At 47.6% G+C, this 144,179-nt stretch overlaps 1 protein-coding gene across 1 annotated transcript; it reads right to left on the reverse strand.

Annotated features, from left to right (window-relative positions):
* Positions 1-522: 522 nt before the first annotated feature.
* LOC144139927 (protein 5NUC-like) lies at positions 523-101,333 on the reverse strand. The gene is made up of 11 exons (XM_077672152.1): positions 101,320-101,333; positions 96,926-96,980; positions 85,170-85,298; positions 56,821-56,958; positions 55,093-55,318; positions 28,641-28,826; positions 24,260-24,460; positions 19,110-19,370; positions 6,038-6,196; positions 4,851-5,048; positions 523-731 (listed from the first exon to the last, which is right to left on the reverse strand). Exons 1-11 carry the CDS (start codon positions 101,331-101,333, stop codon positions 523-525), a joined length of 1,776 nt encoding a protein of 591 aa, XP_077528278.1.
* Between the last annotated feature and the right edge of the window lie 42,846 nt (positions 101,334-144,179).

Here is a 144,179-nt window from a genome sequence, read left to right on the forward strand (position 1 = left end):
CTATTCCATTCGGATACTGTGGGCATGTTGCTCTTATGGAGAAGTGCAGTTATCGATGCGCGCTCGTAGGAATGGTATATGAACCTCACCGCTTTCTTTCGAATGTTTTCTAGTTTTTTAACAGTTTTTAGTTTTTGAGTGTCTGGATACCAAATAATTAACACATACTCTAACATGGGAAAAATAATACCTTTGTCAACTATCTCTACAATAAATGGCGGAGGAAACCATCAGTGGCGTAGTGCGAAGGAGACTGATAGGGGCCATTTCAAAGCGTCAAGGAGGAAATTGATTGTGAAGCAAGACCTCCCAAGCTGTAAGAGGACGGAGCCCTTGGAAAACGCGTGGGGAAGCAAAGGGCATTGCGTTCAAGTGGACATGAGTGCTTTCGCATTCAGAAGGCAGAGTACTAAAGAATACTATTTGTGCGCAGGTGCTCTCGTACTTTAAAGGGGCAGAAAACCTTTTTTTTTTAATTTTTTCTAAACTTTTTCTTTATTTCTTTGAGAACCATTCTTTGATTCACCAAATAAAGCTTCTTCGCATAGACCGCCAATCTGCACGAGACATGACGACGGGGCTTGACGGCGTCGTTGTTGGTATTGGAGCACACGTGGTGGTGACGTTAGGTCTTTCGGGAAGCTCCAGTACAATGACCCGACCCTCCTGTGGGGTCTTCACTGGCGACATCTTGCGAAAATAGTCCACGAAAACGTCAACACCGCTAATACCTGAAAAAAAAAAACATTTTAAATTTCGAAGCAACAGGCGACTATTCGTGATGTTTTACTTATGCAATGCAGATTCTTTCCTTTTTCTAAGCAGAAAAATGAACAAACACAATCCTCAAGGAAAAATAACAACCACGGATTTCATTGAGGGTAAATTCCACTAAAGATATCCGCATTTGTAAATAAATCCCACTGCCTGCACACAGTTTTAGTTTCTATGTTCAGTCTACGTTCTAAAGAGAGTATGACCGGAACGTTTAAAATGTTAACTAGTTGTGTCACAGTGAAAAGAACACTGAAGTGAATTTGCCAAACAACTGCTTGTGTGCACATTGTACATGCGGGCTCAAATAAATATACATTTCATTGTTTATCCCCCCGCTGAGCAAGTATATCTAATTTATAAAGCCTGAGAGAAGAAAGCTAACATGTGCTGACTGCACTGGCCGCAAAAACTGTAGCGGTGACACGCAATACCCCAAACTCGTCGTTACAACGTCAAACCTTGTGAGGTTCACGTTTAAGTACTTGCGTTAATGTAAATTTTATATTTGTATTGGAAATCCAGTCGTGCTATCGACAACAAGCATAGGGAACATTGTAGCTCTTGCAGTTTATTATATAAGCTCGAACCTGTTTCGGTTCTTGTTCCGTGCAATAGCATACTTGACATCGCACGTTACCGTTTTAATTGCAATACCAATCTTATGGCAGAAAATCCTACATATTTACATCTGGGTTGTAGTACAGCAGAAGGTCCCACGGCCGAAGCCATGCGCGGGACCTCCATTGAAGATACACAAAATAAACGATTCGAGCACCGTTGTAAAAAGCTTCATTGAAAAAAAAAACGCAAAAAAGAATTCTCAATATCGAGGCATCGCCTCTTGTACTTTTCCTGTGCCAAATGCATGCGTACCGAGCGGTCAACCAAGCCCTTTTCTGTTACTGCTGCCACTCTCCCCCAATATCTAGTCTTCCCAGAGCTTTAGTCACATTAGCGGTTACTCTTGTGGTGACGCCTAGTGAAAAGCTAACGCACTCCACTGCAGCGCCTAGTTTCCTATTGCTAGCGAGAGCGCCCACACTGCGGCGAATCCGAGCATCTGTTGTCTTGACAAGCAGCCAGGCACAAGTCGCTCTATAATGCCGGACGGTCGAAGTATGCCTCTCCATTTACGGTCTCCGTGAAGAGCTGCCTCCAAGCCGGCGGCTGATTGCGGAATCCATGCTCCATCACTCCCATTGTGAAGCGAGCGATGTGTTAGGCAATGAAAAGACACATAAGGCGAAGTTTCAAGAACTGGGTTACCGCGCATCTGTCATTCTTTTGGCTGTGCAATGGATCAGATTAACCTGCCAACACATTTGAGTATCCTGCCATTCAGTAGGTGCAGCTTAGGCGTTGGCTAAACGACCTCCTTGTCATCGAAGACCTTAGATTGTGAGGTGTATTGCCCCTTACTTTAGGACGTGCCTGGTGCGTCCCTGTGTAGAAAGAGGTTCATTTATGCAGGACGACAGTCAATTGGTTCTACACTGCGTCTGGAAGCTGCTGTTTCTTACGTCCACACCACACCAACGAGAATTCGCCGTTGCATCAGTGTTCGTCGACGCGCAGTGTGCTAACTCACTAGTGTAGCAATGACGGTTGCACCGGAAAATGGTGAATGTGATATAGACAACATTACCTAAATAACAATAAAAATAATAACAAGTACATGATCCCGCCCAGGATTCAAACGCACTCAATTCGTCGCACTTGTGCTATGGGACTTTCTTATGGGACTTACATTTCTATGGCACTTGCGTCAACACCACACCAACAAGAACTCGCCGGTTCTTCAGTGTCGGTAGACGCGCACTCTGGTAACTCAGTATTGTAGCAATGGCGGTTGTACCACAAAATGGTGAATGTGCTATAGACAACAATACCTAAATACCAATAAAAATAGTAAAAATACAAGATCCCACCCGGCATTCAAACCTGCTCCATGCGTCGCACTGCGGCTAGTGTGTTAGGCCATTTTTTTAAAACTCCATTCTAGCTGCGGAGAAAAAAGCCCGCATATATATCTAATGAATAATCGCTCATGCACAGGCTGTTTGTTTGTTGAGTTACAGAATTCTGAGCAGCTCACATGAGTGTTTATTACATAACGCTTAAACTTCCCAGAAGCCCCCACTTGTACTTTATCACTAGCAAACGAGTTCCTTAGGCAGGAAAAGCGATCGCAAATGTGTGCTCGTGCCGCTGACTACTGTGCTAGTTCACCGTGAGAAAAGGTGCTTCCCGTAACTCGGTTTTGAGCTTTACAATATAGGTTCCGTTGATTTTATTCTTTGTTACCTCGACTAACTTCACTGTTTCTCCTCCTGCCTTTTGTTGTTTGTTGGTCATCGATGTTCTACAAGCGCACCTTGCAACTCCAGTGAAGCGAAGTCAGGAAGCGTCTCAACGTTCATACGCGCTTTGTATTGCCTCTAATGTCGAGTTATTTTGACTTCATCGAATTTAGAAAGGTCAATAGTTCTGCAAACTTAGAAAGTGAAACCACATTCTTCAGGGGGCAAATCTTCTGGCGGGTCCGATTTCATTCGCGATCGACTTCTCAAGACCATTGGCCGGTTCGGGGAAGCGTGCTGTACGCACAGTCAAGCCAATCTTAGTGAGTAAGCCTCAAGGAAAATGCGACAGGAAATTGACAATGAGGAGGCAGAAAGGAGAACCTCATTTCCGAATTAATTTTTCTAAAGAATAAATTCACGTCAACGCATCTACAGTGGTCGAAGGAAGGCCTGGGGACTCCAGACTTTATTTTTAAACTACTTCAGTGTTTCTTTTAAAATTCCAGCATAAGCTACTTCCTGCTTGTCTGAAATTTTTCTGTTTTTTCTACAATCAAGATCCTAAAGGTAAATGAATTTTATTTATAGTGCCACAAATACACCGAACTCATATTCCCTACCAATATGATTAGATATTTAATTCTGAAAATACCCTTTGGAACGAAGAAAAAAGTGAGGCAGAGGTCCAAGCGAGCTTCGCCAAGTTTCCGTGCATTACCTGCCAATTTTTGCTAAAATGAAGAGCTACTAAGCGTACAATAAATGTGCCTCTAAACTCCTCATAGGTTGTTAACCGGAAAAGCTGCAATTACGGCCGGTGTTTTCCTGTGTGTTATGTTATTCTCTACGCTTCATTAAAGTCTTTCCCGTTAAAGGTTGCATGTTTCGGGGTATTTTCTTTCGCTCACGTTTGTACTCGCGGTGTCGCTCATATTAGGCTGCCCTCATCATTGAAGCATGTATACGCATGTCCAACCCATGTCGAAGTGCAGTGCGGTCGCTTTGCTTGTAATCACCATGTTGACAATGTTCCACACGCACTTGATCCAGCCCCTGCCCGCTGTTCTTGCTCGAACTGTGCTGCACACAGTAGCTCGCCACGCCCGCCTCTCGCGCGACAGAGATATACAAGCCACACACTGACTGCTTGCTTCTAACTACTCTCGAACCTCGTTTTTTCACGCAAGCTTATCTGGTTGTGCCGGAAGAGCTTTCTGCGTTCACAGGACCACTAGCTTTTCCTGTCGCGTAGCCATATAATGCGTCGCTATAGTAGAGATTCTATTATGAAGTAACCTCTTTGCGAAGTAATATTGTGGATGTCCGGGCGAGAAAAGTGAGTAGTTTACATATATCGGCCAATAAAAGGCAAATAAAGCTGCCATAAGATACACTCAGGTAAATCGCTGCTATAAATTTCCTAAATTTCATAATCTTTACTTGTATTGGTTTATTAATTTGGGCGTCATGCCACTTATCAAGACTACTTACCCTAATTTTACTTTATTATGTAGTGTAAACAATCCCGGTTTGTACGAGACGATTGTTTCCTAGCATTCCTAATAAGCGTCGACAGCAAACAATGTGGCCGCTTCCGACTTCGATTGGGCTAGATTTGTTATTTGTAGTTCTAAATTATTCGTCGTACTTTATAGGCTACATATTCCATATTCTGCCGGCACTGGGAGATATTTCAGCTGGATCACATAGATTTATGCGCAGGCAGGTGAAGGAATGTATTGATAGAGCACAACATGTGTGCATACTCACCATCTGTTCGCTTCGTGACATTTGCGTCAAATTTGTACCCGTCGCCTCCGTTTGCTATGAAAGCGCTGGTGACTATACTGTACTGCATGCAGTCATCAACATCTTCGTACACTGGTACACTGCAGTTTGCACACAGGATTTTCATCGAGATTACTCGAGAGTTGTTCGGGCGACTATAGTTGTACACAACCCGGATACCTGCGCAGCAATGCCAGGGAGGCAAATGATAAGTGTGAGAAAACATTCGTATTTAACTTGGTATGTTTCGCTTAGTATTGACGGAGTAGCGTCAGAAGATTTTATACGAAAACGAGTGTTATGATGTTGCGGTATTGGTAACACTATTCCCTGATAAGCATTACATTTCTTACTTTCGGATGCATTTAAAGGTACATGCTAGATTGCGAAAAAAAATTGGATGGAGCGAAATCGTATGTTGTCACAAATTTGGCGATAGTCATGTAACTTGTCGGTCACGCTTTTTTAATAAAATATTTATGACCTTCAACAATGAACATCCCGGTTTGCTACTACAGCCCTGTGAGGAATAGGTATCAGTGGTCTTGCTGCAATTGCCACTGTAGGAGAACTCCACGCTTTCAGCACGATCTACTAGCGAAAGAAACTTAAAGCAAAGCCCTCGAACGAGCCATTCTTCGAAGATTTTTATATTGTTTTTGTGGGTGTAATAACGTATGCATGATATTTATGGTTTCTTAATGGTTAACTACAGCTTGCGTTATCTTCAGCATGTGTCGTAGCTTCAAGATTATCAACATAGTCTGAAACTGATAATATTGAAAGTGTCCCAACAAATCCTTTTTTCCCAAATTTGTTTGGGAGCAATATGGCCTGAACTTTACTTTATAGAATTGGTTAAACGGTTCAAAATTGTTATATGAAACGATATCTTTGTTGCGGTACGGATCATGTACTCTGCTGCTCTATTACATTTTCTATAAAGTGAGGACTATTGTACTGTGAATATATGCACGCATAATATCGCTAATTCTGTATTTTGTGTAGCTGCGCAATTTCCTGCCATCAAGAGTACTGCATACTTGCACGCTGTTTTTATCAAACGACCCCCGGAGCTCTCCAAACACTCGGCAAAGTTAGTATCACAGAGTTTAGGTATTTACCCTGGCGCTGTTTTCCTGCTAATAAAGTCAAAAGAAAATACATACCCGCTACTTGGAGAAACTTCCCGTTTAAGTCAGGATACCACGTAAAGTTGTCAATGCCGTATTCAAACATTTTTCTCAGTTGGTAACCGGTCATATTCATGATGACAAGGTCGCTGTCGTATGGCATAGCACCTAGCAAGTCGCCAAGTGTAACATTTTCTGCAACACAAGAAAAAGGGTTTCAGGGATTAAAGCGATCAGTTAGAAATTTTTGCGCTGCCGCTGGTGCGTTCCTCCGTATGTAGCGTTACATAAACCAAATAATTATTTTGGTCAGAAAGCTATGAACACTATCCTTGTTAACTACACGCTCCTTAGCTAAGAAAATGGTTCGAGGTGACAAAATATATTCAAGCATGACAAGTACACATCTGCCGCGGCAAGGCGCGCTTTTGTGTTATTAGCGGACAACTGGTCAGCCTTACACAGCCTACAAAGAGAAACAAGATTGAAGAACGAGACAATCGAAGGGTTAAAAACCAAGCCAGACATTGCAGGCAAAAGTGCATACAACAACGTAATGTTGGGGAACGGAGACTGGGGTTTATGAAAAAGGAGGGTAGAGGCCGTACTATGCATAAATGACGTTAGAGAATTTATAAGGAATAAAAAAAAACACACATAATGTGTGAAAGCCAATTCCCGCTTTTTGTGCGAAGCATTCGCCCACTCGTGCCAACCGAAAACACCAAAGACGCCCAAGCACTTATTACAAAAGCACTTGCATAGAACTGAACGCGCCTGCGTGCTGGTTTCGTTAGCCGCTGAAAGTAATGCTGTGTGCTGCGCCGCTTTGTAAAATAAGCGAGGTGCGTACTTACAGGATGTTCCGCTGCCAAGCAATGCCGAACATTGAATAATTGTAAGGTTTAACACGCCGACGCTACGCAGGCGGGAGACGCGCAGATGTAGAAAGCTCCGGATTAATTTGACCACCTTGTGCTGTTTAACGTGCGCCGAATTCTGGAACACTCGGTTGGCTTCGCTTCTCGCCTCCATCAGAGAATTAGCAGTGGCTTAGCTCGGCTACGTCAGGGTATACGTAGCGTGAGCTAAGGTTAGCTGGTTATTATTACACTCTAAGAAATCGGGGGGACAGTTGAAGAGTCCAACAGTCATTGTACTCTTGCAAGCGTTGGTGGACTCCCCTCGAAAGCTGCGGGGAGTTTGATGCAATGCTCGCTCCCCATGAGGAGGAGAGCAAAACTGACCGCGCACTCTTCTCGTGCGCGGCGGAGTGCAGCCCCAGTTCTGCTCCCGCACCAGTGAAGAGTAAACCTGCGCATCGTCTCCCATCTCCAGTACGAAGAGTAGAATTGCAATTTCATTCTTGTCCAGTGCGGGAGTAAGCATGGAGATGCACTCCTGCCATCTGCGCACACCAACTCATCAGCGATGTTTTATTTGCATACGAATATATTATATAAAGCGGTTGTGTAAAAAGCGCCCGATTACTTCTGTCGCGCATTCTAAACGTGCAAGAATATAAATTCGTGTAACGATTGCTCGCAGCGTTCAGTGGCGGCAGGCGGCAAACCGAAGGAACTAATCTACGGACCGCTGCAGACGGTCGCTTTGAAAGAGTTTGATCTATAGACGTACGATTGTCCCGCGCCTAGTCAAGCTAAAAAAAACGGATTGTAAATCTGAGATCGATTGAGAAAAATGGTGTTGCAAGAAGTGAAATCCGCGTTCTTCTGATAGCTCAAGCTGCAAGCGCAACACGAACCCGACCCAACAACCGTGGCTAGTGTCGCCGAGATAGGCATGTACATACGATAGCTTTTACTAGGTTAAATAAAGGAAATCCGTATACATAACTGGTATTAACAGCAATATCGGGCCTATCTGCAAGATCGGAGTGTGAGGAACAGGCGATATCACAGCGAGGGCATCTCAAATACACCCTCTACGGTGAAAACTATCTCGTCGGCTGACGATCGACGATAAAAGCGTACACACCGATCGGTTGCTGGAACTCAAGCGCCTTTCTTAAGCAAAGAGAAATGATGACCCCCCCCCCCCCCCCCCCCCCCGCGGCGGCGCAGGCGTGGATCACGATACGTAACGCGTCATAGATCCGGGGGATCAGGTAACGCGAACCGCCCGAGCAAGCGTTCTTGAGAAAGGCACGTTCAGCGAGCCACAAAGTGCGCGTGTTCTGCAAAAACCTACACAGGCGGTGAACCCGCCAAGGCCGGACGGGCGACTTACAGGCCGGGCCAGACCGTGATGTCAATGCGCTACGAACGAAGTGGGCTTTCAAGCAGACGCTTCGTGCAACATGGGAAGTTGGACCTGCCCTTATCGTCATACTTGCTTCGACACAGTATACGACGTGTGTTGGCTAACAGCTGGCCGCTTGTGCGTCAGCGCGACATCATGCACACGCGAGCAAGTTGTATATTCGTTCATTCATTCGTGCGCGCGTGCGTGCGTGCGTGGTACTAGTTTTTCTTTCGGACGAACATCACAGCGGGGACCGCGCTGAGGCCGATTTCGGAACTATGCGCATTGTGTAGCGATGCGCGCTCTATGGCCGGACTGTATCCGCGGCCGTCGCAGGCTTCGCGCCGTGAGCTTGGGATCTTTCGCAGCTATTACGACCTTGGATTTATCTACCGGACGAAGAAACGCTGGCGGGAAGTAGAGGTAAGCCATTAGTTAACCTCGTATTCTTGTCTTGTGTATTTAACGAAGCAGAGTTACTCTCGGGTACTTCGGTCCGCGGAAGCGGTTAGTCCTAACGTTTTCGTGACTGATTTTGACCGTTGGTTAGGTTTGAAGGGCGGCTTTTGTACCCGTGTGCAAACAGCGTCTATTCTTGCACCGTTTCAATCTCGTTGATTCGTGAAGTGTTGGTATCCTTGCGGAATGTTTTCGCAGGTAGGAAGCATGGTCGCGCGAGTAGTCGCGGCGCTACGCTGCACTCTTAGCTCGGCGGCTAGGGTTAGAGTGGCGGCTGTACAGTAGCTGTGGCTACCTGCGCGGCTCCAAAGAATTGCGTACAATAGGCTGAGTGATAGGAGCGCGTCTAGCGCGTGGTAGTCACTAAATTACAATAATTTTAGTGACCGCCGCGCTTACAGCAGCAGACTGAAATGCTGTTCAGACAAGTTTTTTTACGTTTTGCTTGAGGGCAGGATGGACGGAAATGTGACTTTTCGGGGCGTACTCACCGCACTGTTAAGGGGTAATTACATGCGTCTAAGGCGATGAGCGACGCGAGAAACCTCACTCAGTGTGTACGGCAAACAGGAATTGTGTGCGACACAGACAAGCGAAATTTTTTTACACAGGCCGGTGACGGCGGGGACAGCGGCAGGCGACGGGCCGTCGCCGTCGCTGGTTTATTCCCGGACAGAAGCAGCCCACAAGCGAGCGGCAGCAACGACGTCGAAGGGCATTGGCAGCAATGCATTACTTTTTTTCGTTTGTCGCTGTCGCCCACACTGTTTGTTTTACCCATTACATTACTTTTTTCGCGTCGGTTGGTCCCTATTGGTTCTCATCAAATGTTGCGATCTGCAGCGTGCATGCAACGAAGCGTACTCGAGAATGAAGAAAACAGTAGCTATATGACCCATTAGCAACTTTTCCACGCTAGTCTTGTGAACGTATAATTGGCCCTACGTTGCAGTCGGCTGAGGACAAAATCCAATGCAAATTATTCAGGGATTGTAACCTTACAAAAAGAGTTATGTTTCCTTAAATTTTGTGCAATGTTTTTATACCGGGAACGATAGCGGGGTAAACAGTTGAAGCTACGGACACGTAAGCGCTAATGGGTTTGGGGCGCAGTGCGTAGGCAGACAGCTGTAGGGCGCGCTGTCTAACATGACATTCGCCAAGTCGTACAATGAGCGTGGTGGCATCCAAGGTCACCACATCCGCATCTAGACTGGTTACTGCGCCAAGCAGTATGGCATTCCAATACGGGTTCAGTGCGTGCTCTCGGCGCAAAAACTAATCACCCAATAAACTTCATTTAACGTTGTCAAACTCGTTAATATTTTTTTCATTGTAGAACTTACCTTTGCTGTCCCCCTCTTTCTGTCTATGTAGGAACCGCGGGAAGACGCTACTTGCCCGCAGATTTTTTTTTTTTTGAGAGAGGGAGAGATCCCCGAGGCGTCAGCAGCAACGGCCGTCGCATTCAAGACACTTCTCCTCACACCCTTGGACATCGTGGATGGGTTCCCATTGCTGCTGTCTGTGTTTTGGCCATTCATTGTGTAATACCCTTCAAAGGCGAAGCGCACCTTCTTGCTTCTGTAGACGTTACTTTGGCTCAAGCGCGGTGCCCTGGTCGGTACTGTTCTGGAGGCCGCCACCAACATTATGAAGCAATCAGCTCGAACGTGTTTGTTTTTAATACCAAGTTATGCCTTTTTAAATCTTACTATCGCATCCTCATTTGAGAACCACCTGTCTAAAAAACCCAGTGGGAATGTTTCCTGCGGTTTCCTATTGTACCACCAAAATATATCTGTTGCAAAGTTGCCGTGTCAATGGCTTTGTATCTTTGTGTTGATTGCACCTTGTAATGCGTTAATAGTAATCCACGCTGAATTGTTTGTCCCAGATTTTTCTTTCGCAAAATTTATTTGTAAATACTTTTTATGTGTGTTAAATAAGAGCTGGCTTTTTCAGTCCATGTGAAGCACTCACTGATGTACTAAGGCCATTTTGTTTTATGTTAATACTGTTAACTATTCTCCCAGTGCTGTATTTTTACTGACGCTTTTCGTGCTAATGCCAGTACCTTTTTATTTGTGGATGTTAATGTCATTTTTATCGTCATAATTTAATTTTGTATTTCAGTGTTTTCAATTGCTTTGCTGCATTTTTATTTGTGATTTTTTTTCTTGGATGTATCCTAAATAGGCGCTACGTCACCTGTGTGCATGTGGAGTAGGAACCGTTTTTATGCCGTAATATTTTAATTCCCAATAAATTGCATTTTGTGTTAAATTGCAGAATGAACCGATTGTTGTGGTATTTTGAAAAATAAAGTCTGAGCTTGTTTTTTCTTCTTTTCCATGTTTCAAAATAGCTTGTCCTGTTTTGTTTGCTTGTAACTTCCTATAGTACCATCGTGGGAAAGGGGGGGGGGGGTCTAGTAGCAGGCGGAGCGAAAGCACGCTGCCTCGCGGGGAATAGCAGAACGCTCTTGAGGCGTAACGAGATGCTTTCCAAGAGAGAGTAGTGGTACCCGTCTGCAGTATCCGGGAACGCCGCCAATAGAGCTTATTCACGCCTAAAGGGAGTGACGGAACGCTGCCTTGGAGATGGTATTGCAATTCCCACACAGGGTTCAAGTACTCCGCTTCGAAAGCAGCAAGTAAATCCCACGGGGAGTGCTTCGCCTCCCGTTCGGTCGCCACGCGCTACTCCTCGGAAGAGTCGCCCAATGCTTCCAAAGGGAGTTAAATATGGGACAAAAGTTTTTACTCCTAGACAGAGTGCCCAGCACTCCTCGAGTTCTTAGAGTGTAGGTTTCCTGGTTGTCTAGGATTAGCTGATTATGATTACTGCTGCTAAAACGATTTCCAATCCAATTCAATCATATCCAGTCCAGTCCAGTCCAGTCCACTCCACTCCACTCCAGTCCAGCCCAGCCCAGCCGAGCCCAGCCCAGTTCCGTCCAATCCAATCCAATCCAATCCAATCCAATTCAACCCAGTCCAGTCCAGTCCAGTCCGGTCCGGTCCAGTCCAGTCCAGTCACTGCTCCTCGCGCATGCGCAGGATGGCTCTCCAGGACCCACGCTGGTCGGATGGATCCTGTCCTCCTGAACAGCTGGTCGGATGGATCCTGTCCTCCTGTCGCTAGTGAAGGGCGCCTGACACGCCAGATTTCACTCCGCGCTTTAACTCTGTGGGTCGAGGGTGGTCGCATTGGCAAGAAGACATGGGAAAGGTGGCACGGAAGCATGTGCAGGAGGGTACATGTTGCTGCGTTCGTTCTCTGTGCTGCAAAGTAACTGAAAGAGACGGTGTGCTGCAAACTAAGTCAAAGAGCCGGCAGTCACAAGCAAATGCAATGACCTACAGTGATAGCTTCGCAAAAAGCAGTTTCATTCCTTATACTTGTGTCACCTAAGTCATACCGAGAAAAACCGGAACGCGCAAGGCAAGCGAAACTCTCGTTAGCACACTGCCACGTGATGTTTGGTTACTGTCTCAACCAGCTTCAAGAAATGGACGCGGGAGCGCCTTTGGCGGGTGTAACGCAAAACACATTTATCATACGCAATTAAAAAACTACTAACGTTAACCGCACTAGCAACAAACAGCACAAACCGATCATCAATGAAACCCATAACTAAACATAATGACGCACATAATCAATGAAACCTAAAAATCGCGAAAATAAATTTCCTACAACTCAAACCCAAGGCCCCCTATTCCACACGTTGCTAATTAATCATCTCAAGTACTGTCTCTACAATGTCTAGTCGCTACTTGTATCCTACGAACCGTGTATCTGTCTGACTGGCATGCCGCGGTCGGCGGAGCTGGCGTCCCCTCGGCGTTGTGTAGCCGCCGCGCCGTGGTAGCCGTAGTCGTCTTTTGGTGGTGCCGGCGTCGCTGCGCGCTGTGGTTGTGTGGAGAGCCTTGGCACCGCGCGTTCCGAGCGGTTCCTCAATGGCTACCCCTATGGTAGCCGGTGCCACCGCAGATATCAAGAAATGCCCTGAATGTATTCTTGCGGGGCCATCGGGGCGAAAGTCGACGGGGCGTGGACGCTGGCAAAAGGGGCCCGACTGTCGCTCGGGCCACCGATACGAGTGTTTGTGGTGCAATGTCGATGGGAGGTCGGCCTGCCCCTGCCCAGGCTTGTCAGACGTATTCGGGGGCCTGGCCGCGTCTCCCTGGCTAGTTCCTCGAAGCTTACGTGCTCCTTCCGCCCCCTAGATCTTGCCTCTCTTCCCTTCTTGTGCTGTTCGCTTATATACACTCTGGGCATCATCGCGACGCACTCTGATTGGCTCTCTTGCTTTTTACTTCCATATTTGGTCACAATTTTGTTGTCCTCATCGCGGCGTTCTCTGATTGGCTCCCATTTCACTACTATATTGAGTTATTATGCCGTGGTTCTTCCTCGCGGTACTCGTGGACTGTTCCGTTCTTGGCGCGCAGTTCAAATTTCCCGGCACTGTTCTCTTTTCGGGGGGTTTTGGTGCTTTCCCTCTCAAGGAATTGCCCTTGAAACATGACATACACTTCTGTTGGGCAATTTTGTAGATCTGCTATACAGTTTTGTTCCTTCCAAGTGCTTTAAATCACCACCGAGAACGATAGGAAAGGCTCCTGACACAAGCCACAAATTTGGATATTCCATGCTTTACTTTCCTTCATTAGCAGCGCAGTCGTCTAGTAGAAAACCGTTGTATGTCGTGGAGTGATTCAACACATTGCTTCTCGCTCAAGATGTGGGGAATCCACCTGTGCACGAAAATATTTCTTCCAAGAAAGACCAGTAAGTAGGCTCAGGTAGAGGCGCAGAAACACGACCATTTCTTTGCTGCATCGCACCTAGACTGCAGGAAGAGCAGCGCAACACGAGAAACTATTTGCATATAGACGTCCAATGTTGGTTACCTCTTACTTCCACGCAAAAGCTGCCAGTTCGTTCAAAGCTCAAGATAAGCGTCCTGTATGAAGCCAGTGCCCACTGTTACGTACTTAATGTTTTTCTTTATATACTTAGACAATGTGGGGAGTGTTAAAGAGTGTATAGCTAGTCAGTGCATGGGCGGCTTCACAATACGTGGGCGAGGTGGGGCAGGCCAATGTTTTTTCCTGTACGCTGGGTCAAGTTGGTCACGTCAGTACTGCCGCATTTCAGTAATGCCTCGTGACAACGTCTATTCTTAGCACTAATAACACTTTGTGTCCACGTTAAGTTTACGCTGGGTGCAGCAATTTCATTATTTTTTTGTAACGTATGCCTCATCATCTACCGCAGTGAGGGTTCGTTGTATACGTCCGCAATACTATGAGATGCATAAATATGCTTTCGGTTGAACGGCATTGAAGGTCTATGGCATGAAAGGAAGCCTTGGCACTGCATTGTTTACTCTTTGGCTATTCAAACGTTTTTAACAGCAGAGCTGTTTAGGCCGACCTTTTTCAGTCCGTAGCAGCAAAAAGAACTCAAAGCATTAAAAACAATATGGCCGCAAGGATGCCGGAAATCAAACCTGGGCCCATTGCGTTGTGAAACCAGGAACCTAATCACTGGGCCAACCCACTGTTTCTAGGAGTACGGGGTAAGCGTCGGCGGAGAACAGTAACACGTGCAGCCAATAGGGAAGGAAGAAAACGCTTCCCGAGGTCGGAATTTAACCTGGGTTCCTCATGTTATGAAACTGGCGTTTACCCGATTGAACTACCGTCGTATTCCGGGCGCACATCATTTCCTTTCGGATCATAGCACGGTTGTTGCCTGTGGACTTAGCGGCGGGTACAAGCACGCGCTAACGCTGTCCACTTTGGGAGAGATGTAAGAGCATTCGAACGAAACGAGCCCGGGCTGCCAGTCATGGAGAACTTCCATCGGCAATTTGGGAAATAAATGTGAGGTGCAACAGCTAGGTCCCCGAAGAAGGGAGAGCTGTCGCCAGCTCCGCTGTTTCTCCAGCCTTGCACCACTAGGGCAAGCTGTGGTAGTTTTTAACAGCGGAGCTGTTGTACAAGCCGTAAGTTCGGTGTTGCTGGAAAACAAAATACTAAGAAAATGCCGAGAGCTTGTGAACGCGTGCCTCGCGTTGACCACCGACTCCCCGGCTAGCACAGTGGCATTAGAAAAAAAATACTCCAGCGCTCTTGTCAAGCGCTATCGCGCATGTAAAAAAACTCCAGGGTCAATGCTAAAGATAGAAAGACATGTTGCTTTGCGGAGGTCACCGCAGGTGCCGCATTCTCCTGAAGCCATTATGGATAATTGGAGACATGGCTACGAGTGCGCCGATGCTTCCCGAGACGACTTCCATATACCGCACCCACTGCCTCGAGTAGATGACGAAGAGCTGGTGGAGTCTTCACTGTTGAGGCGGAATTTGCATCCACCACTTGCCATGAAGTAGGCGATGACCTCTTCGATGCATATGCGACGATTACTAGCACCATACCTATGCAAATAAACAATGACATTGAAACGTAACTACGTGTCCGGAAATGCTCACTTACAACATCTTCGCCATTCAACATTGGTGCGTGAGTGCATGCTTCCCTGAATTTTTTTGACGCGTTATGTTTGTCAATAAACAGAGACAAAATAAGTAGTAAACTGACTGATCCCTTCCACACTGGGAGGTGCCGCAATTGGTGTGTTAGCGCTTCCAATACGTCAACAGAGAAAACGCGCTCCTGATTGAGCCTCACGCGGCGCCTCATGTTTTTGCGTTTTGTTTCCTTCCATTTTTAGTACACATCTCATTTCTTTGTTACATCCGCTCGTGACGGTGGTTTTCCCAGTTGTAAGTGGTTGAATGGCTTACTATTGGCCGAGGCTACAGAGATCACTGCATTCTGGAACTGTATATTTGTATATTTCTCCAATAAAAGTACAGTTGCCAGTTAGCGCCGTATAGTCGACTTGTTTCTTCGTCCCTACTGTTTGAGCGCTTTTAGACGAAGCTTCTATGGCTGTGTTTAAGGATTTGTTGGCGAACGCGGGCACAGAGGAATGCAATGTGGGAAAGCGTGTTTAGGAAATCGATTTTATTACCAAAGAAAACGCATATTGCAGATGGCGTCGGAACTCGAACTCTCGTCTAAAAAGTGAAAGTGAGAGAGCCACCCACAAAAAGAAACGTATATCGCTAAACGAAACACACATCCCTACTCCCATTGGACCTATTTTAACTGTCGATATATGAAGTAGTGCGTGACGTCGTGTGGCATTCTTAGGGCACCAAGCGCGAGCATGTAATGTGCCTTGCTTTGGGATGACCGCCGTCAACACTCAAGAGGAATAAGAATTTCCTGTTACTTTTCAAATAGATTTTGTGTCACATCCATATCGGGTGCAACCAGGGTATCTTCACTAGTCAACTACTTTCGCAGGGCCTGAATGGCGAGTTACTTTTTACACTCAGAAGAACTCGCACAATGCACCTCGTCAACAAAAACAGCATACAACTGCTGTATAAACACTTTCCTTGTGGGTTAAATATTTTCAATTGTTTTCAGGTAGTAAATATGCCTAAGAATTTTAGCCATTCAGCAAGTGCAAGTAGTTTCTATGATCCCCTGAATGTCTTGTCCAGGAAACGTCCAGGAAACGTTCCCATATATGTACGTTTTGTCGTTAAAGGACGGTTATGAAAATATGTGCGGTATAAATATCAAAATTGGTGTAGGCCACCCACGTTGGTTACGAGAATGGAATGTAAAAGCATGAAGGCAACGGCCATTGGTGAATTGGCAGTGGCCTTCTGATGGGCGCTGTCATCTGACGAGCCGTTCCCCACGAAGTGGGTATGTGGACTTCGCAGGGGGTTAAGGTGGCGCCGCGCCAATCCGGCAGTATCTTACAACGGTCGCTGTCACCGTCGCTCTCCAGATGACTTGCGCGGGTATATTACCAGTACAAAAACTACTAGCATCCAGAGATCCTAAGAGTGTCTCTGCGTTCGTGAACCAAAACTGGGTGCTGTGGTAATTTTTTGGAATAACCTTGGCGCTTGGCACACACAAAATGTAGAAGCCAATTACTGCCAAAAGACGCCTTAAATACTAGCATTCAAAGCATGTAAACCGATGTAAGAGTACGTCGAAAGCTGCATTATTGGGGCGTAGACCGACAGTAATGGTTAACGCCCTTGACTCTGAACACTTGTGACCGGACTTGATTCCGGTCCTCACGACGATTTCTTGCTAGTAATTGTGGGTAGCGGGATTTAAGGTCCATCCTGCGCTCACAAGGAAAAGGTTTTTACCTAATGAAGCACATAATGCTTTCGCACTTATAAATAAGGAACAACCGATTGTTGTGGGGATGGCGGGCTCAGATGTAAATAGCCATGCCTCGGTGTTATTTGCTATGTTATGGGGGATGTTGCCCCTTATACACCAAAGAAGATAGCACTGTCCTTGAAACTGTTAAGTTGGGGTAACCAAGAGATTCTAACGCATGGGTTTGAGCGTGTGCGCCCTTTTCAGAAAATCAGAATATCTACGCACGCAGATATTGAGGCGATTTTTAGAAATGATGCAGTAGGGTTTCACTAGCGTTATTATTACATCTATTTGAGCGGTTTGCCTTTACGATAGGAATATCTTCACCCACCTTTCTAGTTCACCCCCTCCGCTTCCTACCCTATAGCATCCAATAACTCCACCGAACATCCTTTCACTGGTGCGTCAATTTATTGTCACCGCAACTTTGTCCTCCGGTCTTGTTTTCACTCCACTTCACGCATACACGTTTCTAGGTGTACAAGGACCGACAGGGACACACACAGCGCGGGGTGCGTAATTAGGACAATTAAGTGAATCCAATTAAAATATCAATATTTATAAATACATTACATAGCCGGGTAAGAACGCAATCCGCGGATTTATGGGTGCGTGAAACTAAATCTACCCCCATCTAGCGCGCTGCGAGAGTGCGTGGTGCCTCAATGTGCAGCGGAAGCGGAAACGCAGAAGTGTGTACTCGGAGGGCCCTTTTCATTGCATAGAGCTTACGTCGGCAGATGAGAGCACACACTACCGCATGCTCACGCCACCTGTTATGTGATCAGCGTGGAGGGTTAGCTGGCGCTATTTTGATTCGGAAGCTATACATGTCCCATTGAGAGAACAACCATCCGTCAGTAGCGAGTGGAAATACCCGCGTCACTGCCTGGACACCGAAGCACCCCTAAGCTCCGTCACTGCAAAGAATGTTGCAGAAGCTGATGCTTCGCATTGATAAAATCGAAAGAGTAGACAGCGCTGGTAGACAACGCATGGGGAAGTGCAGAGCTCATGAAAGGCGGACAATGCAGCTGTGAATTGCCGTGTCATTCGTCAAAGATATATATATTATTAGGGAAGCTCTGGGCTGTTCTTACCAAGAGGCGCAACAACCAAAAGCTAGGGAGGCCGCTCTTTCCCTCAGTTATATTCTCAACAATATTGACGGAATGATAGGGGTGCAGAGTCAACGTGCCAGCTTCAAAAACAAACAAACAAAAACGACCCGTGGGATTTATTCACAAAATTTGAACGAGCCCTACTTCACAAAACATGAACGAGCCCTAAGCGGCCTTCAATCACACATTACCTTCTGTAGCTAAGTTCATTTGGCATTGCAATTTTACATTCCACCCAATAAGACCTACAGGGGTGTCGGACCTTTTGGTCCAGCGTTTGAAAAACATTCTTCATGTACCGCATAAACCTAATGATATGGCGTAGAACCAAATCGGTAAGCGTCGGTAGAGTGTGCTGGCGCCTCTGAACACTTTCTTCCGTTAATTTAGGCGGGAAGCCTAAAGCTGCTTTTACTACAGTAAGTACTTTGTGCCTATAAATGAGCGGGCATAGTATACTTTCCTCGTTGTGTACATGAAGCGAATGCATTTTAACATACGAAATGTACTCCCAGCAAGTTGAACCACGCAACCTGAGGAATCCGGTGTTCAAACTTGAAGAAAAACTCACACCTAAAGAAACCAAACGATCCTCCGAAGGCAAAGTATTCAATAACTAGTACCGTATTCGTTCGATTTTAAAGGGCCACCTATGCAGGAAAGTGTACTTCAGAAATTTTGAAAAAGGTTACTTCGTATTCAATTGAACTACATTTTTGGAAGCATTCGTGTACACGACAATGCTACCGGCCGCTTTGAAACCAATTTAGACTTTGAGCCCGAATGTAACGGGCACACAAATTTTAAGGCTGCTCTTAGGAGAATAAGGTGCTCGTAAGAATTGTTAAAGCACTTTACCATTTCCTAGCCATCAATGATTACATATTGTCTGTCATAAATTCTCTCTACTCTCTTCCAACCGTGACAACCCTAAGATTACATATGACCGCTAAGATTGCGCACTAGTAAGATATACATCACCTTTCGGCTTAATCGAGTCCCGCGCAATTCCCCCGTTGAGCACGGCACCATTTACCGTGGACCAACTTCCTTTGATAGGGCTTTCCTTGTCGGAATAATAACTGAAAAACGCGTCTGCCATGAGGTTGACCATGTTACATTCTTTGTGCCGGCACACCTTCTCATCAGCCTCCAGCAGTACTTTTGAGGAACCCACTACTGCTTTAACTTCATCATCCACTATCTTTTCGTATGGTTTCAAGGCTTCCAGCATGTCTTGGTCTGTAAAGAAACAAAAACGTTCTCAGGTAGGTGTAACTAAGTAAAATACAAGAGCTAAATTAATTCGTATTTCATCGCGAAAAATTGAGGGTGATTGATAATTACTGCATTTGCAGCGGGGTCGGTCATTAAGCCAATCTCTCTGGAAAAGCCTAGATCAGTCAAGGTTAAACCAATCATCGCGACCGTCTTATTTGTCTGGAAGTTGGAGCATCAGTGTTGGCGAAAGGTTTGCCCCCATATTCCATTGCGGTTGCTTCAAGCTAGGTGCTACCTCTGACATATCTATATACAGGGACTATTTTACCCGGCCACTTGGGGGAGCTATATAAAAGCTTGGATGATCTATTGTAACCAATAAAAACACGGTTTGCTAGACAACCAATGTCCTTGGTTATCAAAAATTTATGTAGGCACATTGCATACAATTAGAACCATTTAAATTGTCCTGTCGCCACCTCTTTTGTTAGTATTTATTTATAAATACGCGCTACGGCATACTCCGAAAATGTATTTATTTGTTTGGGGTATTTGTTTGTTCTCACAGGTAATAAAAAATGACGTTATAAAGAAATGTTCAGTACGAAGTACGAATTTTCAGCACGTCCAGCCAACTTAAGAATCAGGGAAGACAAAATATTTCTGTCTAAAGATAAATATACATAGAAATATTTAGTGGACACGGCTTTCGGGTCACCTTCATGGGGCAGACATGTGTTTTAAGATGAGGTTTCGCTCATGTTTCCTTCAACACACCCACTGTAATGAGGAACAAAAGCGGGCTGTTGTGTGGTCCTATTTACTCGTTCCACTTGTCGCGAACGCGACAGAGAGAGGAGCCGAGACACGTCTGAACGCTATGCCGTGCACCCAAAAACTGGGGCCCCGTTTTATTCCATGCTCGTGGCGTTCGTGGCTGCTTGCGCACTGGCGACACGTGGCCCGCTCTCATTGGTTGTCACTCAGCCCCAGCGCCATCGCAGCTGGAGCGCCGCCACATAGCCCCTCCCCTTGAGACGGAGTCTGGAGGAGGAGTCCGTGTAGAGAGCGGTACAGCAAAACGCACAGCCTTTGCGTTGCGAGGTTCACGGCTGGTGGTGCGAAGGGAAGGGAGACTGGTGGTGTTCAGGGTGGAATGGTGGGTGGTGTAGTGGAACGCAGGCAGGGCAGCTTCGGTGAATGCGGGCTTGAGGCGATCGATGGAAACGACGGTGTCGCGGCCGTTGACGCGAAATGTAAATGTCTTGTCAGAGCGTGAAATGACGAGATGAGGGCCGGTGTATGGCGGTTGAAGTGGCCGGCGGGTACTGCCGACACGTAGTAAAACGTACTGGGTGTCAGAAAGGTTTGGTTGGATAAAAGTGTGCTTGGTGGAACACGACCGTGGTGGTTGGGGACGGATAGAGCTGAAAAACCGTGTTAAATCGTTTACGTAGGACAGTCCAGGAGCGGAAAGGTTGTCTTGCGGCTGGGAAGGAACCAGGAAGTCTTCCGGTAAGCACAAAGACGTGCCATAGACCATTTGAGAGGCGGCACAACCAAGATCTACTTTGATGACAGTGCGTAATCCTAGCAGCACAAGAGGAAGGTGAGCTGTCCGCTGTTCAGGTGATTCGTGAGCCATCAATGAGGCCTTTAGCTGCCAATGAACCCTCTCGACCATGCCGTTGGCTTGAGGATGGTAGGCCGTTGTTTTTAGGCGCGTTATACCGAGTAGGCAAGTCAAACGGTGAAAGAGCGTAGACTCAAACTTGCGGCCACGGTCTGTTATAATCTCCGACGGCACGCCAAAACGGGCGATCCACGTGACATAAGTGTGGAAGCAACAGTCTCAGCCGTTATATCGTCGATTGGAACCGCCTCCGGCCAGCGAGTAAAACAGTCGATCACTGTAAAGATGTAACGGTAGCCCTTAGATGGTGGTAGCGGGCCAACGAGGTCGACGTGAATTGTGGAGAACGTAGAGTCCGGCAAGGGAAAATGGGCCCGAGGTGATGTGGTATGCCGAGAGACCTTGCATTGCTGGCAGGCGAGGCAGGAACGAGCCCATGCGCGTACGTCAGAATTCATACCAGGCCCGACGTATTTCTCGGCAACCAAACGCCGTAAGGCACGAACTCCAGGATAAGAGAGACAGTGAATAGAGTTGAAAGCAATGCGCCTGAGAGAAGCAGGAAGGTACGGTCGTCTGCGGCCTGAAATCGGATCAATGTCGCAAACGATGCTAAGTGCCAAATCAGCGCAGATAATGTCCTGGAGTTGCAGAGAGGAACTGTTTGAAGAACGCAGAGTTCGGAGCTCCTCGTCGTCTCGTTGGGCTTGAGCCAACTCCTGAGTACTGAAACCGGAGCGTGGAATGGCCCAAATACGACTAAGGGCGTCGGCTGGGATGTTGTTTACTCCCTTGACATGCTGAATGTCCGTCGTGAACTCTGCAAGATACGCCAAGTGTCGTGTCTCTCGGGGAGAATATGTAGCCTTCGATGACTTGAAGGCGTTCGTAAGAGGCTTGTGATCGGTGAAGATTTCGAAGCTGCGGCCCTTAAGGAAAAAACGAAAATGCTTAACAGTGAGATACGCAACCAGGAGCTCCCGCCCGAAAGTCCTGTAGCGTTGCTCAGTTGCAGAAAGCTTCTTCGAAAAGAAACCGAGAGAGTTCCAGGTGCCACGGATGTGTTGCTGAAGTACACCTCCAACCGCCCAGTGAAATGCGTCTACCATCAGGCTCGTGGGAGCGTTGTGGCGCGGGTGCACAAGAAGAGTAGCAGATGCCAGGCGCTCCTTGATGGTAGTCAATGCCCGATCGGCAGTTTCAGGCCATTCAAGCTTGCACTCGGTAGACTTAGAAGCTTGAAGGGAAATTTTGAGGGGGTGTACAATGGCCGCCCAGTTTGGGATGAACCGTCGGTAATAATTCACCAGTCCTAGGAAACGGCGCAGTTGGCGTAAGGACTCAGGACGAGGGATGTCGATTATTGCCTTCACTTTGTCTGGCAGCGGGCGAATTCCATTGCGGTCGACGAGGATGTCGCGAACTTGGACGGCGATCTCAATAGGTAGTGACTGTTGGAGATGTTTGAAGCGGTTCTCTTGCGACGTGATGTGGCTCAGTCGGAAACTTGCCTCGGCTTGAAGGAACCACACGTCGGGGTGCTCGGCGCTGAAGGTGGGCAAACGGCAGGCGATGGCGGAGATGCCATGTGAAGAGGCAGCGGAGGACGCAGAATTGCCGCCGGTGTCCCGAGGAGGGTCCATTCTGGCTCCTTGACTCCGCTGCAGCGTCCGGGTCACCAATGTCGCGAACGCGACAGAGAGACGAGCCGAGACACGTCTGAACGCTATGCAGTGCACCCAAAAACTGGGACCCCGTTTCATTCCACGCTCGTGGCATTCGTGGCTGCTTGCGCACCGGAGACGCGTGGCCCACTCTCATTGGTTGTCGCTCAGCCCCAGCGCCATCGCCGCTGGAGCACCGCCACACACTCAACGTTTAACCTGAGGTGTATGCAACTCCTTTGTGCTGCAGAAAATTTTGTCTGACCTACTTTTGAATTATATGTTTTCCGGTATGAATTCAGTGTTACTCTAAACACCACCTGTTGCTGCTCAGCCGCTAGAAGTATACTGCGTTCCGCCGATGTATGTTAGGGAATTCACAAAAAATAGACCAACAAAAGTGCTTTGAGTAATTTTGGAATTTCTAGCCATTTTGTAACATAAAACAATGCGTTCGTTATCTCTTAAGGCTAATTAGTGTCAACTCGTGTTTCAATAAAAATTTCCGGGACCTAAAGCCATAGAAATGGTAGACTTTGGTGGCGCTACCCCTGTTAACCTGTAGGAATTTAGTTGCTTGCACTTCCCGCCAATATAGGTTCGGGGCCTATACTGCGCATATATTTTCTGCTTTTCCTCAGCGTTTCTGCCTATCTACATCACCCCGTGACTCCCTCCGCCCTCCTCACCAATGTGTCCTACTTTTTACATTTGACGAAGCATAAAACGAAACAATACCTTGTTTCTGTAAATTGACAGTTCAAAATATAGCGCCATCAATGATAAAACATGGCAACATTCCAAGGCACTTCCCCTTTTTATGAACTGATTAGACGCGCTCATCATGTGTGCACTTTGTCTGGGCATCATTGAGGTTTTGACATTGCAATTTGCATCTGTTAGATTCGATAAGGCTCTACAGCCAAGAGTTTTATATACATAACAATAAGTGGCGTCATCATACCAACTAATAAAGTGGAACCTGCATTTGCAGCTCCATGCAGGTTGATCAACTCAACTGATGTCACCTGTGCTCTTACACCTATCCCCAGCTACTCCACGTCTCTTACTGCTGTGTCTTCTGTGTACTCTCTTTGACGCTTGAAACAACAAACTCCGCCTACTTTTTGTTTATTCACTCTTGGTGGTTTTGAAGCACTGTAGTTTTAACTATTAATATTATATCACATCCAATTTTGCAAAGAAGAGACGGCATAAATGAATAAATAATGTATCAGGCTACCCATTTTGCTACTTTTTGTGATCTGACTTCTGAACATATGCTTTTATGTCTGCCCCTGTTGATAAGTTTTGCGAAGGAATATTGTTGGAGACGCACTTTCGAAGCTATCAAAACTTTGAGTGTGGAGCTGTCACGCTTAAAAGCTGCTATTGTCAGACACCAACTTAGGGCGTCAAAACTGTGCGGCGTCATACGTCTTTTGTTAAGTGGACTGGTGTGCTTCCGCCAATATTTTCCCCTCTTGAAAGTAGGAAGGGTTTTTGTTTCCCAAATAAACTGTTTAACATGATTATTAGTACGCTCTAGGAGGTGGCGCCAGCTCTTTATGACCACCTCGAACATATTAGTGCGGAATTGTATTTTGGCTCACCTTGAGTAACGTTTTGATCAAGCAGAATTGGGTTCCCTGATGCTGCGACGATTCTCCCGGTCTTGCGGTTGATTTGGACCTGCAGGAAGCCTAAGTATTTCCCAAAGCGATAGTCTTGTACAATATAGCAATTTTTGCCACCTGGCCGCTTTATAACTGTTGGATATTGACCCTCGGGTGTATCTTTAGCTGGAGGCTGACCTGGAAATAAAAGTAAGGTGACGAAAATGTTACAAAACTAAGGCACTTGAGCAGATGGCTTTGTTTCGGAGATTTTATCAACATGCCTCACGCAAGAGCACAGCAATAACCCGCATCTTTCCAAACGGCTGGCATTCCACAGTAGAGCTAAAAAGAAAGGCAAATTATCGAGTTACATGGATGTCCTATATAAACGTTATGCCGTGATAATCTCGTTGCCCTTTCTACTTTCGTGGTGGAACACACGCCCTAAAACTACGGCACAGGCAAATGAAATGTCACCACAAGTTTAACAATTACCCCCACACGAAAGCTAAAGAGTTCCTATTATTGCGCGAGAAGAGAAGGGCAGTAGTGCGCACTACAGCTCCGATTTTGGCTACCCTAGCTAAACAATACCAGTCCCGACAAAACAACTGGCAACTATTTGTCTATCCGTTTACGTAAATTTTAGAAATATGGCATCATTAACAAATATAGCACATAGCACCCACCATGGTGGCTCAGTTGCGAAGGCTTTGTGCTGCTGAGCCGAAGCATGGGGATTTCATCGAAAGCCACACGGCCGCTTTTCTGATGGAGGCGGAAAGCAAAAACACCTGTGTGTTCGAGATATCGCCGCACATTTAATAACCCCAGGTGGAGAAAATTAATCTTGAGCCCACCACTACGACGCGCCTTATCGCCTTTGTAGCGTCATTGCCTAAGCTTCATAAATAATCAACATTGCACATGGCTTTCCGCAAAATGGAATCAAGTTAGTTGCCTAAATATGCACACTTCCTCGGTTCTAGCCCTCGGACCCCGGGACAAGACAAAAGTTTCTTCAAATGTGTAGCTGTATAATAAGGTGTATTTAAAGGTGGATGCCAAAACTTCTCTCCCTACATCTGGGGGGTTTCCGTTAACTCGGTGTTAACTGGCATGGTACCACCAGTTTTTTGTATGTATGGAAAGCCTTGGATCAGGCACCGCACTAAAAAATGGGTCACAGTGCACGGCCCACGCGGTTATAATAATCTCACTTTATATGCAAACGCGCATGCGCCAAGGCTACCACACTTTGTCTCATATAGATGGAATCTTGAGACTCCGTTTGAAGATTTCTCTGCTGTGCCCCATTGGTCTTTCCCATCAAATTCAGCTCCCCAATTTCAACAGTGACACATACGGCAGTACGGGTAAAAGGGCAAGCACAACTATTAAAGGCTTTCCGGCGCAAAATAACAATAGAATAATAAAACGCGCTTTGGCAAAGCAACACCTATCCAAAAGTTGTGCAAGGCTATCCAGAACCTCAGATAAGAGTTAGTTTGGAAAGAAATGACCTCCAGTAGCATTACAGCAAAAGATCACCCCCAAAGGTGTAACCAAATTCAGCTAACAACACCTATAATGTGTGATAATGAGTAGCTCTTACGAATCATTATTGGCACGGATAGCAAGTAAAATACCACACCTATTACGTATCAAAACTTTACTCTCACCTATTTATCATTTACACAGTCACCGAGATAAACCTGGCACTAAATACACCTAATTCCGACACGTCCCTTGTTCGTTGTTAAAAAGATTTTAACGGTATAGGCTGTATCCAAAGCATTAAGCATCACGTACTTAAGTCATAGAGAGCACAAGATGCGTCACATCGATCTTCTACACTACCATCTCCGCTTCTCAGCACAAATTTTTATTTACGGGAGTGCACGGCCAGCATCGCAATCGCACAAAGTATCTCAAAAAAAATCTTGTGCTTTTTTCAAGCACCTGGTGTTCACATAGCCAAAGACCCATTTTTACTTTGCTTCGAGAAAATAAATTGAAGAGGAAACAGAAGAATCCAATGCATTTGTCAGGTATGTTCCTTTCATAGATCTTCTTGGGGTGTTTATATCCTCCCAACCTTTATTAAAACGCACTTTTGAACACGCGATGCTGTCAACTGCGCACCCTGGACTCACTCTACCTAGTTTCTGGACTCATACTAATGCTACTATTTTATGAATTATGATCTCCTTAGTGTTTTATGCGGTCGTCAATAAAGGTTCATTGATTATATTGCTGTTAATATAGTATGAACAATTGGGATTTATTATTACGACTGTTGCCCATGCAGCCACTGACTGTAAGCGCTGTTTGATTAATCAGGCATCTTTCTGAATACATTTGAAAGCCTGACTCACATTATAAAAGGTGATTGAAAATCCTTTCTGAAATCTGAAAAGCATGTCAGCTATATCTCGCAAAAAATGGTAAGAAACCTACATGAAGTTTTAAAGTCAATTCTATTTTCAAACAGAGCAGATACAAAAAAACAAGGTCCGCAACACTGAATTGCCATATACAAAATTGAAGAGTCAACGTGAATCGCAATAAAAAGTCACCTTTGATCACAAAAAAGGAATAAACAGCAAGAGGGAAATAGTATATTCGCACGATTCTAACGCCCACCATTTTTTTGTGCCAGAAAAAGCCTTTGAACTAGTGTACTCTTTATAATTGGGCTAACACAAAGATCGGCTTCAAAGCGCCAAACAGTTTTGCCATTTGCACAGACTCCTGCCAAAGTACAACTCAATTCGTTCGAATACAAGTAATCAGCATCCCATCAGTGCATTTTGGTGCACCCATTCCTCAATGGCCGTAACTTAGGCAGGTCTTGCATTTTTGCTGCAGCCATCAGAACCTGGTGTAGGTCGTTGCGACTCCGAAGAGGTACCACTATAAAGCGCAAGCTAGTTTTACTCGCCGACCGCGAGGGGTACCGAACGGCGTCACGCACACTTGGCGTCCCGAGACTCGAGTGCGCGATGGACGTAAACAAAGCAGAGTCATATTTTTATGCAAGGCCTAAGCGGTCCTGAGCACGGACGCATTTGATAACTTGAACACCCCCAGGCCGAATTTATAAATTAGCAGCGAGCTAAGCAACCGCTGGCCTCATCTAAAATTATGACTTTCAAAGCATTGAAGGTCAAAGTCACGGTTATTCGTATACAGCGTTGCTCTAAAATGAAAATTTCACCAAATGTCGGTGATCGCACCAGCTCTTTGAACACCAGGATAGCACCCTTTTCCAAGAACACGGCAACTCAGATAATTGAGAAAATAACTGGAGACGTGACAGGTGCTGCGTTTTGGTTTCTTCCGGCGTTTCACAACACTTTGTGAAAATGCCTTGTCAGCATCTTCCTTTTTCACAGATCTTTTATTTTGTAATACCCACTTTCAACCGCATTTGAATAATTAAAAAGTGAACTATTTCAAATGAGACTAGCAGAGAAGCTTGTTAGGACAAGGCAGCGAGGGGGAGCCGAATTTATGTGGAGGCTGAGAAAAGATTTAATTTTTCACCGTTCACGGCGGTCATTTCCAATTTACACACGTAAGTAGAGGCATGCACATTTAAGTGGACTCTACAGATCTTGCAATTAGGGCTGATTCATAAATATTGTGCAAAAAATGTACATGACAATTTACAGGCGTAAAAGCACAAGGACAACTGTTTTTTTTTTATTTTGACATCGGTACTGATCTCTGGACAATCTGCTCAAGAAGCATATCCACACAATGCAACGTGTACGTTTCATTTCCAAATGATGTTTGGTTGCCGTGCGGCTTCGTTTGTGCATGGCACAAGGTTTGTATGAAGTGTAATATCAACAGACACCACTGAGAGGGCGAAAACACGGGGTTGTTTTCGTAAACAATTACAAAGCAACGCCCTCCAACCGTCTTTCAATTGTAGCTGAGTGTAATGTTTCAATCAAATGATTTGGGACAGTGGAGAGAGAATGGAATTGTTTTCTGAAAGGGGCACTGATTCTTGACAGGGAATAAGGGAGACGAAGAAGGAGGGAGAGTCGTCACAGCCAAATGTTACAAGGTCCTGGCAAGATTTGTGAGGGGTGAAACTCTCTTTAAGTGGGCCTGCCTACTTAGTTGTTTATGAGCTCTGTAAGGAATAGGTACGCGTGTACGTCTATAAAGTAACCCCAATAGTAGGAATCTCCGAATGATAGAAAGAGTATTTGAAATTGATTAGCGATTATGTGTAAGCTAAACAAATTTTGAAAGAAAGGGCCAACAGTTACAAATATAAAAATACGGCAATATATAAGCGAGAGTTACATAATGGCAGCGGTGTTAGGTTAAGCAAAATAAATTGATCAAATCTTACCTGTGTAAAGAAAGGTGTTCGTGTGCCCACCTACAATAAGGTCCAAGTCTTTACATTCAACCGCTAGCCTTTGGTCAACATCAAAGCCAACATGGCTCACTAGAATAAATATTTTTGCTCCCTTCTTTTTCAGTTCTTCAATCTCTTCATTGATGCTTGTGGCTTCAGCCAGTATCTTTACCCCACCTATAGTAATGATAAGCATAGTTGCCGAGTTTTAGTAAAATGCGTTCAATATTTTCACTGCGAAAACACACGAATGCAATAGTACTATTTCTAACGTAAAGTAAACAACTCCGAAATTCGAGTCGGCCAAATAAGGTAGGAAACACAGGACAGGCGCCTCCTGTGTTTCCTCCTTTTTTGTTGCCGTCTCATATTGCGCAGTTTCTTAGTCTACGTTGAAAGTGCACCAAATCCCACACCAACAAGTTCTTCTAAGCTGCTATTTTTTTACAAGTGAAGAATTCTGACTGATAGCTTTTGCATGTAATATACACAAGAATGCATACGTGAAGTACGCTGCCCTGAAATAAATAGCGATAACAAAAAACGCGCATAGTAAGAAAACCGAAATTTTTTGTTTGATTATTGGACATGATATGGCTTGAGCAGGACAAGAAAGGCAGAAAGCATGAGAAAGTGGCATTAAATTTGAGAGTTCAAAACTTTCAATCAACAGAGATGTATCCTTGAGTGCATATCTTTTTTTTGAACTTCGTCATAATGCTTTGCTCCTATATTACAACATGTCACATCCTCGTTTTGGCTGCAAAAGTCTCGAAAATATAAGCAATAATTGTTGTTCTACGTGGTCATTTTTAGCAAAAAAGTACCCCCTCTGGAAAAAGAGGGAGGAATGCTGCAAAATTATTTTATACGTCATAAGAAATAAATAAGGGGCACATAACATTTAAAAAGAGCACTGAAAAATTTTATTGCCACGCAAGGTAGGGAACTGTTGCGGGACAGAACATTTCAGTTTGCGTGGCCATGACCATGTAGATTGTAGATGCCAATCGAGGCATATATACGAATAATATTGAATCGACCGTGTACAGTCGGACACGCAAACAACTAACAGAAAATATATCCGTACCTAGTGCCATCACGACCACCGGAACTTCTGCGCAGCGCTAACAGGGCATAATAATTAATCCACGGGAGGGAGGGGGATAAAGTAAAATTCCGTAGCAACAGTGTGGCTGCAAAAAACGCAGTACAAAGTTTGAAAAGATTTATGCATCCTTTATTTCGTTGTGACTTTCTAAAGTTTTCCCTTTACTGCGAAAACTGTCTTCAAACGTGATTGTGTAAATGTGTCATAGTGTGTGAATACTTGTATGCGAGTGTGATAGCGCGATTGCGCATGTGAATGTGTGTGGGAGGCCATCGGCTATGTGGGCATTTCGAAGTTCACGTGAGGTCGGCAGCGGCCTTTTTTAACCTTGAACGCCTCTCCTAACACTCGATCAACAGAATCGGCTCTGCAATATGCCAGAGAACTTCAACAACAGCAGCGGCGCTCATTCTGTGATCAACTATCTGGGGCTCTAATGACCAAACGTACTTAGCACTATCTCCGTAAACTCATGGGCGCATCCCCCTCTAAAACGGCTACCAACGAAGACATCGCACGTCCGATGCACAATCAGTGCAAACCCACGCTCCGACAACGACTCTTCCCAACACCCGTCATGCTACTCCAGCACACTGATTACAAAGGAGCCCCCACCTGGATTTCGACGCACCTTTTACCAGCACGGAAATCATTCGAGCCATCACTAAACTCACCCGCAATACCGCACCCGGGCATGACCAGGTCACTTATAAACTCTTAAGATACCTCGACGACGAGCATCTCAAAACCCTGCTCAAATACAACCATGACCCTTGGAACCGCGGTACGTTACCACCACAATGGCGCTATGCGGATATCAGCCTTCGGCCAAAACCCAACAAGCCTATACCCTTAGAAAATCTCAGGCCCATCGCCCTTACTTCATGTATTGGCAAGCTACTGGAATACCTGGACAACCATAGGCTCACAGCCCTCCTCACAGCCCACCTCGCTCAATTAACATCCAAGCTTCCCGACACAATGTTCGGGTTCCGGGCCAACCTATTCGCCCGGGGCATACACCTCCAAATAAAAGAAGTCATCGAGGAACTGAGCAGACCCACCCGAGCTCCATTCTAGCACATAATGGGGGTCTTTGATAACGCTGAGCGATTTCAACTCATCTTCAACACACCGGATGCGGCAACGCAACGTACAACTACGTTCGAGCACTCCTTTCAAACCGCACCTGCTACCCGGAGCATCGTACCTCACAAGACGGACCGCTTTCACACATCAGCGCAGGGCACTCCACAAGGCTCGGTTTATCGCCTCTACTTATTTATATTGCCCTGGCAGGTCTCCCACAACTGCTATTCTCCATACCACACGTCGCTCATGCCTTTTATGCCGATGACATTATCGTCTGCATTCGCAAAGGCTCTCCTGGCTACCAACAAGACCGGCTGCAAATGGCACAAGACACTATCATCCACTACTTACGGAACTGCGGGCTCACCTACAAAATCCCCTGTTCTAATACTACACGACAGAACTAGCGGGGGCTGCCCACAGCGCAGCCCCGACCCGACGGTTACCATCGACGCCCTGCTTATACCAACGGTCAAACCTCTTCGGATCCTTGGTGTTCAATATCATCACACCGGCTCGGGGACAGCCTTTCTCCCCAAAATCCGGGGGGGGGGGGGGGCGCTGAGATCGCTGCGGTGAGCAGACGTGTCTCACATCGGCTCCGCCTGTTATGATTATTTGTGCCGAACCAATTGGAAATATTGACGAAATTCTGCCATAGGGCAACGCAGCCCGACCTACGGACTCGATCAGCACCTACCTCGGTGAGCTGCATCAATTTTTCACCGACTTACTGGGGAACGTAGATCTCCCAACGCGGCCGGCTTGCTAGCCTAACCTAGGCCTAGCGCGACATCGGGCCGGGCGTGCCGACGGCGGCCGCCATGATGGACATGGCAACCACACCAGAAGAGACAACGGCGGCAATGGACACCGGCAACACCTTATCAACCGAAGAAAGCTCTCAAGCACCGACAATGCACGTGAACCACGACGACGGACGTATGGCGGGGGCAGTAACCGGCATGGACCCAACATCGGCAGACGCCGAGGGATGGCAGGTGTCAAGGCGACGGCTGCGACAACGAGCGACCGGGGCGGTTAGCGGTGAGTCGGTTCTTGCTACTCATGCAGCCTCTAAAAGTCAGGCGCGTTTCGCGAGGCAAGTCGCAGCTAGAATCACCAGGGCAGCACGCATGCCACATACGTTGCCGAGAGAGGAAATCAAAATTATACTTAGAACCCGTGGAGGGCTAAATATAGGCCGCACCAAGGCAACCAAACTCATGGCAGCCATTTTCGCGGCTGCGGGAACCACATTACAAGAGTCCAGAGAGGACACTATATGCACCAATGTTGCCCAGAACATCATTGTGATAAGTACCCCGCACGAGTGTAGAGCACAAACATACGCAGGTATCCGCCTGCTCAGAATTGAGAGTAAGGAGTATGAAATCAGCGCCTACTCGTCAGCGCCCGATGGCACCACGAAGGGTGTCATTCGAGGTATCTCTCTTTCAGACACAAAGCAGGACTTACAAGCGAATATAGTCAATGAATCAAACCCACTCGCGCTTGAAGCCCACAGGATCGGCAACACCACCACAGTAATAGTAGCATTCGCGGGCACAAAGGTACCTAACGTCGTAAAGTATGGGGCTATGTTAGTGAGATGCGGCTTATATAGACAACATTATGAAGTCTGCCACTGCTGTGGCAAGTTAGGTCACCGCACAGATGTGTGCCCCCTCTCCAGACACCAAAATATGCTTTGCGTGTGGAGCGCCCAACCCGGGCCCCAGACATGAACAAGAGTGCAAACCCCGCTGCAAGCTGTGCAATGGGGCGCATCCCACCGGTGTAGCGGGATGTAAAAATCGCTACAAAATCCCACACGTGGTCACACAGCGCCGGTGGGAGCGCAGGCGGGCGGAAGCACAGCAGCCGCCATTGGGCCTAGCTGACTTTCCGCCGCTGCAGCCGGGCGCAAACGGCGTGAAACGGATGACGCACAAGAACGCTGACGTCAACAGGGCGGCAGCTGGCGGCACCTCGGTGGGTGGCGGCGCGGCGCATCGCAGCGGAGATCAAAACAAGCCTTCCCCGGGAGGGGGCGCGGCGTGGGCCGACGTGGCTGGATCGCATCCGACGCGAGGAGCCAACCCGCAGCAACCCAAGGGCAACCCAATGCAGCCAATCCCAGAGATGATCACACTCCGCAATGAAAACGCGCGCCTAAAAGTGCAACTCGCAGAGCAAGACCGGCGCCTGCAGGAGGTCACCAGGAAGCTAGACATGCTTCTTGCTGACCAACACCAGGACCCAGCGCGGCCGCCACTGTCAGTGCGAGGGCAAGCGTAGAAACATGCGCAAGCCCAAGAGCAAGACCTAGAACAAATGCAGACACAAGAACCGACACATACACACGCCACAGGACCACAAGCTGTAGAACTACCCGAGGAGGCAACACAGGATGCAAACACAGCCGAAGAACCCGAACCCAAGGCAAAGAGGCGAGCTACAGTAACAAGTTCGATCGAAAGACGCCACTCAAAATTTGAAGAAGCCCAAAAAGGCCAAGAATCAACCAATAGAAGACTGGCAGCACTGGAGGCGGCGACAGCGGACATCACCGTCCGCATGAGCCACATAGAACGGATATTAGCACAGATACAACATGTCATGCAACGACTCAGCGAGGGACCCCAATATCACCCCAGTGAATGCCGCCCCTAATGGCCCGAACAACGCTAACGCGGGAGCTCGTTGTGTGGCAATGGAATGCGAATGGCCTGCGCGGAAAGAAGGCACTATTGCAGCAGTACATCAGGCAAGCCAGCCGGCGGCCAGACGTAATTCTCCTGCAAGAAACGCACAGCGAGGCTCCCCTGGGCCTACCGGGGTACCGCTCCTACGCCAGCCCACCCAGCGCAAGAACAATTGGGAAAGGCGCAGGGCAGGGGGTTAGCACCCTGGTGAAGAAAGGACTTACATACACCCAACATGACTTGCTCCACAACAGCGCCATCGAACATCTGGCTATCGAAGTCGTCACGGGCCGCAAGCAAAAGGAGAGCGTCTTCATTGTCAACACATATAGCAACCCGAAACAATTCCAGCAACGTTTCCGAACCCTAATGCACAAGGTTAAGCAATTGGCAAAGGACAACACTGCGCTCGTGTGCGGAGACTTCAACGCACCGCACACAGCGTGGGGATACCCGAAATCCACAGCCAAGGGTCACAGCCTTTAAGAAGAGGCCCTAGACACAGAATATCAACTGCTGAACGACCCATCGACACATATAAGACACGGCACATCCACGCAACGCGACACCAATCCAGATTTGGCATATTGCAACGCTGCCGGGGCTCGCTGTCGGAACACGGGCGTGACACTGGGCAGTGACCACTGCGTCCTCGAGATTACGGTGCCACTGCGCAGCACAGCGCCGACTCCCCGCAAGCAAACGATGACAGATTGGACCAAGTACAGGCAGAAGTTTGATGATCTGCCCAAACGCATTGACATCGACGAATGGATGCGCACACTCAATGCAACGGCACAAGTGGCCACGACAGAAGTGGAAGCGGACGGAGGGACCCCACAAATCGATAGCCGGCTGGCGCACCTGCTGGAGGCACGAAACTCGCTAAAGAGCAGATGGAGGCGACAACGCCACAACCGTAAGCTTCGAAAGCGCATCGCCATGATGAACCGCGAAATTGAGAAACATAGCGCGGTGCTTTGCCGTCAACAATGGCAGGCGGTCTGTCAGGAAGCGGATGGCCAAATCCACAAAAGCCAGACCTGGCATCTGCTACGTCACCTGCTGGATGAAAACAAGACAAAGGGGACGCAACATCACATCCTAGCACGCACCCTACACAAGGCAAAGCAAGAGCTCGGGGAAGCCGAAGTTCGCCGGCGGATCGACGGTAAATATCTCCCACCAACCCCACCAACCCCCCTCCCGAGTTACGCGGGCGCAGCCAATGCCCTGCTCGACGCTGACATCGAGGAGTAGGAGGTCCGAGCAGTCCTTCAAACCATCAACTGCAAGTCGGCACCGGGGCCAGATGGGGTGTCAAATAAGGCGCTGCGCAACCTCAGCGACGCAGCGGTAACGACGTTAACAGAATACTTCAACAGGTGCTGGCTGGTAGGCAAACTCCCCACCAGCTGGAAGGAGGCAAGTACGGTGCTCATCCCTAAACCGGGCAAGACACCAAGCATTGAGAACCTACGGCCTATCTCTTTGACATCCTGCGTAAGAAAAGTTCTCGAACACGTCCTCCTCAACCGCTGGCAAGCATACCTAGAAGAAGAAGGCCTCTACCCAGACACAATGCTGGGTTTCCGGGCCAGGCTCAGCACACAGGATGTCATGCTGCTCATCAAACACGAAGTCCTGGACCAACCAATCAGCTCTATGGACAACCGAGCAGTGTTGGGCCTGGACCTGCAAAGCGCGTTCGATAAGATCCGTCAGTCAGCCATCCTCCGACAAGTTTGGCGCCTCAACATGGGAGAACGCTCTTTCTCATACATCCGCGACTTCCTGACAGACCGCACCGCAACAATCGTAGCCGGAGACATTGAACTGCCCAAGAAAAGACTGGGAAGCACTGGTACACCACAGGGCGCCGTGATCTCGCCGACACTGTTTAACATAGTGATGATCGGGGTAGCCAAACGACTACAGAACATCCCGAATGTCGGACACACCATCTACGCAGATGACATCACGCTGCGGGTGTCCGGCGGCAGTGACGGCGAGATCGAGGCGTCGCTGCAGCGCGCCATCGATGACGTCGAAGACCAACTGCAAGTCATAAGCCTCACGCGTTCACCGACAAAGTCAGAGCTCCTGATCATACCACCAAAACGAAAAAGCCGAGGAAACAAGACTGAACCCAATATCAACCTCCGGACGCGCGACTGGATGACCATCCCGCGAACGAAGACGCTGCGTATCCTTGGTCTACACGTCGATGCGCTTGGGCACAATGGCCTTACCATCACAAAGCTGGAAACGAAAATATTAACAGCCGTGAGGCTTATCAAGAAGGTGGCAACGAGGCATGCAGGGATGAAGGAAGGCAACCTCCTGAAGCTGGTGCAGTCGTTTGCGATCAGCCACGTGGCCTACGTCGCGGCTTTCTACGACTGGACAACAGCGGAGAGCCGAAAGGTTGATGCGCTGATACGCAAAGCATATAAGACGGCACTAGGCCTTTATACACACACTAATACAGAGCGCCTCTTAGAGCTAGGAATACACAACACATTAAGCGAATAGCAGAGGCACAACATACAGCACAACTCACAAGATTAGCACAGACAAAGACAGGCAGATCGATATTACAAAGAATAGGTTCTCAAACGAGGCTGCAGGGGGACGGGGACCAATCGCCGCTGCCGCGCGCGCTGCTTCGCTTTCTGCAGGGTCCACCAATTCCCAAACATATGGGCCCAGAGATGAACCAATAACGTCGACTGGCCAGAGCAAAGGCCCTCACCGCTACGTATGCCGCGGACACTGGTGCATACTATGTCGACGCGGCGGCATACCCAGACCGCCCGGGCACGTACGCTGTGGCCGTGGTCGCGGCGACCTCAAGGGAGCTGTACACGGCAAGCAGCGTACGGGCTCGGGACTCCAACCAAGCAGAAGAGCTGACCATCACACTAGCCCTAACTAACCCAAAGTGCACAACAGTGTTAAGCGACTCCCGTAGTGCGATTATGAACTTCGCTACAAACAAAGTGTCCTCGTGCGCGTCTAGGGTGTGCGGAGCCCTACCACAACGACTAGTGCCAGTGGTCACTAGGGCCCGGTGAGCACGGGTGCGAACCGTAACGAGAAAGCAGACAGAGCAGCGCATGTGCTCACCGGCCACGGCACTGCCCTAAGCCCTCGACCTACGGAAGGCGACAATGACGGGATGTTACCGGTTGGCACATATAAAGGGGTGCTGACCTGGTATCGAGAAAACAGAAGGACTTATCCGCCACCACACCGGAATCTCACCCGACGGGAGGCAGTACTGCTACGACAGCTGCAGGCACGCGCAATATGGACGCCAGTACTCGCAAAGCATGTATTCCCGGAGGTATACCAAAGTGATGTGTGTGCGGTGTGCGGCAGGAATCGAGCCACCATGGTGCACGTGTTATGGGAGTGCCAAGAGACAGACCCACTCACGGACACGCTGCCACCACGCCTTGCTAGTGCGGTGGCCAGCACAGACTGTAACCTACAGCGGGAGGCCGTTCAGCTTGCGCTGGCAGCCCTTGAACGCCATCGGCCGAACACGCTGCCTCCCCCCCAGGAGGCCGGCGACAGTAGGTAACCTCTCGCAGGCAATAAAGATGTTGTTTCTCTCTCTCTCCCCAAAATCCGGACAACGGTATCAGAACTAATTATTCTTATCCAAAGAGTATACTCCTGTCTATACATATTCCTGGAGGCAGACACCTGCAGGATTGTGCAATCCATGATCACAAGTCGCATTGTGTTAGCGACCTATACCTCGCTCTGAAATCCCGAGACATCGCCAAACTCAACACACTAACACAAAAATCCTATAAGGCAGCCCTTCGGCTTCATAACTTCCCTTCAACGGAATGCCTATTTCGGGTGAGCATCTACAGCGCTGAACCAGAGCGTATTGAGGTACACCAGACAAGTCAAAGCCAGCGGCTACAAGTTACCTCCACTGACCGCCTCCTCCCAACCCGCCTTGGCTGCCTCTCCAACCGCACTCCCGAAACGTTTTGCGCCCCCCCCCCCCCCCCCAAAAAAAAAAAAGAAACCGCGCTGCCTCGAAGGACTACCAATACCAAAGCACATTCATCCCATCTACAACAAGGGGCGCCGCACGACTACTACTGAAACGTTACACCAGAGACCCCAGCGCCTACTACACAGACGCCGGCCTGTACAGCACACACCCTGCACACGCCATCGCAATCATACAACTAAACAGGCAATACCACCACTACAGCTACCGTACACACCACATCTATTGACACTCCGGAGTAGGTGTCCATTGCACTCACTATTTCACACACACCTATTGCGCACAAAACCAACCCGACTGACTTGCAATCCACCTGCCGTCGCTATCACCAACTTCTTTCTTTCCATCCTCACCGAACGACCCACACTACCGGACACCCGCACCAGATGAATCCCAGGGCATTAATCTCTTCCCGGGAATGAGGTGAGGTGCCCACGCCTTAACGTACCGGGCATTACCGGAGGGGTGAACTACCCACCACCCTCCAAACACCCCTACCTTCATACCAGTGCCCCACCTATGTCGATATACTCTCCCACTATCGGAAGTCCCGCCAGTCCGTACCGTCAGTCCCACCACCTCACCGCTCCCTTCCCATCGCGGATGCATCGATCTGGCACAGCGTACAGAACGCAACAACAAACGAAAGTTTGTTGAAAGGGATGGCTCAATGCCGCATGGGGAAGGGCAGGGAGGGGAGAAGAGGGTTTGAATAGTGTTCCAAAATCGAGGAGTCAAGAACGAACCGCCACAGTACAAATAAAGTCAATTTGATGCGGCCCTTCAGACGGATCCAGTCCTTGTAAGCAAAAAACCGGACAAGCCGATGTATCTCGCGTGGCCCTATTAGACCTATGCAGTCCCACACGAGGTGAGGGATGGTTGGCTTCAGCGACTGGCCACATGCGTAGCAGACGTACGAAAGGTCGGAATGTGATGCCGCCGCAGGCGAAAGGTCTTCGGAAGCTGCTAGTCAAATTGCCGCCCCTAATTGTTCTATTTGATGTATGCCTCCATCTGGCCACGACGACATCAGTTAATGGGTATCCAGGGCGAGCTCAATTAAGGAAGACATCTGCGGCGCGGAGAAGGCCAGTAGGCAGTTTATCCGGGTTGATTGACACTGTTAAAAGGATATCCTGACGGCGGCGCTTTTTGCGGCAGCAGCGTTCGCCATCGAGGTCAAAGCAGAACTCCTCAGAGAGGGAGCCGTCAAGCTGTGGGTGGAAATTCCGACATGCCTTGCTCGCCGGCTCGTGGACCCATTCACTACCGAGGCGTCGTTGTCACTGGGTAATAGGCGAACGGTGACAGTAATGCAAGTGCGCAGTTGCAGCGTTGCACAGGAACGTGTAATGTTATGAGCCACATAGTGCCGTCTGGGTGGTACAATGAGATCACGAAAAGCCTCTGTGCTGTCCGTAAAAATGCTGACGCTCGGTACGTACCGGAATACGCTTCCAGTAGGCGTACAGCTAGCTGTATCCCCTCCTCGATGTCGCGAAGCTCCAGCTGTGTGCCGGTAGGTGGTATGGTCGTCTTGAAGGCGAAGGTTGTGTCTACGCCCGGTACGTGTATAAGGGCCGCGAGGGACGCGGTTTGTAAATGGCGCCGCCACAAAGCATCCACAAAGACGGAAAGTGTTGTTGAGTGTTCTGTGTTCGAGGGAGTTGCAGTAACCGAAGGAGCATGACTCTGCGGCGGGTAAATTCCTTGGGGACGTGAACCGGGTGCTGGCCGTTGCTCAGTAAGGAGCTCATCCTCCCAGGGTGGAATTTGCTTATGTATGGTTGGCGTAGGCGGGTCGAAATCCTTACCGACACGGCACAGTAAACGGAAGCCCAGGTAAGGGAGGTTCCGACGGTCTTTTGCGGCTTATGCCCTCGATTGAATGGTTCTTGCAAGAGTGAAAAGACCCGCATACCTGTAGAGCTCCTCTACCCGCGTGTGTCGGGGAAGCCCAGTTATAGCTCGAAGTGCTTCCCGGGAAAGGACCTCCAGGTGGTTGGTCTGCTGTTTGTTGAGGGGGTAGCACATGGCGCCATATGTCGCTTCAGACACGAGTACAGCTAGCACTAATCGCCTGGCTATGTACTGGATGACCCACAAAAGGTGTTTTAGAAGCGGCAAATGAGGGGCAGGAGGCAACGCCACTGTGGATGGAGCTGCTGTATCTTTTCAGCAGCAGTATGAAAAGTTGGGAGAGTTGGTGTTGGTTCAATCTTTTCAGTAGCAGTATGAAAAGTTGGGAGAGTTGGTGTTGGTTCATATTGAAAACAGGCACGGAAAAGACGTTGATCAAGAAAACAAATACACAAGACGACGCGCAACTAGCAAACAGCAACATTTATTAGGCAACATAAAGATATATGGCAAGCAAATGATAAAACCCAGTCGATTAACAGTTATACACAGATTATAAATAAAAAAATAACCCAGGCATGAAAATACAACCTATCAGGTGTAGTGTGCTATCACCGCCCGTGCCGTCCTAGAAACGACTACTCGGCGTCTTCTGTAATGACCGAAGGATGACTCACGCACATCGACCACTCCCGGCTGATTCTCCAAGCTTCCATAATCTCCGTTTGCGCCCTGCCCCTGTGCCTAAACAACACTTTTGTTTTTATGAAAATGGGTGTACACCCTTGCACCTCGCACTCTTTATATTGTGAAGCCAGGTGAGCGAACTGTGATGTTCATGTACCCGTAGGTTCTGGCATCTTCCTGTTTGCCCCATGTAGACCTTTCGAAAAAGACCGCACATGTTAGATGCATTCGCCGAGATCAGCAAAGCCGCTTCTTGACTATTGCTCAGGACACTCCCGGCTGGTTAAGAATAGCGCAGCATGGGCATGCTTACGGTCAGCACTCAACAAGTCATGCACGCACTTGATGGGCACAAGTTTTGAAGGCCAAGATAAAAGACTCGTGGATGCGGAGTTTCCGAATGGCGCTATTCCAGCCACGTGCGAAAAAAAATAGACGTGCCATCAAGCAACCCGATGACATGGTTGTTTTGAGATCTGCCCCACCAGAAAGAAAAAGGAGAGGGAAAATTTCCTGTGTTCAGTGGCTCTCTCATGACATCAAGAGAGTGGGTTCCGGATACGGCGTGAATTTTGCGTTTTCTGCCGAGACGAAAGTATACCAGATATGTTCTGCCGTTGACAGACGCACCGATACTCCGGAGCGGCCCGAAAAAAGAGTCTGCCACGTGAAACACGGACAGCAGTTCGTTGCTTGCACCCAATAATTGGCGTATCGCCTGCCGCTAGCTTGTGGCAATCTCTACATCGGGCAAACATGGAGGTGCCTGCACATACGGCTACGGGAACATCACAGTTCACTGTTTGACACGCCTTACACCAACTTGGGTTCACACTGTAAAGAGTGCCAGGTACAAGTGTGTAAACCCATTTCCGAAAAAAAACTACCGTATTGTTAAGGCACAGGTAAAGGACGCAAAGGGAGAATATGGAAGCTTGTAGAATCACCCGGGAGGGGTCTATGTGCGTGAATCATCCTTCGGTCAGTCTACAAGACGCATAGTTCGCGTTTCTGGGACGACACGTGCGGTGATTGCACACGAAACCTGATAGGTTGTATTTTCTATGTCTGGGGTATTTTTTTATTGATACTCCTAATAAGCTGGGTTTTTTAGGTTGGATGCCTTATATATTGCTTTTTCTTAATAAATACTGGCAGTTGCTAGTACGGCGTCGTCCTGTGTACTTCTTTTCTTGGTGTACGTCTCTTGCGTGCCTGTTTTCAAGAAAAATCATTTAGTAGCGCCACCGTTGTGGTGAACGGGCACTCCGAGGACACGCACCCAATCCTGTAGATCAGGCTTCATTGGAACACCTTGAATATTCAAATGAACACGGAATCGCTCTGAAGCTGGTTGCTGAACCTGGAAGTTGTCATGTTAGGAAATCGCAACATCTAAAAGGACCACCACTAGAAGAAGAGACGGGAAAAAACTACGACAAACATCGCCCAGGACGTCCGCCCGATATTCATCGGTAGACGCATGGTCCTCTTAACAAGCAACTGTAGGACTTTATGGCTGAGACTGACCTATGCAGCATTCTGTAGTGCATGAAGCCGCTTGTATCCCGTCCCTTCCTTTTTGTATCTTTCCATTACTTTGATGCCCTGAGGCAAAATAGCGCAATAAAAAACAAGAAGACGCGAGGCACATGGTTCCAAGGTTATTCACCTGGCGTAGCCGCCGACCGCTCGAGACCACAGCACAACCATGCCGGGCGCCGGATAATCTGAAGCTGCCAGCTACAGAAGCCGGCGGCAGAGGGGATCCCGGGAAAAAGGACAAGGAGTCAGAGGGTGGGTGCGACCGCGATGCACGGCTGTCGGTAGGTCGGATTCGCGCTGTGTCCCAACAGGTCCGGAGGTGTAAGCTCTGGCATTACTCCTCCGCACGCTAGTCGGATGGCCGGACATCGGTCTAAGGCAGCGATGCCTCAAGAGAGCTGCGTTAGCTACTCTGTAGAGGGAGCTCGGATCGCGCTCTACCGCCGCGGTCACGACACGTCGTTTGGACCTTCAACACTGCAACACCACGACTATGCCCGTAGAACAGGAGGAGGAACAGCTCCGCTCGAGGAGCAAATACGTACTATACTTTTTCCATTCACTCTTGGACTCTCGCTTAGTTTGAACTTTATCGTATCCTGTACCGCCTACCGCTGTTACTGTGTTAGGCTTTTCTTTGTGTCTTTTCTGTGGCTGCCTCATTTTGTGTTTCGGTTATTATATTGTTTATATTGTTACGTGGCGGCAGGACACAGATGAGACGAACGATGGGATGGGGTGAAGCGATCTATTTACATAATGTACATAGCGGCCATGACACCGACCTCGCACAAGATACGCGCCAGGAACGTCGTCGTCGTCGTCGTAGTCGTTCTTCGGTCAGGGCGCTGAGGCATTGCCCACCTTAGTTCCGTAACATCACCCCCTGGGTCGACGGCGACCGTCCCGGTCGATGCCGAGGCAACGTAAGGATAGCGATGCGATGAGCGATGCGATGAAAACATACATTGAAGATTCGCTTGCCGCCACAGATGAAGATGACGTCCCTGTTGATGCCTGGCCCCAGAGAAGCGATGTCTTCAAGGCAGAAACGAACCGTCTGCGGAATTCGAACCACTTCGGACGAAAGGGCTGGGCACAGGGCGTCTTCTTTGGTCTGTTCTCGGCTCGTATCGGCTGGTCTTCATTGGCTACACATGGGCTTGGGACATGGGGCGGGGGACGTGGTCGAATGCAAATCGCAGTGGGCTAGGGCTGCGCGACATGGCCGACGGTCCCTCGACGATTTAGCCCCAGGCCGACACGATGTGATGCGGAGGCCAGGATGGGGATGATCCCGCACACTCCACCAAAATGTTACGTGGCGGCAGGACACAGATGAGAGGAACGATGGGATGGGGTGAAGCGATCTATTTACATAATGTACGTAGCAGCCATGACACCGACCTCGCGCAAGATGCGCGCCAGGAACGTCGTCGTCGTAGTAGTCGTTCTTCGGTCAGGGCGCTGTGAGGCATTTCCCACCTTAGCTCCGTAACAATATCAACGTAGCCTCGTTCTAAGGGTTTCTTCGTGTATTAATTATTGTCCCCGAACATGATAAAGTGGTCACTTTTAAAGCGAAGGCCCCTTATGCCCAATTGATGAGTAGTTTGTCCGGTAACCTTGTTTTAAGTCGAAGGACCTACATTTATATGTATCGTGGAAGGCACTAGATACTAACAATCGGTGGTACGAAAATTCGGAGCAGCAGCCGCCAAACGCGTGCCGTGAAAGGAAAACACCAGCGCAGAAGGAGAGTTTCAAGAAAGAGCGACAAAGCATAATACGTTCTAGACGCTACTTGTGTACGTCACCATGCAGACACAGAGCATTAGTTCACATCGCTATTGCTGACGCCGCACCACGGCCTAGTCTCTTGCAGAAAAGAATGAGAACGTTTGCCGCGGTGTAAGGAAGGGGCCAGACCGGCTCGAGAGGCCTTTCGTTGCAACCGCCGTCGGGAGCTCTTTTGAATGAAGCTGTGGCAGCGGCCTGGCGAAAGCGACATGCAAGTTCAACACCAGACCAACAGAAGTTGCGACTATGCTTTGAACTTCCCATTGCTTGCTTGGTCTGCGCAACCACCGTGGTTTTTAACAGCAGCTGTTGAAGCTTTTAGTTCCGACGCCGATTTGACCAGAAAAAAAATACAGAGGAAAAATACTACCTTCCATGCGTAAGCGTGTGCCTCGCGAGGAGCGTCCGGCGTGAGCCAGCTCAGTCTTCGAGAACACTCTGGCCAGCGTTCGTGGAGTGATCTCCCGCGTGCTGTTCTCCTCGCCCATTCACGTGCGTTTGCGCCTGACGTGGGCAGCACACACGCCGTCTTCGCGTTACAGACGCCGAATGTGCGAAGCCGGTTGCCGATGGTTCCAGCGCGTGCTAACGAGGTTTACTTTGGGAGAGATAAAATAATGCGGGCCTGCCAGTCATGAAGTACTGTTATCGGCAAGTTCGAAAACCCATGCGAGGTGCAACAAACGGGTCTAAGACGAACGGAGAGGGGCATCCAGCTGTGCCGTTTGTCCAGCCTTGCACCAGTAGTTCAAGCTACGCCATTTGTTTCCCACTCGCTCCCCCTGCGGTTCTTCCGCATATGCAGAACGCTGCTCCACGGTGAGAGCCTCTTAGCAAGCCCGTATTCAGATATTTATTTCAGGGAGGGGGGGGGGCGGCACTTGTCGAAGGCCAAACTATTCACGGTAGGCACTTCATTGGCAAACTTAATTTATGCCAGTGTTGTACAAGAGTATTTAAAACCCTGGGTATATCTTGTACGAGTGATTAGCGTCAGCATGTTTTATCACACTAAGAACCAGCTAAAAAGTAAAAAGAGCTAAAAATAAAAAGCTTAACAATACAAAAACTGGTTTCATTGCGGTACACACAAGAGCTTACCTTGGTGCCTGGCGTGGGACTGTAGTCTGTACTCTTATCGCGCCACACGAGTTTTAGCGGGATACTTAGGCCACACGATTTAAAACGAATGATCTGCAGTTTTGAGCATTTTGTTTTTCATTGATTGTCTGAATTTTTGTATTGTGATCAAAAGCTAAATATTCCATAGAGCAGGGTTACGGCGCAGGCTAGGAACCCATTTTAACTTCCTTATGTGTTCTTTAACCATAATTACGAACATAGAGGCGTTCTATTTTTTCATCTCACCAAAAAGCTGCTGTAATTATTGCATGTGAATTTTAGAGAGACCGTAGTTTGATTCTAGTACGTTTGCTTGGAAAAAGCCATAAATTAAATCAGAGAACTCTCCAACTGCAATGCCTACCTTAAAGATATTGCCCCGCAAACAATGACCTTTGAAGGTATCTTTACCTTCTGGTCAGAAGTCTCCCATCACGAAGCCAATCATTGATGGGCACCCATGTCAATGTCAGTGCAGTCATTGGTGAACAGCGCAAAATATTTTCAGACCGCCCTTGTCAAGTACCCTAAAAACCCAAGACAAAGGTAAATATTGCCCTGAAATGAGGTTTAAACGGCAGGTTCGGCGTAGTCGTGGCTGGGAAGTAAAGAATTGAGTTCAGTGACGTCCTACCAATTTCCACGGAGCCAGCAGTCTTTGAGATCAAAAGTCTTAGATCAAAGAGAATAATGTTTTCGCTACAAGGCGTAAAGGACAGAACACAAGAAAGTTTCACCACCCGCCTTAGCCACCTGGGTCATGTCCCACGCAATCAACGCACTTCTGCTGAGTCCTGAAGTAATAAAAGACCTTGAAGACGGTATTAGTGAACTTTGTTTCTGTGCGCTAATAAATCCGAGAATGCCGCTGACTATATATTTTCCGCAAAACGCAGTAGTTTCAGCACTTTACATAAAGTATCACGCAAAACTGACTTGATTAGAATTCGCACTATATGTGTTTCAACGGCGCTCTCTGCGTTTGGGAGCGCACCCCGTAGACCAGACGTCTTACCAAAAATACTTCAACAAAAGGCGTCCCGCTTGAAGCACAACTATGGTTGATTGCGACAGTGCGGCGAGAACAACATGACATCCTGTCAGAATTCGGGATCCCGCCGACGCACGATGCCTGTTTTCTGCTGCTCGTCCTTTTTTATGACCCTGTATCCACTGCTGTGGCAAAACGCGGTTGCCTTTTCGTGTAGTTTGCGAGACTGCTAACAATTGGGGGCGGACCGGATGGTTTTAAGCAGGCGGAAAAGCAGCGAATGGTGCAGATGAAAAGAAAGGCCCCTTAGCTCGGGGGACACTGAAATTCTTCGTCTGTTTCTTCCACACCTTTTTTTGCCTTCTCGGGGCTTGTGTAGACACAAGACAAGCAGAAGGTGCAGCTGGTACCACGCCGGCGCAATGCCTGAGTATGGTCTCTAAAAGGATATAGCCTGAGGAAGAGCGGTTAATCGCAGTTGGGAAATTTCGCCATTCCGTGAAGCCGCTTGCGCCGCTCCATGGAGTGTTTTTCACCCCGAGGGCCAAGGGTGAACCATCGCCTCTCTGTAAGCGCAAACGAAAACATGTGGCCCTTCCGTACACGGCGCGGATGAGAACACCAGAGAAAAGTTGTGGCGCATTCTGAGCCGCTGTCGGCGACACTGTCTACTACACCTTTCTCCGAGAACAGCTTGGCCCCCAAAGCTGCATGCTGCTTTTCTTAGTGACCAGAGAGGGGAAACTAAAGCCGAAGGGAACAGTTTTACAGAAGGGCAGCTCTCGCTTACACGTGCTGCCAGGAAAATAGTTGGGGGAGTCGAGCTGAAACCTAACCCCCCCCCCTCCCACTGCACCAAACTTTCAGGGCGGGGCCCGGGCTCCTAGGGCCCCCCTTCTGGTTTCGGACTTGCCCCTTAGGAGAGCCAATACTACTTCCGGTAAAACGCCTTTAAAAAGCATTTGTACATTTAAAGGCTTGTTGAATGTACACACTTAAGCGAAGCTTTCTATGGCTGACTGGTGGAGATCAATGTTGGGACAAAACGCACTGAAGGAAAGCCGAACTTACAGAATAAATTTCAGAAAACAGCGATCACGCTTTGCGAAGGCACATTAGGCGCCTTTAAAAAACACTTTCCGCGCTCATAATACAACCTGGCGACATCGCGTTATGATGCCGACTTATTTTCAATTCAGCCATCGTTACACGGTCGCCGCAGCTTGACTCAGCTTGCCCATGACTAAGGTTGCTTGAGGAAAGCGTCGGCCGTTTAACAACTTCATCCTAACAAAGGGACTTTCATTTTCGGTTAGCCAAATCTGACGAGGCTTTGTATTGAAAATGCGTTTTCTTGACAGCATGTCGAATTAGGACTTCCCAAAGTTTATCTGCTATAGATTTTTGTACGTCTCCGGGGACAACAGCATGAGCTCCGAATGAATAGCTTTGAGGTACTAGCTAAAAAAAGACCTAATTACCCACGAACGATTTGACAGGGGGCCAGGCGAGATACCGAACCGTATTAATGGATAGCTGAAATGTAAATTTCATCTTCCCCCGCCTTCACATAGAAAAAAAATTGTAGTCCACTTACGTTTGATCTAACCTGTAATAAGCCTCTTTTCTTGGGACCCTGGTTACGCTACAACAATTAATAGCTTAAAACGTGCCCAGAACCGCTCAATTCATTTCATTATCTCCAACTACTACCGCACAGTAGCTGTTACTAATATGTAAGTCACACTCAACATTTCCTCTGTTGCCTCTAGCACAAAGCTTTCCACGCTATGCCCTTTACAGATGATTTATTACCATTACGATCTGCTGCGTTCGCATTTAATCGCCCCTCCCTTCTTGTACATCTGCACGTATAGACCACCATAATAGGGTAGGAATTCCATATTAGCACGCAGCATACAGTAACTAATTTGCTTCGAGGATGTGTGTTGACTGGGATCATCTGCCTGTCCTAATGGTCAGTATCATAGGCACTCACCTTTCTCGCGTCGCGCTTAAAAACAGTATCTAAGACATATATCCCTCAGCCACATCCGCTGAAGTTGTTTGTTTTTATTTTAGGATTGTAACCTGAAAGCGCGCGCGCTCAAATAAATTTTGAGTTTTTGCATGCCAATGGACTTATCAGTTGTTGCTTGTGTTCACTCGCTGCTTGTTTTTGAAACGTCGCAAGAGTGCCTCGACTGGTCCTTTCCTGTTTTTGTTTTATTTCTTTGCGTTTTTTGTTCATTTTTACGTCCCTTGTACTCTACTATAACTGAAACCTCTCTCCCGTATACGGCTCTTTGTGAGCACCAAGGGTAAAATAAATAAATAAAAACCAATAAACGCGCTGCACAAATATAAGCACCGTTTCCATTCTAGCATTTAAAGGTGGCACAGTGTAAGGGACTGAAATATTACCATGTAAGAGGCAATTCAACCGAATGGCGGGTATTGACTCAGGTGTCATGAGGTTGTGTTTGAGGAGTGTGATTGCAAACAGAGTATTTGAATGCTAAGCAGCGAGTGTCGATATGACAACGCACCACCCCCTTTCGCTCTCACAATGACGAAACTATTTCAACAAGGCAGTTACCGGAGGATTGTTGCGTCGTGTGAACATTACAATTCACCCCGACTTTTCACGCTCTTCACACTTTTTCTTTCCATAGCTTGACCAATCAGTCTTTACAAACCACCTGTTTTATCTCCCTTGGAGTCCCAGTATGCTCGTCAGAAAGCAATGCACGACAAGGCATTAGATATCCCTAGGAGTTCCCTAGGCGGCGTCAAGCAAAAAGGTCCTTGAAGGTTCATATTTTCCACCGCTCTGCTTAATGGCGTCTCAGCGGCTGCTCTAGTAGCGCATCCGGCTGGGAGAGTCCGCGGCCGTATAGTTATTTCTCAGGTGTTTCTGCTTACGGATGGAATCTAGCATACACGCGCCACTCAACACTCTGAGCGTTCTCTTCCCGCAATGGCGGAAGAATCAGCATCACTTGGACCCGCCGTGGTATTTCGAGAGTTTGGAGTGTGAGCTCGCCATCCCGGGATGTACACCAGTCGCTGAAGCGAGAATGTCAGCACTTGTGCACATGGACCGGCTGTACGGAGATTGTGTTCACGTGTTTACGGACGGATCTGTCCACAGAGAATTAAATACCAGCGCAGCCGCCTTTGCGATTACCGGCATGAACGTTGCGTGGGTAGCCCGCGTTGACCATGACCATTCGACATCATCAGCAACGGCGGAATGTATAGCTATTGAGGCGGCCTTGAAAAGGATCAAAATTCTTCGGGTACGTCGTGCGTAAATTCTTACGGATTTCAAGTCAGCCCTACAACATTTGCAGCTTGTATTTCCAGCAGATAAAACTTGCGAACGCTCCCTACATCTCCTTCAGCAGCTAAAGAAAAACGGGCTTAGCGTTCGCTTCCAGTGTGTTCCCATATCGGAGTGCTTGGAAACGAAGCCGCGGACAAGTTGGCCCGTGAAGCGACATCTTGTACTGGTTTTCTGAAAGTGGCTGCAGACGAACAGCGACTTTTAAAAACCATCATTACAGAACACTCCAGCTCTCTTTGGCGACCACAACACTAATCTTGTGTTATCAAAGAAATGAAAATACAGAGGCGTCCGTACCGTTTCACATCCGGATAAACTCGGCGCGTACACCATGGCGGCTTCTTAAGCTGAACCTTGTCTCCTCTCCTCTGTGCGCAACGTGTTGTGTAATAGGCGACATCGGAAATTTTCTTGTGGACTGCAGAGCGTATGCGACGGAGAGGTTAGCTTTATTTAAATAGCTTCGAAGGAGAGCTGCTGCGCATGCCTCTTTGGAGAGAGAGAGAGAGAGAGAGTAAACTTTATTCAATTTGCCAGCTGTGTATCTTAGTCATCGGCCGTGAGCCCTTGGGCTCTGCCAGCGTCCTCAGCCAGCTGGACGGCCCAGCGTTGATCTTCCGGGCTGGAAATGAGCAGCACGATCTCCCACTGCTCACTGTTAGTGATTGTGCGGCCATTTGTGATCACCTGCAGACACTGCCATAGCATGTGCGCCAGGTCCGCTTGTTCCTGACATATATGATACTGGGGGGAATAGCGCCCTGGGTAGCAAAGCTATACACTTGGGGATTTGGGTACGAGTGGGTCTGTAGCAGTCGCCGGACCACCGAATGCCGTTTACTGAGGGATGGGTGCGCGGGTGGGAAGCGGGCCCGGCCTAAACGGTAATGACCGATGATATCGCTGTACGATAACAGCCTGTCCCTGCCTGGCATTGGGAAGAGTTCCGCATCGGAAGGGCCGTCCGCTCGGTCGGTAAAGCCTCGAGCGGCTTCGTGCGCAGACTCGTTCCCTGCAAGGCCGGAGTGGGCGGGGGTTCAAATTAAGTTGAACTTGCCTGTCCGGCTTTCGAGATGGAGACCATAAATGAGGATTGCGAACGCTTGCCTTGATATGTGTCCTCGTGAGAAATTTAGAATTGCTGATTTGCAGTCTGTGATGATTGTCTTGATTTTTGTGGAGGAAACCATGGCTAAAGCAATGGCTGCCTCTTCTCCAACCACCGAGTCTCTCTGTCGGATAGAGCAGCAGGCGATGGTGTTTCCCTGATTGTTGACCACCGCTATGGCCATTGCCTCGCGACCATCGTAGTCAGCCGCATCCGCATAGGCAACGTTCTCGACTTTCGCAAAGCGTCTCTGCAGGGCACGGGCTTTGGCCTTTCGCCGCTCCTTGTTATGTGTAAGATGCATATTACGCGGGAGCGGAGAGACCTGAATATTTTCCTGTATTGTTGACGGGGTTGCCAAACTAGTAGGCGCACTGGGGGGTGAGCTATACCCAGCGAGTCGAGTATGTGGCGCCCCGTTGTGCAGTAGGTCAGCCGTACGAGTTGCCCTTGCCGTTGAGCCTCGAAGAGTTCATCCAGACTATTTGTCAGGCCAGGGCCTCAAATCGCTCGGTGGACGTGTTTAGTGGGAGACCGATGGCCCGCTTGTAGGCTCTGCGGAGGGCAGCGTCTATTTTAATTGTCTCTGCCCGCTGTAGCCAGAGGTACGGAGTGGCGTACGTCACCCGACTTTTTACAAAGGCCTGTACGAGGCTCGACCTCGTTAAAGCTTTCGATAACGTAAAACATTCGCCAATCCTAGAGAATCTCAACAGCCTGGGGATCGGAAGGAGGGCGTACAACTTCATTCGCAACTTCCTCGCCGATCGAACAGCAACTATCACTATTGGCGGACTTAAATCAGACATAAGTCACCAAGGCAGTAGGGGAACCCCCCCAGGGCTCGGTTCTTTCCCACTTCCTTTTCAACGTGGCAATGATCGGTCTGCCCAATCTCCTCAACAGCATAGAAGAGCTCCAGCATAGTCTTTACGCCGACGATGTAACACTGTGGGTGTGCGGCGGTAGTGACGGCCAAATTCAGGACCCTCTCCAGCAAGCCATAAACACAGTCGGAAAATACGTTACACCCCGGGGCCTCAGCTGCTCGCCAGAAAAATCAGAGCTTCTTATCTACCGTCCTTCCAGTAGAGGGAGGAAATCTACTTTTACTCCCCCTTCAATTTAAATTTTTGCCGCCAGTTCGCACCGCATTCCCATCGTCTCGAGTATTCGCGTTCTTGGGCTTCGAATACAAGCGAATGGACACAATTCCGAATCCTTGCTAGCGCTCGAAAAAGTTGTGCACCAAACAACCAGGCTAATATCCAGGATAGCTGGTCGCAACCACGGAATGAAAGAAACCAGCCTCCATGCCTCTTTGGGAGATATAATTTTTTCAAAGGGCCTATGGATCACCAGGAGACGCGTTTTGTGCCTGATACTCGGGTTTTTTAGGGACACGCGCCTCGGTTACTCCTGGGGACTTCTCGCGCATAGCGGCAAGAAGGTGTTGATTGGGGGAGGAATAGCCGGCATATGACGCAAGGCTAGATCCTTACGTTAATAAACGTGACCACCACCACCACCAGCAGCAATCAGTCGATCTTTTTAAATGCGAATGCATTTATTAGCCGGGGATTGTCTTGCTCCGTTGGCCGGCGTGCGCCTGCATTCCTCCAGCGCGAGCGCACGTGAGCGCGCGCCTCGTAGTTCTGCCTTCGTCGTCGTCGTCGTCGTGCCGGGGGTTGTCTTGCTCCGTTGGCCGGCGTGCGCCTGCATTCCTTCAGCGGGAGCGCACGTGAGCGCGCGCCTCGTAGTTCTGCCTTCATCGTCGTCGTCGTCGTAAATGCGAATGCATTTCTTAGTCGGGGGTTGTCGTGCTCCGTCGGCGTGCGCCCGCAGGTGTTATCTCTCCGCGCTCCTCCTCGCCCCTAGCAACAGCTGGCGCGCGCCTAGCAACCGGAGCAGGTGGTAGCTCGGGCGGGAGTAGGGGAGGGCAAGGGGAGAGGACACGCCCGAGGGAACTTGATATTGCACGCCATTGCCACGTCTCCCGTTCGAGACACGTCTCCATACAAGGACTTGTACACCCTTGCCTACACCGGAGACGGAGTCTTTGTGGTGACCGTGTACCTCGCGCCCAACCTCGCTCGAGACGCCGTTGCCGCGCAGCTGGACGCGGCTATGGAAAGTGTGCGCGTGCGCTCCAAACCCTCTGACCCCATAGTCTTGGTTGGCGACTTCAACGTTGACGTGCGCAAGAAGAGTGGCGAGTGGCTGGTCGAGTACATGCAGACCAGGCACTCTATGCATTGTCTCTCTGCCGGCTTCGACACGTGCCCCACTACTATTCACGGGAGCTGCATTGAACTGGTCTTTACGGGGAACTGGGACGCGCGTATGCTTGTCAAAGACCCTTTGACCGTGCACTTTAGCGATCACAAGGCAGTGATTGTGGCCGTCAGGTACAACGATAACACAAACAGGTGCTGATGTATAAATTATTACGTTCACACTCTCGTCATTAATTACGCCATTACTCGCAACAGACTCATCGGTGCACCCAATGCATTCGCATTTCTGCACGATTCCCTTCGGGGAGGTGCGGGGGAATTTTTGTCTCGCAAATGAATGCATTAGGCAAAAATTTGCAACTGCGATTTTTTCTCCTTACTCGAATCTGATGCTGGGCCTCGTAATCAGAAAATTCGCATGCTTAGTCACGCACGTTAATTTGGGTTTTGGGAGTCGTAAGGAAGAATACCCATATACAGAAGTGTTGAAAGAACAGCTGGAAAGGGTACAGAAGCGTGCAGCCAGATTTGTTACAGGGAACTTCAACTACAATGTAAGAAGCTCTGTCATCCGAGATAACTTAGGGTGTCAAACATTATGCTCGCGTAGAAAAATTTGTAGATTAAAGCTTCTCCATAACATTAAGATAGGGTCAACTGGAATTAACAAAAACACTTACCTAAAAACGCCGAATTACGTGTCCGCACGAAGAGACAATTTAGAAAAAATTAAACCGTTCCACTGCCGCATCAATGTATTTAAGTATTCCTTCTTTCCCAATACAATTAACGATTGGAACGTGCTCCCGAATGAAATTGTGCGCTCACCAAATGTTTTGACTGCTCTTGAAAGTGCTTCCTGAATGCTAACATTTGATTTACTGCTTTTGACCGTATATTGTTGCTTTGTTCTGAATTATGTTCTGTTGCTATGTTCTGCTGCGTTCTGATTAGAGACAAACCTGTATTCCCATTATATAGCTTGCATTTCTGATTACTTGTTGTTTTTGTGATTAATAATTAACCCCCCTACAAAAATGCCCAACGGGCGCTGTAGGTATTTGGAATAAATAAATAAAAATAAATAAAGATAACCTGTGACGATTTCTTGGAGTTTGCGCCACACAGACCACGTCTTTCGAGGTGCACTCAGGTCGCATGATCAGCTGTGTATGCAAAAGCATTGTGTTTCCCGGGTGATATTCATCTCATACATTGCGAGTTATGCTGGCTTATGGTGCTACTTTAACTTCTATACGTAGGTTCTCGGTAAACAGTTACGAATCGGGTTCCCTGTGTTCGTATACCTACTCAACAGAATTCCTCCACAACTGTACACAAGTTTGCTGTTTCACCCAAACGTGTGCATGAACTAACAGAAAAATGCGCTTATAAATACCACCCTTAAGTTATCCATGTTGTTTCAAAACCAGTTACCGTTCCAATAAAATGGTGGGGCACCTCCTTAAAGAGAGCAAGCGTGTTTATTACGAAAATAAATGGGAAGGAATCTTTGGTCCAACATCCCTTGCGATTTTCCAGCCTTAGCCGCCGTCAACACCACTCGGCGCTCATCATTGGAGTAGGAGCTGATCAGAGCACTTTACCAAAGGTCGTAAGAAATTGCGGGATAGCGCGAATGTAATGGTATCTGAGCGCAGACCCACACCGTACAAAAGAGTGTCTCGGGGGCTTTGCAAAAGAGGCATAGCGGGGAACGTACGGTGGGGTGCAAATATGGCATTTAGTGGAATGGGGAAAAGTATTCGACTGGGGTACACGGAGCTGCCGTTCCTGATCTTTCGCTGGGTGTTTATGCGGTGCTGGTTAGGTCATACGTTCTAACTTGTAGGGCTGCGTAATCTCGTAATATCTGGTTAACGGGGTTGGCCTATCCTTCTGGCCTATCTTAGGTGATACGTTCCAACTTATAGTGCTGAGTTATCTCGTGATATCTGATTAACGGGGTTGATCTATCCTCCGGCCAACAGGTGGGCAGTTTCATTACCCGGGAGGCAGAGTCAGTGGGTGTCCATACGGTCTTGACGACGGTGGCAAATGATTCGTTTTGTTTTCCGTTAACTTCGCCCACGTGAAGAGTTGCGGCACACTTTCCGAGAATCAGTGATGGCTTTGCCTGAAATTTGCATTATCATGAGAGCGATGGCCGTTTCTTCCGCTTGTAACGGGCCGTATCCCGGTAGGGTTAGGCTGGTAGCACGCTTATTATGCTGGACAACCATGGGTGACATTGCTCATATGCCGGTATAGGAAGATACATCCCTATGTGAGGTATTTGATTCCTTTCCGTAGCATGTGTAAATGGCCTTGGCTCTTGCTTCCCAGCGCCCAATTTGATGTTTCGAAGGAGCGATGGAATGTGGAGCTGCTTGGTAATATCGCGAGAGAGATTCCGGATTTGCGGTGTCCGACGCTGTAGAGGGGAAGTGAGCTTCAAACGGGAGAGGAATCTTCTCTGTACTCATGACGCCCAGCCTCTGTCTTTGGCTCGAAAGATGAACTTCTAAGAGTGGTGTGCAGTTTGTTGCCCTTCCAACGGCGGCTATATTTGCTGCTCATGCTCTGGTGGTTCCTGTTTTGAGGAAAGGCAGTTTAAAACATGCTTACAACATATAATTTAAATGCAGGCTTCACCAATAACGGTGAGTGGGCAATATTCCAATTTGTAGATTTGAAGAAACAAACCCAATTTTTTAGCATTAAGAAACTACCCTACAGGAGTGTATTCTTTCATCACGAAAACTACCTCTTCACAGCAAAAAGAACTTACCTGGTCTAGCGATAGTGGTCGTTTCGACGGTGACCACACCAAGCAGTGCCACTTTCACTCCGTTAATGACGCGCAGCTCGGATTTCGGCAGTGTGATGTTCGCAAACAGTGGTTCTCCTTTGGTGTCTAAATTTGTTCCAAGCACAGTTACGCCACTTTCTTTCATTTTGAGTAGGAATGGAACCAATCCTTCTGGCCCGTCATCGAACTCGTGGTTTCCGAGGCACTGCAATAAATATCAACACTGCGGAAGCCACCCATAGTAGCGCACAATGCTCTTTTTTCTAGAATACCGATGTTAAAAATTAAGCTGTATGGTTATCTTAAAATTAGGCCCTGGGATGCACGCGAAGACCATCTCTGCAAATAGGTTTTTTGGCCAGGGGGGCACAAAGTGAGATAATAATTATCGCTGCCAGGCTCCCAAATAACTACTTTACAGAATTACCTTGTTTGTTCAACGCAGTGAGTGTGTATGTTTTTATTGAAAATTTGAAGGCAGTCGTGTGTCTGCACAGTATCAGCTGGAAACATTCTTCTAACGTGTCAGTGCTCCGAGATATCTGACTCCAAATTTTAATTGTCGTTAGCGTAATTACGCATGCAGGTGAGTTAGCACCTGCATGCGTAATAATCGGGCGACGTTTATTCTGCTAAGGAGCGGAGGCATTGGAAAAGGTTATAACTTTACCCATTATCCTCTCCCCTTGCGAAATCAAAGTATGACAACAGATCACCAATGCGGTTTGCAGCAGATTTTGTTATTCGTCGCTTCCGCAACGACCTGTACTCCATCATTATTGCTTAAAGGGTGAGCTTATTTCATTTTTTAGTAATAATCAGTGGACATGAACTTAGAGGGGCGTACGCTATGACGTGTTTTTCGATCTGAGCAAGTGGTGCCATGATAACGGTGAACGCTACTATGGAGGTTTTTTTTTTTTTTTGTGAAAGGGGGGGGGGGCAATTCGGGCCAATCTGCCTCAGTGGGTACGCTTGGCTTGACGAACGTGCGTAGGGGACGCTGGGCGTTAGCCGCGAGGCACGCACACAGGAGCGCGCGGCCGTGTTTTGGTTGTTTTTAAACGGCCAGGCGGTAGCCGCAGTCATGGCCAATCCACCTAAATGGTAGGCTTTGCTTGGCAAACGTGCGCCAGGGTCGCTGGGCGGTCGCCGATCGGCACGTACACAAGAGCGCTCTGCATTTTCTTGGTATTTGTAACTGCCGGGTGGTCGCCGCGAGGCACCCTTTCCCATGCGGCCGCATACGTGATCGTTCGCGGCATTTTCTGGGTATTTTTAACTGCGGGCAGGAAAAAATGTGATTTTCTAAACAGCTTCGGTCGCATTAACTGCGGAAACAAAGCTGCATCAGGTACAACTTGCCAAGGTCACTCGGTGGCTAAGGCGTATTGTTACTCAGCATGAGGACACGACTTTGATGCCGGCAAGGTCGTCCGCTTTGTGGTGCGAGCTGAAAACAAATACGGTCGTGCGTAAAGATATTGCTCACGGCAAAAATGGCTAGGTAGTCTAACGTATACCGTTCCTCTTCACTAACTCGCGCCTCATACTGACCCGTCGCTTTGACACGTTAATTCCGCAAAATTAAGGTTTCATGCTTATCTAAGTACGGTTCTTTTCTTTGTTCAGGTTTCCAATACGTGTGAAGTAATTGTAAGTGAATAGAATCCTGTCTCCACTTATTACAAGAGAAACAATACTTACCACATAGTTATAGGACATGTTTGCCATCACCGGAGAAACAATATTATACTTGAGTATGGAATACCAAAGAGTTCCTTGGTAGAAGTCACCGGCATTCAAGAACAATGAGTGTTCGTGTTCCTCTTTGAGCTTTTTGACCTGCGTGTAACAGCAGTAAGATTTGGAGTACAAAACAGCTATATCGCATAAGATGTTCCACCCTTTACAATCAACAACTAGTAGTCGACAATATTCTTTTATATTGTATGTATATATTGTATCGATGAACTCAAGTAAAGCGAGTAAATGTGTTTATTTGCAGGGGAACTTGTGCCCGCAGTCCCTGGTGATACCACAGCTACAACAAGCGAGCTTAGACTTCTCTGTTCACTATTCGGCACAAAATGAATATGCAATACATTTAGGCGCGAATAGCTCGTTCGGCAAGCTTATGAGCCGGGCCTAATTGGCATTGGCTTTTGCAGACGTCAGCCAACATCGTTGCTGCTCATTAGATATTATAGGTTCTCTTGCCGCAAATGCGCTAGGGGGTCGCATGACCATTTAGTTTTTTTCCTAATTATGCAGCTTATTTCAGCGACGTGTGCGTTAAAAGTTGTGTCAGCATTATTCTAACCAGGCAATCTTTCCAATGAAACAAACCTGTGTTTTGTCTGCATCGCCCCTTTAGAGGACGCAAAAGTACACTGTTTGTTTTGATTTACTAAGTGTTAGGTAGTTTTCTACGATCACTCTTCGATTGCGTAACATATAGAACGTGACACAGGCACTATTTTCTGTACGGGTTTACCAGAAACAAACAGAGTGCAACCATCGGCATGAATAATAAACCTACTATTGACCGGTATGCGTGTGATGTAACTGAAACCACGTCAACAAGATAGGCTGCATGAGATTATTGGACACACCCTTAAAACATTAGTTTTGCGATTTATTAAGAAGGAATGCCTGATTGACATGATCAAATGCCTTGCTAAATGCTGGGTATATGCCTAGCGTAGGTAGCCCGTTTTCGAAATTTTTTAAGACTGTGTCTTTCTACATTATCGCGCGCTTTCAGTAGGGCGTAATTTTTTTCTAAAACAGAACTTGCAGTCAATTTGAAGGTTTTGGTTCCAGGAAAAAAATTATATTTTGATACATACAATTTTCTGAAGACATTAAGAAAAAAGTGCTAAGACTAACATTAATCTATAATTAGCTAGTTCAGTCTTGTCACCTCCTTAATGTATTAGGCTGGCTTTAACTGCATGATTTCCATAAAAACACCTCTTGAGAGGGCTGCATTGTAACTGTGAGTCAATACTTGCGCTATGATATCCAAAACGTACCTAAAAGACCTAATTTGCAAATCTGCAAATTCACAGCTATGACTAACATTGAATTTAAACCTTTCCACACTGTTTGGGGAAGAGGGCGTTCGCATAGAAAAAATAAAAGCCAGTGTCATGTCTTCTCATTTTTTCCATGATGCCAGCGTAGTCTTTGTCCTAAGGGTATCGAACCAGGTGCTATACATTCGGAGATGCACAATTTAAAGGTATACAGGTTACAACTTCAGATTCATAGCGGTGGTGAGAGCGCGGTAAACAAGCTGAAGAAATCATAGGCCCCATTACCACTTTGAATCGAGAGGTTCAGACATGACTTCATAATTGGGGCACAAAAATTTGTAGAAATAAATTCTTTGAACTAATATATCAGTAATGCTATTGCATACATATCAAAACATTTGAATACTACTTGAGTTGAGTTGTATATTATGAACATTACCAATATTACTGCTTTGAGCTATCCACTTTTGTGACGCTTTCACTTGCCACCTCACCCCACCCAAAACAAACGCTGGAAACCTGGACAAGTGTTTCTTTAAACGTGACCATATTAGGTTTAAACCCTAAAAATGTTTGTAACAACCTAATATGAAACCTCGGCGATGCGAGTGCCAACCGGAAGAAAACCAGCTCAAGCCCCACCGGAGGAGTTTTATCGATAATACAACCTAGCAGAAACGGGGCACGTGACGACACCCAAGAGTGTGCAGGTGCCTAGGCATGTGTATGTGGGGCTGTGGGAGAGAGTGTGAGAGAAAGTGCGCGAGCTCTGAAGTGAGCAGCCGTCATACCAATACAGTTGTATCTTTCCCCTTTCGCAAGAAAAATAAATACAATATTGCGGGCGGAGCAGCACCAGCGCACTACAAACATTGTAAGCGGCCGAGCGCAATTGTATGCGGGTGTTTGCAGGCCTAACATAACGGCCTTAGCAGAACTGATCGCGGACGCCCTGGTACATGCACTTGCATAATGCCGCGTAAGGTTAGGTTAAGTCCGTAGTCGCAACTATCGTAAAATCTTTAAATAATTACATCATTTGCCGTCTCAGTCAACCGAACTGCGTGAAACGCGGTTCCTTTACGTTCATACCGCACGATATGGCTTTTACGTTGGTATTTTGAACATAGCCTAACTCTCGTGGCGTTCAGAGGATTATGCCTCATACGGTCCCATTTGGAAAATGGTAGTATCCAAAACTGCTGCAGCTGTAAGGATTTGCAACAAACTTTCCCTTTTTTAACTAGGTTACCCGCAATTTTAAAGCGAAACTTCCTAAGCCTCTATGCTCGCGTGCGACACACGGCAAAATGCACTTAAGGAAAGCTAACTTTACAAGATGGCCTCAAGAAAAAACTGAGTTTCGTGGCCGGAATGAGGCCCTGGTCCTTCGCGTTGTGAAATGGACGTCTATCCGATAGCACGATTTTCATATGGTCGAAGCGGTTCTGGTTTTTAACACAAAGCTTTCTTTGCTGCACCGATGGCTATTCAGTAAAAAAAGCCAACTTTCCGTGACGATGAGAGACTAGTGCGTGCTACGAGAAACATGGTTGAAACTCGACGCTTTCGCTGTACTAAAGCCATTGTCTTCATATTCTAATTTCAACGTCCAAAATCAACATCGATAGTTACGCCCAAAACGCACTGCAGGAAAGCCAACTCACTCTATGTGTTTCCACAAACGCAGTGTCTAGAGTGCCGTCCGACGGCACTCTAGCTGATCGCTGCAGGCATGGCTAGAGTGCCGTCCGACGAAGTTCGAATACTTATGTTTAGGCTATCGCCTCCACAAAGGCGCGTCAAACGCAAGTGCACATTTAACACTTTATCCATGACCAATGTCAATAAATGGGTATGCACCTAACGTTTCAAGGGCATCATAATAATCAAACTCCGATCTAAGACGACAATGAACGACCCGCTCTCGATATCGGAGTTTCATTCCACTGGGTTTGCGCCAGAGCAAATCTTCGTGTTTCAACCATCTTCGTCATTAGAAAAGAGGCTTCGATTTTTTGCATCAGCTCTAAAACCCCCTGCAGCAGTGAAAGTGGGCCTCATACCCCTGGCACGTATGGTCACTTATCATAGGAATAGGCATAAAAATCTAGTTTGTTGTCGAATTGTCGACCCCATTTGGTTAGGATATGAATGGTACTTGTTGCTCTGTACTCATTATACCCTGAATTTTACCGACCCAGAATTTTACTGATGACTCCACGAAAATTCCCTAGCTACCACATTTCTCACAAATGATATATTAGATTGCGGGGTGATATTTGCGGTGTACTTTGCAGTAACATAGGTTACATAAACATCAGAGAGCATCCTCAAAATTCGCCCAATAAAGGTTAACTAAGCTACACGGTAACGATTTAACAATACCCTGGTTCACGGACCTTTGTTTTGTCGACGCGCTGCTGTGGCTCATCCTACGGGTATCCTGGTGAAGCGGCAACTTCAAGAAGACACAGAGCTGTATATGTGGCAAAATAGGCGAGCTTGTTAACATGCATTGAACGGAATTTCAGCGTGTAGTCTTAAAGGCCGCACAAATAGAAAGCTGTTTTTGCTAGGGATGGCAGCATCCATGTCGCACAGGTCAGGAAACACCGGTGAATTCCGAAATAAAAACCAATTTTAATTTTTACCGCGCGTGTATGTTGCCCGCGCGCGTGCGAAAGTTTCGCCTGCTCAGTTATGAAAAATGTTCAGGCCACTCAGTCTACCTAGTTTGTTTTCCGCGGTTGGCTGACCACTCTCGTCCGTTGACATTTTATGAGAAAATATGGAATGCTTCTCACGAAGTGTTAGTGCCGATCATAAATAGACCCTTCGAGGACTTTTTCAGATGTTGTTTACCCATTGCGGCACAGCTCATTTTGATATTGAAGTTGAAGCGCTGGGCTTTACGTAGAAGATTTGCGAAATCTAAAAAAGTTCAAGTTCAACACTATCAAGAATAGGTGACATCTTTCGTAGTTCACACATTTTTCCTCGTCAGAAAGCAGACCTTGCCATTAAACACAACAGCGGGAATATGTTTATGGCAGGTGAGCCTGGACGGAAAATACATTTCAAATGATAAATATATTGCCGCAGACACACTGAACAAGTAGGTTTCATCACACATGGTTATATACGTCAGTTCACATGCCTTCAAGGCAGTTGCCCTGAAAAAATAAAAAGTTGCATACCACAAGCTAGAAATGTCGGCGGCCGTTTTTTCAATTGACGCCCAATCTAAAATAGAGTAATCAGCACGCAGTGTCAAGACTCATCATAGATATACAAAAAAAGATGTGGTTTAGATGACAAGAAAATATTTCTCTTCTGGGGCGATCGTTGTGGAGATTAGGAATGAAGGCTCATGTCTTGACGCCGGCATTTCTATGTTGTTTGTCACGGAGGCAACGTCTAGTACCAACACCAAACATGCATGTTTGGTCTGTGGTTCGTCCTCTTGTGTGTGGAGCCGTATTGGAGTTGCGAACGCCTTTCCCATCCTCATCTGTGTGACTACCTATTATTGGCCTTACGGGGCCGCCATGTCAGAACACTCTCTATTACACTCTCGAACTGATAACGCAGTCAAGCATTCTCTTGATGGGTTTTGAACGCAATGGCCTTACATGGCTAGTTCTGGGAAGATACCCCCTAGGTGTTGTCAGCGTATTCTGCGTGACGACAATAACAATATTACCAGGAATCTGATTCAGTAAAATGTTAAGACTAACATCGAGAGTTCTTATCTCATTTTGTACCAACATGTGAATACGCACCCTCAAGGCTCCCTTTGGGAGCGATGCGTCCCGTGGCCGCTATTATGGGTGTGTGGGAGACTTGTATGTGCTGGCGAGAAGTCCTGATTGACTGAAAACGAGTCATCGGCGGCCTATTGTCTCCATTGTGAACGACGCACCAGATGCTCTAATTCAGGTTTCTTCTAAAATTCTCGTCCAGGTGAATTAAGGGTAAATGAACACGTTTTGAAACGTTTTAATGTCCCCCAAACGCAGGTATAAAGCATCCAGGCGTCCCCTGTGCGTGCGTTACGACTTCATATTGGGTCTAGCAGTGCGAATTGTGTTGTAATGTCGTCAATCGGCATGTGGAAATGTGGAAGTTGTCACATAAGGGGTTTAGTGTTGCTTGACATGTACTCAGGTTAAACGCTACGGGTACGTAATAGAGAGAGAGAGGAATTCTATTGAAATGAACAAAACATAGAAAGTTCGGACTGATGGAAGTATATCTGGCCAGCTATTCTGTGTGTGGAAAGGGAAAGTGGAGCAAAGAACATGGATAGAGGATGAGAGAGATGAAGATGGCGGAGAAATGAATAAATGGCTATGTACAGCAGATGCCTGTACTTATACTCTACATGTGTTCAAGTTCAGCCGTAGGGGCAGCAACAACAATATCGCTAAGAGGCCGCTGCTGCGCAGAAATGTCAGCACAGCTGTAAATGCCTTGTGGGAACCATGCGCGTCTGGCCATGGACCAAGCAGTATTTCCTCCGACACCACACAACAGCCCAAACGGGCCAATTATCTCGCTAATTGTTCTCGAGAATGCGCGTAGCGTGAACAGTAGTAGCAGAGAACATGTGAAATAGTCTCTGGTACACGACATGTTTCCCAATTGGGGTCACTCGTAGCGCCGATGAGGTGCTTGTAGTGACGGTTAAAGAATACGCCAAGCCGTAGTCGGTGAAACAGTGTGGCGTGGTTTCGCTGAATTTTATGAGGTAACCGAAACATGCAGTCGGGGTAGAGATGGTGCAGTCTTCTATGACGATTGTCGCGGTGGGACCAGTGACTTGCCGAGTCGAGGCGGAGAATGGTAGACAGAAGGACGGCCGTGTCTGTCATTGCGAAGGGCAGTCGTACAACATCTGCGCTTGCACAATCCATCTTTGCCTCATCGTCAGCCCAATCGTTACCAGCTAGCCTGAAATGGCCTGCTACCCACAGAATGGTGAGGACATGTCCTTGTTTCAGCGCCAAGGAGCATAATTTGAGTACTTCCGCAACAAGGGCATAATAAGATCCTTGCCTCATAACTCCGTTGAGGACCTGGAGTGCTGGCTTTGAGTCACAAAACGGGGTTCAAGCTTGAGGTGGTTCATGGAAGAATAATCGCCTCCCGTATGGTGACAAACTCAGTAACAGTAGAAGTTGTCTTGCGGTCTAGTGCGAATCCTCGGATAACGCATAGGCTTGGAATTACCACAGCCGCGGTAGACATGGATACAGCCTCAGAGGCATCAGTATATACATGAACAGTTCCGGCGTACTTGCCTGTCAAGAACGCTATAGTCAACTGTTGTGGGCTATTGATGGCAAAAAGGACTTCTTCCCAATTCCCTTGATCGAAAGGTAGATTAATGGTTTCGATAGTACCCACAGAGGATTCTACTACTTCGCGAGCAGTAGTTGGAAGAGCCAATAATGGATGGCGTTCATGCCTTGTGAAACATCTAAGTAGACTCGAAGAGGCTCGCACAAAAGAAGTGCGTCCTTTGGAAACACACGTGCCTCGGCAATTGTGTCCACAGTAGAGGTACATAGTGGTAGTCTCAAGTATATTTCTAGGGCTTGTGCTTGCAAACCCTCCAATTTACGCCGGGAAGAAGTTCGCAAGTTTGAAATAGCTGGCAGGCTGTAATGAAAATACCCCAAAAACAGGCTCCGGTACAACTGGAGACGAGCGCTCTCAGATGGACCCCTTCTCATTCCCGCCACGAAACGAAGAACATGCACAAGGCTTGCAAGTTTAGTCTTCAGCGAGGTGATGTGTTTCGTCCAGGACATACCGCGGTCTACAGTCACCTCCAAAAATCTATGGTGCGGGACGTAAGTTATCAGTGACCCCTCAATAATGATAGGATATCGGAGCATCGACTTTCTAGTGAATGCAAGAACGGAGTATTTTGCTGGCGCTAAACTCAGACGTTGACGGCACAAGTACCGAGATGTCGTTGTTGCGGTTCGCTGTAAACGGGCTCGCAGCTGCGGTCGAGTTAAACCAGATGCCCACATGCAGATATCGTCAGTGCACGTAGTCACTCTGACGACTTAAGCATTTCGTCCACCAGATAGATTAGGGCATTACAAAGAGGGTGGGGCTCAGTACTCTGCCTTGTGGAATACCGCGATTAACCTGGTAAAGTGCGGCGCCACCGGCAGAAGTGGACATGAAGATTGTGCGACCAGTAAGGTAACTCGAAATCCACGCATAGAGTCGGCCGCCTACACTCACAATCTCTAGATCATCCATAATAACATTGTGGAGCACGTTGTCATAGGCGCCTTTGATGTCAAAAAACAGCGCGCCCACAATCGGCGACGGTTTCTTTCTTGCTCCACTCAAGACACAAGATCCATGACACTGTCTATAGAGGATCGTCCTCCTCGGAATCTTTTAATGACATCCGGGTAAATGTTTTTCTTTCAAGAACCATTTCAGTAGGGCCATTCTCACCATGGTTTTTCTTTCAAGAACCATTCTCACCATAACTTTTCCGATGCAGCTTGCCAATGCGATGGGCTCTATGAGGAAAGTTCCAAGGGGGATTTTCCTGGCTACAGCAGAGAACCACTCGACTGCATTACCAGTGGTTGGGGAGAGCTAGAGAACCATGTTGCATTGAACCATGATAGGAGAGCTTTCCGACCTTCGCTGCCAAGACAATGTAAAGTACATTTTAAATACAGATCCAGCGACATGCCCACTAAGGTCGATTGGTTGAGGAGGAAAAGATCTCCTTATAGAACTTCAAGCCCACGTCACAAATTCGCATTTCTCGGGCACATCATACTTTCCGCCATCCCACCGGCCTGTTCATTAGAATATGGCAATTATATTGACGGCTCCAGTCCGAAGCACCCAGCAGATTTTCTAAAACGGTGTTCACCTGACCAACCACAATTCTCCTATATTCTCTCGGGGAGTTCGATTACTGGGTATAACAGGTGCGGTCACACGATAACGGCCGATTCACCAGTTCCAATGGGCAGCGGAGTCTGCTTGCGCGCCCGAAACTTTCAAACAACTTTTTGTTATCACCTGCAATACGCACGTAAAGAACGTTAAGGGTCTCTTCGTTCCATTGTTGATTTTTTGGTTTGCTCAATGAAAAGACAGGCGCCGAGCAAAATGACCTGCTCAAACTTGAAAAAAAAGAACACGATTAAAACACGTTTCTAGGTTCCAGAAGTTTCTTTTGGCCGGTATCTGTCGTTTTATTCAAAATGTTTCACTCCCCCACCCCGCCAGGCGTACTTCTGTTCAACCGTTGACTTTTTATTTCCTATACTTGGGCAGTTTTTTAAGGGATGGTGAACTTTTTCTTTTAAACCAGTTAACACGTCGTCCTGTTAAACATGTTAGTAATAACGTTCCCTAATGTGTAGTGTGCTGAACAAAGCCCCGGTAACTTCGTAGGAGTGGAATTTCTGCTGCTGGTCCCGCAGCTTCAAGTAAGATAACGAAGATCACAATGACGGCGTATTTTCCGCCCACGTCTGTTTCATTGCTATTTCCGATTGCCCGAGATTGCGCGAAACTCGGGATACACGAGCTCTGCCGGCGCACCCGTTATATGATGGTAACATTTCGAAAAGGAGTAAAAAGCTCCAAAAAGGCGCGGTCAACCAGCGTTGAACCCTCCTAATATCCCTATGGTAACGCTGGTCGGCCGTTCTCGACATGTCTCAGACGCTCGAGTCACGGCCCGAGGGTTAAAAAAAAAGTCCCCGTCACCCCCAGTAGTCCGATTGGCGCTGGCTACCACTCCCAAGCACAGGAAACAAAAATACCTTAAAATAAATACCCCAGAAAGTGGAGGGGAAAATCGCCCCGCCGGTAGCGTACTGGTTATCGCACCACACCGGTGTTCTAGATGTCGTGGGTTCGAATCCCACCTGGCAGGCATTTTTTATCCACTTTCTTTCTTTCCAAATTCTTTATCTGTATTAATGACCGACCACATCGTCCCCTTTGCTTTCCGAGGTTTTCTTGCCTGCCAACTGTTATTTCTGTTTTATTTCAACGAGCCCCTCATTTCGTATTCTGATTCGCTACATGCATAGTGAGGGCCTCTGTTCTGGCAGTCTTGGTGCCATAGGAAGCTTAAGAGGGTTCAATGCTGGCCGACCACTCTAGATATGTCGTAGACACTCGAGTCACGGCCCGGGGTTGAAATGGAGGTCCCCTTCACCCCGAGTAGTCCGAGTGGCGCTGGCTGCCTCCCCCAAGCACAGGAAACAAAAATACCTTAACATAAATGCCCCAGAAAGTGGAGGGGAAAATCGCTCCGCCGGTAGCGTAGTGGTGATAGCACCAGACCGGTATTCTGGAGGTCGTGGGCTCGGATCCCACCTGGCGGGCATTTTTTTTTCTCCACTTTCTTTCTTTCTTTTCGAATTTTTTATCTGTTTCAATGACCTACCACATCCTCCCCTTTGCTTTCCGAGGTTTTCTAGCCTGCCAACTCTTATTTCTGTCTTATTTCAACGAGCCCCTCATTTCCTATTCTGATTCGCTACATGCTAGCGAGGGCCTCTGTTCTGGCACTCTTGGTGCCACAGGAAGCTTAAGAGGGTTCAACGCTGGTCGACCACTCTGGACATGTCGTAGACACTCCAGTCACGGCCCGGGGGTTAAAAAGAAGGTCCCCTTCACCCCGAGTAGTCCGAGTGGCTCTGGCTACCTCCCTCAAGCACAGGAAACAAAAATACCTTAACATAAATACCTCAGAAAGTGGAGGAGAAAATCGCTCCGCCGGCAGCGTATTGGTATTCGATCCAGACCTGTATTCTGGAGGTCGTGGGTTCGGATCCCACCTGGCGGGCATTTTTCCTCCACTTTCTTTCTTTCCCAATTCTTTATCTGTGTCAATGACCTACCACATCCTCCCCTTTTCGTTCCGAAGTTTTCTTCACTGCCAACTCTTATTTCTGTCTTATTTTCAACGAGCCCCTCATTTCCCATTTTGATTCGCTATATATACATATATATATATATATATATATATATATATATATATATATATATATATATATATATATATATATATATATATATATATATATATATATATATATATATATATACATACAGAAAGAAATGCGGGCAGTCTACAACGCCAAAGAAGGCATGGGGGAATGGTTGGACTATATTTTTTTTTACCGTTAGTGAAATTATATATATTTGTTCATATTAATTGAAGCGAGAAAGAAAGAAAGAAAAAAGAAAAACACGCGCCCAGAGTGGGGACCGAACCCACGCCTTTCGATATATATATATATATATATATATATATATATATATATATATATATATATATATATATATACAGTCGAACACGGATATATCGAACTCCAAGGGGATCACGAAATAGTTCGATATATGAAAAATTCGATATAACAAATATGGGCTCTGAGTCCTCACCTATGGCCGACGATCACTTCCCGATCGTCGCATTCAAGAATGACAACTAATTCCGCACTCACGACGCAACAGGACGCTTTATTTCCATGAAAAAAATCGCTGATCTTGGCCTGCTTCTTAGTCCTGTAAATGAAATTAAAGACGCTGGTCTCGATCTTCTCGAGGCTGCACAACTACAAAATTCCAGAAGTACGCTGCGCCTTCGCACACCATGCACAACAGGCACGCAAAAGAAGAACAGCGCGCACGTACCACAAGAACTTTGAAGGCAACAATTCCAAGGCTCTCTGAACGGACTTCAACAAAGCGCTCGCGATGGTCATCTCCGAGAGCAACAGTGATCTCCGAAAGGTGCGGGACAACTCGCCAAACAGCAGCAACAGCAGTAAAATGCAAAAGGAGGTGGAGGCCGCCAGCACCTTCGTTCCCTCTTCCCTTTCCCGAGACGACATCGGGGGATGACAGACCCAGAGAGAGAGAAAACAAAACTCTTTTTCGGCAAGCCGGGGAACGTACGCAGCCGCAAAAAAAAAACAAAAACAAAGAAAGACGTGCGCATTCGGGGCATCCCTACCTCGCACTGTCACATTTTCCGAGCGTTCGGGCTTGTGTGCCTAGAGAGATTTAGCATACCGGGCTCCGTCCGCTAACGCTACGGCGGCCGGTAGCGGGGCCCGACTGGGCAAGCGCAAATTCGTTCCGGTAGAAAAGGATTAGTTCCGCGAGCCAGTCTTCGCCATGCCCGCGCATTCCTCCATATCCTCCCCAACCTCAATCGGGGGTGCAGCGACTGCCGAAGAGCACCTTCCAGCTCGCGCGGCGTTCGATATACCCAATGTCGGGAAAAATGCGGTTCGATATAGACGTACGAATTTCTATACTTTTGCACAGAATTTTCAAGGGGATAATTTATGAGTTCGATATAGACAATAATTCGATATACCCGTGTTCGACTGTATATATATATATATATATATATATATATATATATATATATATATATATATATATATATATATATATATATATATATATATATATATACCGTGGCTTCGTAGCTCCTTTATTCGGAGGCGAGTCGAAGAGTACCCGAGATGGCGATCAAGCCCAAGCGCTGATGATGATCTCCGAAGAAGCGGGATCGTCGATGATGATGAGTATGTACAGGGAATGAAGAAGTGATCGCCTCAAGCTGGTGGTGATGATAGTGAGCAATTGCTGCCTGCGGTAGCAGACAAGCTGTAGCCTCATACAAAGCTCACAATATTTATATAATAAGGGTCGGCAGTCAAGAAAACCTCGGAAAGAAAATGGGGGAATGCGTTACGTCATAGAAAGAAATGAAGAATTTTTGAGTCAGAAAGAAAGTTGTGAAAAAAATGCCCGCCTGGTGGGATCCGAACCCACGACCACCAGAATACCACTGTCTTTCTCACTAAAAAAATTCTTCATTTCTTTCTATGACGTAACGCATTCCCCCCTTTGCTTTCCGAGGTTTTCTTGACGGCCTACCCTTATTCTGTCCTAATTCACTGAGCCCCTCTTTTCCCATTTCTGATTCGCTACATGCATAGCGAGGGCCTCTGTTCTGGCAGTCATGATGCCAAAGGTAGCTTAAGAGGGTTCAACGCCAGTCGACCACTCTCGACATGTCGTAGACGCTCGAGTCACGGCCCGGGTGTTAAAAAGAAGATCCCCTTCACCTCCAGTAGTCCGAGTGGCGCTGGCTACCACCCCCAAGTGCAGGAATCAAAAAGATTCATTAACATAAATACCTGAAAAAGTGGTGGGGAAACAGCCCCGCCGGTAGCGTAGTGGTTTTCGCACCACACCGGTATTATGGGGGTCGTGGGTTCGGATCCCACACGGTGGGCATTTTATCACCACTTTCTTTCTGTCTCAACAAATTCTTCATTTCGTTTTATGACGTAACGCATTCCCCCCTTTGCTTTCCGAGGTTTTCTGGAACTTGCAACCCTTATTCTGTCTTAATTCACTGAGCCCCTCATTTCCAATTTCTGATTCGTTATATATATATATATATATAATATATATATATATATATATATATATATATATATATATATATATATATATATATATATATATATATATATATGTATATATATATATATGTGTCTGTGTGTGTGTGTGATGTGTGTGCGTGCGTGTATGTGTGTGTAGCGAATCAGAAATTTGAAATGAGGGGCTCGGTGAATTAAGACAGAATAAGGGTTGACAGTTAGGAAAACCTCGGAAAGCAAACGGGGGAATGCGGTAGTTCATAGAAACAGATGAATAATTTTTTGAGTCAGAAAGAAAGTCGTGAACAAATGACCTCCGGGTAGGATCCGAACCCACGATCTCCAGAATACCGGTCTGGAGCGATGACCACTTCTGCTACTGGTGGGGCTGTTTCCCCACCACTTTCTTGGGTATTTATGTTAAGGTATTTTTTGTTGCTTGCACTTGGGGTGGTAGCCAGCCCCACTAGGACTACTCGTGATGAAGGGGACCATTTTTTAACCCCCGGGCCGTGACTCGAGTGTCTATTATATTTCGAGAGTGGTCGACCAGCATTGAACCCTCTTAAGCTACCTTTGGCACCAAGACTGCCAGAACAGAGGCCCTCGCTATGCATGTAGCGAATCAGAAATGGGAAATGAGGGGCTCGGTGAATTAAGACAGAATAAGGGTTGGCAGTTAAGAAAACCTCGGAAAGCAAATGGGGGAATGCGATAGTTCATAGAAACAGATGAATAATTTTTTGAGTCAGAAAGAAAGTGGTGAACAAATGACCTCCAGGTGGGATCCGAACCCACGACCTCCAGAATACCGGTCTGGTGCAATGACCCCTACGCTACCGGTGCGGCTGTTTCCGCACCGCTTTCTTGGGTATTTATGTTAAGGTGTTTTTTTGTTTCCTTCCCTTGGGAGTGGTAGCCAGCGCCATTCGGGCTACTCGGGGCGAAGGGGACCTTCTTTTAACCCCCGGGCCGTGACTCGAGTGTCTATTACATGTGGAGAGTGGTCAACCAGCTTTGAACCCTCTTAAGCTACCTTTGGCACCAAGACTATGAGAACCGAGGCACTCGCTATGCATGTAGCGAATCAGAAATGGCAAAAAAGGGGCTTGGTGAATTAAGATAGAATAAGGGTTGGCAGTCAAGAAATCGTCGGAAAGCAAAAGAGGGAATGCGATAGGTCATAGAAACAGATGAAGAATTTTTTGAGTCAGAAAGAAAGGGGTGAATAAATACCCGCCGTGCGGAATCCGAACCCACGACCTCCAGAATACCGATCTGGTGCAAAGACAACTACGCTACCAGCGTGGCTGTTTCTCCACCACTTTCTTGGGTATTCATCGTAAGGTATTTTTTGTTTCCTGCACTTGGGGTGGTAGCCAGCAGCAGTCGGACTACTCGGGGTGGAGGGGACTTCTTTTTAACCCCCGGGCCGTGACTCAAGTGTCTACGACATGTCGAGAGTGGTCGACCAGCGTTGAACCCTCTTAAGCTACCTTTGGCACACAAACTGCCAGAACAGAGGCCCTCGCTATGCATGTAGCGAATCAGAAATGCGAAATGAGGGGCTCGGTTAATTGAGACAGAATAGGTTTGGCAGTGAAGAAAACCTTGGAAACAGATGAATTTTTTGAGTCAGAAAGAAAGTGGTGAAAAAATGCGCGCCGGGTGGGATCTGAACTACTTTCTGACTCAAAAAATTCATCTGTTTTTATGACCTACCTTATTCCACCCTTTGCTTTCCGAGGTTTTCTTGACTGCCTACCCTTATTCTTTCTTAATTCTCCGAGCCCCTCTTTTGCTTTTGCCCCTGTTTTGCTTTTGCCGCCCGGCTGCGCCGGTCTGTGTTATCGGTGTTGTGTGTGCCAAGGGAGGCGCGTGTTCGGTTCTTTCTTTCTGTGCCGCATATGTTATCTCTTCTGATAGGTAGAGCATTTCGAACTAACGTTAACAGCCTTGAATTATCTTCGTTTATCTACAGTGTTCTGGATGCAATTCGACTATTCCAGAAACCTTCGCTCCGAGTCATAGGTTCCCGGTGAGCAGCTGCCGCTGGATTCGAATCGTCGACACCAGTCTACGCACGTCACTTTGTTGACTGCTGTTTCGCTGCCTATGTATTCTTTGAGTTGTTAGGTTAGCACGAATTCGCTCCAATAAACTTGTTTTTTCTTCAAGACAGCTGCGTCATTTTTGGCTACATGACATCTGGTGGAGGTGCAGGGTACGCACCCTTTATGCTACCAAAAACCTCTCGAAGCCAACAAGGCAGTCCAACTAGAGCCAGCCACCCACTGCAAGGCCTCCCACCCGAGTTTGGTCTCCTGCCAGATTGACCCAAAAGAATGACCGCTGCAACCACCACCATGGTGCAATAAGCAACATCCCCAATCGTCCTGCAGCAGCCGCAAGAACCGCCATCCTTCCGAGAAGCCCCGCAGAATGGTTGTAGAAACTGTTGCGTGTCCGGATCTTCAACAGGTGAGACAACGCAGAAACGTTCCGGAATATTTTCTTTTACTTAGAAGATTCAGCTAGGGCTTGGTTCTAGAACCACGAGGGCTCCTTGACCAATTGGACTCGCTTCAAAAGCGAGTTCCTGAATACATTTATTACCGTGGTCCGAAAAGAACGCGCAGCGCTTTTGCTGGAAACTCGAACGCAGCACCCCAACGAAGGGGTCATGATCTTTGTTGTGGAGATGAAGCGAGTTTTTTGCCGTGCGGAACCAGAAATGATGGAAACAATGAAACTGCGGTTTCTGATGCGAGGTGTGAAGCAAGAGCTCTTCACGTGCCTGGTTCGCAAGCCAGGCGAATTCGCTTGGCTTGCGAATTCGCTTAGTCGGAATTTTCGTATGAAGCCGCCGCGATAGAGAAGACGCTCAAAATTTGAACGAGGCAGTACAACCGCCCAATCAATGCGCTGGTTTCGGAGAGGATTGGTGCCGGCGCTATTAACCTCGACTCACTAGGCGACACCATCTGTGCAGTGGTGAGGGGGAGCTGCGGAAACTTTTCCCGACGAAGACGCCACAACCTCAAGTCGCTTCCCTGACTGACGTGATCCGGGAAGAAGTAAAGCAGGCTTTGCGAACTTCTATGCCGTACGAAGTACCCCGCGAGCCAGAGGCTATGACCTACTCCGCGGAAGTTCGTCCACCCCGCCCTGTTCCAACACGTCGTCGAGAGGCCCGGCGTAGCACCGCCCAATGTCGGCCGCCCGACCCCCTGTAAACCGAACTCAAGCGCCAAGGAAGACCGAGGTGTGGCGAACGCCCGATAATCGCCCGCTGTGTTACCACTGCAAAGAGGCCGACCACATCTACCGCCACTACCCTTACAAGAGGCTAGGTTTGCGAGGATTCTCCGTCGACGCACCTCGCCCTCTCCCTGGCCAACGACCACGTGAGATCGACGAGTATCTCTATCAAACAATCAGCGGCCCGGCCCGTTTCAACCGCTCGCGGTCGCCCTACCGGTACCAATGGCCGAACTGCCGTAGCAATGCTGACTTCGCCCGTGGAACGTCCCCCAGCCCACGCGGGGGAAACTAAAAGCAGCATCTTCTGGAGTTGAAGTTGCTCTACGGTGAAAAACCGGAAACCCTCCAACGACGCAAGCACGCACCGAAGACAGTGATTCATGACATACCCTCATCCCGACAACCCGACCTAACCCTGACAAGACTCCCGAACACGACGACAGCAACACTGCGAGACGCGTACCCCACATGACCGAGACTGCCACTGAGAAGACGACGACGAGGCACAGTGCCCGACCGTCAACACGCAGAAGCTGAGATGCGATGCGCCGACAGACCCGGAACTCGCGTAAGGTGGCGTCCGGCGTGAAGGTGTCCATCGACGGCTTTGATGTAGTCACCCTCGTACATACGGGAGCTGAATACTCAGTAATGAGCGGACCATTTGCGTCTAAGCTGAAGAAACCTATCACCAGATGGGATGGTCCGCACATACGCACAGCAGGAGGCCACCTCGTGGCGCCAAGTAGAACGTGCACATCCCGCGTCACCATAGAGGGCACGACGTAGCCTGCCGCCTTCGTTGTCTTCCCTAACTGCTCCCGCGACATAATTCTCGGAATGGACTTTTTGGCGAACAACGGCGCAATAATCAATCTGCAGCCCAAGTCGATACCTTTTTCCTCCTATCACTCTATGACGCCGGAACCAAACCCCGAACAGCATGCAGCTGTAAGGATCGCCGATGATCACGTCACCCTGCCACCCCGAGCAACCTTGATGATCACCATCCACTGTGAAGGTGCTGCTCCTGACGTCGACGCTATTGTGGAGAGTGACCAAAGGTTGCTTCTCGACTGCGGTGTCTCTGTCGAAAGAGGCATTGCGCGCTTCAGGAAACACCAATCCCACGTTTTGGTCACTAATTTCACCGAGTAGTACCAGGATCTAAACAAGGGCGCGACAATTGCCTTCCTGGAAACAACGCATGAAGCAAGTGACGTGATCGCGTTCGCCAACTTTGAACGCCCAGATGAAGATACCTTCAAGCTCCCGCATCCTTTCGACGTGTATCCAGTGCTACCGCAAGATGAAAGGAACCACTTATTGGCTTTGCTTCATTGCTGCAGCGAGTGTTTTTCGTCGGACTCAAAGTTACGTCAGGAACCTCTGGCGAAGCACCGGATAATAACCTAAGATGGAGCCCGACCTACCCGATAGTCACGTTACCGCGTGTATTCACACGAGTGCGAAGCCTTCGGACTCAAGTAGACGACATTCTCAGCGACGACATAATACAGCCATCTAAAAGTCCGTGGGCTGCGGCGGTCGTACTCGTGAAGAAAAAAGACGGCACTTGAAGTTTCGCGTTGCATACTGCAAACTGAACAAAATCGCTAAAAAGGACATGTATCCCATGCCACGAATCGACAACGCCCTCGACCACCTGTGCCACGCCAAGTACTTGTTATCGATGGATCTGAAGACCGGCTACTGGCAAATTGAAGAAGACGAGGAAGACCGAGAGAAGACTGTATTTAAAACCCCGGATGGTTTATACGAGTTCAAGGTGATGCCGTTTGGGTTGTACACGGCGCCCGCAACGTTTCAAAGGGTCATGGACACTGTGCTAGCTGGCCTGAAGTGGCACACCTGCCTCGTATATCGTGACGACGTTGTGGTATTCGCCCGGACTTTCAATGAACACCCTGCAATATTTGAGTCATTACTCGAAGGGATTCGCACGTCGGGGTTAAAGCTGAATCCCGAAAAGTGCTGCTTCGCTTACGAGGAACTCAAGTTTTTGGGACACGTCGTCAACGCCGCGGGAGTCCGGCCTGACCCGGCGAAAACATCAGCCATAGCGAACTTTCCAAGACCGAAAGACAAAAAGAGCGTGGGAAGATTTCTCCGACTATGCGCATACTACCGGCGCTTCGTCGCAAGCTTCGCACGCATTGCAGAGCCCCTCACGCACCCGACAAGAGATAGCTCCCCTTTCGCCTGGGAAAATGCCCAAAAAAGTATTCTGCGAGATGCAACAACGCCTGCAAAACCCGCATATGCTCCCGCATTTCGATGAAAACGCCGAAACGGAAATGCACACGGACGCCAGCGATATAGGTTTAGGTGCTGTCCACGTCCAAAAGCAAAGCGGTTGCGACAGGGTAATCGCCTCTGCAAGACGTGGTCTGTCGAAGGAGGAGAGAAACTATTCTGCCTCTGAGAAAGAGTGCCTGGCTATTATATGGGCTATTTCAAAATTTCGCCCATACGTGTATGGCGGACCGTTCAAGGTTGTGACAGACCACCATGCGCTGTGTTGGCTTGCCAATTTGAAGGACCCCTCTGGCCATCTTGGGTGGTGGCGCTTGCAACTGCAAGAGTTCGACGTTACAATGGTTTACAAATACGGCAGGAAACACTCCGACGCCGAATGCCCGTCCCGCGCCCCGGTCGACCCACCACCACAAGGCACCGATGAAGACAGCGCGTTATTCGGAGTCGTGGCAGAGAGCGACCTAGCCGCCATGCAGCGTGCCGACCCCGAGCTGCGCGCCATGATCGACTACATCGAAGGACGCAACGTCGCCGGGCCTAGAGCGTTCAAGAGAAACTTACCAGCCTTCACCCTCAAAAACTCCGTCCTCGTGAAAACAAAATTCAGCCCCGGAGCGAGAACGAATTATGTACTTGTCATCCCCGCAGACCTTCATGACGAAATTTTGGAAGCGTGCCACGACGACCCGTCTTCCGGAAATCTCAGAACAGCTCGCACTATTGCAAAAATCAAGCGGAAGTACTTCTGGCCCCGACTTACATCCGACGTCACCCACTACGTTCGGAGTTGTCGTGACTGCCAGCAACAAAAAACGCTGCCGACAAGACCCACCGGAACACTGCAACGGATCGCCTTCTCGTCGAGACCGTTTCAACAGATTGGAATGGATCTTGTAGGCCCGATCCCTACGTCACGATCACAGAACAAGTGGATTGTCGCAGTGACAGACTACATGACTCGCTATGCAGCGACTGCCGCTCTTCCCAGGGGGACTGCACACGAAGTTGCCAAGTTCATAAACCAAATTGTGCTGCGACATGGAGCCCCTGCAGTCCTGATCACGGACCGCGGAACGGCCTTCACTGCGGAGCTTATCCAAGGTATCTTACGTTACAGCAACACAGATCACCGAATACCTACGGCGTACCACTCGCAAATGAACGGACTAACGGAACGCCTGAACACGACAATCGCGGATATGCTGTCTATGTACGTCGACGTTGAACATAAGACTTGGGACGAAGTCCGTCCGTATGTCACGTTTGAGTACAACACGGCTATCCAGGAAACCACACAGATGACACGGTTTCAGCTTGTCTACAGAAGACGGCCGACTACGATGCTTGACGCCATGCTTCCCCACGTTGATGAATACGACCGCCACGCCGACGTCCAAGGATACCTTCAGAGTGCGGAGGAGGCCAGACAGCTCGCTCGAGTTCGCACAACGGCCGAGCAGCTTTTGTATGCGAGACGGTACAACCTCCGACGCCGCGACGCCGAGTACCTCCCAGGGGATCGTGTGCGGGTTTGGACTCCCATTCGACGACGTGGAATCAGTGAGCAACTTCTACGACGGTATTTTGGACCCTACCGGATTCTAAAACGTGTTGGCCACCTTACCTACGAGGTGATTCCCGATGGTGATTCCGGTAAATCACGACGACGCACGCGGCCCGAAGTCGTCCACGTGGTTCGCCTAAAACCTTTCTACTCAGGATGACGGACCTCTGAATTTTTTTTTGTTCGGGCTGTTGCTTGTGTTATCATCGGGTCGATGCACTTTTAGATGGGGGTAATGCCACGAACCATGCATTGGGTTTGTTTATTTGTGTTTTGCTTTTGCCGCCCGCCTGCACCGGTCTGTGTTATCGGTGTTGTGTGTGCCAAGGGAGGCGCGTGGTCCGTTCTTTGTTTCTGTGCGGCATGTGTTATCTCTTCTGATAGGGAGAGCGTTCCGAACTAACCCGAACAGCCTAGAATAATCTTGGTTGATCTATACTGTTCTGGATATAATTCGACTAATCCAGAAACCCTCCCGCCGAGTGATAAATTCCCGCTTAGCAGAGGCCGCGGCATTCGAATCGTCGACACGACACGCCGGCACGTTACTTTGTTGACTGCTCTTTCGCCGCATGTGCATTCTTTGAGCTGTTTGGGGTGGACAAGTTCGCTATCCTAACCTTGTTTTTTCTTCAAGACAGCAGCGTCGTCTTTGGCTGCGTGACTATAAATAAATAAATAAATAAATATTGTAGTGCGGAAGAGGTAACAGCGGGCAACAGCTCTATGGTAACTATCTCCTACCCTTGCAAGGATATATATATATATATATATATATAGTAAAAAATGGGTATAGCTTCTAACGAAACTGTTTATTGGTCGTCGTTTCGATCGGATGCGGATCTTGAAACATCGACCAATAAACAGTTTTGTTAGAAGCTATACCCATGTTTTACTATTTGCTACGGCAACCAAAGACAGCCCTTCTCGCAATCAAAGTATATATATATATATATATATATATATATATATATATATATATATATATATATATATATATATATATATATATATATATATATATATATATATATATATATATATATATATATATTTATATATATATATATATAAATGATGATCAAAATTGAGACAAGGTTTTTTTTATGAGCTTAGAATTACGTTGAAGACCAGCTCTACAGGGAGGTTTCGAGCCCAGGAGGCCAGAGACTTACTTTGTAATTATAAATTTCTGTGGCATATTTAACTAAAATTTACAGTTATCTTATTATTGTCTGCCGCCATAAGCAGGCATGTTTGTATTGAAAAGCTAGGTGCAATCTTGATTGAACGCACTTTCATTTGGCAAAATTCTTGTAGCGCATCCGTAATCCGATATATGGAACTCCGAACTTTAATGGCCGTTCGCATGATTACGCATGCTAGACACTGAAGACCGGCGGAAAGCTCCTCCCTTTGGTTCTGTGTTCCGATAGCGGTGCTGAGTACTGAGTACTGGAGGTTGCTAGAACGCCAGCCAAGATTGAAAGGGTGCCATCAGTTTTTTTATGCCTCCACCCCGTAGTCAAACTAAACACTATGCACAGCAGGCACTTCACAAAAGGGAGGAGCTTTATAGAATGCTTTGTTGGGCGAGTTCATTCACGGCTTCAAAAAAATTAAAAAGACCGCAAAGGGAGGAGCTTTGCATCGGTCTTCTCTGTCTTGCATGCGTAATCATGTGAACAGCAATTAAACTTCGCCGTTGGATATCCCGGAGTACGGATGCGCTAGAAGAATTCTGCGAAATGAAACAGCGCGGAAAACCGATTGCGTCCAACTTTTCAATACAAACATGCCGGCATAGTGCAGCGACAAAAAGTTAGCCATTAAATTTTAGTTAATCAATCCACCAACTTTCATAATACTACCTCATTCTTTGTCCGCATGGGCGCATAAGCTCAATGTAGAGGTGGTCTTCACGCAGATCTGAGCACCTAAATTAAAAAAAAAACCTGTCTACTTAACTTTGATCACCCTGTATATACGCTATCTTGCCAGACACATTTAAACTAGGTGCGACACGCAACGCTTCTAGCAAATCTGTCGTCGTGATCACGAGAAATGACACGCACCCTAATGCAACGCTTCCTTCGAAATAGGTTTGTTTGCAGGTGACAACGAAGCGCAAATGCAGATGAATAGACGCGCGGTGGACTCTCCGGAAGCAACGTGAGGCGATTCACCTAACAAAAGCCGAGGTCAGGGAAACAAGCTTCCAGTGATCATATTGCGCACAGACCGGCTGACTGTCGGCTGGTGGCAGTCGATGGTCCGGTCGCTACCAGTGCTTCCGTAGAAGCTGCCCGCCGCGTGAAGCGTACCGCACACAACACTTTCTCCTCGATGGTCATAGAGCGAAAGCCACATCGAGGCCGTCGCGAACGGAATTTGGTGGCCAGGGAACTCCACGGCCAACGGACAGTACTTTTGGAGAGACAAAAGCGAGCTCAAATTCCCCCTCCGTTAAAGAAAAAGGTCTTTCGGGCTAGAAACATACCTACTAAGGCGACCATAAACAATAAACCACACCGCAGGAGCAGCCACAACGAGCGTCACGAGTTCAACACTGTCTTACAAAACCATTCACGAGTTTCCTCCAAGTTCGTGTCAGTCAAACGCACCCAGCCCATTGGTGTGCTCGGAGACGGTGGCTAAAATTGCACGCAACCATGCCGTCCACTGTGTCGACGGGTAGCGTCATAGCCACGAAGTCACCTATATTCGATGCACGTTAGCAGCAACAAGGACTTAGCACCAAACAAAACCAAAATTCCAAGGGCACCGTGAGCCAATACTGCTACAGTCGCTGAAATGTCCGGTCCAAGGGGTAGTTTAGTTTGAGTCGATAATTGGCCTAGGCCATCAGATTTTCCAACAAGACAATTCTTCTAACACCGCAAATACACAGTCGATGACAGATGACACGGCTTCAACGTTTACGACGCACGTGTAAATGCTCAAACACAGTCTTGACTTGCAGAATTGGCGTGATTTCTGATAAAACCTTGCCGTTGGCGCACACCTAAAGTTTAAGGAAAGCCATACTTGACAGTCGGGAGCAGGGCGCGTTCCCTTCGCTAGAGGGAACTCTTTTGCTTACGTGGTTTTTGCTTCAGCCGAGCTGCGCTGGGGCTACCCTGAAGCTAAGTAACGAACATAATTAAGAGAAAGAATAAAACACCGGGAAAAACGGACCGCGCTTCAGCAGCCGTGGTGTACAGCCACGCTCGAGTTTTGAAAGAAGATAGTGGGGTTATTTACTTTATGCTGGGGATTGATTACTGAAGCTCGATTACAGGTCTGCATGCGGATGATATCACACGCCGTTTCATCAACGTCACCATCACCACCATCTCCGGCAAAGGCCTGTCTCATTCATCTCCAAATATGCCGGTCCTGTGCTAACTGCGACCAATTTATCCCCGCAAACTTCTAGACCTCAACTTCCCATCTAACATTCTACCGCCCCTAAAGCACTTGCCTTCTCTAGGGATCCACTCTGTTACCCTTAATGACCACCGCTTATCTTGCCTTCGCATTACGTGCCCTGCCCACGTCCATTTCTTCTTCTTAATTTCTAGTAGTATGTCCTTAACACGCATTTGTTCCCTGACCCACTCCGCTATCTTCTTGTCCCTTAATGTTACATCTATCTTCCGTTCCATTGCTCGCGGAGTCGTCCTCAATTTAAGTTGAACCCGCTTAGTAAGCCTCCAAGTTTCTACCCCGTAGTTGAGTACCGGTAAGATGCAGCTTTCATAGGCTTTCTTCGTCAGGGAAAATGGTAGGCTGCCATTCCTTATTTGAGAATGCCTGCCGAATGCACTCCACCCCGTTCTGATCCTTCTAATTATCTCTGCCTCATGGTTGGGATCCGGGGTCACAACTTGGACTAAGTAGGTATATTCGCTTACCAATTCCACTGCCTAGCCACCTAGCACAAACCGCTGTGCTGTCCCGAGGTTATTGATCATTACTTTGGTTTTCGGCATATTATTTTTAGGCCCATGCTTCTACTCTGTCGGTCCAGTACGGTAATCATGTTTTGTAATTTGTCCCCCGAGTTGCTTAGCAAGGCAACCTCATCAGCAAATCTGAGGTTACTGAGCTATTCTCCATTAACCCTTACTCCCACCTGTTGCCAACCCAATGTTCTGAATAGGTCTTGTAAACATGCTGAGAATAACATTGCAGAGATTGTGTCGCCTTGTCTGACGCCCTTCCTTATAGGTATTTTACTGCTCTCCTTATGGAGGATGATGGTAGCTGTGGACCCATTTTAAATATCCTCTAGTATTCTTAGAGATGTTACATATGTTAGACGTTACAGATGTAGATAGACAACACGTACGAAATAATCTGTTGAGTCTCTCCGTGAGGGCATTTGCAGCGGGTGGTAAGCAGTTTCAACCACGTGTTATGTTGAGCGCGCACAAAGAATGCCTTAAAAAACTCGCGACAAGAAAAAGCGGCGCCGAGAAGTAAGGATGTAATAGGGTGCAGTGTAATGAAAAATGACGTCGCGCAGAAGAAAATCGGCAAGGTTGGATGCGCGCGGGTAATGGCGATCCACGTCGCGTTTTCAGTGGCGACTGCTATCCACCAATCACCAGAGGTATATTCGGGGGAGAAACCAAGCAAGTCGACACCAACGCGAAACAAAAGGCACAGCGGTGATGTACATCAGACGCAGAAGATCTGGCAGTAACGCTGTAGGCTTCATACGGCGTTGGCAGCGGTCTACCGTGGCCACATAAAGTAGGACGGAACGGTAAAGGCCAGGTCAGAAAAACCCGACTGCACACACGGCCGTACGTGCGGGAAACACCTAGGTAGCCAGCAGTGGGTAGGTCGTGAAGTTGTTTCAGGATGCCTAAGCGTAGGTGCTCCGGGACACCAAGCAGGAGCTCAGGGCCACGTGTACGAAGATTTTCGCGGTAAATTACGACATCCGAAAGTAGAAACCGATGCAGGGGACGTGCAGGAAAGCCGGTGTTGAGACGGTCAACACTAAAGTTAAAGGACGTATTGCAGTGCTCTCCACGATTTGGAGAAAGCGTGAAGTCGAGAGCAGGGAAGAATCGGGTGATGCAGGTTCGGGAGGGTAGATCGGGTAACGAGAGAGGCAGCGGGCACCATGATGAAGGAGATCGCACTTGTAGACAACGAAACATGACCAGTCTTGAATGTGTAAAGCCCAGCGATTTACGCGTCCGGTGGCATTTTTCAGTAAGGAGAGCCATCAAAACGCATCATGAGCTGTGACGACGTTGAATGGTCGTCTGTAGAGGTAGGGGCAGAACTTTCAGGTGTCCCAAACCCATGCAAGGCATTACTGCTGGGTTGTAGAGCAGTTTCATTCGGTGGAGGAGAGGAGACTACTGGCGTACGCGATGACACTGCCTGGGCCATGCTGGCTTTGGGGCGGGACGGCGCCGATGCCATGGCTGCTGGCAGCGGGTTGCAAGTCGGTAGGGGCGCCCTCTTTAAAGGGTTTTAAAAGAGGCGAAGACGTAAGGAGGGAGGTTAGCGTATTGAAGGCCTCATCTTTGGCTTTATCGCCATAGAACGTGACATCTTCTCTTCAGAAGGTATCTGAGGGGACAGTAGATGTCAGTGAAACCTTCTACGGAACGTCAAAAATAAGACGAAATCCCGAAAAGTTACGCACAGCGTCCGTAGAACCCTTAATCGGGTAATTCATCACGTCGTTGATTTTCTCGGGGTCAGGCGGAACTCCTTCAGCGATGAAGAGATGGCCGAGCATCCTGATGCGGCAGCGAACAAAACGACATTTCAAAGAGTTTATGTGCAGTCCGGCTCGTCGATAAAGGAAACGAATGTCTGAAAGGTGAGTCAAGGGTGTTTGTAAAGATGGCAAGAACATGTTCAGATCATTCAAGTTACACAAGCATGTCGACCATTTAAAACCGCAGAGTAGAGAGTCCATCATTCTTTCAAAGGTTGCTGGCGGATTTCACAAACAAAATGGATTCACCCTGAATTTTGTATAGATCCCCGGGCGTGAAAAAGGCGGTCATTTTCTTGTGCATCTCGTCGGCCCATTTCTGTGAATACCCCGAGCAGAGGTCTATTCTGGAAAGTAATTAGCACCACGAAGACAGTCGAGAGCATTGTCAGTCCTTGAAAGTGGATGTACGTCCTTCTTGTTTAATTTATTAAGGTGGCGGTAATTGATGCAGAAGCGTCAGGTTCCATTTTTCTATTTTGCCGGAACCTGCGGTGATGCCTATGGACTGCACGGAGGCTGAATTTTCTTTATCGAGCATGTTCTCGACTTCTTTATGAAGTACTGCCTGTTCCGCATGGGACATTTGATAAGGTGCCGGTACATTGTTGTGGCCCCCCCTATGTCAATCCCACGCCTCAGTTCATGTGTTTGACACAAGGGGCTATTGTAGAAATCAATATTATCACAGTTGTATAGCGGGAACTTGAAAGGTAGTGGGTTTCTGGTTGTGGAAGTCCAGAACTGAGCATGGGTTCAAATTCCTCAGGCAAATCCGCGGTAGATATGTGCTCACGAGTTGAGGGTGCTAGAAAAGTGGTGACGGGTAGCGCTCACATTTCGATGTCGTACAGCGCAGAAAGTGAGGCGACTGAAATTTCGTGGGGAAGTATCTGTGAATGCAATTCAAAATTTTGAATTCGAATAATGGTCAATCGGGTAACAGTTTGTAAAAAGGTGGTTCCTGGAAGCTCGAAGCCAATGATTCTGACAATAGCGAGGACATTGACTGACACGCTTGCCGGAGAAACAGAATGGCTTGAATACACCTACTACAATCCACCATCCAGTACACCCACTAATACAGTATCGGGAGTCACGACCGACACGCCTGCAATAGTAACAGAATGCCTTGAATACATTTACAGTATTCCACCATTGAGTACATCCACTACAATAGCGGTTTCCACGTTTGGCTAGCGATACGATAGCGATCGGTCCTAACTGACCACGAAAGGACGTAAGCCCATCGATATGGTAATATTTAACAAGCGGCCTGCAGCTCCAAGTCCGAAAACAAAATTCCTTGGCCATAGTTACTGAGTGGCAAGGAGTGATGCAAGGCAGTTCTTAGAAGAAATTTTCTTGCTGCGTCGTTTACAATTCCGCCAGTTATCCACTTTATCACTGCGGAGTGGCCTTACATTTTTCAGTCTTTCGTTTTCACTCCGGAGCTTTCGACGATAGCAGGGCTCATTTTGCTAGCTTTGAGTAACTTTCTCGTCGTGATGCTCACTGCCGCGTAGCGAGACGTCTGGACTGTATGAAGCTTTAAACAAATATTGACGAAGGACTGTGACCATTTGCGTCATTTATGCAAATATCGCATCAAAGCACTGCACTCGTCGTGGAACTTGAAATTCTTGAAAACCTGGCTATGTACGTTCTATGACAAATTTTCCAGTTCTTTATTGCCGCAATAAATAGCACACCCACATACTGCATATTTTCCAGCGTTAACCACGAAAACCCATATAGCCTTCACGGGTCAGAAAAAAAATCGTTGTAGCTGAAATGTGCTCAAACGGCCGAGCAGTGGAGTAATACGTCAACGGCATTGTAGCCCATTACATTCCACAATCACTTCGTTTTATACCAACTGAGAAAAGGTTTGTGGAAAAGCATACCAGCATTTAAACCTTGCGATGCATTATAGGGTGTGGTAAGAATTTAAATATAAACAATATTCTGCAATCATTTTTCTCTAACACAATGCTACGTCAATATGGGAAAATCAATTTTTGTGCGCGTACCGTCATGAAAACAAATGTTGCCTTAATGGCAATATTGTTTGAGATAGCACACTTTATCTGTTATCGACATATTGGCAAAACGTAGAAGGCTAGACCGTGTTTTTAGTCCAAACGTAACCATGAACATCAAGCACAAATGAAGACGCAGTGTTGCAGGTGATGAGTGCCCGTCTCGCCATCGATAGAAAAATTTCGGCAACTGACGTGCTGCGAGAGGCATGTTGGATTGAGTATGAAAGCGTGGCTTAGTCTCGCTATTAGGGAAACGGAAACGTTTTCCTGTAAAATGCTAAGCTCTTATATTAAGATGTATTGTGCTGAAGCAGCAAAATTTCGCACGTGAATTGGAAAATGCTCATGTTCAAAATTGTAAAAAGCATGGCGCAATCAAGTTCTGTAGACTTCATACCCTACAAGACATAAGTAACGACATACATAAAATGTATATTACCTTTTATATCCTGTCACCATGTCCTAATTAGTAAAAATGACGAATTCATTTGATTCAGCTGGTTTGTTGTGATGTTTCTTAAAAAAACATTGTACTGACGAATGCAATGTATTGAAGTGCTCTCACAAATATTCAAAGCAGTCCATAAAGAGCGCTTCTGTTAAGCGGTCCGAACGCTGATCACGTACCTTTGCCGTTATCCTGGCCACGCCACCGAAGCATTTGCGTTCTTCTCGTGTCTCATTGTCACATTGGCGACCACGCTTGTCACTCTCAAGGATCCGAGAATGAATGTCGTTGGTATGAAGAATGGTGAGGTTGAACGTCGAACCATCAGTCTGGGTTTCTGCTATTAAGGCCATCGATATTGCGGGGAAGAAGACGGCAGAAAATAGCGCTAACTTTAAAAATCCCATCCTCGAAGGCTACAGTGTGGTTGCAGACAGCAGTGCTATAAAGAAACTTGCACTACAAGTACTTTAGCTCGCTCTGCTCCTTCAATACTTTTTTGGAGCACTTGTACAAAAGGGTAAGCGGGATGGCATTTAGCGTGTAGAAGCGTACCACAAAAAAAAACTGAAAATGGCGGGTGGCCGTCGTCTATATATAAAGAGTTCATTGCCGTCACGTGACGAACGGCCTCCTGAGATCGATGGCTTCACTGAAAATTTAAATGTCTTACCTCAGTTGCCGCAGAAGACGACGCTGATTTTCCTGCTGCGTCTCAAACACTCTTGCTCTTGCGGTCGAAAGTTAAATATACGACATACTTTGATATCAGCCCTAAACAAACAAATATCAAAACATTTATCTAAAGTCTATTATAAGGTCATGTATAGCGTCATTCGGCCAAATAAGTGCCTAGCGAGTGGAGAGCTGCCCCGTGCTGACGAGCCCTGCGGCTACGATGGAAACAATGCGCCGTGGCTTGCTCAAAAATAAAATGTCATCGTCCACTTCCTGTAGTCTTTCAGGACACGGACGGCTTGAGCAATTCGGTGCTCGCGTCGCGAGCTGGCGCTTCTTGCAATTACAGCAATTGGGCAGCAGAACATTAAACATTTTCGATAATTCAGCTTCGGCGGCGTCGCAATGTATGCACCTAGAAGTATAGTCTACTCCTCGACCGCTGCCCCTTCCAAGGCATGTCGCTTTCAGCAAACCCCGCCCCAAGAAGCACCGCTGTTCATCTTGCGACTTCTAGTGCCATAGAGCCTGCCCTGTGATTGCTGGCAAATGACACGACGCTTTGAACCTGTTCTCTCTCTTGACCCGAGTAAACAGGTCATCTTTGCATGTAGGTTTGCCTCTTCGGTGTGCCCAGAGGAATACATGGCTGATGTGTTAAGTTCCAGCTGATGCGGTGAAAGGACGGGCTGATCAGAAACTTATGGTACGGTGCCTGCAGAGCTGCTCGGTTTTAGTTTTTTTCTCAATACTCAATGCTTCTTGTAACTTTCATTAAAGGGGCCTTGTAGACAAAACACAGGTATGGTTCATTCGAAAAATTGCATCGTTAAAATTGTACTTATACCACTTTTACCGCACACTTCGCTGAAATAAGCTATACAATTAGGAAAAACTGGAATTTCCATGTGAACCACTAGCTCATTTCCGCAACAGAACCTATGATGTCATATGTGCCCAGCTGTGGGATTGGCTGAATGCGGCGAAAGCCAACTCCAATTAGGCATGGCTTATAAGCTTGCCGAAGGATCTAACTGCATTTAAATGTAATGCATATTCATCTTAGAGCCGTTAGAATGGTGGGGTAAACAATGAAAGTTACAAAAATACACGTCAACATTAAATTACCGATGCGGACTGCTGTTGGTACTGGGCGCACTATGCATTTTTTGCTGCTCAGCAGCCTGCCCCTTTCAGTTTCAGTTTCAGCTTATTATTCGTAGCAACATATACACTGTGTGAAAAAATGTTCTACAGAAATCGGTATTAGAGTTCCTTACACCACGACACAGCAGTAAGTGCAGCTGTCTTACACGACACCGGCCGATTGGCCTAAGCGACGTTGTCTCACCTGTCCCTGTTTGTCGAGCATACCCCGTGTTTCACGAAGCGATTACTTTCTACCATAGCAAAAACACGCCAGGAACAACTACGGTCAAAAACAAAGCAATGGCGGACAGCGCTCCGCGGCTAGCTATGGTAGCGCCATCTGAGAGGACTGACGGTAAGCAAGGCTGCAGACCCTTATGACGCACTTAAATCGTCTGGATACCAACCCTGGATACCCACGAAAACACACACAGTGTCGTGGATACCCACGAAAACACACGATTTGGCGGGAGAATGAAACTTTTAACCTAAATTGATCTATTTCTCAGTGAAAACCGCATTTTTTGACGCCTGACAAGCGCTGGGGGCATTATAAAACACGAATTCTTTCGAATAAAACGAACTTCTATTGTTTAGGCATGACAACTTTAAAGAAGTTTTATGGATTTAGGACTTGCGACTTCTTCCCGTGCAAGTACACCAATGTGATGTATAAACATCGTCTTATTATTTGGGAAGAATGAAGTCTAGGCTCCTCAAGCTATGTTTCGGATACACTGGTTGCGTTTACACAAATGTCTTTTGTCGAAGAAAATTATCCAAAACTACGGTTTTCTTGTCCCTATTCTCATTGCCCGATTTGTTTCCATTTCTCTGATGTGATGGTAGCATTTACGGATTGGCGTGGCTGTGGGGGTATTCTATCAAAACCGCCAAAGAGACCAGTCGCCAAACAGACCCACTACATACCCAAACAGGTCCGGCTACAGTGTTCACTTCGGGACCTCTTTCGGTGTATTGTGATGCATGGCATTCACCAAGATCCAGTAACCCTCGTTTGATTCCTATTCTTCTGTAAAACAGGTCCGCCTACTTGCTGTCAGAAATCGCTGGAGAAGTACAAACAGCGCCAAGACAAGACTTGCGCTGCGAAAACTGAGCCTACATTTCTTTGTTTGTAAAATGTGTATTCCTTGGTAAGGTCCAAGAAGCCAAAACGGTGACAAAAGACAGAACGTAGAACGATTCTTTTTTGTGGCCATGACAATACATCCTAAGTTCCATCTCTCCTCTAAAACAAGTTTTGAAGTTCTCGGCGTGAGCCGGCCTGTAAAGCAAGACGCATCGGCTTCAGCCGGGCTATTGTGAACATCCCTATCTCCCCCTCCCCCTCCGGTATGAGTGCATATACGGAGGTCGGTTACTTTGTTTCCACTTATAGAGTTGGCCGAAAAACTCTAGCGGGTTACGTCGGAGTCGGAAGGAATACGCCAAGGCGTACACCATGCTCCTTAGAAGTAAACTTGCTCTGCAGAAATAGTCTGTAACCATGAGCTCATCCCACAACGTAAGGTTCCGTACCTTTAATCATTTTTACCCACTCGGTCTCAGCAAACCGCGTGGAACTTTTGAAGTTTAAAGCAACGGCTGAGGCCGAACAGCCAAAAGTTCCTAAGGAAATCCTTTGGTGCCGCAGTCTAGAGTAATGTATTCTCGCCCGTGTCCTCGCAGACAGAGTCCATCTACACAAAAACTAGAATTTCCTTTCTTCACTTCGTGACAAAGCATAGCGCTTGTAAGCAAGGGCCCTTAATGTCGAGAGAGGTTAATGACCAGCAGAAAATTCCTAAACCGCTATTCCTGCTACGGTACGTCATCAGCAAAGGTGGGTTGGTGACCTACACATGCTGTCAGACCTTGCAAGCCGATGGGAACTGACCGAGCGCTTAGTGTTTCTTCCTACTTTTATGTCGGATACAGCCGGCCAAGCTCTTGTTGTTGCTATTTTTCTTTTCTATACCACGAACCACACTGTGATGGATGCTTATTTGAATTTTTTTCAGTGGCACACGCCCCTATGCATCGGACCCGTAAAACTCTGTGTAACTTATTTGGAGGGGTTAGCGCGAACGTTCTCCGGGTGCGCATTCTGTGCAAGTCCGCCGAAGCGTTGTTTCGCCAACCTGGTCAAGTAACCTTTTTGCGTTTAAAAATCTCACACTTTCTGCTCACCGTCCAGCCCCCCCAGAAAAGTTCATGCTCCCAGGGTCAATGGACAAAGAATACAAGTGCAGTGGTCCAAGAAAAAAAAATTAACAACGACGGCTGGCCGACCGAACGCGGACATAGCTGCGAAATTGCAGACGGCGAATAACCAAAACATTTACGGTTAGGGAGGAACAGCCGCGCAGCCTGGATCAGTAGCGTGTGCACGAATAAAGAAAAATCTGATTACAAAGAAAATTATAAAAGATAATGATACCGATAACCCCCCTGCTTGTATAGTGGTACTTATAGGCAAGGGTATAATCCTGTATTTTCGAGGAGTCATCATCGCTTTCATCTCCCGGTAAGCTCGTGAAGAGCACCACCGGGGGTTCGATACCTCACTGAATTGCCATGTTAACTGGCGCAGATTCCCCAGGGACACCGAAAGGCACGTCTTCGCACTAGAAACCGCCCATATTCACACATCAGGTGTGTAAGTCCTGGTGCATGATGGAAAGTTAGCAGAGCGGGGAAATAACCTGTGGCAGCTGGAAGTGGAAGTGCCTCGGGCGGGCGACGTTCAGCCGCATGCAGGGGTTTATTTTCGGCGTTATATTTATTCGCAACGTATACAGTGCGGTATAATAGCTCTCTAGGTGAGCGCTGCAGCCATGACCAGAGTGCAGTAAGATGATATTCAAAATTTTAAAACTAGGTTGTCGTTCTGGAGCGGGTGTTCCATCAGAGTAGCCTCATACCATGGACGGTGGTTCGAGAGTGGCTTTTACCACCGCTGTTTGTTCAATTGCTTAGGCTCCATCGCTTTTCCGTGGAGTGTGTTTGTTTTTCTTATTTAAAAAAATTGATTTATGTTCGTTTGGTTATGTTAGGTAAAGTTACAATCGCCAGTCATGCCCGAAACTGGCGCCGTCACAATAAAAGCCCCATTCCACCAATAGATGAAATTTCAATTTTCGGTCATTCACGTGCCCAAGCACACGGACTACGAGGCGCGCAGTAGCAGAGGGCTCCAGAGTAATTTTGATCACCTGGAAATCCTTAACGTGCACTTAAATGGCACACTGGCGTTTTTATTTTCTGCTTTCATCAGAAAAACTGCTGCCGCGTCCAGAAATCGAACCGGAGTCTTCGGCTCAGTCGCGCAACGCCTAACCCACTCAGCCACCGCGGCATGTTTAGTATTATAACTGATGCCGGCCCAGTCATTGGGTCCCCAATCTAAAACAGGAGGCAAAGGATTAACGCCAGTCACTCCGAAATTAAGGCAAGCATAGAATATGAGCAGAAACCAACTGAAATAAAACCCAGTGTATAGCGTCTAGTACATAAATTTTCCATATATTTTCTATAATCCCTGGTTTCTGTTTCTGGCGCAAGCTGTGTTTGACAAACGACGTAAGACATTACGGGGAAAAGTTACAACTCACCGTACGGATATCCTCCAAGACAGCAGTTAGCCAAGAGTGCTCGACGGGCCCTAGACTCAAGCGGCAAAGCCGGCTTCACAATCACGAAAAACGAAAGAGGAAATCTTTAACTGTGCCCACATAATGAAACGCCTAACCAAGGAAAGAGCAAGAATGAGAAATGAAAAAGAGAGGACTCATGAAGCCTTTCATCACAAGGCGGATTTTACTCAGCCTACCGTACCATTAAAACCTACCCGCAGCGAGGAAGATCAAGTGACAACCATCATCAGGACAGCATATAAGGCAGCCGTCCACCTCGCAATTTTCAGCGTGAGACAAACTGACAGCCGGTGGGGCAGGAGCGTAACAGAATGGACAGAGATGGGTCTATAAGAGAGGAAGGCATTTAGCTCTATGGACGGACGAAGTAAGAAAAATCGAAGGCAAAGAATAAATGTGGGCATCGCCAAACAAGAGCGGGTGAAGGCCTTAATCCTGCCGTAGACCTGAGCGGTCTCTTCATGATGTTGACATTGAATAGGTCCCAAAGTTTTGTCTTTAGAGCATATTTGAAGAAACCAGACAAACCAATTGCCTGGCACCAAGGGCGGGGCCCGGAAAACGAAATCGGGCAGGGTCATCTTATGGAAGACAGTACCCTAGCCCTCCTCCCCCCCCCCCCCCCCCCCCCCCCCACGGGGAATTATCGAGTGCACGCTTTCACGGTCATGTCATCGATCCAGCGGTTCCGCTAAAACGTACTATCTACCAAAACACCAAAAACCTGGATTCATACCTATGCAAAGCAAGTCAATGGGACGGGAACCCGCCGTGGTGGCTCAGTGGCTAAAAAATTGCGCTGCTGAGCATAAGGTCGTAGGTTCGATTCCAGACCGCGGCGGCCGCTTTTCAGATGGTAGCGAAAAGCAGAAAAGCCCGTGTGTACGAGATTTCGTCGCACGTGAAAGATCCCCACGTGGTCAAAATTATACCGGAGCCCTCCACTACGGCGCACCTCATCGCCTGCGTTGCGTCAGCGCGTTAAGCCCTACAATCAATCAATAATGTGGCGGGATCAAGTTAATTGAAGGAAAGTGAAATATCATGAGAGCAACGTATACATCGGCTGAGGGATTTATAATAGTAGGTGGCAGCAATTGTCGTAGGTGGCTATTCTAGCAATCTCTGTGACTGCATGACTCTCCTACCTACTGGAACGAAGAAGCGGACAATGGAGCCATCCTCTTGACAATTCCAATAGCTGACGGCGAAAACAGAAGTGTAACATCATTAAAAACTCTCAAAGGGCATTAAACTGTTCTCTGCAGGGTAAAATGGCTAAAATATTTGTTAATATACTCCAGTTTGTAATGAATAAAGTTAAGGGCGTCACCAGAATACCCGAGCACAAGGGTTTCAAGAGATTGATGCACCGACCAAAAGGTCCTCGAACTTACACACCCTGACACGTCCGACCAGACAGCAGCCCTCCCCCTCTGGAAAAACGTCAACGCCTCGTATTCCTACGCCTACAAACACGATCTTCCTCCATGCTAAAGGGTGGGTCTCGGTGTCCAAGAATTGCGAAATTGGTCGTGCATAAACCAACACAAGAATCTACCAATAATAGTGTGCGAAGATGTTGGGTAGGCACACGATATATTAAGTTAAAACTCCGCTAAATTCGGGGAAACATTTACGCTCTTCTCCGTAATCTAGGCATGTGCAGGGGTATGCACATGACGCAAAGAACTCACACATCACACATTTTACTTCCATTGAAACATTGAAAGCAGCTCCGACCAGCTCGTTACTTCAGGATCAGCGCGAGCTGATTGAAACGGCAAGGGAAGGACCTTCTGCATTCAGGGCCAAGACTTAGTTCCACCTTTGAGCCCTCTCAGATCATTTTATCCCCTTTTCCTCAACCCCTCCAGGATTTCGTCCACAACAAAGATATCCACTTGGCCTTTATATCTCTCTTCGCAAAAAAGCAAAAGCATTCAGTCCGGCGCAGAATTAAAAAAAAGCTCTTTGGAACACTTACACTGCTATCTTCTCTGTCACAATTACCAAAACCTCGCAGCCGCATTTTTTAATGCTCACATATTCAGCCATAGAAACATGTAGGGTCACAGTCACTTCTGCACTCGGCGATTAAACACCCTTCCCGCCAGTCCTTCTCTCTTCATTGACTTTCAGTTTTCGTGAAGCATACATCGTAAATGCAGCAATTTAGTTCCGAAACGCTCCCTGGGAGTCGAAGTAATGCTGTCGCGTCATACATCTTAAGACCCAAGCGTAAATGTCATGTGCAACTTTCTTTTATACCTGACATCTGGGTGAGGCGCGGGCTACATGCAGTCTTACTTTCCTGCAAGACGCCAACGAAGCCAAACTCATACCAGCCGCCGACATCTAGGTCTCTAACGCGCGTTTGGACTGCTGCCGAAAAAAGTGAAGGCAGAAGACACCGTGACCGGCGCCATGATCAACGCAGCCACCATGGCCAACGATGTCAGCATTCCAGTAGTTCTGCAGCAAACACGGAAGGCAGCATTAGTTCATGTGTCACATCCGGATGACCCTGAAGACTGGCAAGGCCCAGCTTTCTTCAGAAGGGTGCGCTCGGTTTCCATTTATGCATACAAATGCATCGTCTTCGATTTGGGAAATAACTCGGTTTAAAGAAACTCTGGCCTAAATCAAAGGTATGAAGAAGCGTTCTGTAAGTCGTGAATAGCGAACGGTGGATAACCGGCACACCGTTCATCTAATGAACGAGCTAACAATTAACGGCGAAACAAAAGCGGCGGAATAGAAAACACTACGTGAAGGGACGAAATACACAATTTCGGGGGCACAAAACGTACTCAGAAATCATTGCTATAGAAGTAATCGTAAATATATTGGAAGAAGCCGTTGTAGTGCAAGGGCACGGGTGGGCTTTGAATTATTATGCTTTCACTTAATAACCGGCGGAATGTGGGTGGGAGGATATTAACGAAACCGACGTGTTTGTTCGCACGTTCCGCCTTTCTCTTACCGCTATACTACATTTTATTCATTTCCAATTGATCAATAGCTCTACGTGAGCATCTCTTCGATACCTTTAATAACAACTATCTCGGTGGCAACGCAAAAAAAGGCATTTGCCGCTATTCTGTACTTGACATAAAACACGCTTGGAGGATAGGGTATAGCCATCGAGCAGCTGACGTCTCTACTGCCTGCTGTAGTTTGTACTAAGAGGTCGAATTTGGCACTCTTCGTGGAAATCTAAAAATATATTATTTACGTTTGTCGCATGTAATTATTCAATTTTTTCTGTTTCGTCACCTGGAACATTTGGGTGTCATCTTATTTGCGAATCTGCTTAGAAATGCCATAAATACGCGTCTTACACCATTTCATAATACTTTGCGTAGAATTTCTTCGTAATGGTTCTTTATTCACACATTAGCGGGGTTAATATTCTGTAGCTACTGCATGCCTCATAAATTTGGTTTCATTTTCATGTGTAAAGTCTATAGTTATAATGATACCCCCTTCGCCTTCGTACGCTTCATAGACATTGGTATCTGTAGGCATTGATGTTTCATCGTGATGCGTGATTGGCATGTTTTGTTATCCCTCGCTTCGGGGAATATATATATAATACACGGAAAAACAAATTATTTTTTTTATTTTATGGCACTTTTTTTAACGCAGTGCAGAATATTTTCTTGAATTGTTTAACACAAAAGCACGAAACCATTATATTGATACCTCAAATAGATGAGTTAAGAGTGTCGCATTGCATTTTGTTGACTTACGACGCGGTGTTCCGTTCCCAGGCAGGTACCGTAAAAAACTTTATGACAGTGCACATGGGAGCGCGTTTGTAGTTTGTATGTTTGTACGTTTTTACGTTTTTTTTTTGCGCATGTGGCGGATACACTCCCTTAGAACGGTTGTAGCGATGTTGTATCTGGGGTAGCTACATGAAAAAAATGGAAACGATTCCAGAGAAGACACGCGCAGAAGATGAGAGGCTTTTTTGGCAGGCGGCGAAGCACAGCGGATTCATTTGAATTTTAATTTTTCGCTGCCAGATTGGGTGATAAAAGCGGATTTATACTCACTGTGTAATATTTCCAGATGCAGCGACTTTACTTCTGAAGCAGGCAAGTGCGTGAAAAAGCCCTTTCAGAGAGTGCGTCCGCTAAACACAAAAAATTAGCAGTGGCTTAGCGCGGCTATTTAAGGATATATGTAGCATGACCTAAGGTTCAGCTGGTTATTCTTAGGTTTCCTGGTTGTCTAGGATTAGCTGATTATCATGCTTACTGCTGCTAAAACAGTTTCCAGTCCAATCCTATCCAATTTAATCTAGTCTAATCCAGTCCAGTCCAGTCCAATCCAATCCAATCCAATCCAATCCAGCCCCGTCCCGTCCAGTCATTGCCCTCGCACACGCGCAGCACGGCTCTGCAGGAGCCACACGAAACGGCTATCAAGCGGCTCCGGCGCAGCGTCAGACTTAGCTAATGCGCAACGGAGGCGCACAGCTTGGCACGCGCTGGCGCCAGTGCGTGTTTCGCAGCAATGACGTCACTCGTCTGGAATGCGTAGACCGGCGAATATGCAGGCCCAACTCTCTACACACCCGTACTCCAAATGGATTGCATTTCCAATTCAATCCAATCCAATCCAGTCCAGCCCAAATCCAATCCAATCTAATGCTCCTCGCGCTTGCGCAGCACGGCCCTTCAAGGCCCACGTGAAACTGCTCAACCTCGGCCAGTGTAGCTTACGCTACACAACAGTGAGAGCGCGCCATCCTCTCACCAGAGCGCTCTGCATGTACTGAACAGCACGCGCTCCCGTGTTTACTGTCATAAAGCTTGCGACTGTACAACGATGTGGAACGTTAATTAAACGTGCGTATTTGCCCCCCCCAACCACTAAAGCATCTAGAAGATATAAAACCACATTTAGTACAAAACTACTGCGTGTAATTGTGCTAAAATAACATTTTACTGTAAAAAACGCGGGTCTTGGCAGGAACTTTTGCACTGGTGAGGCTTCAACACAGGCCGTTTGCTCCAATACCCGCGATTCTACCCCACGCTACTCAGGATGAACAGCAGCATTTCGTGAGCAGTTGCTCAGGAGAGCACAAGCAGGATTACTAGCGAAGCAGTAGGTGGCGCTGGGTGCATACAGGAAGGACTTGGCTTGTGCTAATCTCGAAAGTAAGTGTTGCATCCACGGCGCAATTACGATTGAAGACAACAAATAGGTGGGCAGCAGGTAGCCCGACTGGGACTCGCAGGACCGCTTGTCCATAGCTGTCATCCTCTAGTAAAAACTTCCTTCCCCATGATGCATTGTTCGTCTCATCTTGGTCCTGTAGCGGCGTAACATAGTTAGTGCCGGGTGCGGCGTGATCCACATCCTGCCCCACGATTCGCACCGACTCAGCGTCGGAGCAATCATCGAGGGTACGTGGTTACGCGTCGGGCAGCCCCAGCTCCGCTGCGACCACGAATGGCCCTCAAGTGAACGTCTTGTTTATGCGTAAGCTTGTATGCCAGGATACACTAGTTATTCAGCAAAGGAATAACAGTTTAACGTCTAGATAGCTAAAGTGGCCCTAGATACACTTGGATACTGTGACGTTGCAACGAGGGGGTAGTATTCAGAAATAGTATTAAGAATAACAAAAAGCATAGTGATGGCAGGTAAGGCAGCTGCGATGTCTCAGAAACAGCACGCAAACCAGCGTGGGCGAGTGTCTAGAGGGGGGTTGGCCCTCTCAATGGGTTGGCCTCTCAGATAGGGTTGGCCCTCTCATTCGTCGCTGGTCACAATTTACTGCACCCCTCATGCGTGATTTTCTTCTTTCATGTACCCGCCGCGGTGGCTCAGTGGCTAAGGCGTTGCGCTGCTGAGCACGAGGTCGCGGGTTCGATTCCCGGCCGCGGCGGCCGCTTTTCTGATGGAGGCGAAAAGCAAAAACGCCCGTGTGTACGAGATTTCGGCGCACGTTAAAGATCCCCAGGTGGTCAAAATTAATCCGGAGCCCTCCACTACGGCGCACCTCATCGCCTGCGTTGCGTCGGCGCGTTAATACCCTACAATCAATCAATCTTCTTTCATGTACATGACGTGTGCATCTGCACTTCTATTAACGACTCTAATCCCAGCGTGGAGTCCCAGCAAAGAAGTGCTTACTCCAGCACCCTAATATGTCGCAAGAACATCTGCGAAGCTTAGCCTTAAAATGCTTGGAAAGCATTTGCCACGGCAATGCACGGGCATATTATGAGAAAAGCTCTTCTGAAAAGTCCGAGGCTCTGTATTTTGAGTATGACAGCTGAGCCTGTTTGAAGTCGCCTTCAATACTACTATACGCCAATTTATTTCCGAGAAAAACATTTTAATCCCATACATGCAGCAATATAACGATATGAAGAGACCACGCCATTTTTTAGGTGACGCTTATTTACCACGGTTTCATAAATTTGCATGCCTGAAAAAAAATTACCCTCTGCCTGCTTGCTTCCGTGCAAATATCGTCTAAAGACGACAGTCTTCTGCGCCTTAGCAATAGTAACGCCTCTTTTGTCTTGCCCGTCCTCCTCTCACGCTCATCCCTCCGTTTCGATCCTCCCGCAATAAGAGCGGAGCAGCTTTGTTCAAGTCAATATTTTGGGTTCCACTGTTTCCGCGCCATGTACTGCAACCTTTTGTTACTCTTTGATTTGGAATATTGGCACAAGGTCCACGCTCCCAGGAGCTCGTTTTGTATGTTAGGTTGAAATATTTAAAGCCCACGATAAAATAAAACTCTGTTCCTTGAAGCTAGAAGCCGTTTCTCCCTATAACAAAGTTGTAAGGGGCTGGGGTTCCCACACATATTTAATGGGCTAGCGAATCGATCGTCATCGGAATTAACCAGACAAATCGCTCCACTAACTAGCAGTGACCATGCACTACCAACGACGGAATCACGAAAGAGCTATCAACCTGTCAATTCTGCCAGGGTCCGGGCCGGGTACGTTTTCCCGTGTTGAGTCAAATTCAGCCGCCGGCTCCACTCCTGCTGGTGCCCTTCCGTCAATTCCTTTGTTTCATCTTTGCAGCCATACTTCCCCCGCAACCGAAATACTCTAGCTTCTCGGAAGCTGTCCTCCGAATCATTTGAGTAACTTAGACGGATCACTGGGTGACATCGTTTATGTGTAGAACTAGAGCGGTATCTGATGACCTTATAATCCCAAACCTTCGTTCTTGAATAAAGAAAACATTCTTGGCAAATGCTTTCGCAGTAGTTGATAAAACAACACTGCTAGTTCCAGTTGTGCGTTGATGTTTTGAGTCAAGTATGCGTAATATTTTTTTTTTTTGCGTAACCATTTAGTCAAGTATGTAGTCTCTTTCTAAATTTAGAGGTTCCGGGAAGCTGTGGCTCTGTAAATTGTTGTTCAGAAATTTTTTAACATTTTGCCAGATGGTTGAATCGAGGAAGGGATAGGCAGACGTACATACAGGCGCGTAGACGACAAATTACTCGATTAAGTGGCTCATAAAAGACTCTCTCCTTTAAAGTTGCGTTTTTTTAAAGCGAGAAACGTTCTATAGGCCGAGGCGTAGGAAAAAGAACGCCCGTGTTTGTGTCATCACCACAGTCGCTGGACTGTCGAAACGTGATTTTATAGGAGGGATTAATTGGCGTGGAATGCAAGCAGGCAACCATGTGTGGGCGCCGCCGTATGCATGGCCAAGCGCTTGTTGCTAAGGCGACGTTGTGCCACGGCCCGCAGATAAGGCATCCCTCTTGTCTTTCATACTTCTTGGCGACAGGCAGGCCTCGGGCCGTGACGTGAACGTGGGTTTTCGTGCAAGGCGTGTGCGAGGGATTCGATAGTCAGTTGTAGCGCGATAGCGTTGGTTACGCGAGAAGTCATGGTTCCGCCCATGAGTACGACACCGTTGTCTGCAATTCAACCCCAGGCTCTGCGCACACCTACGAGCGATTGCGAATTTGTTGTGGCACAAAGGGTAGTGGCCTTGTGTCGTCGTTTTCTTGTCCTGTCTTTGTGCGCTGTTTCGAATTTCAGTATGCATCTACTAGCCCAAACCACCATTCTCGCAAAGGGTGCAAGGTGAGCGCAGTGGCCCGTTTGACAGCAGCAATTGAATCATTTCCAAACTGTAGCCGACTGAACGCAAAATAATACCCCGACGCCAAGTACTGTTGAGTGCCGCACAGTACGATATACCTATCGCCAGACGCGTATGAAGTCGCGGCCGCAGATCAGATAATTGCCTGCCGCCGCGCTCGAATGTCGGAGGTGAGTTGTTTTGCTGAGTGTAAAAAATTTAACACACGAGAAAGCCAGCGCTAATTCAGCATTCGCGTGAAATATTTCTGAAAAGAAATTATTCGGTTTTTGTGCTCAACCACGTATCAGAGGGCACTTACAAGATATAAAGTCGTGGATACGGGGCGGTTGCACTTGTGTCGACATCCGCAGCTGCAGCCAACTGCAGCTTCGAACATATGCGCGCCGTTAGCAGCCGTGGTTTCATCCTCCGGTGATGCCATGTGCTGGAGGGCTGGTAGGGCGCCACCACGTCATGTGAATGCGATTAATAATCGATAATCCGGTTTAAACGCAGCAGACCATGGAAGCTAGTGTTTCTTTTTTCTCCGAGGTGCGGGCCCAAAGCGCATGTGCTGGCACAGTGGCCACGGACATGGCGGTATTCAGTGTTGCCATACGAAGAAATCACCCTCTAAACATTTAAATGAATACAACCTATACATTTTGGCACTTGCATATGCATCTTGAGGACATTTAGAAATAGTAGAGTAGGCATTCGTAATACTTTGCTAATAGTGGGAAAATAATGGTAGGCATTATTTTCATGATCACTAGCGTAATAAATGTAACTGCTGCATGAATGCGTCGTTTTAAGGACTACCACCGTCTACCACCAGGAGACACGAAATTGACTCATACTGTTCACGTAATTTAGTGTCCCCTTTATGTCATGTGTACCAAGCGTCGCTGGTCCTCAACGTTATAGAGAGCAGAATAGGTAAACATCTTTCTATTTTTATTTTTAGGCGACGCAGGCTCAGCGAGAGACTAAACATATGAAAAGCGGTAATGCTCGGAAGAGGCAAAGACACCAACCACGAGTGTTGATTAAAAGCGGTCCGAACGTTTCGAGTCTTACTCGGCTCCTTCAGCAGAGGCGACTGTTGTCGACAACACCATTATATAAGATGGCTTCATTTTTTTTCTTACTCGTTTCTTGCCGTTGCGCTTTGGAAGTCGTGTGCACAAATGCCGGAAAGGCACCAAGGGATGTATTCATAGCCCCCCCCCCTCCCCAGTCACGTGTATGTTCCAAGACTCCAGGTGGATTCTCTGTTAGTTTTTTTTTTTTGTTGTTTGTTTCCGTGTCCAGTCACCTGCACGCCGTTGAAGTCAATTCGGTGGTCAGCTTTTTTCAAAGCGTTCGGCCAATGCACTGTCATGAATGTCAAACCTTGGCACGTCCTTTTCGTGCTGTCAGAGGGATTCTGGGAAATTCCGAGTCTCGCTGGTGCAACTGGGGGGTCATTGTGCGCATGTAATTTTGTATGTGACCCCTTGGGCTTTTTTTTTAGCAGGCGCTCTTTTGGTAGGGGCATCAGCCATCCAAGCATTGACACCGGCTTTTAAAAGACGAGAATGCGTTCCTCCGGAAGAATGCGGGATAATTTAAATTCCTTTAACATAATGGAGGGAAATACGGGTGGGTCGTCGGGCGGTCAAGATTGTTCACCGGCGTCGTCGAAACAGCATAAATTTCGTATTTTCCGGGCGATCAGTGGAGACGTCATTTCACTCGCCTTATAAAGTTGCTCTGGCAGCCATTTTGTTTCAGGTCCGCGATGACGGGATTTTTTCCTTCGAAGCAGTATACCTCCAACCAGATGAGGAAATTTGCGCGCCCCGGTCAGCAAAAAAATCTCGCAGGCTACTACTGGCTACACAAGACAACATCCCAGGCTACAACTAATACAACTAATGGCTCAGCCCCCGGCTAAACAAACTACTGGCCCCGCCAGGGACCGAACCTGAGCCTGCATAGAGAAAAAGAGCGAGAACAGGCTGTCTTGCCGACTAAGCTAGCCCACACGTGGAGATTTAAGAGGCACACGGTTGTTTGGGTTCAGCGTTTCCGGAGGGGAGGGCGCTCTTTGGCTATAACACATTAAAGCTGCCCTAAACAGAGTTTCATAGGTTGCCATTTTATATTCGCAATCGCAGGAGCACCATCCATGGAACGTCCTGCCGCAAAAATGGGTTTAAAGCGGTGAGTATTAGCCAAGTTATCGTTGATTTAAAAAGGTGAGCAATAAGACCTGGAGCTCTTACTCTCTCATCGGGCTTCCAAAGCATTGTGGAAGCCGCTACATCACCGACCAGGCGCAAGACTACCTAGACAAACAGGGCAAGGTTTGAGATAAGCGCAGCCAATTGCTCCGCTCGGTTGTACGTCAAGCTTTTTTAGCAGCCGAAGCTCAGGCTCCTCTTACAATTGCCTAGCCCGCTCCAACTGACGGCGCCCGGGCTCCTCGCGACGGCCCTGGTCGCGTCTTCACGTCATAATTGTGGAAACGAGTGTTTGAAGGCCAAACAGGAGTGTCCCAAAGACAACATGCTCGCTCCCGACAGTTTGAAGATTTACACCGACGACTAACGACACGAAAGCGATTCTGCGTGCAGCGCTGTCGCGGAGAACAGGGCTGTCGCGGAGCTCCTCTAGTGCAGAGTAATCGAATTCCGCATGGGCCCACATTTGCTTGTTCACTTGATATTTTTGCGGTTGCTGCAGACAGGTTGACCGCGTGCACCTTTTCACGCCCATGTTCGCTTTTCTGGTGCCTTTCTCTGGCTCTTTTTATCTCGCTAGGCTTGGCTGGTTTTCTTTCGTTGTTTTACTCGGTCTTTTAATATGTTACGAGGTTAATCTGCTGTGTGGCCAGAAAAAAAAAACTCATATTGAGAGCAGTACAAGAACATATCGAACCTGATCACGATCCTGAAGACAGTATGCTTGAATATATCCAGAAAAAAAGCAATGCGACCGCCGTTGTTTACTGAGTGTCACAAATGTAGGTCCCATAAACATTAGCCAACTAAACATTAAAAACAGAGGAGTCTTGCGTGAACGTGTCTTTCGTCTACCCACATGAAAACAAGCTGCGCGCTGTTCTCCCTTGGTAGTCTGTGGATATACACGCGCGGCATGAAAATACAGAAATTAACCCCTGCGCCAAACGCTGGACTTATGCAGCGCTTCCCCTACAAGAAAAAAATAAACACGGCTGCGAATATTAAATTGCGCCCAAGCACACAGCGACATATCAACCCCAAACGTGCAACAGATACCCTAGCGAAGTGTTTCGCCTGTTTCGCCGCCCGCTCGCTTGTAGGACTATTTTGTCGCCGGGTTACATTTGACCGAACGTCAGCCTGTACACCAAGCCTATGCGGCAAGGAATGAACTTTACAGTATCGTTTATAGTGCGCCCTTGTTTTGATTGCTCCAATGTATTATCAATTTTCCAGCGCGTCTCCAGACACAGACGTTAAAGTTCGTTTGGTGAAGTAAAGCCAACTTTCACGCTGGGTCTTCTGCAATATGTTTGCGCGCACGTGGGTGACGACCGTGAACTTCCTAGTTGCTGCTTTCTGCGCGTGCGTTTGTCTATCTTTTACGTACCTTATAAGCCTGCTGCTAGACAACGCACTGGTGTACTCAGCAAAAAAGGCTACGTTGAGCCGTCTCACCACGGCTTTAAAAAAACACTTATTACATGTGTTCACTACTTGGGGTTTGAAGGACGGACTTTGTTTGAAGGCCGCAACGTAAAACCCTAGGAGACACCATCCTCTGTAATCCTGGTCCTGGTACTGCTCGGTTTGTCCTTGGGTAGCTCAAATGAAAATATTCCACTCCTGTCTTTTTCAAGGCTTTGACATTACCTGTCACTTTTGTCTTGAAATAATGGGCGTCTGCGAAAATAAAAAAAATTATTTACGTACCGAGATGTACTGTTGTGCATTCCTCTCGAAATGATGTTAATTTTACTCACAAAAACGGATCGCTTAGAAGATTAATAACGCTAACTTTGCCCGCATTACATAAGAAAATAACGAAAAAGCCACTACCAACAGCGGAGTATAATTACTGATTTCTTATTCTTGACACGCAACATTTATACCTTCGACGACAAAACATTTATCCCCGTGCGTGAGCAAAGGCGTACATTCGTTTGTGCCATTGTTTAGTGCGCTAGAATTTACTGCCGCTAATTATGACTAATTATCCCGCCTTTCCGCGTTATCATTAACAACAGATTCCACACTTTGTGGATTGTATTGTGTATTCTATTGTGAACACCTCAATATAAAGCACAGCTTTTTATGTCTCGTTCACTCGTCCACGAGCGCTAGAAATGCACAACAGGAAAGCCAGCTTTGTCTGAAACATTCCCCGCTCCAAATGGAAAACCAATAGCAATCATCAATCATTATCATCATCATCAGTGATTTTAAAAGCGCCCCCAGAAAAAAAAAAGCTTCTCATCCACGGAATCGAACTTCGGTCCTTCGCATTTTCAAGGCGACATTTATTCGATTGCTCCATTCCGAAAGTGCCAAGGCAGCATGGAGTTGGAGATGTGTGCATGGATGTGCAAAATCAGACAAAAAGTTACTCACCTTTCCGGTTAACAATGACTATAGTTGAACCCGAAGCTTTGTTCTTGCGAAATGAAATGATGAAGAGTCGAAGTCAAAGCCAGTCCGATCAGAAGTCCGAACTGAGCACCAGTCAAAATCAAGGCTCAACGAGTCAAAGTCAAAAACGTCCGTGAGCCCAGCTTCAAACTCACATGACAATTAAGCAATCCATGTGAGAAGGCTTCGTGTTCAACCATTTTCGTCGTTAGAGAGAGGGGTGCATGTTTTTTTTTTCCTTCCACGGTGGTGAAGCGCAGATAGAACCCGGGGGTCTCTAGAAGGCCGCCAACAAAAAGAGCTATTACACCACGAAACATGTTCATCATAATCTCCATCCAGTATACAAGTCCGCAAAGACAGCATAAATGTATCGTCAGATAAAAGACAAAATACGCCTTTAAAATTGACGCAGAAAGTGCCGCAATACCCGGGATCATCACCAAAGGGAAAGTTGGAAAGCGTACCAGAATTCCAAAAAAACAAAAGGGCAAGTGAAATGCAACGAAGAATGGCGCATTATGAGAAACACGAATACTGCTTTTTTCCAAGTGTGATATGCAATGCCTTGATGAGTACTTCATTAAACGCAGCGGTTGGGAACGTTGGTGCACTATGATTAAAAGATAGAGCGCGACTTCGACACCGAGAGAAAGGACGAACGAAGGGACGAGTACTTACTTGGAACTGACATTTATTTGAATCATTGTCTCGTAATAAAGCTTGACTTTGGGCTACTTGGGTACAGAAGACCAATTAAAAACAGCCTGAAAAAACTCGGACAGAGAGAGGGCAAACAGACACGAACGCTCATGAGTAAATGGTAAAATTTGATTAGAGTTGGTAATGAATAGAAGGAAACAAAGTATTCATACGCCAGTAAAAACGAGGTAAACGAAGCTTAAAAAGCGGCGTCGGGTGTAAAATGTGATAAAACACACACAAATTTTGTTTTACCCAGCCAGATAATCAATCTCCCGCTCAAAGAGTGCCACGGGAGGCCAATTCACGCAATCCTACCCCTTAGTGGCTATGACGGCAGCCTCAAAAATTCCGCGGGATCGGGCGTCACGATATCGTTTTAAAATGCGGGTTTTATTGAGCTTGGGGTAGCAATTTTTTAAATTCTTGCAGAGTAAGGCAAGATTGCTACCTGTTCCCGTGCGCATGTTAATTGCGTGTTCACGAAAACGGTCGTTAACGCACCTGCCCCTCTGGCCCACGTAGACTCCCCCAGACGAAATTGGGATTTCGTATACTATACAGTCCACGCATTTAACGTACTGTTTTTCATGCTTTTTCCCACAAGAAGTCCTGGGATACTTTCTATCATTCACCATGGCGCACAAGGGGGCTAGTTTTGTCGGCGCTGAAAAAACTGTGCGCCCTCCTGCCTCGTTTCCTGTCTTCTTCAGGGGGTGTGACACGCCATGTACTTAGGGTATGACGTTCACGCGGCCCCTGGCATTCTCTTGCGACCTTCTCGTAGTCCCGTTGGAATTCGCCCGTTTCAATACGGTGTCCGCTGAGCTGCGCAGCAATGGCGCGGGGTACCCTGCCAAATTCAGTCTGCTGACCTGGCTGTCCGAGCTCCTTCTCATCATGTGACGGCAGGACCCAGTCACTGCGTTTTGGAGGGCTGTCACGGTTATCCCACGTTTTGCAACCTTCGAGTGTGCCGAACTGAACGGTAGGGGTCATTTTTGTGAACGCGGGGAATATTTCCAGCACAGGTGACTGCCGAAGGTCAATTCCAGGTCAAGCAAACGCAGCTTCTTGTCTTCTGGCCTCTCGCTCGTCAATGTGAAGGTCGTCTTGTATTTGTACAGGTATCACTAGGAGCACGCGCACTGGAATACACTACATAAAAAGCACCAAACAGATGATAGACACAATCAAAGTGACGTTTCCAAAAATTCAAACTTGGTGGTACACAAAAGCACACGTGTATCGCTGACGCACTTGCCCCTATTTTTCTTATTATAAAACCCTTGCAAGAGCTCCCTCGCTACTGTGCTATCATTCCTGCCGAGAATTCAAATAAAGGTCTGCATTTTTCCAAAGAAGTGACAGGCCTGCAATCTCGGCAATGCGCGGGTAAATGCGCGCGCGTATTATTTTTAAGTGAAGAACTATGCACGCGTCCCCGATCATTCGCCCATCTGCCTGTCTGGCCGATATAGGCCTCCCCGCAGGAAAGCGGTATCTCATATACTACCCCGACGTCACAGCGCACAAAGCGCTGGCAGGCTTCTTTTCGCACTGTTTTTGTTTGTGCTTGCAAGAAATTTTCGCCCACAGGCGACCACGTTTTTGTGGAGCAGAAAACACCATCGGCACTTTATACCTTTCTGCCAATCTTTTTAGGTTGTGCGTAACCCTATGTATATAGGCTAGAACAACAGGCTTCGCCTTAGGTTGCTCCGGTGGCTTCGCACCTACTTGGCCTTTGGCTTTCCGCAGAAAGGCTTCGGCAAACCCACCAAGAAATAGCTCGGGTAACCGGCCGACATAAGTATGTTTAGTTGAGAGCCAAAGCTCTCTTGAACAGCATGTACGCAGGACTTCATCAGTGCGGACTCTAGAACCAGAGACGCTATGGCACTTTTACAGCTTCTGCCATATTCATTGTAGGGCTTCTTGCGGCTTTTGTCATTCCGATGGAGAGGACATAAGGAGATAAGATGCGTGGACTGAAAGTCTTGGCGCATTGCTGCCCCACTTATCTCAATGACAGCCGCCGTAATAGTTGTTTCTTTTGGGGAGCGCGGCTCTCGTTAGGGGCGCCTCGATTAGACGCGCCCAATCACAGCAACGACGCCCCGTGGCGTGTCTTGTGGGCCACCGTGTTGCGCTTCCAGTGCCTAGGCCACGACGGCGACTGTTGTAAACGCCACCCCATCTTCCCATTGTGGCCACCGACCTAATTGCATGTTGCAGAACCCGGTTCCTGTCCTAAGACGCTTCGAAACGACGCGCACAATTAGGGCAACAAAACGCCGTTTCGGAGTAGCGTGCCTCGAGGCCATCGGGTTACGCTTATAGTGTGTAAGCCCGGGCAACGACTTCTCTGGCTGCCGCGGCGTCTGATACCCGCTCTTACCGCGAGAAACTTGCTTCTCCAACGTTCATGTGTTTTCGTGTATCGCTACGTGTGGGAGAGGAGACGAAAGGCGGGAACTTACTGGGGAACGTTTGGCTCCACCATTGGTCGATTCGAGAGTTCGGCCTGACCAATTGAATCTTCTGCGTGGCATACAATGGGTGCGAGGAATGATATTCCCGCGCAAGATAGTGAGCAGCAGTCTTAGCTGGGGCGGGAGACTAGCGAGCCTCCATGCTTAGTACAGGTAAACCTTGCCGTCTAGGGCGTAACCCAGAGTCAATCACTAAGGAATGATACCTAGGGAGTACCTCGGAGGGTAGAATGCTAAGATGGTCATGCTCAATCGCCCCTTTATTTAACCAACCCTTGCAAAAAACCGTAAATAAAGTTTTCTCGTTTTTGGTCATCGCATTGTGCCGCCGTCGTCCCTTTGTCTTATCCATGACCACCACAGACCACCGAGCACCCGCAGGAAAGGGTTCCTTTGCTGCCGACAGCGAACAACAAACCCGAATGGAAGGGTTTCTACTTTGATCTTCCCATTCAAAGACTGTTAAAATGGCCATAGCGTCTCTGGCTCTAGAGTCCCCACTGAAGAAGTCCTGTGTAAATTCTGTTCAAGAGAGCTTTGTCTCTCAACTCAAGACACTTCTCTTGGTCGGTTACCCGAGCTATGTCTTGGTGGGTGTTGCCGAAGCCATGCTGCGAAAAGCCGAAGACCCAGTAGGTGTGAAACCGCCAAAATAACCTAAGGCGAAGTCTGCTGTTCTACCCTATATACATAGGGTTACGCATAACCTTGAAAAGGTGGCAGAAAGGTACAAAGTGCCGGTGATGTTCTCTGTTGCACAAAACCTTGGCCTCATATATGCGCATATTGCTGGTGAGCCCAAAAAAAACATTGCGAAAATAAGCATCCAAACCGCTTTGGGCCCTGTAACGTCGAGGTAGTATATGAGATACCGCTTTCATGCGGGGAGGCCTATATCGGCCAGACAGACAGATGTGTGAATGACCGGGCACGCGAGCACAGTTCTTCACTTAACAATAATACGCGCGCGCATCTACCCGCGCATTGCAAAGATTGCAGGCCTTTCAGTTCTTCGGAAAAATGCAGACCTTTATTTAAGCAGATTCGAATTCTCGGCAGGAATGATAGTACAGTCAGGGGGATGAAACTCCGCCGTTTTTCTGTCCCGTGTCGGCCGCGATCCTAACGTTTGGGGGCTGTACTAAATACGAGCATAAATGAACGTTGTAGTTGCATTTTATATTTATTACCAGGTTACTTATTAATTACGGAGTTTTTAATATGCAAGTGAACTTAAAAGGTGCAGTTCGAGATTGCGAAAATACGAGCGCCACCCGGAGTGGAAAGCGGAAACCGCGCTTTTCCACTTCGCACCGCTGAAAAGGGGCGTTTCTTGTCGCACCCACAGGTATGTTACGATCCACGGTGTTCCGAGGGCCGTTTTTACCACCGTAAAGTTCGTTTCATCGAACCAGACGCATGAATGGATTCGCGCCGTCATCACAGATCGTGCTGTACTGAGTGGTGTCAAAATTCTTCATGCCAGGCCGCATAAAATTCTTTTGGATACTGGTGGACGAAAGGTAAGATCTGCATGCTGCTCGTTTTGCTTTTCTACGCTTGCACGAGATAGCAGGATGCGGTTGCAGCAGTAGCTTTATAATTTACGAGAACATTATAGCTTTATAGTAGCTTTATAATTTAAGAGAGCACACGTGCACTATTTATTGATTACATTCAAGTTGTCTTCTTTGACCTTTTAATTACGCATGAAATGCGTGGCAGAGCATCTGGCAATTAATCCAGTCTCTACATTAATTACACACGTTTGTTTTACGTGCGTTATTGATTTAATGTGTTTCGATCGTGTTTTGCATTTTAGCGCAAGTAAATGCACGGTATGCAGAAAAATGTATATGGGGCAACATATACAATAACTAATGGAACAGTGTGAGCCTATCTGCAATTTTTATTAGCTTTTGATTGCCTGCGTTGTTGTTATTATAATATTAACATTATTGTGAATAGTATAAATATTACCAGTATTATTGTTATCGTTATTGTTATCAGCCTATGTATGTCTACAGCGGGATGAAGGCATCTTCCTACACTTTTGGCTCAAAGGGTTGGTCCGTAGGTTCATATCGTGTTGTTAGCACTATGTTAACTCAGTAGTGACTACATACATTATTTTATTACATTTCAATTGTGTGTTCTGCATTTCCTCTTCACGTGAATCAACGGAACATAGAAGAATGAATTTGTAGCAATAAATATAAAAACTAAGCAATTACTGTATATGTTTGTATAATACAATCATAACTATAATTCCACCACTTATAAGTTATAATTTACTCTTCAGATCCGTGCATCGAGTTTCAGCTTCAAGTACAAGAACGATATATTCACGAGAACGCAGCTACAGCTATAATCCGATAAATAATTAGACAATGCAGGCTTAACCTTTGCTGGTAATTTATTAGAGGTTCTTAAATAAGGTTTTTATAACCGGTTTACAGCACGGCCCGAGAAATACTCGAGAAATACACAGTGCGCGAAAGTATATATGCATGAATAATTTCTCAGCAATTGTGGTGTGGGATGGCTGCTTTTGTCTGCAGAAATGTATTTTGGATTAGGAGGAAAGGTGGGTTGTTGCCACCAAATATTATGATCGCACAAATGGAAGAATGTATCCGCGTCTCTCAATATTAAAGGCTGATTTTAATTTAAAATGTGCCTTTACGATTGGTGTTGTCACAAGTCCTCTTTGTAGCCAAAATTAATCTAAGAAAGAAAGATTCCAAATATATCAGATCACGTTTATTTCGAATACAGATGCCAGTTTTCACTCAAAACTATGTGCGCCTGAAAGCAGCATTAAAGCTAGTATTCATTCTAACCCAAATTTACAAACGTGCTTCCTGATGCTGCTGATCTCGCGTTTGGCTGCAGTGTGCGAGAAGGCAGGACCTTGCTCCTTTACCACCAAGGCAGATCTACAGCAGCTACCGGCTGTCCTGCCCATTTCACCAGCAGAGACTATGTGGACCTTGGACAAACAAGGCACTGGACACATATGCGCTGGCTGGATACCTAGTTATTAGCACGCGGCCATGTGCCATACACTTTTGTTTGCGACTAAAAGAGCAAAATATCCAAGTTGTGTTTTTACAGTATGAATTGTACATTTAGGCAATAAAAATTAAAATACCTGTACTCTTTATTCTTGTCTATATTATGTGTACTAACAAACCAAAACAAAGTCGTACTTAGAATAAGTGGTGCAAAAAGAAGTGGACGCGCAAACCTTCATCAATCAGAACAAAACAATTTCCCTTTAGATAATGAGGCGGATTGCGCAACATGAACGAGGTCGTGCGCTGGCCATCTGAATATATTCCACTCGCTCAGTTTATTTTGCGTGTGCATCCCAATTGAATTTGGCGCTAAATTGCCCCCCACCCCTCGGCTTTTCAGTCCTCATTAAGATGGCGTCTCCCAGTGCATGTCTGCAACGTGCCGCCATGTTTTTAGTACCGCCCCCAAACACCAGGGGTTTGTCCGGCGCTGCGAGCGAATATCGCGTCCCATGCAAGGTATAGGAAGTTTCACTCCCCTGGTACATTAGCGAGGGAGCTCTTGGAAGCGTTTTATAATAAGCAAAAGAGGGGACAAGTGCGTCAGCGCTACACATGTGCATTTTTGTGCCACCAAGTTCGAATTTTTGGAAACGTCATGTTGATTGTGTCCATCATCTGTTTGGTGCTTTCTACGTAGTGTATTCCATTGCGCGTGCTCCTAGTGATACCTGTACAAATACGAGACGATGTTTCAAATAAATGTTAGTTACAAGTGAGCACTCGTCCCGTCGTTCTTCCTGAGTTTCGTGTTGAAGTCGCGCTCTCTTTTTCAATCATCCTGATGGGTATTTTAGCCAATAAACATGTTTAGTCTCTCTCTCTCTCTCTTGTGCACCTTCTGCGGAAACAAAAATCTCATGTAGTTTGTAAAGCACGAGTGCTACTTTATTGCTCCATACAAATTTTATTTTCTCCGTTTCCAAACTTGTGAATGATAACGCAAACGGTTAGAAAAAATTCCGGGCCATCTCGACTAACGTGAAACCTGGGGAAGGGAGAATCACGTAGCGTATAAGTGTAATCTTGCCGCTTTGGCGTTTTTGCCAACGCAAATGAAACCGTTGTGGTGTAGCGGTATACATGTTTGCTGTAAAAGTATCTTGTTTTCGAAGCACAAAGCTCTCTAATTCAAGGTGTAAACTAGTGTCCCGGTGTTTTTTTTTGTTGCCGTTACGTTCTAGCGAGAGGCGTAGGCTAGTTTCCCGTTGTGTTAGTACCATGACTGCATGACACGAACGACGATTACGACGATGATGACAGGAGACTAGAGATGCGCCAGCCTGTATGGGTTTCGCCCCCCCCCCCCACAACAAAAACATTAACGTGACCGTGTGTGCTCTGCTTACCCACACCCTCATCCTTTAGAGTTTGAGTTGGTGCTTTTCGCACGGGGTTTTCAGGCTTTAGCACCGGCGGCGGGCCTTTGTGCACCGTACGAAGTGTGCAAAAGCGAAACCAAAACTGAAGCTCCGAGGCTAAACTTGGCCCAGACCGCGAACGACACGCCACCGGAGAAATACAAGCCAAGAGAAAAAAGAAGGAGTGGGAGAAAGAAAACGATGGCGCGAGCTGGAGACTAACAAGACGGACGATTTATTGTAGCTCCATATCAACTTCAAATAAAGTGTTTGTGTCGGAACAACGTCTTCTTTCTTCAAAAATCACCACACAAAAAAGTTGGTGCCGAAACTCGGGGTGACAGGAGACCATGACACTACATTATGTCATTCAATGTAAGAACGAAGAACCGCCCGGATAGACCGTTATCAGCCCAGCGGATTCAACGATGATGCCTAGGGGAGCCATGGAGCAACCCAAGCAAAAATGCGTAGGCGCGCGTATACAAGTGGCAGAAGTTCTTGCCGAGAGTGACGCCTACATAGAAAGCCAGGAGACCACTAAAAATACTTGAGGTTGTATTACCGCATCTTTCCGCCCTCTAGGATCATCGCATTGGCGACAGATGCCACCATCGAACCACGTGTATCCAATGACGAGGCTGAGCAGTATTTTGCCCTGTCATTAGAGTACGGCGATAACATCGTAACTTACATCACTATGCTCAAGCAGGAGATCAACGATAAACGGGAAGACTACAGCGATGTAAAAAGCCGTACCACCAACAGCATCCAATCGTGTAACGGAGCAGCCGTCAGCCAACTGAACTGAGTGCTCGCAGATGTCACCTGCAGGTTTTCCACATATGATTGCGGTACACTCTCTTACAACTGAGAGAAAAATTCGACGTGATGTATTCAAGCCAGTTGCTGAAAAATAAAATTAAGAGGTTCATAACCTCTCAGACGTCCAATGATTGTCCGGCCACCAAGGTAATCGCACCACTACCGTGATACGAGTCGGAGCCGCTGAGGCACAACCGTTTGATGCAACGGGTATCGACTTTCCGGGACCGCTTCCGGTCAAAGGAGAGGGCGATGCGCAAATCGTATGGTTCATTGTTCACTTATGCCGCAACGAGAGTTTTCCTCTACAGCACGCAAGAGACATGTCCAGTAAATCGTTCTTGGTGGCACTCGGACAATTCAAATCCTGCCGAAGAATCCCTGGAGTCATATACAGCGACAAAGTCATGTCTTTCAAAAAAGCGAACAACGTTCTCAGCTCTGGCAGTAAATGCGCCATCCGCAACACATGATTTCATCTCAAACGCGTGCCTTGAATGGAAGTTTATAGTTGAGCGCACCCCTTGGTGGGGTGAGCTCTACGAACGCCTCTACGAACGCCCAGATGTTCAGTGATGAATGTAATTGCCTCAATGTATTTGTAGTTCTGAAAGCTTGCTACCGTGCTTTCAAAGGTAGGGACAGTGCGGAACTCCAGATCATTAACTCACCTCTGTGATAAAGCCGATGATAAAAAAATAATCCACGTGTTGATGATATTGTAGAAGAATGCTTGGGGTGCGGCCTGATACCGGAGACCATTGCCCGTAACCCACTCTCTCACCAGATCAGGATTGGCGGCCAAGGTGTAGTAATGGCCACAACTTCCCATAAATGCGCCGATTACCCTCCGCCCATCAGTCTCCAGTAGGTGCGAAGCAACTGACCACGGCAATGGCCACACCTGTTACGCGCCTTAGGGCGCTAAGAATCGTGGGATCCGGAGAGGCCACCATTAGAATCGGAACCTGGCAACGTTTAACACGAGAACTTTATCTCGCGAGGCCAGTAAAGAGGTGATCGAGGAATTAGAGGGCATTAAATGGGATGGAATAGCCCTTGGCCAGGCTAAGAGGACCGGTTAAGCCTTTACGGTGCAAAAAAATGGACACGTCCAATGTTACCGTGGTCAAGTGGCCAACAAAAAAGCTGGGAATGAGATTTCTCGTCAATAAAAGCATTGCTGGCAACATAGATGAGTAGCCGGCATGCTAATTCTGCTTAATAAGAGGTAAAAACTCAAAGTGGTAGAGGGCTACGCGCCTACATCCCGCCACAATGACCACCTAGTTCAACGTTTCTATGCGATGTGGAATCAGCAATGGCTAAATTAAATACGCAGTATACCGTAGGTATGGCAGATTTACTACTAAAGTAGACAGGAAGCACCCTGGAGACAAGGCATTTGTGAACTGTGCTCTGGGTTGCATAAATAGCAAAGGGGAAAAAGGAGAAGGCCACAAAAGAGAAATAGGGAGAAAAAGTGAAGGAGACAAAAGGCGAAACAAAAGGGTCAAAGGAGAATTAACAAAGGTGAGGTCACCTAACCGAATTGTGTACGCATCATGAATACCTTTTTCTGCAAACGGGAAAGCCGGAAGTAGGCGTGGAGAAGCCAGAATGAGCAGCATGAAAATGACACTGACTTCACACTATGCGATGCCCCTGGCATTGTGCAGGATGTGGAAGTGCTCAGAAGGGTGACCACCGTATGGTAAGATATCGAATTAGTCTAAATTTGAGGAGGGACCGCAACAAGGTAGTACAAAAGAAGCTCATCAATGAGCTAGCAGAAAGACTTAAAGCTGAAGAATTCAGGATCACGCTGCTGAACAAATATTCAGCTCTTACCGGGGAAGCAGAGTTTTAACACAGGATGCCAGTGACAATTTTACGCGAATTATCACGGTGTGTGCAGTAGAAGTAGGAGGTACGATCGCTAAGCAGGATACTGGTAAACGTTCCCAGGATACAAAAGATGTAATTAGAAAGCGGCAAACATGTCAATCGCAAGTAACTCGGGGGACGAATTGCGAAGCATGCTTACCGCACTGGACAAGCAGAAACCGTGGGGCCAAAAATTAACATGAAGAAAACTAAGGTAATGCTCAATAACCTAGGGAGAGCACAGCGGTTTGAGATAGGTGGCGAGGCAGCAGAACTTGTAAGCGAATATGTTGCCGCGAACACATCTATGCGTTTGTTTGTTTATTTATTGTTTGTTTCTACTGCCCGGCTACGCCCGGCTCAGTTATCTGTGTCAAGCGAAGCGCGTCTTGCATTCTTTATTTTTATGCCGCACGGGCTATCTCATTCGGATAAGCAGACTGTTTCGTGTAAACGTTACTAGCCCAGAATAATCTTCTTTGATCTACAATGTTCTGGATGTAAATCCACGGTTCCAGAAACACTCGTGCCGAAAGATAAAAGCCTGCACAGCAAACGCCAAAGCATTCCGATCGACGACGCTCGCCCGCACACGTCACTTTGTTGACGGTTGCTTCGCCGCCTGTTTATTCTTTGAGTTGTTAGGGGAGCACAAGTTCGCTCCAATAAACGTGTTTTCCTTCAACACAACTGCGTCGTCTCTGGCTTCGTGACATCTGGTAGAGGTGCTGGGTACGCACCTTTTATGACGATTTCTGGAAGCCGCCAGGCCAGTCCAACTAGAGCCAGCCTCCGACTGCAAGGATTGCCGCCCGAGTTCGGCCTCCTGCCAGAAAGACCCAAGAAAACGACTGCTGCAACCACCACCATGGTGCAAGAACCAACGTCGCCACTCCTGCTGCAGAAGCCCAGGGAACCGCCAACATTCCGAGGAGCAGCCGCTGAAGACCCGGAGGAATGGTTAAAGAAGCTGGAGCGCGTGCGGATCTTCAACAGGTGGGATGATGAAGAAACCTTCCGGCATGTTTTCTTTTACTTGGAGGATGCAGCTCGAACTTGGTTCGAGAACCACGAGAGTGCCTTGACCGACTGGACGCAATCCAAAAGCGAGTTCCCTAACACCTTCACGACCGTGGTGAGAAAAGAACGAGCTGCGCTTTTACTGGAAACTCGAACGCAACACCCGAACGAAGGAGTCGTAATCTTCGTTGAAGAAATGAAGCGACTATTTCGTCACGCGGACCCGGATATGCAGTCAGAAACTGAGGTTTCTGATGCGAGGAGTAAAGCAAGAACGTTTTGCTTGCCTTGTCCGCAACCCCCCTAAATCGGTGGCCGAATTCGCGTCCGAGGCGGCCGCCATGGAGAAGACGTTGGAAATTCGCACGAGGCAGTACGACCGTCCCATCAATGTGCTAGTTGCGGACTCGATCGATGCTGGGGCTCCTAGCTCTGACACACTACGTGAGACAATCCGCGCTGTCGTCAGGGAAGAACTACGGAAACTCTTCTCAAGAACTCCGCAACCCCAAGTCACCTCTATGAGCGACGTGATCCGGGAAGAAATTTAACTCGCTTTGGGGACTTCTACGCCTTCCGAAGTACCACGTGAGCCTCAAGCTATGACCTACTCCGCAGCTGTTCGACGACCCCGCCCTGCTCCATCCCGTCATCAAGAGAGAGAGAGAGAGAAACAACTTTCGCTGAGCCCATTTCAGGTGACGCTCGCAGGCGTCAGACGGGGTGGAACCCTAGTCACGAGTCCCATATGAGTCCAATAGCTCCTGGCCCCTGGACGCGAGCTCTTGCTGCGTCGACAGGTCGGGGCTGGACATCAAGATCTCCCATCGCTCGGGTAGGGGGGGAAGGGGAAGGGGGAGGGAAGGTAGAGGGTTCTTGAGCTCAGTACACTCCGCCAGTATGTGCGGCAGGGTGCCTTCCGTCTTTTTGCAGAACGGGCAGATGGGGTCGTGTTCTGCCGGGAACATCTTGTTCAATAAAGCTGGGTGCGCCAGTGACCCCGCTTGTGCGCGGCGCACTATTGTTTGTTGCTTGCGGTCGAGTTGCTGGTGCGGCACGGTGCAGGCTTCCCGTCATCAAGAAGTCTCGCTCTACCGCCGTCCACTGTCGCCCGCCCGACCACCTGCAGGCCAAAACCAGGCACCGAGGAAGACGGACGTATGGCGAACCACCGATAATCGTCCGCTATGCTACCACTGCGGAGAGGCCGATCACGTCTATCGTCGCTGCCCGTACAGGAGACTCGGACTGCGTGGTTTCTCCGTCGACGCCCCACGCCCCCGACCCGGCCAGCGCCCCACTGAGATCGACGAATACCTGTCCAACACCAACCGAGGACTAGCGCGCCTCAACCGATCGCCGTCGCCCTACCCATACCAGTCGCCCACCCGCCGTAGCAATGCTGATTCGCACGTGGAAGGTCCCCCAGCCCACGCGGGGGAAACTAAAAGCAGCAACTTCTGGAGGCAAAGTTGCACGTTCGCGTAAAAAGGAAAACCCTCCACCGACGCAAAGACTCGCGGAAGACGATGATTCCCAACATGCCCCCCGCCCGACGACCCGATCTAACCCGGAAGTGACTCTCGAACACGACGACAACCACACGGTGCGACGTGTATCCGACTTGACCAAACCTTCCGCTGAGAAGAGACGACCACGATGCACATTGCCCGACCGTCAACACGCACAAGCCGAGATACGACGCCACGACGCACCCGGAACTCGAACAAAGCAGCGTCATACGTTCAACTGCCCATCGACGGCTTTGAAGTAGTGGCCCTCATTGACACGGGAGCCGACTACTCAGTCATGAGCGGACCATTTGCGTCTAAGCTGAAGAAAGTTATGACCAGATGGGATGGTCGGCGCATTCGCACAGCAGGAGGCCACCTCGTGACGCCAAGTGGAATGTGCACATCGCGCGTCACCATAGACGGCACAACGTACCCTGCGGCGTTCGTCATTTTGCCCAACTGCTCCCGTGACGTAAATCTCGGAATGAACTTTTTGACGGACAACGGTGCAATAATTCATCTACACGCCAAGTCTATAATATTTTCCTCCGATCACTACACGACGCCGGAACCCAACCCCAAAAACCGTGCTGCTATCAGGATCGCCGACGATCATGTCACCCTGCCACCCCGCACAAGCTTGATGATCAGCGTGTACTGTGAAGACGCGCTTCCTGGCGTCGAAGCTATCGTAGAGAGTGACCAAACATTGCTGATCGGCCGCGGCGTCTCCGTCGCAAGGGGCATTGCGCGCTGTAAGCAACGCTAATCCCATGTTTTGGTCACTAATTTCAGGGGGGAATACCAGCATTTAAACAGGGTCGCTGCAATTGCGTACCTCGAAGAAACCCAAGAAGCAAGTGATGTGATCGCGGTTGCCGACTTTGAACACGCACCCGAAAATACCTTCAAGCTTCCGAATCACTTCGACGTGAATCCGGCGTTACCGCAAGAAGAACTGAAGAAATTATTGGATTTGCTGCGTCGCTACAGCGAGTGTTTTTCGTCGAAATCAAAACTACGTCAGGCACCTCTAGCGAAGCACCAAATAATAACCGAAGATGGAGCCCGACCTACCCGACAGTCACCGTACCGCGTCTCTTCACACGAGCGGGAAGCCATCCGGACCCAAGTCGACGACATGCTCAGCGACGACATTACACAGCCATCGAAGAGCCCCTGGGCTGCGCCGGTCGTACTGGTGAAGAAAAAAGACGGCACATTAAGGTTTTGCGTTGACTACCGGCGACTGAACAAAATCACGAAAAAGGACGTGTACCCCATCCCACGAATCGACGACGCCCTCAACCACCTCTGCCATGCGAAGTACTTCTCATCGATGGATCTGAAGACCGGCTACTGGCAAATTGAGGTGGACGAGAAAGACTGAGAGAAGACCGCATTCATAACCCCGGACGGCCTATACGAGTTTAACGTGATGCCGTTTGGGCTGTGCACGGAGCCAGCAACGTTTCAAAGAGTCATGGACACTGTTCTAGCTGGCCTAAAGTGGCACATCTGCCTCGTATACCTCGACGACGTTGTGGTATTTGCCCGGACTTTCGACGAACACCTTGCAATGTTAGTCTATACTCGAGGCCATTCGCACGTCGGTGTTAACGCTGAAGCCCGAAAATTGCCGTTTCGCGTACGAGGAGCTCAAGTTTCTGGGCCACGTCGTCAACGCCGCGGGAGTCCTACCTGACCCGGCAAAAACTTCCGCCATTGCCAACTTCCCAAGGCCGAAAGACAAGAAGGGCGTGCGACGATTTCTAGGACCGTGCGCATACTACCGGCGCTTCGTTGCAAACTTCGCACGCATTGCACAGCCACCCACACGCTTGACGAAAGATAGCACCCCTTTTAGCTGGGAAAACGACCAAGAAAAAGCATTTTGCAAGCTGCGAAAACGCCTGCAAACCCACCCGTGCTCGCTCATTTCGACGAAAACGCCGAAACGGAAATGCACACGGACGCCAGTGATATAGGTCTGGGTGCCGTCCTCGTCCAAAAACAAAGCGGTTGCGAAAAGGTAATCGCCTATGCCAGCTGTGGTCTGTCGAAGGAAGAGAAAAACTACTCTGCCTCTGAGAAAGAGTGCCTGGAAATTATATGCGCGATTTGAAATTTCTCCCATACGTGTATGGAAGACAATTCCAGGTTGTGACAGACCACCACTCGCTGTATTGGCTCGCCAATTTGAAGGGCCCCTCTGGCCGTCTTGGGCGGTGGAGCTTGCGCCTGCAAGAATTCGACGTTACAGTCGTCTATAAATCCGGCAGGAAACACTCCGACGCGGACTGCCTGTCGCGCGCCCCCGTCGACCCACCACCACAAGACTCTGATGAAGACAGCGCGTTCTTCGGAATCGTGATGGAGAGCGACCTAGCCGCCCAGCAGCGGGCCGACCCCGACTTACGCGTCATAATCGACTACCTCGAGGGATGCAACGTCGCCGTTCCTAGGACCTTGAAACGCAGCTTACTAGCATTCGGCCTGAGAAACGCCGTCCTCGTGAAGAGGAATTTCAGCCCCGGAACAAGAACGAATTACCTTCTTGTCATCCCCGCGGACCTTCGTGACGAAATTTTGAAACCGTGCCACGACGACCCGTCTTCCGGACATCTCGTCACAGCCCGCACAATTGGAAAAATCAAGAAGTACTACTGGCCCCGCCTTACATACGACGTCACCCACTACGTCCGGATCTGGCGTGAATGCCAGTGAAGAAAAACGCCACCGACGAGACCCGCCGGACTTCTGCAGCCGATCGCCGTCCCATCGAGGCCCTCCCAACAGATTGGAATGGACCTACTGGGCCCTTCCCTACGTCATGATCCGAGAACAAGTGGTTTGTGGTAGCAACAGACTACATGACGCGCTACGCAGAGACCGCCAGTCTTCCGAGGGGGAATGCTCAGGAAGTCGCAAAATTCTCCAAGGGCCAAGTTGTGCTGCGACGTGGAGCCCCGGAAGTCCTAATCAGGGACCGCGGAACGGCCTTTACTGCGGAGCTGATGCAAGGAATATTGCGCTACAGCAACACAGATCACAAAAGAACGACGGTGTACCACCCCCAAACGAACGGAATAAAGGAACGTCTGAACAAGGCAATCGCAGATATGCTGTCAATGTACGTTGACGTTGAACATAAGACTTGGCACGAAGTGCTCCCGTATGTGACATTTGCGTACAACACGGCTATCCAGGAGACTAGGAGCTTGTGTACGGAAGACGGCCGACCACGTTGCTTCACGCCATGCTTCCGCATGTAGAAGGCGACTCCCTCAACCCCGATGTCCAGGGATACCTTTAGCGTGCGGAAAAGGCCCGCCAGCTCGCTCGAGTTCGTACAACGGACCAGCAGCTCGTGGATGCCGGGCGCTACAACCTCCGACGCCGAGACGCCAAGTACCACCCAGGGGATCGTGTTTGCGTTTGAACTCCCATCCGACGACGCGGACTCAGTGAGAAGCTTCTGCGACTGTATTTCATACCCTACCAGATTCTACAACGTGTCGGCCAACTTACCTACGAGGTGATCCCCGATGGTGATTCCAGAACATCACGACGACGCACGCGGCCCGAAGTCGTCCACGTGGTTGGCTTGAAACCTTACTATGTAACATGACGGACTTTTTGTTGTTTGTTCGCACTGTCTTTTGTTTTAGCATCGGGTCGATGCACTCTTAGAGGGGGGGGGGGGTAATGCCGCGAACCATGCATGCGTTTGTTTGTTTATTTATTGTTTGTTTTTACTGCCCGGCTACGCCCGGCTTTGTTATCTGTGTCAAGCGAAGTGCGTCTCACATTCTTTATTTTTATGCCGCACGGGCTATCCCATTCAGATAAGCAGACTGTTTCGTGTTAACGTCACTAGCCCTGAATAATCTTCTCTGATCTACAATGTTCTGGATGTAAATCGACGGTTCCAGAAACACTCGCGCCGAAAGATAAAAGCCTGCAGAGCAGACGCCACAGCATTCCGATCGCCGATGCTCGCCCGCTCACGTCACTTTGTTGACTGCTGCTTCGCCAACTGTGTATTATTTGAGTTGTTAGGGGAGCACAAGTTCGCTCCAATATACCTTTTTTCCTTCGAGACAACTGCGTCGTCTCTGGCTTCCTGACAATATCTACTTAGGCAAAGTAGTGACCCCGGCTACTAGCCATGAGGCAGAGATAATTAGAAGGATAATAATGGGGGGAGCGCATTCAGTAGGCATTCGCAGATAATTAATGGCAGCCTACCATTGTCTTTAAAGAAGAAAGTGTATGTAAAGAAGTAAGTGTATGAAAGTGTAAGAACTCTCCCGCAAGAGCTGCCTTCGCCGAACTGGCCAGTGAGTTTGAGACTCTTGAAATGTCTATTACCAACAGTAACTTACGCGAGGAGGAGTAGCCGGCGCTTCTATAAAGCGTCAACCTCTCCTATTTTTTCACCAGGTATTAAAGAAGAAGAAGAAAGTGTATGACAGCTGCATATAACCGGTAGTCACCTACAGGGCAGATACCTGGAGGCTTACTAAAAGCGTTCAACTTAAATTGCGGATGTATCAAAGAGCAATGGAGCGGGAAATGATAGGTTTAACATTAAGGGACAAGAAGACAGAGGAGTGGGTCAGGAACAAACGCGTGTTAAGGGCATATTAGTAGAAACTTAGAAGAAATGTATGCGGGTAGGGCATGTAATACGAAGGCCAGATAACTATTGGTCTTCAAAGGTAAACAGTGGGTCCCTCGAGAAAGTAAGCGTAGCGGAGAGCGGCAGAAAGTTAGATGGACAGGTGAGATCAATAAGTGTGTGGGGATAAATTTGTCGCAGTTGGCCAAGAACCGGAATAATCGGAGATCTATGGGAAAGGCCTTTGCCCTGCTGTGGGCGTAGATATGCTGATGAGGGTATGAATGATTATGATAATGCCAAGGGACCGAAACCACTATGTCCGTTCCTTTTCTTGACGGAAAACGACTGACAGCGATGTCAAGTGTGGGAATGAAGGGCGACAATATTTACGTGAGCGTGCACAAGCTTTGAACGAGTTTTCAGCTGGCCATCAAAGATTTCTGGCGTATATCAACCAAGTAATACTTGGCACAGCTACGAAATTTCCTGAACAAAAAAAAACGCAAAGGGAAACTTTTTCACGTTTACTTGAATCTGCATGTTGTTTGCTAGGGGTAACAGCTTAGTAAAGACCAAGTTATCGGGTTCTATCTTTTAAAAGTTGCTAGTCTATCGTAGTCCGGGAAAGTGTACCTTGCACTAACGTTTTATGGATTTTTTTGCGTTAATAAGAAAGTGATGTTGCTGCGTGGCGTAAATTTATGTTCACGGCTTTGTAATCTACTTTCCAGAGGGCATCTTTCTTTCACACTTTAGTGCCCTTTTAATATTTGGGATGTGCATTGAACGGTAATATTAAACTCATGTGATTTGTGGTTACCTTGTGCAATCACCAAAGCGGTTTGTTACATATGAAAAGTATTCCCACTTCTAAAAGATAGAAAAATGTGTTTCAGGGGGACCTTTACGGGGTAAAAAATCTTGAATTTACGTGTTATCAATAAATTAGGTACTCTCCAACGTACCGAAAGTTTACCAAAAACGTTACCATAAGCGTGCAGCTCAAATGACGTATACAAAAGTCACGCATTTTTTCCTAACTATTCAGCCAGTAGTGGTTCTTGCTGTTCAAGCTCATTTTAGCGTCATTTGCAAATAAAAAAACCTCCGTCGCATGCCACCGCGCGAGGGACACGAGTAAATGCAGAGCATTGGGGGTGGTCACGTGGCGTAGGTTGTGGTAGTTGGCGGTGGTAGTTGTAGTTGTTGTTGTCGTAGGGGTTGGATAGTTGGGTTGCGAGACGAGAGAGAGAGAGAGAGAGAGAGAGAGAGAGACGTAAGTACGTAACGTGTTAGTTATTGCCATCGCTTGCACCCCATCCTCTCTGCGGGGCAATCGGTTGGATCTTCATTATTATTCTTTTCTTTCTTATTATCCCTCTCGGGAGGGCAGTCGGGGAGGCGTGTTGCTTCCGCGGGTTGACTGTGGGGAATGGCTCTGGATAGTCGGGTCCCTCTCCGTGGCCAATCGGGGGAGGAATGCCCTGGTTCGGCACCGCGCTTCAGACGCTTGCGTTCGGCGTCGGCAGCGTGCCGTCTCGCCGCCTTGTCTTCTGCCGCCATCGATGAAGAGGATGGCACGATGTCTTGAACTGGTACTGCAACGCTGACGTTGGCTCGCGTCGCGGTACTGGTTGAAGGTGTTGCTTACATCGCTTATGAACTTCGACGACGACCAAACTCGAGAGTAAGCAGAACAGAGCGCAGGAGTAGAATGGAGTGAGCCACGCCGATACCCGCTTTATATTCGTAGCGCGCGCAGTAGAGAGAGAGGAGGTAGCACCTGCTGCTGTAACGCCTCTTTCAGAGCCGGAGCACGCGCATGCGCGCCCGCACCTGTTGTTGAGAGCGAGGAGGAGCGGGGGAGGGGCGCACGTGCTGGCTGGCTGCGGACGCCGATCGCCAACGGACGGGTGACATTGTGAGTTAAAGAAATGCTCTGCATTTAAAATTCGTCCACCTTCAGAATTGAGATGTGAAGACTAAGAAAACAGCGGAGCTGGAACATGTTCATGACAGCGCTGACGTCATCCTACGCCCAGTACCCGATGGTCACCACTGCCACGACGCGCACTCCCGCCACTTCGTGGCCTAGCATATTTTCCTCGCTTTCTTCACTTTGCAGAGCTTAGTTTAAAAAAAAAACGCCGGGCATGACTGGAGCTCAAGCTTAAAGAGCTGCAGTGGTAAATAGACTAGTTATTCATCACGCATCACAAACGAAAATTTGATATGCTATCGACATGTGTATTAGCGACGAACCTTGCAAAGCGGCAACGTGAGGTGCCATTTGCCACCAATTTTTTAAGAGCCATGCCAGTTCCTCACGAAGCTCGCACACGACCCCAAAGAAGTAATTCTTGTAGGAATTAACAGCGCACAAAAATGACGACACACAAGGAAGAGAAGACAGGACAAGTGCTGAACTACAACTCATTCTTTATTCCGCCATAAAAGAAATATAAACCAACACACATCCAATTATAAAGCCCAACATTTATTACGTAAATACTCATCTCGCTCCCTCTATTCTACGCTCGTTGCTACAGATACTGTTTTCCTTTTTCTGCGAGCGCTACAGAAGGCACAGTGACGCAGTTTTTATCAAGATGGTCAATCTCGAGTGCCTCGATAAACTGTCGCGTATGCCTGTCCTTTTCTCTAACAATCACTCAGCACTCCCAAAACAGCGGAACGCAGGGACAACCTTTTCAGTGCGCAGCTACGTGGCGCGACACAACTGTCTTTCATACGAGGGCTTTATGCTCCCTCAGCATATCGTTAAGGCATCTATCCGCCTGGCCGATATAGGTTTCTTACGATACTATCGGAGAGAATAAATAACGCCTTAATCACATCGAACTAATCTTTCCTTGTGTTTCTTTGAGCAGCACATTTTTCTCTTCTACCGCCATTCACCATCGGACTTTTCCTGTCTCCCATAAAATTACACAGCACATGTGCCGCTTTTCCTTCCGTATCGTTTTCGGATTTGTAGAAGAATACGTTACACAGACATGGTAGTTTTAAGACCAAATAGCATGGCAACAGACCGTTAAACCGCTCGGTTGAAAATGGTGCTCGAAATCTCTAAAACACGGTCGTTTTTGCGAAAAGCCAAAACACCCGTGTGTTGGAGATTTCTGCGCTTATAAAAGATTCCCAGGTGGTCAAGAATAATCGGGAGCTCTCCACTGCGGCATGCCTCTTAACCTGTGGAGGCTCGGCGCGTTAGACTGCATATACAAATCGATCCATCAAAATAAAAATGTAGGGCATGCATGTAGTCACAGTAGAAGACAGGCAAGTCAAATAAGTCAGATGTTATACGAAAAAGACTGCACTGTCCTCAAAAAGGAGGAGGGCGAGCAGGGCTTGTGTGACTGTTCTTGTCCACTTATGTTTGGAAGATGGCGGATTTTTGTTCCGGGTACGGCTGGACCCCTTTTCTTGAAGGAAGACGCCTTTAGGTCGATTGACGTCCCCACCAACAGCAGTTCAATTACGAACAAACTAAGCGACGAAAATTGATAGCGATCAATGCGATGGAACACTAACGTATAAGTAACTTACCGATAACCAATAAATATTAACCAGTAACAACGATTTTGCAAAGACCGGTAATGCATTTAGCACAGTTTGCGTCACAAATGTTTCATAACAAAATTACCACAAAAAAAATACATGAAAACAATTGGGAAGTCAGTTGTTATTTGTTCTGTCGTCCCCGGGGCATAGAAATGTCTTTGCCTGAATAGTACCAAAAGAAATACACAAGATGTAGGTCGTTATTGGATAAGCTAACATTTGTATTTGTTCGCTCGTCGTCCTGTCATAGAAATGTCTGTATGCAAAGTATGCAGGCGCCTAGCTAAACTCGGAATTCCCAACTACGGGATGTTGACGTTTTAGAGGAAATGTCGGGTAACAGAAGTTTCTCGCCTTTTTTTATTTCCCTGTTGTGCAAGCGCAGAGTTTTTAGTGCACAAACATAAAGAATAGTAACCAACCGTATCCGGTATGTAAAATTAGTATCGTGAGCGCACGCTCCTAGAGAGCACGCAGCTACTGCTTTGGCGAACGAATTTCAACAGACGGCATTTGCGGTGTGACCGTATGTGACCCCACTGTAAAGATTCGCGTGGCGTGTGGATGAGGCGTTTAATAGAAATCTCGAGCCATCGGAATAATCCAAGCCTCTTTTTTCGGATACTTAAAGCGAGAACCTTTGTCCCGAGCAATCTTAACGAATGTTTAAGTCGAAAATACAAACTATTTTGACCATGTCGGAATTGCATAATCAAGTAGACGTTGGCTTGAAACCCAAGATGCCGAGGTTAGATTTCAACCTCAGAAGTGTTTTTATGAGGTGCTGGACGTGCCTTCGCTGTAATCATCATCATCGTTTTGTGGCACCCATTGAGTATTATATCTTTTCTGCAGCGCGTTCTCGTGGCGTGGCGGTCACCATCCCTAAGACATAGAAAGCTTCAATTTAAATAATTGTGCACCACAGGGTCTCCCACGCGTGGGCGGCGACCAGGAAAGAGCGTTGCCTGGTAATGTCGTTGTGATACAATTTGTAGCTTCGTAATCACGGTCATATGCAGGGAGAATGCCACAGCAGCGAGTAAACGGTTTGCCAGGACACGCCCGATGGAGTGGCTGTGTGGCGCTGCACGCAAGAGTTCGAATCAGATTAATGATGATGATGTTTGGTGTTTTATGGCGCAAGGCCAACGAGGGCAAAGAGCGCCAAAACGGTGGTTAGGTATGAAGGATGTAACCGTAAACGCTAAAACCGTTCAACAAAAAAAAAGTGAATTCAGTAAAAGACAATGAGGATGGCTGGTGTAAAAGGCCAGGTTTTGATTGTGCGTGGCATGAAATCGTGTTTAAAAGCAACTACGCGTGATAGGAAACGAGGTGTAAAAACTTGATGTCACTAAGAAACTTAAAGGTGCGTTGTACAGGAATCATGGGGTCATCCCTTAAAAACAATGCTGGGTGTAGTGGAATGTGTTGTCTGTAGAGGTCGGCGAAGTGTTTCTGTCGTGCTGTGTGGAGTGATTTACATTGAAGTAGCACATGGATCACGGATAGGCCGTCTCCACACCTGCTACACAAGGGTCTTGGAGATCCCGTGAGCAGGTATGAGTGTGTTGCATGCGTGTGGCCTATCCGTAATCGAGCCAGGGTAACTTCATTGTGCATGTTGTGTGTGTCAGTGGTGTATGCTCCCACGACTGTCTTTATAACGTGTAGTTTGTTGTCTGCCTATTCATTCCAGTGTGATTGCCATGTATTGCGAAGGTGTTGTCTAATGTGTGACTTAAGGTCAGTGTACGGTATTGTTGTTATGTCCACTGTGTTTGCAAGTGCAGCAGCAGCGGACATTTGATCTGCTGTCTCGTTTCTGGTGATACCCGAGTGACCTGGCACCCAGCATACGGTCACTTCAAGACTTAATGCATATGCTGACATAATGGTTTTGTAAACTAAATGAATAACATGGTTTTTACAAAGCTGCTTAGATGACAATGCACGTACTGCACTCAAGGAATCTGTAAAGATGATGGACTTGGGAATTTTATGATGAACTATGTGCTTTAAAACCAGAAATATGCCATAGGCTTCAGCCGTAAAAATGCTGCTTTTCGAGTTTAGGGTGTTAGATACCCTAAAATCAGGTCCGTGCGCAGCACACGAAACCATACGGGCTGTTTTTGACGCGTCGCTAAAAAATTCTGCACACTTGTATTTCTCTTGAAGGAACATGAATGCTGAAGAATTACAATTGTGGGTACTCGTTTTTTATCAATCGCTACAAACGACAAATCGCACGACACGGGGCGCAGCTGCCATGGTGGTAAAAAGTCGGAAAGGGTTGATTTGTAGGTGTCTGAAAAGGTGACAGATAATTCTGACACTTCCTGTTTCATCCTATGTGAGAACAGAGCAGAGATAGATGGACGATTAAGAAGAAGTTGGGACATGGGTGCATCACAAATAAATGGTTTGAAAGGATGGTCGGTTATAGAGGAAATTTTAAAAGCGTACAGAAGATCTATGTATGTTTGCTGATGATCTAGGGATCATTTATCGCACTCGACGTATAGGCTTTGTACGGGGCTTGTACGGAAAGCGCCAGACGCGAGGCGGAGGCCCAAGTGAAGCACTGGGTCTAGCATTTTCAGCGCTGTTTTTTTTGCTGACCCATAAACCACGCTCCCATAGTCCAAGCGGGACCCCACCAAGCTTGTGAAGACACGTAAGAGGAGTTGCTTGTCTGCGCAATAGGAGTGGTGTGAAAGGACCTTAAGTATGTTTATTGCTTTGATGCATTTATGTTTTAGTTGTGTGATGTGAGGCATGAATGTTAGTTTCTCGTCTAATATGACGCCTAGAAATTTGTGTTCCTTTTTTACAGGAATCAAGTCACCATTCAATTTAATTTCAGGGTCGGGTTGGATACCACGCCTCCTTGAGAAAACGACGCAGGTACTCTTTCCAGGATTAATCCTAAAACCGTGTTGATCAGCCCAGCGAGCAAGCTTGTTTGCCCCAAGCTGGATCTGTCGTTCACATATGGACATATTACACGATTTAAATGATATTTGTATGTCGTCCACATACATCGAACAGGAGATTGTTGGTGGCAATGCCTTCCAGACTGAATTCATTTTGACTATAAACAAAGTGCAGCTCAAAACACCACCTTGAGGCACGCCATTCTCCTGCACGTGAACGTTTGAGAGTGCCGAACCAACTCTGACACGAAATGTTCGTAAGGATAGGTAGCTGGACAGAGTGTTCAGCATGTTACCAGATATACCAAAGGATTTGAGGTCTCTAGGGATGCCATAGCGCCATGTAGTAACATATGCCTTTTCAATATCAAAGAACACGGTCATGCAATACTGCTTATGAAGATATGCGTCTTTAATGTAAGGTTCTAGCGCTACTAGTTGGTCATTTGTAGACCGCCCCGCCCTGAAGCCCGCCTGGCAGCTCTCGAGAAGACCATTGTACTCAAGAAAGTACACGAGTCTCCTGTTGATCATCTTCTCGAGAAGCTTGCCCAGGCAGCTTGTGAGGGCGATAGGTCTATAACTGGCAGAAGAAGAAGGGTCTTTACCCTTCTTCAGAAACGCCACTACAATAGCCTCCTTCCAAGATTTTGGGATGTGCCCCGAAAGCCATATGTTATTGTATAGGTGTAGGAGTGTTTCAAGTGTATCTGGGTGTAGGTGTTGTATCATGGTGTGTGTAATCTGATCTGCGCCTGGAGCTGAAGGTTTACATGTGCTCAGGGCAGCCCTCAACTCATACAGTGTAAATTCAGAATTATAACCAGGTTTTGACCTGTTATTGTCATGTAGGGACTTTTTTTCAGAAGTATTTTTATGTTTCAGGAAAGTGTCTGTGTAGTGTGCAGAGCTGGAAACCTGTTGGAAGTGTCGTGCAAGTGCGTTAGCCTGGTCTTCGAGTGTGTCCCCTGTTGTACTGACCAGGGGCAGGCTATGTGTATGTTGTCCTTTAAGTTTGCGTATTCTTGTCCATACCTTGTGTGCATCTGTGTATGAGTTAATGGATGTAAGGAAGGTGCGCCAACTCTCTCGCTTTGCCTCACGGCGCACACGTTTTCCAACCGCCTTGGCCCGTTTGAACAACAAAAGATCACCCGACGTGGGGTATCGACGAAGGATACCCCACGCCTTGTTCTGGGCCTCTCGCGCCCGCCTACAGTCCTCATTCCACCACGGCCTCTGCTGGTTACGCTGGGCACCAGAGGCGTGGGGAATGGACTTTTCGGCGGCGTCGAGGATGTGCGCCGTGAGCAGTTGGGTAGCTTCTTCAACGTGTAGGTGTCCTATGGATGTGTGGTGTAGTTTCGATGTCTCTTTAAATGTATTCCAGTTAGCTCGTGCTTCATTGAACCTATTATGGGAAGATGGACTGCATGCGCCTTTACCTATGTATGTGAGTGAGGTGGGAAAGTGGTCACTACCGTATGGGTCAGTGCCCACACCCCACTCGAGGAGAGGAAAGAGAACTGCTGAGCCAATCACCAAGTCAAGACATGAGTATGTGTTGTGTCCTATGTTATGGTATGTAGGCTGTTTATTGTTGAAAAGGCATGCTCCTGAAGATGTAAGGAATTTCTCTATCAGGCGACCTCGGGCATCCATGCGAGAAGAGCCCCAAAGAGAGTTGTGCGCATTAAGGTCACCTGTCAGGATGTATGGTTCGGGCAGCTGGTCAACCAGTGCCTCGAAGTCAGAGCTTAAAAGTGAAACATCAGGAGGAATGTATATGGAGCATACCGTTATTAACCTATTAAATATTATTGTTCTAATTGTCACAGCCTCAAGGACAGTGTTCAGAGTGACAGGGTGGCAGGCTAAAGATTTCCGGGCAATTATGGCCACCATCCCTGTCCTTTCTGAAGACCATGTCACAATTCAAGAACTTTCTGTGCTTGGAATTCAGATGTGTTTCCTGAACACACATTACACTTGGCTGATTACCATGCAGTATTTCGTATGCATCGTCAAGATTTTTAAGAAGGCCTCTACAGTTCTATTGAATTATGTTTTCTCTTCCCATTATTTACTGTGAGAGCTACTGGAGTGTGTGTGTTTATGTGTCGTCTTTCGGGGCTGTGACTCTCGCCTTTTTTGGTTTGTCGGGAGGCTTTGGCGTCGGGACACGTTCCTTGCGGTCCACCGCAGGCAAGAACGGCACGACGTCCATCTCATCGTCCGATGTCCTGGGTGTGCCCTTCGAACCGGGCCCACCGGACTTGGCCCCCCTTTGGGGGCCCTTCGTTTGACCCGCCACCGCCGCAGGTGACGGGGGCACCAGAAGTGGCACGGGCGGTGCGGTGGCGGTGGAAGCCGGTGCGGGGCCCCCGGTGTCCATAGCACTCTCCAACGCACTGGAGGAGGGGGAGGCGGGGACGGGAGCGGCACCGGTGCCAACGGAAGAGGTTGCCACCACAACCGCTGCTGCCTCAGCAAGCGGCGCGGAGGCGGGTTGGGCTGCCAGAGGCAACCCAGGGGGGGGCGGGGGCGGGACCAAGTCCGACTCGCGGTACTGGGTACCCGCCGAAACCAGACGCCGCTCCGCCCCCTGGCGAGCTGCGTCGGCGTACCTCCCCAGGGGGAAAGAGGTGAACCTCTTTCGCGCCTCTGGGAAGGTGATCTTTTCAGTGACTTTGATGTTGATTATTTTCTTCTCTAATTAAAACTTTTCACATTTTCTGGAGTACGCCGCGTGTGGGCCCTGACAGTTTACGCAAAGAAATTGTTGAACGTTACAGTTGTCGGACGGGTGGTCATGCCGGGCGCATTTTGCGCAGGTAAGTCGGCCGCGACAGGAGTTTGTGCCGTGCCCGAACCGTTGGCACTTGAAACAGCGCCGCGGGTTCGGGATGTACGGCCGGACTGAACATCGGATGTAACCAGCGTTGATGTATTCTGGAAGGGTGGACTTGTCAAAGGTTAGGATGAGGTGCTTTGTCGGTATTTGTTTATCGTCTCTGCGGATGGTTATGCGCCTGACCGCTGTTACGCCCTGACTACGAAGGCCCTCCAGCAGGTCAGCTTCAGATTCATTTAGTAGGTCATACTCGGAAATCACGCCCTGGGAGCTGTTTAGGCTGCGGTGGGGCGTGACTCTTATTTGCAGATCGGCGATGCTGGTTTGAGCAAGAAGTTTATTGGCCTGGTCCTGGCTACTGACGTCGACAAGAATTTCACCGGTTCGATGTTTTTTGGCCTTATACGACCCTCCAACAATACCGTCAAGAAACTTTGAAATGAGAAATACCGACTGTGAAGCAAGAGGTTTTGATTGGTCTACAGATTCCATCACGATGAAGCGAGGATAGTTGTTCGGTTTCGGAGGCCTCAAGTCAGGAAGTGGTGGAAAAGAAACTTCGGTGCGGCCCCTTTTCGGGGGCCGATCACGTCTGGGGGGGGGGGGGGTTTGAAAATGCCATATAGCATAGTATAAAAGCTGGGAGACGGTGGTACTTTCTTCTTTGACCTTACCCTGGTAGCCAAAGAGGTCCCGGAGCTCCCTGCCTGGTAAACAGACAGGGAGCCTATCCGCCGGAGCTTGACCTGGGCTCCGACGGCCACCGTTCGTGGTTTCTAACCCTCCACCTATAAACACATCGCCACAGTTGGATCCAGCTTATGTTTGGGGGCTCGGGGTCCGCGGTATCGCCAGTACCGTCCCCAAGATTGCTTAAGGTGCCCCGTGCGCGGTCGAATCAGATTACCTGCTACCACGCAGTTGGTATCAGATCACCTGTCCACGTATTTTATCAAAGCTGGAACTGCACCTCAAAGTCAGTACACTTCTGCACCACCTATGGTTACCGAAACCACTGGTCCTTATTATGCCCAAATACAGCTGATACGTTTTTCCACAAATGCGGCCACACCAATCAACCACCTGCCCACGATTGCCACGAATTCCTCGACATTCCAAATGACAAAATGAGGCCACACTGTAGAATGTGGTCTGAATAAAATCAGCGGACACTGATCCAGATCGCAGTCTAAATAAAGATTCAGCTCACCAAAGTTACCACCAAATAATGTGAGCTATGCCTTTGCGCCAGCAAATTCGTAAGCAGCAACGAAGAAGCTTCCGTAAAAAGAAACTGCAAATACATATGAAAAGTGCAAATCACAAACGAATGAGCGTAATTGCTCAATACAACTAACTTAAGAGAATACAGCCATATTCGAATCATGGAATGTGGCGAAACTACCGCAGATCGTCGCTACAGATCTCCGAGAACCCTTAAGAACTCTAGAGTAGTTAGCACAGCAAGACATGCTAAAATTTCTCAACCCCTTCGCGCCCACATGCCCAAAGCGGCACTCGACAAGCTCCTCGACTCACAGGATGGGGCATAATAATAGTCATGATGGCTGACGTCGTTGCTTCTTAAATTGATACGAGCTGTTTAACGTGGAACCTTTCTAGGTTGCAGTCCATACTACGGAAACGTCATGCGTCTTACAAAAATAAGTCGGAATGAAATAACGATATTAGTTCGTGACTACGCCGTACTTTCAAAAAAGATCAGCCAGTGCTGATAGTCCGTCACGAGACCTACAGCCATAACCTTCAGATCCCAAGATAGAACGACTGAAGCTGAATTTAATGCATTGCAGTTGGGACAAAGGAACTACCTCGATGCAAAGACACAAAATCGCCGGCACCAGGGTAGACCATACGGTTTCCGACATCTCACCTGACAAAATGACTACGGAAGCTTCTACATTCTGAGAGTCTGCAGCACCTCTAAAGATTCAGTACCGGACGTTTGAATACCATTTTCTTGGTGACATTATCGCGACTCCGACAAGGACTTAGCCGTGCTAAGGCAAACATACCCTGGAATCAAATCGGCCTTTCACATCATCGAAATGGAAGGCAGTCCTGGCCGAACATACGTAGAGCTTTTCGTCCTGCAAGGACAATATCACTGATAAACTCACTCGCAACATTCTCTTAATGCAACGCCGCTCGAGCATTTTAACATCTTAGAGGAACCGGGAGAAGTACTGGCAATATGGAAGTATTCGGGGGAAACAAGGATTCGTAAGCCAAAGAATCCGGTATGCTCATCAAAATTCGTCCTGTGTAATCCGGTATGCTCATCGAAATTCGTCCTGTGAAACTCACGTCCTGGGCAGGTAAGTTTCTTGAACAAAACGTTCCTGCACGGCTCCGGTAGTACTTCGAGGACAATTGGTGCATGGCGGGTACCATGACTGAATCGGACAACATCTGCCTACCCAAAATGTCGTCTTACTGTTCGAGGAAGATGTCATAGACCGGCGGGGCCGTTATTCCAAACCTTCAATTATCGCCATTGACTTAAAAGGCACCATTTAAAATATCAAGCACAAAAACCCCCAAAATATGCGGACAATTAAAAACATCGAGCACAAAATTACCCCAAAATGTACAAACTGCAAAGTGTGTCCTTTCAAAATACAGCTATTTTCAAGTTTCCTCAAAGTGCGCCACAACAGTTGCAATTGGCAAACGTTTACGCAAAAAGTACCACATACCTAACAAATGCATGCCCGATGGCTATGTACTCTTACCGCTGACCTTTAACATCACCTTGTTACACCGAATTGACACATTAAGGCATGCTTATAAGCAGTGGCCTCAAGCTATTCCAAGAAGCACATACAAAGGTACTACACTACATTTTGCAGGAAACATGGCGAGGATAAATGGTTGCATTCCCAATGTCTTCGTTGCTCTACGCTATTCGAACTTCTCGGGCTAAGGTCTCCATCCCGATAGATTACACCATCCTTTAATTAGGTCAAGGGAGGGGAGGTTTCAAGGGTCGAAGGTTCTCGTGTACTCCACCTTATCCTAATGAGGGCGAGGTCGGCCGCAGCTGGCCTTCCCTTGTTGCAATAAGCAATAAAGCAGGTCACCCACATAGCTAAAATAATCGCAAATGAGGTAAAATAGTTTGAAAACTACGTACTCTCGCAATATTTAACCATTAATAACAAAAAACATACCATCTGGCACTGCAACATATCCTGTAGAACCTCCGAAATAAAACAAATTAACATATAAATTAAGAAGGACCAAGACCGCTTTCATACTTGTTTCTGTTTCAGCAACAGCTAACGTGTCTGGATTCGGCACGCACAGCACGCGGGTGCAGGTAGTGGAAACCGACAAAGCCAGCCAAATAAAACAACTCAAACTCACGCCTACAGGCTATGCATTATCATAGTAAATCGCCCACCCGAAACATATACCCAGAATACCGACTGAATTAAAAAAAAAAGAATACTTTTTTTCAGCTTCATAATACGTAACCTAAACCACGTCTGTCACAATCTGTAAACACGAACAAGAGACAAGGCATGCGTCCAGAAAATGCAGAAGATGCAAACACAAAATTACAGATGCTGCAAACTACCTTGACCAGCCCGTTTTCGGAAGAAGCTGTACCGACGTACGAAGCAGTAAGCTTGCGCTAGCTATTTGCCATGCGCGTCTAGATTTGCACGTTTGCGTCAACAAACAAAACATTTATATTATCTATGAAACGAATAAAACCGAAATTTTGATCTCGACATTGCCTCAAAACACACAAGGACGTCACGGTGGTAATTGGCGGGCTTCTCTTTTGCGGCCGATACTGTTTTTCTATTTTAAAAAGTGCAGAAACCTATTCTTAAGCAGGTACCGTTCCTAATACAGCAGCATGATTTGTGTCACTGTCAAATTTGTATTTGCATTGCCACAGGGATATATTCAGAAGGTTTATTACACGCGAATGTTACAGCTTCTGTTTCTTGTTACTCCTGGGGGTGTTACATACAAGCATCAGCGGAAAAAGTAGGGGATTACTGCGCAATTCGTAAAGCGGCCTCCTTGGGTTGGCCACTATTAAATCGAGGATTGGCGCGCTACTTCTACTTGTTCTACTGGTGTCACTGCGTCTGTCATTTCAACTCCACGACATGGATTGCGCTCTTTTGCGTTATGCGTTACCAAAAAATAGAACGAGAAAAGACAAAAATCCGAGGAAAGCCGACACCACGTTTTACAGTGAGATGCTTTAGCTAAAATGATATTCAGCGTTTGGGTGTTTTATAAGACCGACAACTTAAGGCCAAGGTTGGGTAGTGTTTATTATGTTTACTACATGCATTATAGTGAAATGTTTACAGGAATTTATGTGTACAGGAACTGGCCTTTTCGTTACCTGCATCTTTTATTTTTGAGTTAAAATTACATTATGTCGTGTGGCTAAAAAACGAGAGCTTAGTATGCTATGAAACCGCTTCAAAGTATGACCGCAGGGTACCCAAAGAGTTTGTCAATTTCAGAAAACAGCCAAGTTATTGCTAATACCCATGGTACCTTAGTAGAGCGCATATACTGCTAAATTTCTCGATAAGAAGAAACACACGTACTGCTTTACAAAGATAACAGAAATATTTTCATAGATATAAAAATTGTATAGCTTAGATTTCGGGAGGACGGTGAACGTACATTTTTTATTCGTAGGGCTGACCGGTCTGTCCCTTTAACTCTAGTATTTGAAGCCTGATTTGGTCAAATCAGGATGAATTTTCGGGTCTTCTACTTTCAGTTACTAAAACAACTGCCCGGTAACTCTGCGTTTTGGTACTGCGGAGCTGAGCCAAGAAACTGAGCTGAGCGAACTGAGCTGGAGCTGAGCCAAGCTGAGGCGAGTTTTACCACGGCGAAAACAACCAGAATATAGAGTAAAATAAAAAAACAGTACCGGTCAGGCTTGGGTATTTGGGCCGCTGCAGACGGGTCACCGCTCGCTCAGTGCTAATCGCTCAAGTAATCCAGCGATTTATGCTGTGCACTTCAAAAGCAAAATGATAGCCAGCTCCAAAATTTCCTCCACCTTCGTAGAAGCTGTGAGGGTTTAGGTAATTTCAAGACATTTTATACTTCAGCGGTCGAGAGAGAGAGAGAGAGAGAGAGAGAGAGAGAGAGAGAGAGAGAGAGAGAGAGAGAGAGAGAGAGAGAGAGAGAGAGAGAGAGAGAGAGAGAAACTATTTTTTGAACAGCCCTAGTTCGGGCCGTCATGCCACAGTCTCTTCATTAGGAGACGGCTGGTCCGTAGAACTTCCAGAGGTCGATTAATCTCAGACACCACAGAAGGATTTGCTCTATCCGTTTCCTGTCTGAGGCTCCTCTTCCTCTGGGTATTGTTTCCTTACATGTGCACAAGTGCGCCAAATTAATTCCATCTCAGTTTAGGACAGTACGAAATATTATGAACAAAGTGCCTATAGTAGGACTCAACATTTTTTACTTTTTAAATTGCATACCGGGACACTTTGGCCTTCGTCTGCGAGCTGAAACAACACCCCCAGAAATGAAATTAATTTGAGGGTGTGCTGTTAAAAAGCAGGGGTAAAAAATGGCCGCTTATCTGCTCCTCTCGTTGCAAAGGTAGACGAAAAAAGACTGTCGACTTGCGCCTCTGCAGAGTAAATGAAAGTCTTCTCTTACCCTGTCACCTCTCATGGTGTTTCTTTCCCGCCTCGTTACTCGCAAGATAACACGCTCAATGTTTACTCAAAGGAATTTGAATTTACGCGTTTCCCTGCTCCAGGTCAGGTGCCTCGATGCTAGCGCTGCGGTACAGCGGAGACGCGCGTGAATTGAGGCGCCCTGCTACAACATTTGTAGACCCACTATGCCCTACTGCGCCAGCGTTCCAAGCGGAACGTGCATCCCATCTCGTGGAACCTTTCGTTGCGTTGGCCGTTGGATTTCTGAAGATGGCGCTGGGAGCTATAGTAGCGCTGGCAACAGCAGGTGACGAGTTTGTGCACTTGACGTGGTAATTCAATTGCTACTGCAAAAACGAAGCATCCATGAATTTATTTAATAAAGGAATAGCTGGAAATGTCACTTCTGTATTGATTTTGTGTATTATAATTGCGTAATGTCTTGTTCTTGTAAAACAGTGTCGACAAGTATGAACGTTGGAACCGGTCTGAGACGTTTAGATTTGGCTGTTGTTATATAACACTATTGTGCAGCCTAATATAACACTATTGTGCAGCTTACGTTTCAGTGAGACCAACTGGCTGAATCGAGTCACACACAGACATTCAGACAGACCAAACTTTCTGCGTTTAAGTAGCCCAAGGAAGACTATCGCCTATAAAACGACTGGTTTACATCTGCTTGGCTAATAAGAATCAAGGTTTGATGTTTTCCACATCGGTTTATTGCCTTTATGAAGAAAAGGTGTAGTAAAGTTAGGTTTGTTGAAGAAGGTGAGTGGTGTCGTCGTGGAGGTTGGTGAAGGACCCGATGACGAGACGACGCAAGTAGATGTAGAAAAAGAAATCTATTTACACTTACTTACAGGAGACGACGAAACATAGCACAAGACAAAACGAAAACTGAATTACAATTAAAAGGCGCCGCAGCGCACAAGGGGGGGGGGGGGGGGTATTGCGGCCCGATCCCTGGTGGGGACCCGGAGGCCAAAAAGGTGCCAAACCGCCGCACAATTGGCTTAAAGGTGCGTGGGGTTCTGGCGCCGAGAAACCACCACGGGAGCGAGTCTTCGTGCGACCGCTCGCAGTCGAAGCTCTCGACCAACTCGTTGAGGCATGCGTGAGCAGGGCGCGAGCAAAGCCGCCTACCGACAGCAGCGCACATGCCAATTGGGATTTTGACCTCCGCTCCCCCCCTGTCCGTCCCCGATGGTCAGGAGGACAGGAAAGCCTTCCCCGACGCCGCGTAAAAAGCAGCCGGCGAGGCCCATACAAGCCCCGTGTGCATGGACGCGACGGGGGCGGGGTGAGTTGAGTGGCGGGTTCAGCTTACCTCGACGCGTCCGAGTTTATATGAACCCCGTCCAAAGAATCGAGGTGAGGGGAGCGGCGGGGTTCACGGAAAAGGGGCTACCGTATTTTCACGATTCTAGCGCGCACCCTCTTTTGCTAAAAGGTAGCTTAATATTTGTGTGCGCGTTACAATCGGGCTCAAAACCGAAATATGCTTTAAAGCGGCCAGCAGCATTGCCATGCGCAACGGAAACGAAGTACTCGCAAAATCCAACCTAATCCAATAAAAATAATCCGTCAACACCACGTGAGGGAATTTCGGCGCACTGATTCCTCAATTGCATGCCGCATACCCTGGTCAGCTGTTGCACATTTTTTTGTGCTTCTGCTTAGCCCCTAACGCTTAGAATTATGAAGATCAAGGCACTTGAAATCGCAAGCAGCTTCAGTGTTCCCCACTATAACTTTATTTCCAGCAGCAGCTGGATAAGCAACCTTGTTAAACACAATTCATTTTTGGCTTCCGGAGCTGCATACGCCAGATAAAATCTCCCTCTTCCAGGTACGTGGTGTCATGTTTTTTCCATCTGCGCAGTACCGTCAGTGTCACATTTTTTTTTCGAATTTTCCTGTGCGAAGTTACCCGCGCGTTACGATTGGGGGTGCGTTAGAACCGCGCAAATACGGTATTCTGCTCCCCGCGGCCAGCCGACTCAGCCCGACGAGCGAGCTAACCAACCCCCTGCCTCCGAGTTGACTGGACTCGCCGCGACGGCTCTCTGACCCACCCCGTCCGCTTATACATGGGGATGTCGAGTCCAAAAAACCTGTCATGGGACGCCTGCCTCGGAATTCAGCAAGACGGCGCCGCTTTGCCAAGCCGCACAATTTTAGCGTCATAAACAAATCGCCCGTCACTCACACCATCGTATACAGCGGCACGGCGGCGACTTCGCTGCCCCCACGAAATGATACTGGTGAGGAGGACGAAAGTGGCCTAGTGCACATTTTTGCGGTGGCCTGGGTTGACACCGCCCATTGCGTCGCCAAAGAGGGTCTCCTTACAAGTACCGCCAGCGCCGACACAACACACCTCGATTTTCTTGCCCCCCTCCATGATGCACAGTGGGTGAGAAATATTTTCGAACCAAGGGACGTACCATACAACATTTTGCTCTTCACTGATTCTGCTCGCGCATACATCTGCAGGCGAATCAGCGGGGCATCGTCATCACCTCCAGGAATCCTCAGCACCATGGTCGCACTTTTCCTGGATTTACATTCTTGCCTTAAAAGAGCCACGAAGAGAAAACACAAGTTTGGTTCATTCGAAAGATTGCCTCGTTAGAATCATAACGACACCACTTATAACGCAAACTTCGCTCAAATAAGCTACATAATTAGGAAAAAAGGAAATGATCATGCGACCCACCAGCTCATTTTCCGCAACAGAACCTATGATGTCACTCGAGAATGCTCTGCGATTGGCTGAGGCCGGCAAAAGCAAACGCATGTTAGGCAGGGCTTACAGTTTGCATAGCGAGCTATATGCCCGTGGAACATACTGCACATTCTTTTTATGACAAAGAACAGTGGAGTAAACGGTTGAAGTTCCGAACGAACACGCAACCGTGTGCGCCAATGCGTACAAAACTACCGCCGGCCGAGCTCAACATCTCGCCGTCGCGCAGACGAATTTTCGGGTTCGACGCTCTTACCGGCCAACGAACCGTTCCAGCGCGTACAGCCGCGACCTTGCTTGGCATCTTAATCCCTTGACAGGAGGTTGGCCGTCATATCGCCAACCACCAAAGGTAAAAATAGAAACGAGGGGAGTAAGCAACAGAAAGAAGCGACGAGATAGTGCCAGTCGTCATAGAAGTTTCGAATGGTGTTGGCTTGCTGCTGTCGTTACGAGCTCGTTTCCAGTTTACAACCACTGAAAACTTCAGTTTGTTGGAGTACTTTACAATGAAATTTTGTTGCTGCGTTTTGAAATGCCCATGTAGTACGGGCAAATCGTCGAGGGAGTGCGACATCCCCGCCGGTGAGATCTCCTTTCATGTGCTGCCCAACGACGAACCTCGGCGAAGCAAGTGGCTACGTTTTGTAAACTTTGCAAATGGAGGATAAAGAGAGCTAAAGGAAGTACGAGTGTGCTCGCTTCATTTCAGAGGAAGTGATTACGGCAGGGACCCTTACGTTAACTCACTCCTGGGACATGCTGGCGCTCGTCGCCGACTTCGTCAAATCGCCGTCAAAGCGCTCTCACCTAGGGGGCAAAAATGCCGTACACACCGCGCATTGACGCTTATATCTTTCTGGTCGAAGCAGAGAGCTCGCGTGAACGTCTTTCCATACACGACACCGGCCAACTGGCATAAGCGATACTGCTACTGAAATTGAACTATTATTTACCGTAATAAAAATACGGCACATACGTACCAGTCTGTATTGGTCCGTGGCGACGGGGCTGACGAGGCAGCGGTGCCGAAGGCTGGGCGTTCGTCTTTTGTGGCTATCGCCGAATGGTCGCTTTCCCGTCCACCGCGTATCCCACAACTCTTGCCGCTCGTGCACTTAGAAGCATTGAGCGTTCAAGTGGTGTGAGGTTGTTAAATGCAAGCCCGAGCTCCTCGGCGAGAGTTTTGTTCTCCGGATCAGGCGATTCCATGACTAGGGCTACGGGTGCACTAGGTTTTACTAGTATTTTTAAAATGGCCACCGTCGCGGTCGACTCCCGCGTGTGGGTGCTATATGGAGTCGACATACTAAGTATCTGTTTCATGGACCGGCTCGTATGACGCCATTGTTCACGTCACGAAATGTGCAATTTTAGCGGGAGATTTAAAATTTTGGCTTAAATTGCCTTATTTCTCAGTGAATAAAGCATCATTTGCTTTCGGGAAAGCGCTTAGGGTACTATGAAACACCTAATCTTTCGAATAAAACAAACTTTTGTTTTTTCTTCATGGCTCCTTTAACATAACCGCCTCTATTGCTGGGGTACCCCCTATTCGGGGATTGAGGACAATGAGTGGGCTCACAGCGAGGCGAGAGTAGCGGCTAGACAACGAACCTCGCTGATAGCATAGCCCATCAGTAATTTGAGCCCGACCGATGTCACTGTCAGGAAAGCCCTCGCACACCAGAGACGCTGACAGACACTCCGGCGCCTTCGTGAGAATAGGGAAGAACGCACCCTACAGCATGAACGCCCTGTTCCTCCCTGCCAGAAGGGTTACCGCGTGCCACACAGACATTGGTTCACCGCCTTGCCACCAACACCGCATTCTCCCCCGTGTCGCGTGCCTGCGTGCCTCGGAATATCAGTTTTACGCTCTATTCCGTGCTCGCACGCTCCATACGCTCCCCGAGGACATTCGCCCGACGTCGTACCTCGACTGGGTGCTACCTTTAACGCTAGACATCACCAGGCTCACTTTGTTTTAGGACTCTCTCACCGCATTTTTCTATGCCGATGAGGGCCCAACTGGCGCATTGGGTAACTACCGCAGACGCTCCAACCATCCCACCCGCCCTCCTTGACGAACCAACCACCCTCACAGACAAGCACTGATGCAGACAGCAAGAGTGCTCTGGTACAGGTCTTACGTAAAGCACGTTGCAAATTGATTCTGGTGTGTCACTGTAGCTAATCAAAAATGGTACAGCTAGTTATCACGTGAAATCACAAGACTTACCAGTACTTCTCGTCACTTATGTTTTAAAACTCCATAATTGTTCTGATCGTACATTTGAAATCAAAGCTATTAAGGCGTACTTCGCCCAATATGCAACACGAAATTCAATGTGACGCCAATATTAGATCGTTTCACTTCACAAAATTGAGTTGGGATACAAACAAGAGCAAAAAAAGAAACCTTGTGCCTGAGAACGCCAACGTAAATGCCCATTTTCTCGCGTTCTTTCAAGGTGTTCACATTTCCCAAAATCACGTCTATTCGCAGGAGTTTTGGGGGTTACCGAGGAGCCGAACCTTCTCTCCGTGACGTTCTGTAAGCCCAGACACAGCTTAAAATCAAAGAGGACGGACGTCCTCACACTTGTCAGTGATCTATACGACGCAATGAAGTGTTACAATTATGCGTTTGCCACTCCGGTGCTTGCTATTTAAACTGTTCAGGTCTTCCGTCGTACGCCCTGTCCTCTTTGCCGAAGCTATCATTCCTTCTGGTTCCAATGCCTGGTATTGCTGGTGCGATGCTTATCTCTGTGGTGCTTAGCGTGATGCAGGCGCCTCGCCTGTGACACTTTTTGGTAACACCGAAAGTTGGGCGAGTTGGTAAATCACCTTGAAAGAAACACACACAGCGCGCAAAACAACAGGACGAAAACGGAGGGATGTACAACACAAGCGCGGACTCTCAACTAGTTTTTATTAGAAACACAAAGAATATATACACGCAAGTGTGCACATGCGCAGAGGAACAGCATACGATTGAAGCGACACATCACACCGTAATACGCTAAAAGATTAAATAACAAGCACACATTCCAACTTAAAAGACGCACGTGGCGAGTAATTGACATTTCACGCAAGCATATGCCCAACTATCTTTGCTTCCTTTTCGTGGAGCTTGATGGAAGTCTGGCTGACGCAGACATAATGATAGAGGTTAATGTAGAAGGCCTCTACTATTTCCCGAACCTTCTGATTTCTTTCTCGAAGAGGACTTCGGTATAAGCGAAAAGTGGTTCACATCCACGCGTTTCACACTTTTTACAATGTGCGGGCAGATTTGCATACGTGCAGTTTTTCATTGTCCCTTTGTGGTCAATCCCAATGGCGGCCGTGCACACCACCGTATGCCGCGTGACGACGAAGATGTGGTACTGGACATGAGCTATGATAGAACAGACTCCCTTTCAGTCTGCTCCACCCTATCTATTTCAAGCTTTACCCCTCTTCTCTGAACTCTTTCGATGCTTGTACCACCCTATGAAAAAGAAGTCCTCCTGGTCTGGCTTCCAGGGCACAGTGGTACCCACCTTAATGACACCGCTGATTATCTGGCAGGTGTGGCATTGAATGGACCCCTAGTTGAGGCTGTGCCCCCATAGCCCACGTTGATGCATCCCGATTTCGCAGGTGTAGCTCGCTAGACAGCTTTACACCAGACAGCATCTCTGGGTGCCCCGAAATTGAGCACCTCCGGTATTCGTGAAAGAAGGATGTTGTGCAGTCGCGATTATGCCAGGTCACATTGAGCAGCTTGCGCTGCCGAGTGCCCAGTTTCAATTTCTAGCTTCACCGCGCACGCATAGTGCCTTCGGCCATATGCGATTTTTGTAAAGAGCAGGAGACAATTGAACATTTCCTGCTGTCTTGCCGGCGCTTCTCCTCTGTCCGAAATCAATGCCTGGAGGTTTCTCTCCGGCGTCTGGCTCTTTCGTAGTCTGTTTCGAATTTACTGCCACTTGGGACATCCGGTTTAGGTTTCTGCCATGGGGATGTTTGTCGCGCCCTTCACTCTTTTGTTTCACAATCAGGTCGTATACAATGCTAAAACAAAACTCGTACTTCCTTTTTCTGGTACGTGTAGTATCGGTTTTGCTTCAGTATGTTTTCGTTATTTCGATTTTCTTGGGTTATCAAAAATGTTAACATCACGTCTCTCACATTCTCTACAGCTATATTTTACCCTTAGTTTGAATGCTTATCCTTTTTACCAAATCTGACTAGGCCAATCTCCCAGTGTGGGTACGAGCCATTGATTTTTGGTTAAAACCAACCAACCAACAAACCAAGAACGTGGAGGACAGTTTGTGACGAAGCTGCGGAACAATCGGAACTGTGAAACGGGCTCTTATACCAGCAAATGTGTGCTTTCCGGGGTGGCTTTGTCTTTCTCGGGAAGCGCGGCCGGGAACTATGACCCCGGTACCACAACTTGTATGGCGAAGGACTCTGACTGCTCGCGTTGAGTGAGACAAGACCATCTAAAAAAAACGGTATTTTTCTGCAGAACCTAACATCAGGGCTAAGACTTCCTGAGTGAAAGGTGTATCACAAATTGTGCTAATCACCTAGGGGGAGGGGGGAGGGGTGAGGGAAGAACTAATCTAATATCAAACCTGTGGATCGCCTCTGCCCACGCAGTAGCCACAAAAAAGCCGTTTTACCAGTATACAAGAAAAAAGGCTTACTTTCGCTAATTTTCCCTGAATGATGTGATATCGGGTATTACCTGGCACCGTCTTTGTTGTGTATTAAGGCCCACATCGATTAAAGTGTGTAAACTTCTATCTACCTTTAAAGCCGGTGATATGGTATACGTTGATTGTCTGATTGTACGGTGTGCCTCAGCCCAGCGGCTGCTCGGTTATGAGGTGCACCATAGTGGGGGGCTGCAGGCTAATTCTGGCCACCTGGGGATCTTTAGCGTGCGCCAAAATCTCGTACGCACGGGCGTTTTTGAATTTCGCCTTCACTGGAAAAGCGGCCGCCGCGGCCGGTCATCGACGCCGCGTCTCTTGGCTCAGCAGCACAGTGCCATAGCCAGTGAACTGCAGCGGAGGGTTGATATAGTATTGAATGCCTCGAAAATGCATAAATGTACAAAGAAATAAAAAACTCCTAATTTCTAGTTCCTTGACGAGATAAAAAGGATACGTTAGAAAATATTTTCCCAATCATAATACATGCTTTTTTTGGCTGCCATCTTAGTGTTTCCCTTTGGCGAAGTCGTTTAAGCTAGAACGATACTAAACCTGTAACAGACTTCAAGTTATGTACAACCAGAGTTTAAAAAAAACAAATTTCGTATATTTACACGTGATGCTGCACCTGCAGGCGGATGGGCACGCATTAGTGAAGGGCTTCGGAATAACTTTTATCTTCTGTGGTTGCTCGAAAGGACCTAAAATTTGTACTCAAGGGCGTTCTCACCATCTGATTAAGAAAATCGTTCTCAGGACCACTGGAGTGGTGATTTTCAAAGCTTCAAAAGTCATCATCAATCCAATTTGATCTTTTTTTTAAGATCAATTTTAAAGGAGCCTGAACGCATGGTTTACATTGTTCCGTCCACGGACTTATCTCTCTTTAAACTGAACGTTCACGCAGA

This window comes from Haemaphysalis longicornis, unplaced genomic scaffold (genome assembly GCF_048455015.1).
Source record: "Haemaphysalis longicornis isolate Haplotype H1 unplaced genomic scaffold, Haemaphysalis longicornis Haplotype H1 scaffold_5, whole genome shotgun sequence".
Taxonomy (NCBI): domain Eukaryota; kingdom Metazoa; phylum Arthropoda; class Arachnida; order Ixodida; family Ixodidae; genus Haemaphysalis; species Haemaphysalis longicornis.

Bases quoted from the DNA above. Each gene is read 5' to 3' on its own strand.
- LOC144139927 (XM_077672152.1), bottom strand. The intron at 28,827-55,092 runs GTAAGTTCTTTT...TCATTACTATAG, and splicing joins GACCACTATCGCTAGACCAG to GTGGGGTAAAGATACTGGCT. The intron at 732-4,850 runs GTGAGTATGCAC...TTTTTTTTTCAG, and splicing joins TGTCACGAAGCGAACAGATG to GTATTAGCGGTGTTGACGTT.